The sequence below is a fragment of the Excalfactoria chinensis genome, chromosome 2 (genome assembly GCF_039878825.1).
Source record: "Excalfactoria chinensis isolate bCotChi1 chromosome 2, bCotChi1.hap2, whole genome shotgun sequence".
Taxonomy (NCBI): domain Eukaryota; kingdom Metazoa; phylum Chordata; class Aves; order Galliformes; family Phasianidae; genus Excalfactoria; species Excalfactoria chinensis.
The window spans coordinates 125,090,137-125,216,066 of NC_092826.1; the positions used below are offsets into that span (position 1 = coordinate 125,090,137).

At 41.2% G+C, this 125,930-nt stretch overlaps 1 protein-coding gene across 2 annotated transcripts; it reads right to left on the reverse strand.

The window, feature by feature from the left end:
- Nucleotides 1–2,593: 2,593 nt before the first annotated feature.
- Nucleotides 2,594–97,761, reverse strand: PIP4K2A (phosphatidylinositol-5-phosphate 4-kinase type 2 alpha). Of its 2 annotated transcripts, XM_072329629.1 has the most exons (10): nucleotides 97,473–97,761; nucleotides 49,180–49,277; nucleotides 48,053–48,149; nucleotides 32,689–32,841; nucleotides 20,990–21,136; nucleotides 18,225–18,263; nucleotides 10,057–10,170; nucleotides 7,382–7,625; nucleotides 6,591–6,694; nucleotides 2,594–4,892 (listed from the first exon to the last, which is right to left on the reverse strand). In XM_072329629.1, exons 1-10 carry the CDS (start codon nucleotides 97,611–97,613, stop codon nucleotides 4,812–4,814), a joined length of 1,218 nt encoding a protein of 405 aa, XP_072185730.1. In that variant the 5' UTR covers nucleotides 97,614–97,761; the 3' UTR covers nucleotides 2,594–4,811. The 2 variants fall into 2 exon arrangements, with proteins under 2 accessions (XP_072185730.1, XP_072185731.1); XM_072329630.1 differs by lacking the exon at nucleotides 18,225–18,263.
- Between the last annotated feature and the right edge of the window lie 28,169 nt (nucleotides 97,762–125,930).

The window sequence follows — 125,930 nt, forward strand, 5'->3', positions numbered from 1 at the left end:
GATGGGGAGCAGAGCAGATCGTGATGAACTTAAGCACACTGGGCAATAACTGAAATGCCTGAAAATCATCACGGCACCGATAGGTGTGAATTTATGCCTACTTGCAAAGAGGCACTTCTTGTATCTTAATTATTGAGGAGCAGATGATCATGTTATGTCATTTCACTGGAGGGGATGAGATTAGAAGCCCGGGGAATGGGAATATCATTAGTGAAGCAAAGATGATGATATTTGCTTTGGGAAAAAGTCCATAAGAGCTTGGCATTGTGCTGCCGTTACAGCAACAACTGCAGCCAGCAGCTGAGTGCCCGCTTCCACACCGCGCTCTGTTCAAACAACGATGGCTGTGCGTTCCCGGGATGAGCTGCAAACTGGATTACTGGGAAACTCTCAAAATAAAGCGTGTAATCCCTTTACAAGATGTAGCTGACAATCGAGAAGCACCATTTTAATAGGTGGTTTTTTATTATTATTTTTAGATTTTGGCATTAAAAATAGAGCAGGGGTCATTCCGCCTGGCTCAACTGTGTTGATTATTTTGTTAAATAGGGGGATATTCACATCATAATATGTGCCAAAGCTAATATTTACCTTGTATAGGACTTAAAGGCAGAATTGCACTGAGTGAAACTGAGAGCAGAAGAGAACAAACTCTTCTCAGAGTCCACTGCAGATAGAAATAGTGATGGATTTAAATTGTCCTAATGCAGCCAGGAAAGATACCAGGAAAAAACGTCTGTCAGATAGACAGAAGTGAGGCACAGGAGAGGTAGCAGGTCTCACTGGTAAGCATTAACCCACTGCTTGGCAGGGTTCACCTGCAGCAGAACTGCTCCGCGACAGATGTAACTCTTGAAGTCCTCTCTGCCCCCATTTTCTAATGCTTTTAATAAGGCTGTTGTTTGCCAGTTCAATGTCCCACACATTGTCTTTGCCACTTGAAGATGCTGCTCCCCAGCTCAGCCACTTGTACACATAGCCGTGCAGCACGGGAGCTGCTCAGTAGCTCAGATTGATGTGGGGTGAGGGCAGCACTGCTGGCACTGCACAGCTGCTGCTCTCTGCTCTGCATGGTGAGGGGTGGAGATCGCCAAGTTCCAGCACCAGCAGCTGCCACAGAGGAACTGAGATGGAAAGGAAGAGGTGAGGCCGAATTCTCCGCTAAGTTAACCACTTTATTTCTTTTCCCATTACATGAGAAATAGGAAAGTCTGAAAGACACCAAGAAGCAGGGATAGCAGAGACAGGACAGACACTGCACAACGCTGGGGTGAGAACATTGGAACACAATGAGCCCATGATGTGGGGACTTGCTGACTGCTACCACAACGGGAAAGGAGGGGTGAGCACAAGCAGGTAAGCTGAAAGTTTAGATCAGACATTTACAGTAGACAGTTTATGTAGAAAAATAAGGTTCTCAATGAGATTTCATTTCTTTCATTGCAGTCCCAGCATGGGTGAACCCATTGACTCGTATACCCTAATGACCATCACTGCTTTCTTCAGGTTAGAGGGGAAGAAAATGTAATCAGAAAATATATTCTTTTCCTACGCTGGAGCACATACATGCCTGCCCTAAAGCTGAGGCACTTCAACTGCCTGCAGGAGCCAGCGGTGCATCACACACTGTGTGCCAGCAGCAACTGCAGGGAAATTCGGCATCCATCACCCCCACCCTTGTGGACAGGCAGAGAGAGGCTGGGGTAGGGGCAGTGGGTGCCGGCTGGGGGCTGCTGCCACACAGGGCTGCAGAAGCAGCTCAAATGGTGACCTGGACAGGCAGCCCACTGCCCTGCAAACAGCAGTCCTGGAGCAGCGTGGCTGTGCTGCAGCATGAGCAGCTGGAGCAGCCGTGTCGTGTGCAGGCTTGGGTTAATGCTGGAGGTATCATTAAATGAGTAATTAAGAAGCGGATTCTCTCCCCGTCACTTCACCTGCTCTTAATAGAACAGCTCCTGCACAGCCTTCCCTGTGGGGACTGTCTGTGTTATCATTAAGTCTGTCGGGTGTATTCCACAGGTAACAATATTTTTGAAAACGTCTTGCTACGTCTGTGCGCTAAAACAAAAGGAAGTGAGAAGTGACAAAGGCATTAATTAAGTCGGTCAGAATAAAGAACAAAACCTCCTTTTCTGCCACCTGGGCTGTGCCGGCTGCTTCATGTGCTGGGAGAGCTGATGAGCAAAGCCTTGGAATTCCAGGGCAGAAAGCTCCCTCTCATCCCAGGAATTATCTGGGCTTGTTCCCAAGTATTTTCACATGACTCTTAGCTCAAGCCCTTACATGTGTTGGCAAATTCTGCCAGTCTTTCCATCCCTTGATAACTGTAGGACTTACTGCTTTTCTTGTAGTAAGACCAGGACTTCACCCACTGAGCCTTCACTCCCAAACCTGTTCCTGCAGCCCAAACGCAGAATGCAAATGTAAAACATTTCAATCCATTTACATGCGTGTGAAAGAAGCAAGGTAAAACTGAATGAGAAGGCTCCCAGTTTCTGACTGTGCTTCATGGTATTGGCTACGCACTCATTTTAACGTCCAAAATTCATCTGTAAACGAGCAGAAGCGGCTGAAACACGAGACCAAAGGAATTACCCAGTGAGTCATCAAAGTGCTTTATTTTATAAAGCCTTGCTCATGGTTGGAGTGTAATCTAAGCACTAACATATACAATAATGAGACTTCCTTGCCCTGTCCAAATAAACAGTTTATCAACAGTAATGAGTGACAAAACTGCTACGCAGACAGAAATTGGTACATTTCTAAACTGGTCTGAAAACATACACTGATTGGCCGCAATTGAGCGTCTACTCCGAGCACGTGTACCTCATTTTGACTTCAGGGTCTCGCTGCGGCCTCACGCGTCAGGAAGCCACAGGAAATGAAACTCAGGTGATAAATGCAGACAACGGGGGAATACGGGAAAGGACAACAAAATATCAAGCCACAGTACCAACTTATTTAAATACATACAATACAAAAGTATACACATACATTACAGTGCTGCAGACATCACTAAGTCAAACGTAACAAAAAATCCGGTAGGAAAGGCAGGGAGAGGAGAAAAGAATTAGTACGCAGCAACAGGGATAGCATTGCCTCTGGCCACCAAAGAGTGTGATGGGCTGCTATCTATAGGCTCCTCGGAAGTAAAACGTACGTTATGCACAGGTGCAGGCTGAGTAGCGCTGATGTTAGTGATGGAGAAGGCATGCTGGCACTCCTGATCTCGGTTAGAAATGACGTCGGGGAGGGCCTGACTTCCTTTAGATTGCCTACAAAATCTAACCATTTCAATAATGAAATTTTAAAGGCACGGCTTTAGCACAGTGTATAAGTAGATAAACTTTAAGCGTATGTAAATTTGTCTTTCAAGCACGGAATCTGCCAGGGAAAAAATACAAGAAGAGGAGAAATACAATGTCGTTGTTTATAAATTTTAAACAAGTTAAACATGATGAGCTCAGTTTTAGGCAACGCGCTGTACAATCAGATTCGAGTACACGGCAGGACAGGTCGTTCTGCTGATAAAAGAAAGGCGTCCTTGGGAAAAATCCCCCTGCAACATCCTGCCCCATTTCACTGTAAGAGTCTGCCGGTGACGTGAGGGAGACATTCACGGTAGTACATGGCTGCACGTTACACTTGGAGGGTGCCGAACATACTTCATCTGTACTGCAAAATAACTTTACATGTAAACTTAAAAGTCATATATTGTACACAGCTCTAAAGTTCAGAAATATCCCTGCTTTCCTAATCATGTAAACAGTAAAATCCGGGGTTAATTTTTAGGGGGATAATCCATCATAAAATACCACTGCTTAAGCAGTACATTGTAAGCATTTGAACTGCAAATTCCCATTAAATTACAAGAGAATGGAGTTTCCATCCGTGCGCACGTCTCTCGCGGGTGAGACACAGCTACTACTGCCAGAGCTGTGCGCTCCTTCAGATAAGCTTTTTTCCGCTTGTAACATTATTAGTTCCTATACTGCAAGAATATAAAACAAAGGAAAACTCCGGGTAACAAAGTGAAATAAGCGAGGTTTGCCCTTAATGTAAGTTCACGGTAGCACAGATGTACACACAGCATGAATTACACGTCAGCTCTTTGTAAGGTAGGAGACATCAGCTCCTGGTGCCTGAGAGCCCGGACTGCCCGATGTGATGTGTGGAAGAAAAGGGAAGAAATGGGAGAGAGGGGGGAAAAAAAACCCAACAAACCCCCATCCCCGGCTGCAAGAACCAGATGGGAAGAGCTGCGGCACCACGGGCTCACTGCTGCAGCGCTGTCGGTAAGGAGTGCCAGTGTGCACGGTGTAAGTGTAACATTCGCAGTAAGGTTTTTATTATTATCATCACCGTCATGAATACTGTCACGGATCTTTTAGTTCAAAAAATAAACTGGTCCACAGTTTACAATTTGCTATCAATATTGTAGGTTTAACATGCATTTACTCTCCCCGCCCCCACCCCACGCCTCTTTGCTCAGTTGCTCCGTTTCAGCTGGTAGCGTCAGAGTGGGACCGTCACAGCGCACTCTGAGTAAGCTGTTCTATTTATTTAATTTAATGTTTGTTTTGTTTGTTTGTTTTTGCACACACAAAAGAGTCAGAAATAGCTAGAACTATGCTGGGAATATCAGGCAGCTGTTAAAGCGAGTCACCCCACTTCAGTCATCTTTGCCAGCAGATGTAAACAAAGGGGTTGCTTTCTGCAAGATGAGCGCTTCTCCGAGTTCCTTTTTCCCTACCCTCGTAGTCACTGCTGCTGTCCCCAGGCCTCGTGTCTGTCCGGTGTGACATGAGGGGTTACGTCAAGATGTTGGCAATAAAGTCCAAGAAGCGCTTTGAATACTGTTCGGGATTAACGGTTGAAATTTCCGCGCCGGCCTAAATTGAGGATGGAGAGGGAAGAGGAAAGAAGGAAGAAGTGTTTAGTGGAGGCTTTGTCACCAACAGCACTGTGACGCCTTAACTTGTGCTCTAAGAACCAGATACGACACACACGTGCTGTCATCAACCCCCCAGCAAATACGAAGGGCACCTCTTTAGGCTTCACACTGCTACAGGTACTCTGGGTACCCACAGCGTCCTCCTCCTGGTTCTGAATGGCGTTCTTTGCTTTCCTTATTCCTCTTTACTTTCGTTGTGTTTCACTCTCCTATGCAATTTCCACTGCAAACACCTAAGCACACAACTCACAGCTTCCCATCTTTTAAACAGCAGCATCTTCCTGCAGGCAAGACTGAACTACTGCAGTTGGATTCGATGCACCCCAACCTGGCTGATGCACATTGCTATCCGAATGCTAACTCGGCTGGTCTGGAATACATCGGAACAACGACACACATTTCTTCCAGCATTTAAGCCTGGACTCCCCCAATTAGCTGCACTACTGCCACCTCACTGAGCTCACAGGTTCATCCAGACTTTCACTGTTTTCAGAGCCTAAACCACACTTACATTTTCCTCATTTTATGAAAGGAAAAGAATGCATGCATGCAATTACAGAACCACCTTCTGTGTCAGGTGGCTGAGGATGCACACAGTGAAAGAAAACAGAATGGTCACACAAATGTCATGTTCTGTAGTAAGCTTTAATAATCATAGTTGTCATTCACAACATATATTTGTCCATTATTTAAGCCAGAAGCATGTTTTGTTTTGAAGTTCATTAATAACTGCCAGCTAATGGCTGCATATGGTCTGCATCGACTTTCAGCTGCCTTGAGAATGGAGAGAGTAATGAGCATGTTGTACTGCAAGCCTGCCCATGGTTCACTACTTGGCGTTCTAAGTCGCCTTCTATTGGAAACTCAAAAACCCCAAACTCTTTGATTACAACCATCCACAGTGCCCTGATTCTTAGAGGAGGGATCCCAGCCTCATAAACGATTATACTCTTTTTAATGAGCTTAGGAAATTCTGACCTCAAATCACCATAGAGTAATAATAGAAAATACAACTCTTCATTTTGGAAGACTGGGCTGCTTTGCCGTAACTCTTTGGTGTCTGCTGCTCAGCAGCAGTTTCAGCCAAAGATAAAGAAATCAGTGGCAGTCAAATACAAGCCTTCACTGAATGGTACCCAAATATCTCACATGCACATTTTGTACTGAAACTTGCAAATGGAACTTCTGTTTTTTTAAAGAAATCTTTTAAAGTGAGCCACATTATATGCTGAGGAAGTAACTTGCAGCAGGTTGTACCCAACAACGGAACCATCACCAGAGCCCCGTGTCACAAAAAGATTCACAACAGCTTCCACAGAGCTGCTAATATAAGTGCCTGGTGAACAGCTTTGTCTGCAACAATAAAATACATCCCACTAATGTAGGACAAAGCCCTAAGAGGGCAGGGCAGTGCCTCACCGGTCTTCTTTACAGGTAACAAAAACGTGTGCAGCTGAAGAGGGAGCTTTAGTATGCAAGTATAGAAGTTACTCTGTACTGTTGGATCACATATGAAACTAGGAAAAAACAGTCTCTCTCCTTTGCACAGATCTCCTGAACTGTGTTCTATCAGGGCACTAAACAAGAAAAATGCAGAAGTATAAACTGTATCAGAGGGAGACAAACAGGCACTTACCCCATGCTTTACTGTTTTTGCAGCATGGGCAGCTTTCTTTTTTGCGTCATAGTGAGTAAGAATGTCAATAATGGCCATAAAATATACTTCCTTCCTAGGTGCACCTGCAAAGGACAAGTACATGACAGTGAGAACGGCATTTCAAACAAGACTTTTCCTTCCAGCAAAAGAAACTTCTTTAGGACCACTCAGCAGCTCTGGGAGGGTAATGCCAGCCAGACTTACAGTTCTAGGCTCAAGATATTCCTAAGTGAAAGTTTAAATGCATTTATACGTAATGTGAACCCCTGCATACAGAATATGTATATGTAACGTGGACCACCAGCATACAGAAATAGGAATTAATGTGGATTTCAAGTTCTTTTACAGTTATACAAACAAATAAGGAAAAACTACATTTTACGTGAGAGGCAGAGCTTCTGAGTCAGCAAGAGCACATTTTATTTATGAATGAAACTATCTATTTCTTAATGTAAATGCTGATGAAAATAAACAACATTTCTGTCTTGAACAGCCACTGAGAACTGTGATGTTTGAATAGCTCATTCGGTACCTGAGCTGACTGCATCCATCCCAACACATCACTACAGCTGAGAAATACACTCAGTAACAAAGCTGTGCATCACAGATGCCTTTTGCTTTTTGCTGCACCAAAGAACAACTGATTTCCTCTTCTATAAAGCGAATTTGTATTGCGCAATGCAACTTTCCCTCAATATTGTTGTGAAGATGTTTGGATTCCAGAGTACGAATCATAACATCTCAGCATGCAGATGTTTATTACTACTTACTTTCATGAGATTTTATTCCATAAACATCAATAGCTGGATCAAATTCCCCAGGAGCCAAAGGCAGCGAGCTGTTCAGTGTATTTCCTGGACTGTCTGGAGGAGTTCCAATGGGGTGCGTCCCGTCGCTTTCACCTTCATCTTCTCCATCATTCTCTTCACACTCTACTTCTTCCTGTTCAGCCCTTTCAACATCATGAATTCCAACTAGCAAGCTGTAGTCCATGAGTTTTAGCTGAGCAAGGAACTAGAAAGTGATAATAAGCAATTTATCAGCATAATACAGAAAAATGTAAGGTCCACTTTCAAATAAGAGAAGTTACAAAGATGTCATTGGTTGAGAAAAACGGGCACTTCTAACAAAGAGCAAAGTGGAGTGATCACTAAGTGGAGTTTATCACTAAGTGAGAAAGCTAGCAAAGAGAGACTCTGAATCATTAAGATATAGTGATAGCATACAGGTCACTTGCAGCTTATACCAAAAAGCCCTAGGATGCTGTAGCAATGTTCCAGCTAAGGTTGTTCTGATAACCAGACCAGCACATGGGATGCTATGGTCTGCAGCCACAGAGATCTGCAAGACTGGAAGAGATGATACACAATGATATACGAGAACAGATGAGATTGGCCAAAGGTAATGGAGTGGAAAGCAGAGGAATGGAAGGACTCCAGGCACATCATTGGGTATTTGATAAATATCAAAAGGGAGGAGAAAAATCTACCAATAATGATAAAAAACTGTAAGAAAGAGAAGAGTGAACTGCAGATTAGAAGAACACGGGTTTTGTGAAAGCACAGAGTACAGATCATCCGATTTAAGGTGGAAAAAAACACCCTCGTGTGATTGCTCTCAGGGCAGCTTCAGTGGAATGAGGTGATTGATAGGAAAATGAGGCAGGAATGAATTGAGAAAAGTCATGGACAAGATGCCATCAGAACAGCAGCAATAGATATTACTACAACAGCAGTAGATATTATAATAATATGCTTGTTTGAATAAAGGAAAGGGATGCAAGACAATTACAAGAGAAACAGTGCAACAAAAAACCCCACCATTTAATGATGAAAAAGAAGGGATACAAAGTCATATTCTTCAGAATTCTATTTCACAGTTTGACTATAAATACTGTTCCATGAGATAATTTTATGCAAAGTGCCGAGCATTTCTCTTCACTGTACTAAAATCTGCATCCAAGACCAGGTAAAAAATGTATATTATCAGTTAGCTGCAAGGGCAGAAGAACCAGTAAAAGCAAAACAAGGCTGAAGGACAGATTGACTTTATTAAAATCAGGTGTCAGACCACTTCACGCGAGTGGTCTTTGTATATTTAACAGTACTCTGTATAAATTTCATAATCATAAAACAGCCTCTCAAGATATTATCTAGAATCCGCCCTTGTGTTTACAATCCAGTAAATGATGTAAAAGATAGCACACGATCCACCTTCCGCAGCAATAAAGTATCTTCTACATTCATTGCACATGTTTAAGATCTTGTCTGCAACCTACTTCAAGTAAAAGCTTGAGTCAGCAACTGCACTACATTAAAGAGCACAAAAATTTAGTTCAAATAAACCTATCTCTAGAGCTGTGACATTGACAGAGCAGGTTTTTAGCACAATGTTCCACATATAAAAGAAGCATAGATTGATATTTCACAAAATACTTTTGTTTTCATAATTACCACCATCATAAATTTCTCATCACTCTGACAATGGAAATTACATTTCTTCAAAAGCAAATCATTGCAAATCCTAAGGCTCCAGTGTTCTGTACAGCTGCTGAGCTTGTGAACAACACTCAGATACAGACCTGAAAAACTAGACAAGTCAGCTTGCACAGCCATCCTGACAGAAGTAGCTGAAAGTCTCGTTAAGTCACAGGGACAATCTGCTACCAGGTCTCTTCCAACAAGCGGAAACAGATTTTAGGTTTTAAGTACAGGGACTGCAAAATATTGTGTTTGGTGGTAACGTTCTGATTACAGAAACTGAAGCCAAATTACATGAGTTTGATAGCCCGAAATTTAGTTTTCTTTATTTGTTAACTAGCTCAATCAATCATGATAAGTATGACATTAAATCTGTATATTAGCAATCTTCCAGTAGGTACGGACTACACTCAGCCAATAACAGATTTGTAGGACCTATGCTAATGAGTCCACCTGGAACATACGGATTCCTGAAGCACACCACTACTGTGATACTAAGGATGACCTAAAACTGGATTACTAAAATGAAACAGAGCGTGCACATCTGTGAGTAAGGGAAGCTACATAATCTGTTACAGACTACAGTCCACACATGGTTCCAGCTAACATCAGGCAGTCCTGGTGTACCCCCACCTGTAGAACACAACCAGCAATACTCACCTCTCTCTTGGGGGCATTTGGAAGGACTATGCTTGTAAAGTGCTTATGCACTAAGTAGTACCATCATTTTAACATCACATCATCAAGGCAGGGACAAAGCATGGCAACCAGCTATGGCATCAAGCCATTTATCACATCAGCAAAAGCAGAGATCAACTCCTGAAAGTTTAAATTACGTTTCGTTTAAAACAGTCAGTGCTTACAGACCACAAGTTCTCACTTATGAATTACAGGTATGCTTTCCTGAGCTATCTGCTATTTGCCATGCATTTTAACAACAAAGAACTGAGCAGGTGCGCTCTTACCTCAACGTCCTTTTTGAGTTTCTCAAGGAACATCTTCTTGTTGTTTTCATCAATGTGAATCTTTTGGCCATCGTTAATAAAATCGTTGTCTTTGAATGTTGGCAGCTCTTTGGCCTAAAACAAACAGAAACTTCTGTAAGAGTCAGAACGCAAACAGAAGTGCGGTGCAGTTGATGGTTCAGAATGGATCCAGACCAAAAGCTTCTCCGGCCCCACCAGGAGCTGAACCCTCAAACCTCCCAAAATGTGGAAGGCTCTCCAAGGCCCAAAAGAGGGCATTAGTGAGCTGTAATGGCTGACAGCCCCACCACTTCTGCAGTGCGAGCAACTACACTTCCACTGCATGCAGCTGCTCACAACTGCAAGCAGAAATTCTCTTCCCTTGCTTATCCACGCTGTGAGAGGCCTAGAAGGTACATGCTCTCTGGGAACTGAGACAAAATATCAAACTCAATAGTTCATTTGCACCTAACCTCCAAGTCCACACTTCTTCCAAGATGTCATTTGTCAAAATGACAGTAAGTGAAGCTGAGACGCAATCTATACCTCATAATGAAGTGCTATTGCATCAGAGCTTATAGATCAAGCCAGACTGGATTACACTTTACAGAGCTTCTGTAAATGTTTGTAAGTGCCTAATACCAAATAACTGTTTATGAAATATCGAGTGAACATGAATTATGCAGTGCTGCTTAGAAGTGGTGAATGCCAGAGAAGAATGCTGCCTTTCAAATACATAATTATTCTCGATATTGGAGCATTAGTTGATTATCTTCAACTCTCCCATGAAGTGATATGTAACAGCATTAAAGAAAGCCAAAAACTCTCACATGACCAATGCAGCAACCACTGGTTTTAGCACTAAGACCCTCAAATGGGCTGTTTTCAGAGGGCAATGACTGAAAGCTTGCTTTAAAGAAACACCCAACCAAGAAAACAGATGACAAAATAGTTCCTCCAAGGTATTTGGTCAAGTGACCCTGAAGTAATCACAGCTTCTACAACCAAAGCCTTGAAAAATTCTGCCCATTCAGCCTTTCTCCCTGCCCTCATCTCTAATAAGCGTTAGGGAAGAAAAGGCTTTGTTTACAAAGAAATGTTGCAGAACACCTGAGTGTTAATCCTCATTTGCAAGTCCTCCCACTAGGAATGAAAAGCAGCTCACATCCGCCCACTGGAATATCCTCCACCAGCATAAGCAGTAACTATAGAACTTTACCAATGATGGTACTTTTTGTAAGTTTATTTTCTTTCTACAACACAGTAAGGAGAAGATCTCAAAAGTACTTTTTTCTTCTCTGAAACACACATACTGGAAGGCACAACATGAAAATACGGGTGTCACAGCAGACCCTGCAGTGCCTTCATGCATCTTCCCAATGGGCAGAAGCTTTTCCTGCTATTGGGCTGTGCACAGAAGTGGCCGAAATGCTCAGCTCCCCAATCCTTCAAATTCATTTTCTTGGACTTGGAAATTAGGAATTGCTCCAGATCCCACAATGCTCCATTTGCTCAGAGAAGTGTCTATTATCACCCAGTTATTGCCTCAAGCATTTTGTTATGAATCCATGTTAAATTCACTGCATCCCAATACTTAAGGAACCTCGTAAAAAACTGAAGTCAAGCCTTTTTGCTCTGAACCATTACCACACTGCACCTAGAACACTATGATGTATTAAGATACCATCTAGTGTTGCTCCAGAGGCTTTCTATCTACAAGCTTCAAATGAAAGCCCCGCTTCAGGGCACTGCTTCCTTGGGTGAGCTGTTCTGAAGTGCTTCCCTCATAGGTGCCAGAGATGCTTCCTAAAGCCAGCAGTGATTTGGTTACTGCTGTATGACAGCATTGATTTTCTTTCTGACCTACTGAACAAGAGGTTTAGGACAAGGAGGAGTGGGGGGAGTTTCAGATAAGCATTCCTGGCACACACAAACAGCCCCACAGAGGAGGGCTGGTTCTGCAGGGGCGGGCTGGGGATGCGGGAATCTGATGTGTGGGAGGTTCAAGAATGGAAGGATTTGGATGAATTCAGTGAAGCTGAAACTAATGAAAAGAATGCAGAAACCACACTCCTTCACTGCTAGCACCAAAGGCACTAAAAAGTCCTCATCTTGGGTCATGTTTGCGCCCAGCTGTCCCTGTTGTAGATGACACGAAGCAGAGGTTAAAGCAAAACAAGCCCATCAACACTGGAAAAAACTCCCTATAAGTGCAGTGTGAGATTGGGGGAGGCAAGGCAGAAGGATGTGCCTGTTCTCAAACATGACATGTGGGTCCATGGGCAGGCCCTGCTGGGCCAGGCAGGGACTACTTTCAATAAAACTGAGCTAGCAATGCTGAGCACCCCCAGGCCTCAACACCCTGTAGGTTTTAACTGAGGGCATGTTTCCTCACCCAGATCCCACAGCAGTGAAGGCTTGGCAAACACAAGCATGAACTAAAAAGCCAGTGCTGATGCATGGAAACAAAAAGAGCAATAGAAGTAGCAGGTGGAAGATGAGAAACTGGAGCTAAAAAGCTACATGGTGGTGGTTGTTCTCCCCATGTTACATGAATGATGCCCCCAGCCTGCATTCTTCCTTCTACCTCCTTCCAGACAAAGCTTTCTGTGTCTTGCTTTTTCTGTTATGTGCTAGACAGCATCATACCCCATATTTACTTGAAGCTGAGCAGCCAAAGGATACTGCTGTATTCCCAAATATTATTAATGACAGCCAGCAATTCCAGCGGCACTTTTACTGCAATTAATGGCTTAGAATTTATTTGAGGACTTAGGCATTAAGACCTATGACATACACAACTAGGAGGGGCTCTAGGAGTTACTTCACATTCATAATGTATGTGTTCGTATTGAAAAATTCAAATGCGAACATTTTATACCGATGCACTGAAATAAATACAAAGCAAACCACGTTGTGGCAGTCTGAGACACTATCTGAATGAAAAAATTGAGACTCTGCTTTAATGAAATAATTGATACGATTAATTTTTAATGACGTCTCAAATATTTCCAATGAAGCAGAATCCTTGTTGGAAAAAGATTCTCCCAGAATGTAATTCATTATAATGAACATATTACTATCATTAAAGAACTAAATATTTTAAGAGCTGCACAGGAGATGAGCATCTAACTACTTCCACTAAATTAATAATAGATTTTCTTTCTGAACCACTTCCATCATTTTTAATCCCCTACTTGAAGACACAAGAAAGGTGCGGTAGTTTTACAAACACGGAGGAACTATTTAGTAGAAAAGCACTCTATTTACACACTTCAGGTTCACATTCTGAAGTCTGTTGTGGTTACACACAACTTTAATGACAGGAAGGTCTTACTGGCTTTGAGAAGGATTAAGAGCAATGAAGTGGGGATTTTTTGGACTACAGTGACGGGATACAGAAAGCCAGGTGGTTCTGAACTGAGTCAAAAGGTTGAAGTCACCAGATTCACAAGAAGAAAGAATAACTGGAATCTCCTTTGGAAGTCTGGAGATGGGAGCTGCTTCCCTCCGCTGCTTATGGAAGCCGAGTCCAAGCCTCTCCTGTACAACCTGCCTTGTCTCGGGCAGGCATTGCTGACCAAATTGCAGTGTTTGGCATGATGGGACTGTAAATAGCAATGAAAATAAAGGTGCAACCCCAAAAATAGGGTCTGAGAGAGAACGCTGAAAAAGGTTTTAGAAGGTACAAGAGGGATTTTTGTACAACAAAGGATTGTGCAAAAAATTGTAGATGGATTAAGAATGTACAAAAGTAGCTAAAATCTTGCCATTGGGAAAATGCATCCAGAATTATCCCTATAGTCAATATTCTTGAGCTGCAAAATGAACATGAAACCTAAAATCCAAGACCAAGATTCTATTTAAGAAAAAAATATAAAGTAGTTGCTTTAACACAGAGAATACAGTCTTTTAATCAAAACCAAACCAAAACTCCATCCATCAATCAACAGGAAAAGAGTGATTTGCTTGAAAAACAGTTGCGGGTTGGTGTCATATGAAGGCTAAATGTTGAAACAGGAATCTGAACTCTGAATATTTATTGTTGTCTTTGCAATGTATGGCAGTGTGATGATTTGAAAGTTACGTCAACTGGAGATTTACTTCACAGAGAAACAGAAGTCATGCTTCATACCTGCTGCGTGCGACTGGCAAACAAGCAGATTGAAATCATTAAAAGAAGTAAAAAAATGCATTTTTAAAGCAGCAGGAAAAAATTGAAAGTTTTGGGGATGATCTGCCATCACTCAAATTTTACCTACTTCAAGACTGTGTAAACTTGTTGCTAAAGTCTTGTATTTACTGTCATTTTTATGTATTTACGCTTATTATGAACAATCACATATCACAGAGGCAGTAACAGAACCCATTTGGCTTTAATTGAGATACATAATTATCAGTCTATGAAATTCTACGAGAAAGATGAAATGTGGTAGGTTTCACATCACTTGGCTTTCATTTGCATCTTGGAATTTCTCTCCGAGTTGTTCACCCACTAGCAGCATCCTAAAGTTCTTTACAACTACAAGTACTCCCAGCTGGAACTGCTAATTTGATGTCATACTGAAAGTACAGCATAATTATGAGCAGACAGACCACCAGGGGAGTTGTGCATTATCCTTGTTTCACTTAAGAGGGCAAAATTGTCCAAGGAATGAATAGGAAAATGCCCACCATTAATCTTTTTTTATTATTTTTTTTTAAAGATAGAACTAAAGACTAAAAAAAAAAATAAAGGAGCAGCTGTCAGAGCTTGACAACTGTTGAAACACACTGTTCTTTTTATATTCAAGACATCTGTAAGTGCATGTTATGATATTTGTTGCCAAGAAAGTGATGACTTTATTATTAAAAATATCACTTCTAATGCAAATGAGAAGAATTGTGTGCTAAGGTGAAATCTAAGGGCTGGAGCTTGTCTCCACACTGATTACCATAAAATACTGAAATGACAGTTTCAGAGCTTATCATCAATATGTTGGGATATGAAACAGTTGAAAACAGTCAAACGGAAGATAAACTGAGAATAAGACAGAAAGTAACATTCTGACATTCTTTAGAGTCATCCAGCCAGCTTTTCTTCCTAAAATCTTAACCCTGAATCTTCATCTCTCTTTTACACTACCAAACTAAAATAGAAAAATACTTTTTTTTCCCCCTAATTTCTTATTTTATGGTCCAATAAATCTTGTCTACACAATTGACTGGTTCTTAGTTATTAAGTAAGTAACAAAGAGTATTTTGATAGGAAAATGTGTCAAGAACATCATCATCTTATCCAAGTTTGTCATTTCAGAGTAATATATTGAAAATCTGCAACCTTCGTTAGAAAGTGACTGAAAGATCCACCTCACTGTTCTCTGGATTCCACAGCTGGAAAGGAAGCCAACATACTATGCTTGACATTCTGAAAACCATTTGATCACTTAAATACTGGTATTTGAAATTAAACATGAATTACTTAAAAGCCCATTAAAACCTACAGCACGGCCAGACGTTTGTAACTTTATATTTTAGCACCAAAAGAATATTGCCTTTTATTCCTTTCCTGTTTTCCATATGTGTTTTTCATATGGGTATCTCTAAGTAATTAATTAATGTTGCTGTTAATTGGCATTCTGTTACTCATAGTGTCACTGCAGGGTGATATTAATAGATTGATGATTTAATTTGCCCCTGGCTAAATGTTAGCTAATAAGTTACAACACCAGACAGGTATCTGAGATTGTTTTTTCTTTTGTTCAGTTATTCAGAACTATTTTTTCAAACTCATTAGATTTCAACACAGTTCTCAAGGTCCCCCCAGTCCAGTGACACACATGCAGAAATGCATCTCACGATAGCAGGTATTTAGCACTGCTTTTATTGCTTCAAAAACCAAACCCTCCTTGTCTGTTCATACACAAACACATCTAAGCTTAAAAACAGTTCTTTAAAAATACTCTGAGTAGTTTATGTAAGGAAATCAATTCCTATTGCAGGAGTTCCAAATACCTGCAATGAAGATACTTGTGTATTCTGACCCTTTCCGGACCAAAAAAACAGATTTCAAAATGCATACAGAAAGCATGTAATAAGCAAAATATTAATTTTTCCTTGCCAGATTCTTAAAGAGTTTGTACAATGTTGTCCCCTCTATGAAGCTAGCAGTCAACCCAATTCATTCTCCTGCTTAGAAATGTTTGTCCTGAGTGGTAGCTTATCACCTCTTTGCTGAATTATGAGTAGTAAGAGTCTGTTCTGACATCCAAAGACTGTCTGCATACAGCTCAATAGACTTCATGTAGTTCCGTCTCTGAGAAATCAAATGCAATTTGAAAAGTCTACGATGTGTGAAACTTAGAAGATCAGAAGGAGAATCTGGGGGAGCAATTTTTACATAGCTTTTGTATAAATATGCAAAATGAAAGGGGAGGCTCCAGACATACAGAAGTTCATAGGAATTTTATCAGTGGTCTTGCTGAAGCTAAAATTTCATGTTTCATACATGGAGAATAAGTTTTCTATATAGTTACACAGCCTTGTTGCAGATCAACTACAATCAATTTCAATAGCAGTTTTGCCATGGACTTGCCTGAGAACAGAATTTAGTGATTCTTTCAGGTTCTCGCTAATTATATAGTAATAAGATATACAGTCAATAGCTATACATAATCAGTATATCATGATTTATCTATTTATTATTTTGAGACATATTCCTAAAACTCCTCCAAAACATAAGCACCAAATATCTGCATAGTATCATCTCTTTCAGAGCCAAATGTGTAGCATTAATAAAACATATTATTATTCCCAGCATTACTATTGTAATCTGAAGCAGTCACATCCAAGTAATTTGTGATCCTCATTTCTATCAGATAATTTCAGCACTACCAGCAGAGGCTTTCAATGACACTGGGTATCACTTGCAAGAAACCTGAAGAGTTAACATCTATGTTCTAAAAGCACTAGAGCTGTGCTACTAAACAAGACCAAAATCAGACCGCAAGAAAAGAATGAAGACCATTCAAGAAATGATCTTAAGGGCCCAAAACAGAAAAAGAAAAGCTAATGCAGATTACTGCAACGGCAAGTGACATTTGTGACATCTTAGCTGCACACCACTGGAAGAATTTTAAGTGTTCAGCCATGCCTTAAGAGGAAGTGGAAAAACTCAGCACACAGAGTTTTTCTTGCAGCTAGAAATGCATCACTGACAGCTATTTTACACCCCTTACTGCGGTTGTGGGATTCACAGAAGAGTTAAAGAGGCTGGTATGGTATGATTAATGCTTAGGATAAAAACAAGTGATAGGAATGGAACTTCGGGACAAAACAAAATGAAGTCTTTTAAGCAAACTGCTGAATGATCTTATGCAACAGCATAATTCAGAAGAATTATGGGAAACTTAGAGAAACTAGTGTCACAAGTTCCTAGACCACTCAAAAATTTGGAGATCTCTGAAGTCTTACGGAATGGAGACTGTGTCCTGCTTTCAGTTATCTGCAGAATCTTCAGACAAACCTCAAGTGCCAACGAATTTCACTGGAACCTCAAAGAACATTTTGAGAATGTTCAGCTTTCCAAATGAACTCAAGTTGCAGATGGAGAAAAACAAAGTGACCAACTTGCTTTAAGAGCAAAGTTCCATCTGTAGAATTTGAAGGAGGCTACTCGCTCTCATTACATCTACGTCTGTCCATGCCTGTCAGCTGTCGTCTCGTTTGAACAACCTTTACATAACCAATGGTTATCACAATTCAAGGTTTGATTCATTTTTACATTTACAATAGGAGTAGCACCCCATCACACAGTTCCATAAATCTGTGTCCATAAATTTTTATATTAAAGAACAAGAAAAAGAAGATGAAGAAGCAGGAAGAGAATGAAGTTCCTGATGTTTTCCTACCACAGGGCAGGCCCTGAAGAAACTAAGAAGAGAAGAGAAAAAAGGAAAAGGAGGAGGCAGACGAGTGGCTCACTTACCTCTGGACTTTCAACACCATTGCAAACCAACAGTCAAAGGTCTGCGGTAAATAGAGGAAAGATAAAGGACGGAATATGGTAGAACTCAAGAGGGAGAATATGACAGAAAACAAAGAAAGGGGGCAGAACAGCACTGATTATGCTTGTCCTGACACTAGCTAGCAGTTTAGATAACTGAAAAGTAAACAGAAATGCACCATACCTTTTCTTTGTCACTGGCTTCTCGAGCCACAGTAGAGCCCTGAAACAGAAAAAATGGATCTAAAAATGTGCATATGTCAGAAACTAATTTGAAAACTTTACGATAACAGGTCAAAAAGTGGATGAACTGCATCCTTCAGAAATTAAGAAAGTGATACAGGAGGTAGAATGTCTTAAACTTCTGCCATCACTTGAAGAAGATGTATCATGTGAGAAGAAGGATGGATTAAAACCTCAAATGCTCTCTATCTATTGTCTCTATGACTGATGGGAGTTTCTTCCTCATGTCTCACTCTAATTCTGAGACAACCTTGGAAGTTCAGTTGGCTTGGCAGACTTCCGACCCGTTTGTGACCATTTAGATGTACAGCTGTGGGATAGCCTACTCTATATAACTTGGGCACATGTAATACACATTTTAAAAGGATGTCACACAACATAAGCACACACAAATATTCTTTAAAAAGATCACAAAGTACAAACAAGAACAGTGTACCTCACAGCAACATGAAGTCAAAAGAAGAGATGAGATAAACAGTGGATCCAAAAGATTTACAGCGTTTGCCAATGGCATAGTGGGTATTTTAAGATATTTCTTTTTTAAATGACTGGAACCAGTACATAATGTGGCACTTTCTGAATAAGCTGGAGGTGGCAAAAAAAATGGCTGTATAAATTTCTTTACAAATTTCTTGATGCAGGACCCCACACCTTTAAGTACCCAGAGTTTATCAGGTAACAGCACTGCAATAAATAGTACCCATAATTACGCCTTCATTACAATAACGTGGTAAGCACAGGATATTGAAAGACTGGTACATCAACTCTCTCTTGTTGGAAGGGTAAAGAAGTGCTCAAGTGGGTTTACACTAGTTTAAAGAATGTGAGGATTCACAACCACACATTTTTATATATTTTGTTATTTGCAGAGAAAACTTAGAAAGAACAGAGAGAAAAGACAAATGGACAGCAGACCCTCAGTATTATGTGTAGTCCAGCAAGAGAAATTTCATTTCATTATATCCTTAGCTGATAAAGAATTCCAACAAAAGTCTACGATATTTTAGTTTACTGATTTACTTATAGTGTATTCTGTGCTCTACCAAGGACTGTTGGGTCTGGGCAACGATCAGCAGAAAACCAAATGAGGAAAAAAAGATTTGCAATAGTAAAAAATTTGGAGGTTGAGAAATTTAACACTGAAGTAATCTTAGTTTCGGTAGACAGGAAAATACCTTTGAAATCCTACGCTGATCTGTAGTGGAGACTTTTGTCTAAGCTGGTGTCAGAAATACCTACAAAAAAGGAGTCTGAACCTGTAACTGCAGATGCTGTATCAATGAAATGAAGAAAAAAAACCCTATTTATAATCCTTGCAGTGTCATTATAAATATGCTGTGGGGAGGTAATTTTCAATAATAATATGACATTGATGCTGAATTTAAATTGCCAGGGAAGTTTATCTTTAAGGCAATTTTGGCTATCTGGACAAACTGAACAGTGTACAGAAGTATTCACAGAGATAAGCAGCAGCAAGTGCAGTGCTGCTTAGATCAATAATAAGAATGTATTATATGCTATTTGATTTTTGCTGTTGTGCTTTTGTCCCTTTTTTAAGTATGGTCATTATGATGCTCTAAGATACACATAGTTCTCTCAAATTTTTGGAAGTTACTCATTTTCAGGTATGAGATCAGTCACTCATTCTTAGTGAAACTTCTGAAGAAAATACTCTAAAAAAAGGCAGCTTATGGTTGAATAGTTGCTTTCTGCCCCTCCACTAGTCACACCATGCATCAACTGGGTTATTTCAAATGAAAAACAGCTTAAATCTGAGAGGGTAAATTGAAAGAAGAGCAAAAACAGAATTAGAAACATCTTCCTTCTGTAAGCTCTGCCAAATACTGAAAACTATTAAGTCAACAGTCAGGAAATCAGTTCTCACATCAGGTTCAGTCAACTATATAACCAGTTTCTACCTAAATAGCTAGGAATGGCTGCTGCAGTATGTAGCATTACAAACCTCTTAATAAGAGCTAAATAAATATCTTAAAATCAGCATGCAGATGCACGCAGTGATTCAACACAGAAGTTAAATGCATTAGAATGAAGTAGGTTTCTAAGGGAGACTTTATGGAGGAAATAAAAGCAATCCCTTATGTAGAAAGACTATGAATGTATTTCAAGCCTTTATTCTAAGTGCTGCATATTAAATATCAGCGAAATTACATTTTAGAACAAAACTGAAACACACCTTATGATAAAAACAAAAGAAATTCTGCATTTTAAGAGCAATTCACTTTTTCTCAGAGCTATTTTTAAAATGCTGTAGGAAATATGAAGCTTCTGTACAAGTGATGTACTTCGTAGTAGCATTTTATTGGTTTAAATAATGACATCATGAAGTCATTTTATCTAAGTCCTCTGCACAGTCAGCTGCAGCCTTCCACAATGTTGAGAAAAGCCCACAGTAAGCAGAACTCTTATTTTACTGCTGTGATGTGTTTCACCCTTAGCCATTAGTTATACATAACAAGTATCTTTGGTAAAATCACTCCATTTAAAACATGCACAATACAGATACATTTCTAGCCCAGCTTTTCCAAGCTTAGATGCAGAAGTACACCAGCTAATCATGATTATTACACAGCTCAGGTTTAAATTCATTAAAACTTTGAGCAATCTTCAATCAACAGCAGAATCTAGCATTTATATTGAAGATTTTCAGCTACTTTGTCAGTTATTTCATCTGCAGTTATTTCTCACCTTTAAATCATATTTTCTATACACAGATAAACGATGGCTGAACACATTCCTTGTAACAATCATATATATTTCAACTCCATCGACAGTGAGCCGGTACATGCCCAAGAACTGGGGGAGAAGCGTGTTCCCATGACACTCCACAATAAACTGCAGAAGCAAAAGAGAAAACAAGAATGAGGATGGATATACAGGACATAAATATGTATTTACACATTTTAAAAGACGAAACAACCAGAAACAACTGGTTTATCAATCTGTTTATCAAACATATATTTGGGTGGAGACAAACCTTTTGGAGACAAAGCCTTGCATTCAGGTCAGTGTTTAAAAAATAGAACTGTCGACTGCTTAACTTGTAACTTCTACAATGTCACTGTGAGAGCTGGCTCTGTGTGACAGACCAGCCCCCTTTTGTGGTCTAAAAGTGCACCTCATGCATATTTGGTACCGGTGTAAAAAAACAAACAGAAACAGTTTTCCAAACATCACACTATTGTATTTTACACTCTGTTATCCCTTACTTCATCTGTCCCTCCACTCTCAATGTGAGGACCGCTTATGGCGCTATCACCAGCAACAGGTATTATTTGCTGCCACCAGCTGTGTCCCAGCACTTTGCTGCTCAGAGCTGAGCAGTGACATACAAGGACCTTTCTTCAATTTCAGAATAATTTCATTTCCCTAAGGATGCACCCTAAAAACGACCCTCTGGCAAGAAACAAAGTGAACAAAGCTTGAAACTCCTGGCTGTGAATAGAATAAAGTTTAGACTAACAACTTGGACACACCAGCTCTTCAGGCTTTAAAAGTTTAGGTTATAAGAACATTTTCTGTCTGCACAACAGCTTTATTGGAGGTTACAACCCACATACAAGCCATGGATGCTGCAGTCTAGCACTGTAAGCTCACACCCCCAAATGCAAAGGAGCTTGATGGCCACAAAGGTAATTTCAGTATTAAGAGTCCATGAAGATCATCCTGCATCTGAGAACATTTCTGTTTCTAACAAATAGTGAAGTAAAGTTGTTGAATTAAAGGCTTTCTGGCCACAGGACTGTGTACCGGATACACAGCTCATTTTGCCCACCAGTAATTTTGTCTAAAGATCTGATCATAAAGAGAAATTACAACACTTAATGTGAAGGTTACAGAAAACGTATTTAAAACAGTAATCCTTGTTATTCAGGCTGCACTGCTTACAAGGTTATAAATATCAAGCATTTGGCTCGTATTCTAAAGGCTGATGTCTTTCTAATGTTTCAGAAGGTGTGAAGGGTTGTTCTCATAACAGCATTCATTGAATGATTTCTTTTATACAATGATTAGTTTCTGCAATGATGATAAAACAAATCTACGTTCCAAGAAGAGTTTAATGTCACAGAATTTCGGGCCACTCAATTCTTTAAAAAATACCATCCATCTTACAGCTCTTTCCTATGGAATTTGAATTCCCGTGCAGTACAAAGGAAACTGTTACTCAAGTGTTTCAGATAGGGAACTGAGATGCAGAAGAGCTATGGAGTGTGTGCCACATGAAGGAACAGACCTAGGCATCTCAAGGACCAGGCTAACCCCTGTCCTTCCAGTCACCTTTCCACCAGCTGCTAGGGCACAATCTTGACACATAAATGATCTCTTCAATGCTAGACATTGCTAACTCTTCTAATATTAACCTTGCTGGTGCTGAGTATCCCCACCTGTAAAACAGCAAGGATAACAAAGAATAGGGGCAACGCATCACTGTGACAGTATAAAACAAATCCTTTGGTTAGCAGCGTATGGCCACCTGCCAAACTCTTCTTTAATATGAGCCACGGGAAAAGGCAACTAATGAGAGTAGCTTAAGTCCTGTTTGTAAATGGTCATTAGCCACCCACCAACACTGTTGTTTCATTTTAATATTTTGCTAACAAGTCTTCTGAAAAGTCCCTGTGACTGGAATGGACCACAGGACATGAAAAACACTGTTACTATTTGCACCACATCTGGCAAAAAAGGACTTGGCTGTATTACTGCAGACTCTAGGAGACATTCCCAAAGAGGATGACATACTGCAGCCATTTGCTCCCACTCACTGACAACTGTGTAGACTTTGTGCCACTGCAAGTTAAAGAAAAGCCCCTAAAATGATTCTAGTGTTTTCCATGACATTGCTTGTCCTGGTGGAGGGGCAAAAGAAATAGGGAGGAATGCTGTTTGCTTTCGGAATCGACAAGGTTGATCTAGAACTTCCCACCTTTCAAACTATCAATCCCCCATATCTGCATCAGAAAAATAAGCCAGTACATGCTTAACGGGACTGCTAAACTTCAGTGGGAGAAAAGACTTCCAGTCCTTTATCTTAATTCTTTTTAAAAAGAGCATTAAAATAATTCTATCAAGCAGCCTTGCTAAGTAAATCAGTAACACTTAGCTAATACATTTACAAGTCCTTATACGAAGTAACAAAATCCATTTTAAAAGAGTGCTAAAATAAACACCCTATCATTTTTTCTTATTAATTCCGCCAATTTTCATTTTTCTGCACAGCATGAGGACAATATCACCATTAACAAAATAAAGTATCGTCAGCGTGTTGATACATTCTATCAGCCGAGCAGCAGAGTTTTCAAATATGCAATTTTCTGAGCTCTCCTGAATCCCATGCTTAAAGCTGAAAATAGGAAATTCTTTATGGCCTTATATTCTCATTATTCTTTGTATAAATATGGCCCCAAAATTCCTTAATAAGAACAAAACCTACGCTGTCTCATTTTACATGAAAAATATGACTCTTAGCTTCCTCTTCTTGGTAATGTTAGTAAGCCATCGGGGTGACTAAAAGATAACAAAGTGCACACAACTGTATTGGTAAATACTCTCTGCCATTTCTGGCTAGTTTTGAAAAAAACACAGGGTAAAATTCCCCTGTTTTTGCATTTTTCTCCTAGAAGACAATCTGTGGAATGAGTTTGACGTTAATGAAGACTAGTTCCTCCAATGCAACGTAATCTGAACATGAGCACTGGCTGTCATTATCTAGGCTGTTCATCTGCTACCAGGAACATCATTCTCGACAATGCTATGATCAGATGAGTCAGTGGGCTTCCCATGTCTTCTGGAATTGCCCTGAACATCATCAGTGGCAGAATTATAGATATACTAAACATGTAAGAAACAGTTGCTGGTGAAATCCAGGCCTCAACACTGTAGCCAAATTCATTTTGCCATTCTGTGTAGCTAAATATCTAGCTAATGAAACTTCTCATCATTCCATGAAGTTTTTCAACACATTTTCCAGTAACAATTCCAGTCCATGGTGGTCTGTCCCACTTGCACAGGTTGAATTCCATCTAATACCCATGTTAACCAATTTTTATCTTGGTTCACACAAGGAGACAGCAGAAGGGCTTTCCCCAGCTCAGCTTCCTAGCAAATCTCCCATAAATCTTCTCTCTTACCACACTGGGACACCTAGAGAGTCAGGGTTAAATGCATTGCATCCTTTCGTGAATGTTTTCATTTAAATAACAGAATATGATACTGCCTTGCTCTGCCTTTTCACCTATCCTTCCTCTTACAAGGAGTAACTCAGGAAGAAACAGGGAGGAAAATGAAAACCCTTGCCACAGATAACCCAAACAACAACATGGATGGAGAATGACATGACCTTAAAGCTCTGCTTCAGGATGGCACTGGCTTAATATTAGCTTACTTCAGTGCAAATTCCTGGACACTTAGTCCCTGCCCGCTTTTCTGGGACAGACTTCAGCCCATGTGTCTGTCATCATATTTAGGACAAAACTGCATTTAGCTTGCAGTAATGATTTTCCATCCATTTATGATTATCACATTTTTTCCTGCCTCCCATTGAATAACCTTGTGCTATTCTTCAGCTTCTGAACCATTCTCTCTTGGTACTATTCCCACTTCTTTATTGTCTGTGATATTTCCTTTCTCTTTTCTTCCTGTTTCTTTCACAGTTTTTCCTTTACAAAAGCTAAGGTCAATATTTGTGCTGCTTTTGTTTTTTCCTTTATGATTCTCTTTTTCCTTTTTAGCTTGTTTCATCCTTTCTTCTCATCCAGTTCAGATCACTCCTCTGTTTCCTGCCTGCAGAAAATGGGCATTTTCTCCCCTTTACCAGCACGCTGCATCTGCTATTCACCACTTCTGTCAGTTGCCATAGAGACAGGCAGGCAGTGCAACGGGTAGCAGTTCTGCATTTATTACCTGTGTAAGGAAGGGGATGTGCAGTTGGCAGCCCCCTACAGAAACCTGCAGTATATCTACACTTGTGATTAGATTTATACTTGGAACCTTGTACACTTACAGTTCCCTCTTGTTCACTCGCCTTGGGATGTCTTCCCAATTTCTCCTTTGGAAGTCCATTTTAATGAAGAAAGGTGTGCAAAAGGTGCTGGTTTTGTTTGTTTGATTTTGTTTTTAATGAGAAACTCAAGTTATTTTCATTTTATTTTTAAAAATATCCATCCCGCCTTTCATCTATTCTCAGAAAGCACAGGATTGCACTGTTACATCGATTTACATCCATTTCATCTCTGAAGCAAGTTTAGCTCTCTGAGAAGGGCAACAATTCTTGTTCCGTTTAGAAACTGGAACATCTCACAGAATGTTGTTCAGCTGGCACTGATTGCTGCCCTTGGCAAAATTTGTAGTTTGTAAAATATTCATGTTAGCATATCCTGTGTTTTATGTAAATTACTCCACAGAATTTTTGCATGGGGCAATATATCCAAAGGAAACATATAAACGTAGCTTGAACGTATGCTGAAATTAAAATACTTAAGGAAGATACAGGGTATAACTGCTCCTGATAGAGTGAAATCCTGGCAATGCACTTATCTCAGAAGACTTCGCTAAGCTCCCCTTGAACAGTCTCAAGGCTCTTAACTCCAGTTTTCTGATCCATGTTTTTGGGGTCTGAGTACAGATTTTAACCAAAACAGCAGCAGGTTTAAAGGCATTTCAAGTGAGTATTCCTTTTTGCTCCCAAGTACTATTTAAGTGTTTAACATTAATACGTTTTATTAACTCACACAGTTTTAAACTGTTGTACTACTTCTGAAAGTAGGTAGGGACAATAAACAATGATTTTTTCAGTATTTCATTGTCGTCCTTTTGAGCATATTACAATGCTTCCAGCATATTTGGTAAGTAAATGATGTTCAGCTGAATGGTTCCTGAAGAACAGCTACAAGAGTCCTGCCAATAACTGCTAATATATCGCTACTATGAGCAGCTCAAACTAAATGTGACTAAAAGCAGTATTTCATACTATGTACCAAAAATACCACAGTAGTAAAAACTGCCTAGCATAGAAACTTACAGCAGAACCCCATGTATCACACGTGCCTGCATTTACCACAGCACTTAGAAATGCAGGTGGTTCTTATAGAAAGCTGGACCTGGACTTTATAGTCTTTATAAATGACAGTAGGTTTTGCAACATTAAGTGTGGAAGAAGGCTTTCTCCCCCCATTTGTTTAGGCCAGGAGTGGTATGCGCAGTTGTTTACTTTTCCCCTGGATTATTTTATTTTTCTTTCAGATTTGCAAGAAAAAAAATAACAAGCTCTAGTATTCTTACTTGGTACTGCAGGCTTCAGACCTATCTGATGAGCTGACAGAAAGAGTCAGTGTTGAGACTTAAGTGTTCACCATCTGTCTGAGTCTGTAGGTCTGAATGCCACTAACAAAAAAACAAGCATCATGTTGGATGGGATAAACAGTCTAATTCACAGTTTTGGATAGTAACTACAATTTACAACTGTCAGAACTGCTACTTACAGTTCAACAGTTTGAAGCTGGAATTGCTATATATACTTGTACGCTGTTTCTATAGTAACTTCTCCTGGTATTCCTCCAAACTTGATTCAGTTTTGGTTACTTACACATCTCCAGTATGTAGCCTTAGGCTTGGAATTTGATAACTTCATTTTTACTACTGATCATTAAAAACAAATAATTAAAAAGGAGTAACAATACAGTAACCCAGGAGCCACGTAACCTGACTAATTTTGAAACATCCCAGCCAACATTACGAGAGCAGCTCTACCTGGAAAACAGAAAGCTAATAACTCAGTCAAACTGACTTGTTTTATTTTCACTCTTAAGTAACCAGCCATCTGCCTCCTGAAAATAGACCAGTTTCCCTAAGCTGTGCAGTCATGACCATTATAAGAGGGTTGCTCTGAAAATAATGCCTCCTATTTTGTGACATCACAGGCAGATGTTGGTTGTACTGTATGCAGAGGTGGAACCTTCCCAGCAATATCCTTTTACATTCTGTTGCTGGGTGACAGATGGCAGCAGAGGGGCAGTCTGACAGAACGCTGTCTGAGATGGAAGGGCATTTGAAGCAAAGGTGTGGAATTGAATTCCTCCATGTGGAAAAAATTGAACCCATTGACATTAATCAATGCCTGCTGAAAGGCTATGGAGACAATACAGTGGACGTAAGCACAGGGAGGCAATGGGTGGTGCTTTCAGCAGTGGTGACAGTGGGTCACCTCCACTGGTGCAGATTTTCATGAGCGTGGCATACAGGCTCTTGCTCACTGCTGGTGGAAATGCATAGCTAATGGTGGTGACTATGCTGAAAAATAGCATTCTGTAGTAGAGAACTTGCTTTATCAAATACTATTATTGTAGCTGCCGTAGAAATAAATAGGAGACATTTCTTTCAAAGCAACCTACGTAATTTTGGTTTAGGCATTCCACACTTGATATTTTTAGACTTAGCGTGCTGTACACAATTCCAACTCCTCTTGGAAGTACTTAAGCATATAGACTGTGTAACTATAGCCTCAGTTCCTCACATCTCTGAAGAACAGAGTATTACAATTTCAGACAGACAGAGGGAAAGGACAGAAAAAGATAGGTTTGTGCACTGTACATATCCAATTTCTGATTAAAAAAAGCCACAAACAAACCTTTATGTCTATGTTCTGGTGGCAGTCTACGTGTCTAATCTTTTGGTGACTCACAAAAAATCATTGTTACTTGGAGCTGGATTTCAGAAACGTTCATGGGAAAACTGTCCTGCTACATTTCTCGGCTGAACCCAGCAGCTCTCAGACGCCTGGGCTTCTTTGCTTAAAGATAGCTACCCCTCTGTGTGTACTGCTGAGAAACTCAGGCAGACTGGGAAAATATTTGATAAGGCTTGTTTGGTCCTAAGCAAGGAGGAGGAGAGACTTTCAAGGTCTAGAATGATTCCATCAGCTTGGAGCTGTTAGCAGGAGTAAGAACACTGGTGAGTAAATATTATGGTTTAAATAAAACTCGTTCAGAGTTTCAGCCGGTGGAATAAATGTGAGATGAGTAGAGGAAAAAAAGCCCAACAAAGTCTGAGAAAGAGAAAAGAGATGATCTGTCATAAATAGTACAAATTTTGTTCCTCATCGTGTCAGAAGTAACTGGAAAATAATTACTGCCTTCCTGGACAGATGAAAGAGGGTGCAAGACTCCAAGTGTTTAAAAGTCACTCTTCAGAATGGACAGAGGACCCAGTGTTTGTTAGGTCCTTTGGGGATACCGGATCTCTGTCAAGGGAGACATGGAAATGGGAGAAGCATTCTTTTAAAATTCACATGAATCCCCTCCCTGGTCTTCATCTGCCTGACAAAGATTATTCCTCCCAGGAGGATCCCTGCACTACATGACTGGGTCTGAACATGTCTGAATGTTCCTGTCCTTGGAAAGCTGAGCCTTCCAAACATGGGTTGCCCTAGGAGCAGTCTGACACAGGGCACTGCATAAAGGCAAGCCACTGAAGTCCCAAATTAGTCAGATTCACTCACATTTGGGCTGTGGAGCTAATTTAACTGGGTCACAAATTTCCTCATGTGAAGAATGCTGCTGGCAATCAGTGCAGTGAAACTGGGGGAAAACTAATGAACAGATCTTTCCCTAAAAATGTGTCACTTTTGTATGTGACTGCAAATAGCTTCATCAGCTGCAGCAACAACTACAATTCAGGAAGATAGTGGGCAGTAAGCTACGTATGTAAATCAGAATGTATGCATCTTTATTACTGAGAGTGAATATGCCAAAATAAAACTAAAACCAGGAGAACTTGTTTTGCCAAAGACTTCCACAAGAGTATCCAGTGCAGTATCTGAAAAGTCTTGCCATCAGATGGAACCACGGAGGTACATCCATATCCGTCTGCTGGGCTGTGTTCTGGAAGAGGTTCTAACTGGAACCGAAGAACACACATCCAAATTACTAAACCCTTCTCTAAGTCAGGAAGCCCGTGTTCCAGCTGCAAAGTAAGAATAGTAACTGACCTAAGTTAATGCCTAAGTTAATTGCCTAGAATTGTTTTGGAGGCTGCTAGTAGGCTCAAAGGAAAACCACAGTAGGGAACATTAAACTGTTAAGATCAAGTAAGTATCAGTGGATGATACCTGGCATTGAATGGTTTGCTAGTACAAGTGTAGCCTAAGGGCAACCTCTGTGCGATGACTTCGCAAAGAGAATTATTTAAAGACCTGCTCTCCAGGACAGTGGGTTCTCTAGACTTTGTCTAGCACAATAAGATATGCTTTCCTTGTCTGAAAAATAGCTAGAGAAATGAGAGGACCAGCTGCTGTACTTAACATACTAAGCATTCAATTACCAGCAGCAAAACACAGGACATGTTATCAGCTGTGTCACCACAGTTAGTAGGATTTAATTTAGATTTTCTTTAATTAATTAGAACAATTTTATTCTTTTAACAGCATGTTACTGAAGACACTGAAATTAATTTATTTCATTAAAAGTCCAATTATTAAACTGTTTCTGTACTTGAGTTCTTGGCATTTGTAAAGTGCTCTCAAGTTCAGAGACAAAGATAAACAGCAGTCTCATCTTTATGAATCTTCTGGAGGCTCTACTGAGAGGTATCTGTCTCAAATCTATTTAAGTTACTACCATAATATTGTGTAAGATGTTTCTGACACTACCTGAGTACATGCTTCCATTCTTACATAGATACCAGCACAAAGGCAAATAAGATGACTGGCACAGGTACCTAGCAAATCATTGCTACTAGTGAGCTCCCTGCTATGGGCTCTGATGTTCTGTCTTCATGGACCCGCTTGAAATGAGATGATTGTTTTGGAAAGCAGTATGACTTGTCAGCTGGATTGACAGTCTCAAAGAAATCTGGATCATTAATTTCTAATGCCAAATAAGAAACGGACCAGAGCGTTAATTTTCCTGCACTGCTTCCCAGATGAAAAATGTTTTAGATCAAAGCTAAAACTGTAACTTTGAAAATTCTAATACCACCAAATTACAGTTTGATAATAGTTTAAATTTTCTCATTAGCAAAGTTGTAATTAAAAGATGGTCTTAAGAAGGTTTCTGATAGCGGCAATACTTCGCTGTTAAAATAAGGACATGCTTATCTCACATTTTACTTAAGCAGACGTACAACTTGCAGAGAGGAAGGAGTTCACATCTACCTCACTGAAGCCTTCACAACCACTTGAGGTTTGAATGGAACACACAGATCTCAAATATACAGCAGGAGAAAGGGAGCTGGAAGAAGTGCTGTGAGGATGGCTGGCAATACGTACAGTTCGTAACACCCCCAAATCATGTCTCTGCCTCTCTTTACTTTTAAAAGTTCTAAAAGTTACAGCATAAAAAATATAATCAGGCCTGGGTACTTCATATTCATGTGGCATTGCTTTCAAAGTGTGCCAGGGCAGCTCTGAAAGTAATGCCTCCTATTTTATTATGTTGGCCCTCAATGTCAGAGGCAGACATTTGTGGTATGGCAGTAGTCCCCAGTATTCCACTACATTTTATCGCTGTGTGACAGATGGCAGCAGAGGAGCAGTCTCATAAAATAGCATCTGATGTAGAAGTGTGAAGCTTATCTGTGAGATTCAGTGGTTTATGACCTACGAACTGTGTACAGAGCCAAATATCAGCTTTAATGCATTGGAAACAATGATGGCAATGCTGGAATATCACAGAGTTTGTGTCAGGTGGGTCCACCAAATGCTAACAGAGGAACAGGAAGATCATCGTATGCTAGTTTGCCAGGACGTGCTGAACCAATAAAAGGCTGAAGGTGGCAGTTTCCTGAATCGTATCTCCAGCAGTGATGAGATGTGGCTTCAACACTATAAGGCAGAGTCAGAACAGCAGTCCCAGAAGTGGGAGCATGTGAAGAAAAAGTTCAAGACATAGCCTTCAGCAGGTAAAGTGATGTGTGCCTTCTTTTGGGATAAGAAAGGGGTGATTCTTCTGTATTGTGTAGAACTCAGACAAACCATCAACTCTGACAGGCACATCAGGCCACTGGCTAAGCTAAGGCTTGAACTTTCAGTCAGGTCAGAGAAAAAGACAACTTTTCTTTTGCAACACAATAATGCAAGGCCCCATACTAATCCAAAGACTGTGGAGCACACTGCCAATCTTGGCTGCACTGTCCTACCATACTGTACAGTCTCAATTTGGGGCGTTCTGAATTCCAACCATTTAGGGTCGATGAAAGATGAACTGTGTGGGCAACATTTTCCTAGTAACTATGCCATCATAACAACTGTGAAGCAGTGGGTCACCCCCACTGGTGAAGATTCTTATGAACACAGCATGCAGGCGCTTGTTCATCACTTGCAAAAATGCATAGCTAATGGTGGTGACTATGTTGAAAAACAGTGCTTTGTAGCTGAGAAACTGCTCTATCAAACGGTTTTATCGTGCTCTTTCTATCTGCTGTAGTTTCCATGGAAACAAGAGGCATTACTTTTGGAGCAACCTGCATAGTTTGTGATGTCTATTGAAGTGGCATATAATATCAGAACATTATGAAACATCACAAGGCAAATCAACAGAAACAAATAAACAAAAAAACCCATCTGAACATCCTGAAGTCTTTACCTGCAATTTCAACCCACAGAGGTGAGCAGGAAGGTGGAAAGAAGGAAAAAACCCACCTCCCTTTGGGCATCACCTTTTAGATCATTTTTAAAAGCTTCCCTTGTTTATGCAGCTTTAGAGTTTATTCAAACAGATCTGGAGCTAAGAAAGTTAGCACTGATTTTTATTGAGGTTCCCAAGTTCTGTTTCCCTCTGTACCATCCATACAAATCATACGCTGACACAGCATGACAACTGTTTAGGGTTGATTTCAGGGACTGCCTCTGTTCTCTTCTGACTTAAAAGCAATTTATATAAAAGCACACTGGCAAAATCTCTTTTTGAATAGCTGGAATTTTAGATCAATTATACCAAATCTTTAATTTCTCATACAATGCAATATTTATTATTTAAAGCCTGTAATTATTGAAGCACATGCCATGATTAGACCAAGAAGAAAGATGTAATCTGCAGCATTCATTCATTTGTACACAGAGATCCCCAAACTAGCCCAGAATAAAGTAGTTACAAGCCTGGAACTGAATGAATGAGCATTTTTGTAGTAAAGAATAGGAGCACATGGACTCTGAGTTAGAATCATTGCACCACATAGACATACCATTTTACTTAAAAGCTAGCTTAGATATTTAGAAGAGTGTAGCCATATGAATAAAGCATACAATAAAGAAGACATGCAAAAGGGAAAATAAACCAACAAAACATAGTTATTCTTTTCCCATAATTATTCCTTTAAAAGTTTTAACAGTTCAAAAAAGATTGGCACTGCAGTATATAAGAAGATACTCCATATTCTGGTAAGAAGCAGCATTTTACCTGATGGTATTTCTTCAGTATGTTGTGCATTTCTGCTACGTCTTCACTTGTTATCGTTTTGATGATATATCTTTTGTCGTAAGATGTATGAAACCGGGCACCACTGCGTGCTTGGGAGTCATTGGCAAGAGGTGCACTTCTTGTCAATGAGTTCTGTCGATTGATTAAAAAAGAGTTGTAAGACAAAAAGTATTTTTCTGTCATTTTTTTTTACAAAAACAAATATAAAACATTTGTATTTATCTTTAAGTATTTTTTAATATTCACTGGGTGGAACTCTGCCAAGCATGGAATCACTTTAAATATTTTGAGAACCAAAGAGTGTTTGGGTGAATGTATCAACCATCAGTGACTGAAAAGTCAGTGAGGATTTACTCTGCTTTGTTACATATGTGTTATCAACAGGGGGGAGAAAATGCACAGTCATTAGAATCCAAAAGAACCGCTGTTCTACACCATAATAACCAGAGAATTCGTCCCTAATAAAAGCATCATTTTACAGTGCAGTAGGAGTTGCTCTGAAGCCAGAGGGACTGGCTGAATTACATAACCAAAGGTTAGATTTCCAAGCTGTGGTACCAGAGCTATTCCAATGATTTCATACCTAGTGTTAAGCAAGTGACATTATTGTACAGTTCCTTCTTTGGCAAAACAGACACATCTGCCTTCCTACAAGTTAAGGAGGGGATGAACAATTAATAACTGTATAATGGTCAGAAGGAAATAAACTGCTAGAGATTAGTGACCATTTCTAGACTGGGGCTTGAGACTACTTGTGCTTCTACACTAGCAAAGGAAACCTTATCCCCACCCCAGAAAGTTAAGCAGTATTCAGATCAGAATACTGCTTAGCTTATTTTTTAGGCATGCTTCTGCTTTCACTCCAGCAATGAAGGGATGTGGAATCACAAGCTCTAGGAATTCCAGCAGGAGCTACGCACACTCGTTTGAGGCAAGTGTTCAACCCCAGTGCCAAGAAGTCAGTGCAGTTGTCAACTGTTATTAAGTAATAATTGCAACCTGGAGATGAGGGCAACTATAGCTCCTATTTAAGAAGCTCCTTGAACACATACACACACCTTTGTATTTCTAATTGCATAAAGGAATCTCATGACCTCAACAAGCGTTCTGAACGTTTAAATCCTGATCCAAATGTGGGATGCTTTCTTAAATCAATTTAGTATGAGGTAAGAATGTTCCCACACAAGCTCACTTCGTTCAACTGAAGTACTCAGGAGCAGCAGGAATAACAGCAAACTACCTAAAAGCACACAGCCCTATAAGGCCTTATTACAATGAAAAGCTTTATCGTGACATGTAGGAGAAATAAATCTTTGCAGATTTCTCCCTGTACACTTCTAGACTCACTCAATGAATTGCAGTCATTACCAATGTCTGTGACAAAATGTGATTCTATGCTACTCTCTCTATTCACTAAAGAAACAAAGGATGTGGATGCCTCCCTAATGCTTACAAATGAATAGTTTTCCTAGGCTGATCAGAACAGAGATTCTGGGACAACCACTGAAGACACAGTTTCTGATCTTGCACTGGCTTTTGTCAGTCGACATTAACAGATGCAAGGACTGCCTACCCTGAACTACTATAGGAATTTAAGTTTTCCATACCTGTTTCCAGATGTTCCCTATTCTAATTCATTCCCCACCACTCCATCACTGAAGTATTTTTTATGTACTGACAACATCTACCCAAGAGAACATGAACTATAAATGGACTGAATTTTCTTAATACTACACTTCATATCAGAACTCCATTAATTTCAAAATGGAATCATACATTGAGTTAGTCTTAGAAATCATCGTCTGCCGAAACCTTCTAGAGTCAGAACTTGACTTTATTTCCAGGGCTTATATTTAATGGTTTCAAATGACAAACTGATCACAGAACACCTTCAAATGCAATGCACTCAGTTACTATCACCACAAACTCTAGAAAATATGATGAAACATAATAATTATTCACAGTTCTGAGAAAAGCTGAAGCATGGGTAATCATCAGCGTATCCAGTGAATTGAACTCCTGCTAAATTATTAGGCTATAATTCAGTTAGCAATAATAAAGGCTACTGGGTAATTATTTGTTATTGTTCCCAGCAGAAAAAGGTGCATTATTCTGAGGTTAACTGTTCCAATAAAGCTGAACTGTTCGTCAGTAACCACACGTTTCTGAACGTATTGCTCCCAGAGATCCCTAGCCTTTAAACTGTAAGCCATGTGGTATAAATCTTGAAAGCAATTAACCTGAGGGAAACCTTAAGTTGTTGTGCTATAAAAAATTGCTCAAAAGTACACTTGTCAGTCTGCCAAGGAACCTCAGATGGAGAAGGGAAAGAGGGAAGATAATAAGGAGGACCTGGACTAGCATTATTGTCCAAAATGTCAAAGGCTGCTGAGGCACATTTTAACACTTCACCAAAAGACTTGTCAGATTTGAGTGAAATTCCTGTCTGTGAGTGCTCACTTAGAATGAAAAACCTGAGTGGTTTTGATACAAGCAGAAAAAACCGACTTCCGAAAGTGTCTCTTAATCTTGGTACTGATGGCAATGTCATGACCGAGATGCAGCACACAGGAAACGATGTTGCTCTGGACTTCCCATTTGTTGAAGCTCTGTCAACAATTCTGTGCCCAATAATGCATTTTTACTTCAGACATCATCACTGCTATTCTTACAATCCATCTCTCATGTGTCCTCTTTGGTTTTCACAAGCACTACTTGCACTCATTCAAGTGTTAGGTCTTAAAATAAAGATCTTCCTGCTTTTCAGGTACAGTGTTCCTGAAAACATAACCTCTGTTCATCCCATTCTTAACCACGAATTTCTAGAATATATTAATGAAGCAACCCCTTAAAACTGACATATTTATTTTGATTCTTCTTCTTTCTTTTTATTTTAGTATTTCCTGTTGGAATGTAGTACTTGATGCATTTAAAAACACAGACAACATAAGCAGTAAGAAATTTTTCCTTAAAAGAAATGATGGCTGAAAGAATAAGGGAATGAATTAACCAGTATTCCTTATCATGTTTCATTCATTGCAGTCCTGTTAGACAGAGAAAAACAGCTGATCCAATTCAAACAGGAATTAATAAATTTAGTCATATTTCAAACCAACTGGATGAAACCCCATTAAGTCACTTAGTTTTAACTGATCCTTGTCTTTTCCTGCAATGGTAGTTTTTTTTAATGGAAATGAATTCCGCCAGATTGCCAACTATAACAACAAGTTAATCTGCAAATACAGCTATCATATCAAATATGTTGCTAACAAAAAAATATAAAGTATCTGTAGATAATTATTTAGTACACAATCTACAGTTCAATGTCAGAAATGGTGATGTATTTATTTTTGAGTAGATGGCTATTTTCCTCCTAGTTATCTATATCAAGTTTAATTAAGAATGCATGTAACTATCATTTTACCATGTACATAATTTATTTGTTAGAACAAACCAAACAACATTGTACTAAGTAGCACCATTCTATACATGCACAGGTAACTCAGATGCCTTCCCTACAATACTCCAGCTCTATCAATGAATTAAAGATCAGATGTTTAAACATTAAACATGTTTAAGATAAGAAAACCCATTTAATTAAAATCATTGACACTTTGTTATTACTAACTCTCCATTCCTGTAGTAACTCTCAATACAATTCTCTCTTCAGATACAGACTACAGCTCATCTGAACATTGAAAGAAGGTGGAACACGAACAATGTGTAAGATAAATGATAATTGCTGTGCATTCTTTGGATACATGCATAAATTTAATTAATAGGTACATTTTAAAAAGCTGAAAAATTAAAACCAATGCCATTATATTGTGCTGAATAATAGTAATTCTATTATTACTTTCTTGTGCTGATAATATATGGCTTGGTTTTGTCTGTGAACAGCTTTATTTGTCATGTTCCACACTTACTTCTGTGAATAGAGGAAAAGTTCCTTCAAAAGCAAAGCTTCCATGTACCATGCAAAGTATCCTTCCTTTCAACTATACTAATTCCACTCCTTTATAATGAGAAATCAGTCCTCAATAAAATAAACAATACAGTTGTGTGATCATCAGAAAGATGGCTGCAACTGGTCTGCACTTGGTAAGTTATTAGTAAGTAAATTAATGAGCAAAAGATAAAACCAGAAGAGTTCATGGGATTAGAAGCGAAAGCGACATGGCTACTTAAAAATATTTCTAAAATACTATCATTCTCCCATTTTATGTAGGTGAATCTAACTTACCTGACTGAGTCAACACTGTTCTGTATATATCAAACCATTCTGAACCCTATTCAACCCTGCCAAATGCTAACAAATGAACAGCACATCTATTAGAAGCAGGAGAGACTCTGCTGTAAATTGCATCTCTTAAGTTAGCACACAAGCTGGCCAACAAGGTCCTGCATAAGCCTCTCTGATGCAGAACCACTAGTTAAGCCTATAACTGGTAAGAAATCTCAGACAGAATTATCAGTAGCACCACACGTGGCCTCTGGTATGCACTGTCTACCACAAAGAGTGGACAAATTGTGGAATTTTCTCTTTTGGAATTACATATTAGCCCTGTAAGATATACATAGATAAGGACAAGAGTTAAACTTTACTTTGGGTTTGTCTAAGCTCAGTTTTTAAGAGAATCACCTTATCTTGATGCAGACAATAACAAGAAAGTCATGTTGTAGTGGTGATTAGACTGAAAATATGCATGTAATTGAACTGTACAGCTCTGTAGTTGAGGCTATTATCAGATGCACTGCAGAGACTTCTCCTGTCAAATGTGGTACAGTCTTGGGAGGCAACATTGGTCACAACACCACCGATAAACTTCATTGATGCTGTTTGCAAAAAGTGAGCAGAACAGAATAATAAACTGCACTGCTGACATCCGTGGACAAACAGGTCAGAAGAAAAGCTGACTCAATGTGCCTAAAAAAATCAACACAGGGCACTTCTTCTGCTTTCCTCTTCATCAGTGAACTCATTAGGCTGGACCAGCCACGGTGCTCAGTTGAAAACCTCCTTCTTAGGTGACGCTTCCATATGGGATCAGGAAGGAAACAAAGAGTGAAAATCAAGTATCTCCCTTTTCCAAAAGGAAAATACAAGAAGGGCTGAGGGAGGGGGAAGGAGATGCAGGAAGAGATAGATGATGGCTAACACCTGATTGAGTTCCCTCGGGCTCTCTTTCTTAATTAGGGGAAAATCAAGTGGAATATGAGCAGATGGCAAGGAGCCACTCCTCGCTCAGAACTATGAGCCACAAAGATAGAACAGATATATGAAAATACCCTTTGAAAAACATAGGTTCACTGTCCCAACATCCTTTTTACCATCACTCACTGCTTCTCACTTGCACACTGTGTGAACAGACAGTGGGGAATTTATCTGGCCATAGTCAGAGCACTATCTTCAGCAAGTGCAAAACTCTAAGAGAACAGGGTCACAGCACCCTGCTCACATTTTCTCAGCTGTTCCAACCTCTCCTCGGTCTTCACCCTCACAACTAACAAACACATCTGCCAGCCACATGCACTCTGTTCCACTTAACAGCTTCACTTAGCAGCTCTCCTGAAGCCTCCTGCTCTCAGCGTCTGTGTTCTGCCAATTCCCTGTTCACCTCTAATTTGCGAAGTTTTAATCTTGTGCCTGCTGGTTTTGGTCTCAGGAGAACGAAGGTTTTGTACTTTTGAAATGTGAATACTTTTATGAGGTCATTTAAAGACTATGCTAAATTACTTGTGTAATTACTTATACAACATGAAGACACGCTTAGCGTGCCAAGTTCAGAGATACCACTAATAGATAAATTTCCCTTTTGCGCACCTCCCTCTCTCTCCCAAATGGTTTCCTGACGAGAAATCACCGGCTGAAAGTCTCACAGCCCTAACATAAATCAATATTAAAAGTATCACCTACGTTGCACTGTAGGCAAATCTGCAGACAACCAGAAATACTCATCTGGTGTCCTGTACAAATCACAAAGAACTTGTCCCACATCAAAGAATTAATTTCTGATGAAATAAACTACATACTGCTTTACATAAAAATGGGTAAAAGCTACATTGCTTACTAGAACTTCATTTCCCGGGGAATTCTTGATACAAAATGTTAATCAGCCCACCTAAATTAGATCACATTTTCACCTAAGAACATCATATTCTTTAGCAAGTTAGTTAAAAGCTCATTTAGTTTCACTGTAGAGCATGTTCTTCTGTGCAGTTTTATTTTACTTCCTACAGTAAAAATATAGTAGGTAGGGAAAATCTTTCCATGGGTCCTGATCCAGAATTCTGTGAAAATCCTAGAAACAAAACAAAACCTCCACCAGATCACATGAGCTTTTCTGGAGCCTTCACGAGAACTTCATAAACGAGAAGCCAACACAACTGCCACACATCGCACATTCCATTTCACTCAGCTTCTCCAAAACTCAATTCCAGTCTTTGCTTTTGGTCTAGGAACAACTTCCAGTAAGACAGTCTGGATCTTCCACCTTCAAAAGCCAAAGACTCATCACTACAGTTATTCTGGCCGTTAATCACTTGTACTGCTGAAAGTCCCATCACAAGGCATTCTCTATGTTCCTAAACTGCCTCGATGCCAGTTTCCCATCTCTCTTCTGTATCCAAATTGCCATCCATTTTTTTTTTTTTTAAGATGACCAGCAGCAACACTGAATATAATATTAGCTTTAAGTATAAAATAAACAGACGTTCAAAAAAGTTACAGTTCTTCCTGGCATTATTTCACACCGTCCAATTTATCCACCCCAAAGAGCAGTTATTCCGCATCAAAAGCTCACATTAGCGCTACATTCTTGTCCTCTTTGCTCCTTTTCAGAGCTGTCAACTCCTCAAGGGCAGACTTTTGCTCCCTAAGTATGTGCTGCCTTTTTTCTGTGTAATTATTTATCTGACCACATCACAAGGCATCCTGTTTGGATAGGCTCAGAATGCCAGGTGGTGGTCCAAGTGGTACTGCATGAAATTCTCATCTTTATCACGCCTCGCTATTTGGACAGATTTTGCCTCTTCTGCAGGTTTCAACTACATTAAGTGCTCACTGACAATTAGATTTTGATTCTTGTCATTTAATACTCTCTTATTCATGTGGTTTTAATTTTTTATTATAAAGCCCCCTAAAACTTTTAGTGTTTTAGAAAATGACCAAGTCACAAAATATCAAGTCAAACACTGTCAGAGGACTTGCCAAGTACCAGCTATAGCATCACGTGGCACATTATCTTCTACCTTGTGCATTGCTCAATAAAAATTGCAGCCTACTGTAATGAAGAAATTATTGTATAATTGATAACTTTGGTTCTACCAACACAAGACAGCAAAAATAGGGAGACAAATTTTGAGATCAATATCCAAAGAGATGCTGGCTGTTTCTAAGAGCAACAAGTTAAGCTATTTGGAGCTACATCTTCTGAATGAAGCACATTTTTTTGTCAGAAGACACATGGAGCAAAACCTTCGGCCCTGCTTGAAGTATAGGAAAGGCTTGCCCCCCTTCCTCAATCGCAAGCTGCATTTATAACTGGCAAAGTAGCGCCCTCATCTTCAAAGACAAACTGCTGGCAAGGCTCTTCTTCCTCTGCCCACTTTGCTTGAAATGCTCGCAGCAAGGATATTTATCTCCACAGTGGGAGGCCAAGGATTAGCCACAGCCTCCGAGAGGGTGGAGAGATTTAAAGGTCAATTTAATTAGCTCATTCTAATCTTCTACACAACTAATGTAAATGTCATTGTTTTCTAACTGCTGCTTTAACAGATGAGATTATATTTTAGAAACCTTGAATGTGCGAACTATGTTGGATGTAATACAAATTCTTCATGTAACTAATCTTAAAAGGGAGCCCAACAAAAATCATCATTGAGACAGAGCGCTTATTAAGAAAAAAAGGGCAGCAGGAAAATTCTGGTGATAAAGCACAGAGAGATGTAGAAGAACAGTAATCTTTCAAATTGACTGGCTTAACAGCTTCTCATTGATTTAAATCTTTTCCATTCTGCGACGCCTGGACAAAAAGAAAACAACAGTTTCTGGTACTGTGATCTCATTCAAAAGTCGTGGGATGCTAAAATGAGTGTCACAAGACATTCCCCTACTGTTTGAACCACATACCCCAAAGACTAATCAGATCAAATCCCAAGCTATTTATGAGTGCCTCTGGGCAAGCTTTGCATGAAGGAATAGCCAAAAACAAGTGCACAGATGATGCTCTGTGATGGCTGAAATTGTAGGTCAGAGGGAGAGCCTGGCAGTAGTTCATTGCTGTTAGGGGAATTACGTACACAGGATCTGGCTATTTTTCCCTGGTACTGCCTGCCCCATGCACAGGTTCTTATGAAGATGAGCTGGCAGCTTTCCCAATTTTAATTTTATTTTTTTAAGATCTTGTCTTAAAAAACGTGTCAATGAATTGATTACTGATAAAGAAACATATCAGATAGAAATGGTGTCATACTACTGGACATGGAGCCTCCAAGGCTTTCTGCTGCTTTTGAAACAAGCAGCCCACTTCTTGGAATGTGTTCAGGATGGTGCTTTACTCACTGCTCTACAGAAGAAAGGCCAAGCACCTGTGTTGTAACAGCAGAAGCATCAAATCCAGAAGTATCTGGTTATGTCATACAACAATGGGTAAGGAAAGCTTCAGGGTTTGATTTGAACACTGGCTATGTGCATTCCACCACTGTCGCTGAGCTGGATGGCACAATGGAAAATGCTTCATTTTAAGTAAGTCCTAAGATTTTTCTTTAGAAGAACAGACTTACAGGAAGACATTTCTCCCATAACATACAGGTTGTCATGTTAAGAGGTGGGAAACTTCAGTGGGAAAACTGCTTTTGCTAAAGCTTGCACTGAAAAATTTTCTGGAAAGCACGCTCTGTTACATCTGCAGGCAGTGTAAGTCATTCTATCAAGAAACACTGACTGAAACACCAACTTATATTTAAGAAATCTAGCATGTAGGAATGTATAAGTGACCACCAATACATCCTACAAACACACTCAGTGGCATGACCTCTCCTAGCCTTTGGCAGCTGTATGGACAACACTGTGCTCTGTTTTCATTCAGCTCAAAAGCAGGTCTCAAAAGAGCCATGTTGAATGTCACAGGGGTTCCAGGAAAGAAAAACAAACCACCCAAGTTCTATGGTACTACGATATGATGTCAGATGTCAGAAATATCAGCTGCTTTCTATGGTCTCATTCAGATGTAGATATACACATTCTAAACATTCATGAGCTTTGCTTTTGTGATCAAAACTATGAGTTCCTTGACTTGGTCTAATGAGAGTACAGTCAATAAAATACAAGATTCTTTCCTAAGTCAAGTCACCCTATTCAGATAGTCTGGATTTGGAGTTGCCAGTTTAAGGCATGCACTTGCTTTGGCAAATACTAGGGATCTTTACGTGGGAGCCTTTCCCCTTCAGCCCTGCAAAGCTTGGCTTGCTGCCTCATTTTCAAGGGTTGCCTCCATAGTAGCTCAGGGAATTCCTATCAGCTTGTTTTTTGATGTTGCCAACACATGCTAAATTACTCTTTTCTACTCTTTTGAATACCCAGCTGTGGATAATATTTAGTTTAGACAAGATGCTGCTGAAAGCAAGGTAAAATATTTGTTTTCTCTAGTGAAGACTAGGTGAAACCAGAGTTAAAATTGCTGTAGTGTTGCCATACCTACTAAGGTTCAGTCCCACTAAGTTCCTATTTCAGCTCACACTTATGGCATCAAATTCTAGAACACAGTATTCAGACTGTGTACTTGTTTTTAATGTACTGGAAAGAGCACAGACACCACAGTTGTTAGTATAGCTGGTTCCACACCTTACTATCACAACTACACATGCCCATGTCAAATGAGATGTCAGCAGTTCTGAGGGTCCTGTTGCCAACATTCATTTGAGATCCAGAGACTATACAGTCTACTACAGGTCTCTCACTTGACATTCTGTGCCAGAATGACCAGCACAGGATTTTTCTTTCAGGTAGTTCTTGCTTCTGGGAGTATTTATGCATTATATTAAATGGAATGGAATATCCCTTTAGCCAGGTAAGGTTAGCTGTCTCAGCTGGGTTCCCTCCCAGCCTCCTGCCCACTTCCAGCTTACTCACAGAGTGGCAAAAACAGAAGGTCCTGAGACTCTGTGAATACTGCTCAGTGCTAGTTGAAGTATTAGTTTGTTATCAACACTGTTCCAAACAAATCCAAACCACAGCACCATACAAGCTGCTATGAAACAAATTAACTTCATCCCTGCCAGTCCCAGTACAAGAAGCCACAAGCCTGTTCCAAAAAGATGCATCACTACCAATTGATATTTTTTGTTTAAACAAGCATCTTAGGTTGTAAAATTGTTTGCAAATTCCAAATTTGATTTCTTGGAATTGTAGAAATCACACAAAAAGAGTAAAAATATTCATTACAAGAAAGCTGGTGGTAGGAAATTCAGATACTTAGGGAGAGAATTATACTAAAGGCTAATTTCTGATGAATTAATCCAAACTTTGCAGTATTTATCTGTAGGTACACTACAGTCTGGGCTACAAACTACGTTTAAGAAATTCTTCTACACAGAAGGCTGCAAGAGATATTGAAACTTAAGGAGAGACACATCAGGAGAAGTGAAAGATACTGAGTTTGTATGGTTTGCTACACAGGAAATTGATTAAAAACAGAAAATATCAATTTTCGTTTCAAGGCATCAAACTTTTACATGGAAAAAAATGCACACAGGGAAATAACGGGGAGCTCTAAATAAAAACGAACTTGCAGACTACCTGCCACAAGCACTTCAAGAACTGTTCATCTTGCACAGACAACTGCTACAAACTGCTCCTACAGATAGGCAAAGTCAGAAGCGAGCATGTCCCCTATTACACTAAGTACTAAGACTTAAAGGAAAATCCATTGCTCTCTCCCTAGTTTCCTGCAGAAGGATCATTAAGTACAGTGGGACATCGGTGCCCTCTGGAATGAGCAATTCTATTCATACAGTAAAAACCTTGTCTCCCTCTTTTGCCTAGTAGAATCCAGATGAAGGATTCAGCAAGAACTTTAAGCAAGAACAGATGTGCGGGATGACAGTAAATTAAGTTTATTTTCCAGAGCAACAGGAGCAGAAACATTTGTAACAACAGTAGATCCTATTTGTCTGGAGTTGGCTGTGGGTATCAGTTAGCTGCTATCTTGCTAACCTCTCCTAATTTTGCATTTGCCAGAAGCCAGTCCTATAGTTCTGCCAAAATTATACTCACATTTTGGATTGTAGGGAGGGATTTCCTTTACTGCATCCATTTTCTATTTTTTTTTTTAATTTATTTTTCTTTTTCCTGCTAGGAAGAGATAATGCTCTCAAGTATTTTCCTGTCAATGTTAAGGCAATCTTTAGAGCTACAAACTGTTTTTCAATGAAAGAGAAGACAAAGACACCAGTACAAGACAATGTAACCTATCAAGGCAAAATTTGGCACAAAATGCTTTGAGCTGTAGAATTTCTTTGACACTTCCAGAAATTACCTTCCATATGAGTTCCATACGTACCAACCTGTAACACGACAGCACAGAATAAAACAGAATCTCCTTCATTCTGATAATTCACAGTCTGTGCAAGAGGTTAAAATGGTTTTAAAGGTTTTACAGAATTCAAATGCAATTTTGATTCACACTAACTGGTCATCACCCGAGTTTCCCTTTGCAAGAAAAGCACACTATTTTTATCCATGGCCATAAATACCTTAGTAATAGGTGATCAAGAAGAAGGAAGCTCAGGGTCTAATAAAGGAATTTTTGACACAGAAAAACAGTCTCTTAACATAGGTTGAAGACGTACTTTATCATGAGAAGTTTATATAGGCAGACTTCAGATAAAACTCAGGGTTTAACTAAATCCATACTATATTCACCACACTGCCATCCATAGTAAAGGGTGAATCACCAAAAAAAGCCAATCAGTCCTAGCAATACAAGTACCTCCAGGAAGCTAATCTTAGCTCAGTACTAATCCAGACATCTTTCAGAGATGCCCAACTAGCTATGAAAGGCAGACAGATGCATGGTAGGTTAACAAAGACATTTCTGTTTTCATCATGTGAAAGGTGGGAGCCCATTACAGGAACTGTAGCAGCCATTGCTAGAAATAGCTTCTTGCAGGGAAGCAGTGACATATTTCGAGTCCTCCTGGTTCTGAAGCAGCATTGAACGTAGGGGGAAAAATATTTTTAAGACTGAATCTTTCTTCATAGTTAAGATCTTTGTGAGGAGGTCTCTATGTTAATAATTCTGAAGACGAATGGAAGATTTTTGTTTTAGAAGCCCACAAAACTTTAAGGCCTCAGGCTGCATCAGGGATGGTTTAGGCTGAATATAGGAAAAACTTCTTTACAGAAAGGGTTGTTAAGCATTGCAATGGGCTCCCCGGGAGGTGCTTGAGTCACCATCCCTGGATGATTTAGCGGAGGGTTGTCAGAGTTAGGGTAGTATGGTTAGGTTGAGGTTGGACTTGATGATCTTGAAGATCTTTTCCAACCTGAGCAATTCTGTGATTCTGTGACTGTACAAAGTAATTAACATAACGTCAAGAATTAAAAATAATATAGCTCAGAAACTAGAGCATACACTAACAAACTATTTTCACAATGCAGTTTTTTTGTTCGTTTCTTCATCTTTCCACATGAGTAAGCACTAACTGCCTTCTGGAAAAACCCATCAAGAATATCTGCTGAACACTCTGAAAACAATAACATTTAAAAAGAGTGTTCGGCCCAATGTATACTGATGGATCCGACTGATGAAGAGGGTAACTTGGTTTATTTATCTACATCAGTCCTGTCTTGCTCACTAATGGGAATGACATTGCTCACAATTGACTGGGACTCCTTTCCTGAAAATCATTTTGTAAGAACCACTGCTGTCTGTTCCATAAGCTTCCCCTCAGTTTAATATTGTACGTCTTTTTTCCAAATCATGGTTAGTTCTGAGTATAAGATAACCATTTTAATCGGCGTTCACTGAAATAACTCCTTGAATACAAAGATTATCTGAAATCTTTATTATTATTATTATTATTATTATTATTATTATTATTATTATTATTATTATTATTGAGTTCATTCCCTCTGTCAAATTCCATTTAAATCAAGGGGAATACTGAATCAAAATGAAAGCAACATCTACTTTTAAAGGGGGTAGTCCCTATTTTACATACAGGACCGGAACAACTTGTGGTGATGTGGCTGGGGACATCCATTGAGACTTTCTGTGATTCTATGACTTAAATTTTCATTTATGTATATCTCTGTAAAAATAATTTAAGTTTGAAAAGGTGAGCAAATATATCACTGCTCAGAGTAGTTTTGGTTTTTTTTTTTATTAGAACAGCCCTGTAGAATAAGAATTCAGGGTGATAAACTGCTTGGGAAAAAAATAAATAGAAAATGAAGATACTGCTTTCCCTTGGTCAGAATTATATTAGTCTTCTTTTTATGCTTGATATGCTTGAAATACTACATGGCACCGAAGATTTTTTTTGTAAGTAATATGTAAATGTTGAAGCAAAAACAAGGATGCGTTTGCATTTTTCTCTGTTGAACTGTTTGGTTACACTATCAAAAGCTGTTAAAACAGATAGCTACAAGAAAGTATTTATTTTCTTTATAATCTGAAATTCAGAAATCTGGGAACTTTATTTAGTGATGCTCAATAAATCCAACAAGTATTCATTACAACAAAGGGATTCCTGATGTGGTTTGAACAGTACTGGAGATGAAAACAGCCCATGATGCTGTGGAATGTGGCATTTTAGATTATGCCAATTTTCCCAGCTTTAACTGTATCTCAAGTCTTCTGAAATATAATTACCAAAAAGTAACTTTGTCATCGCCCTGTCTTCCTAAAGAGGCCAAGCATGAGCTGAAACCACCATTTTAAATTTAAGACCAATCAAATCTTCCTCCCTTACACACAGATCCTTTTCCTTTACCAAGAAAAAGGAAACCTTCATATAAAGGGATGAAGTATGTTAGCGATTATTCATCTTTCTTAACATTTTTTATTGGTCTACCAAGAAAACTGAACCAGGAATGTAATTTGATATTTTATCCCCAATTGTTGTAACTGTGGAGAGGAGAAGGGAAGGGAGGGGAAGGAAAGGGATGGGAGAAAACCACCTTCTCCATTAACTAGCAAAATATCTTCCCAAAGTTACAGTGGCCATCACTTAATCTCTACCTACAGTCATGCAAACACATTTTAACCAATGTATGCATTTTTAACATGCTGCTTTAAATTGAGAAGGGGGAAAATTAGTAAAGAGGACTGCTGAAAGAATAAGATTTGGGTTACAGCATCCAGGTTATTCTGCATTGCATCACAGATGCATTCTGTATAGTTTTTTTAGCTACTTGAACTCTTTTATTAAAAATTATTATTATTTATTAAATATATTCTGATATATCTCAGTGACAGGCTACAACAAAAACTGCAGCCTGTACTGAAGCAGCTTAAAAAAGTAAAAGAACGTGCCCAGAAGCAGACACTCATTACAGAGCAAGAGCTATGTAGGACAGGCTGTTTACCAGAGTGACTGCAGAAGGAATTATCCCTGTGGTGGAGATGATGTGCATTAGGAACAGTTAATGGAAAAGGGAATGTCAGTAAGTACTGGCAAATCAGACTGAAGCAGAGTTCAAGAACTTTCTTTTGCAAAGACTGAAAGAGGCTTTGACTACAAGAAACATTACTGCCAAATGTGGAGCAATTTCTTGTTTTGCTGTATCTGCTCTCTGCAAGCTATTTCTTTCCAGATCTTTTATAAAAAGGGAAAAGAAAGGGTAACAATGGAGCACGATATTGGCTGCCACAGACTACCCTTTTCTAAACAAAAAAATACATGAGGGAAACATCCAGCTGTGGTGGTTTCAGAAACCACATCTAACACGGACACATCCCTGAAGCAACCTTCATCAGAGTGACTCAGCTGAATACAGCATCTCTTGTCAGCAGTGCACAGAGATGGCTCTTCCCTCCTTCTGCAAGTTTTAATATAACTTCTCAGCTTTAATATCTCAGCTTATGACTCGGAGGTACTGTGGTGGGAAACAAGGAGGGTTGAGTATCAGGGAAAGCCACCATAAGACAGGTAAGACAGCCAAACCAAGTGGGGGAAAGAGTAGGAAGAATGGCTGCTTTTTCCTCTTAGGTTTTTTCCAACTAATACCCAAATAAAGAAATAATGTTTTAACAGGTTGGCCTGTTCACAACTGCAGCATTACCAACCTTTAAAGCTTGTATGTATACCAGTCTAGATGTTTTGAAAGTGAACTTACCTGGAAGTCCTGATCATCAATTCCAAACCTCTCTCTTAGATTACGGAAAACCATTGGACAATATTCCTTAAATTTGAAATGACTTGGCATGTTTTCTCTGAAAGAATATAAAACCAAATCAACTTATTTACCTGCATATGCAATTAATAACTCTAGGGTATTGCTTCAGTTCTGTTCATACAAAGCAGAGAATAAGGAGATTTACAGTCTCTCCTCTAAAGCGCTACTTTCGTGAAAGAGATTTGGGCTCATGGTGTTCTACCCTTTACTATGTTCAATAAGTTTACACATGTTTGTTTCTAACAAGCTGAACCTGCACTAAAAAGCAGGAAAGAGCGTTTTGCCATTGCCCTTATATTATTTCCAAGGTGGAATCTCAGACTGCATTATACAAGAATTACCATACCATCTGTGACACCAGAAAGCACGGGCAGTGCCAAAGCTTCACAAAAACTGGCCTTATTGAGCACAGGGCGAGTTTTAATATCCCACTGTTAATTTCAGATTTCAGAAAGTAACTTTGAACTTTTTCATAGAGTAGAAGGATCAAAGTAACAGAATTCTGCATTTTCTTAATGTGTTATTAAACAGGTTATGCACTAACAGCTTTATATGTCTGCACATACAGTTCATGGGGAGACGATTTCAAGAGACGTGGTATTATATTTAACTATCTTAATACTTTTGGAACCCTTATATGATTGCTATAATTTCATATTATGGATTAGTAAAAATTGCACATCGTTCAGTATTGATATGCACCTTAAATTTTCATTCTTGTCCAAGTATTTCATTTAAAATATTAACGAGTACATGCACCTGAATTTATGTTTTAAAAAATACCCAAATAAGTGTCAGGAACAGCCACAAATAAACACACCAAGAGAGGATCACCTTCAATATATAAGATATTCACAAGGCAATAATAAACCATATGGAAGAAGAATACTGCCCAGCAGCCCCTGCTGTTGCTTTTCAGAACAGCACAGATGGTTATGTTTATCACAGGATTAACTTAATCATCAAAACTTCAGTCCCATCAGCTGAAAAATAACAGAGTTCACAGTACTTCATAAAAATATCACTGCCACTATCCCCGTCTACAAAGAATTGTTACTTGTACTTACTTGTTGAAAAGGTGATTGTCCACCTTTATCTTTGAGTATGCTTTGAAATCATCTGGCATCAACATAACAGGGATTTGAACATGGCTCAGTTCATTGATCTAGAGAAGAAAGAATAGATTTAGTTGATAATAATTTTGCAAAGATGCTGCATGTATTTTTAATTAAAAAAGAAAAAAAAAGTTATTTGGCCTGCAGTTTGCTTGTGTATGCGCCCTGGGAGTGAATGTGATTGTAAGAAAAATGCAAAAACTGATTTATTCTTTCCAGATTAAAGGTACTAACAAGGTAGACTCTTTGGAAAGAAGAAAGAGCACTTTATACTTATACTAGTTTCTGAAAAAAAGTGCTTCAGAGCACACCTGGAGCTTGTGCTTTAAGGAAAGCCTGGGAGGTCATCAGCAAATATATTCTTAAATCCTAACACACTGTTCTTGTTTAGCCAACTGAGCTACGTTTTCCAAAGACAATTCTAATCCTATATTTAAAATGACTATTTACCTCTGCAGCTTACAAACTACTCTTACCTGTTTGCGTCCTAAACTACTTACAGGAAATCAAATGTTGCTTCCATATGAAGGCACAAACTTTGGACTCAGGTAGAAGAGCCTTGTTTTGTACAAGAGCACAGACCTCAGCTAAGCTTTTGCAAGTAACAGCATTCAGGCATTGTTTTGATTAGTCAGGCTTAACAAACTACTTAAGTATCCAAATTTGTGCTTAAGAATAAATGCAGAAGTGTGAAGGTTTTCCTTACTTCGTTATATTTATGGGTACTACTTGCTCTTTCTAGTTTTGAAATAAATATTGTCTTCATCCTCAGTATTAAAGTTTTCATACATACTTGGAATTTAAGAACTATCCACTTCAGCCACATCTTTATGACAGAATGTAAACAACTTCAGTTACTTAGTTTGTATGCATGTTTTTCTAATTGGGTGCATTAACCAACTCTTATTTTAGTAAATTTTGAGTAAAGCAGGAAAAACCAAGCACAATATTGCTAGCTTGTAGCAGTTCTTTCAAATCATTAAGGAGGTACACACTAAAGCACAGTCATCAAAGACCCCTCACATACATTCTGCCTATGTTCTAGTGGTGATGCAGACCCCCACAGCACACAGTTTCAGCAGCTTTCTGCGGGGTGCAGGGGGAGAACTCTACATGAGACTACCAGCAAACAACAGAAGTGGATGTAACAAAATAAGTGTGACCTGCACTCTTAGCGTTGGTTGTTCTTATCCAAAAGTGTCTCCCAATTGGGAATCTGTTCCTGCCCTTAGACGCTATCCTGCTTTAGACAGGCTCTCTGAGACACCTTCACTGAAGCCGTTGTAGGTTATAAATATTAGAGGAAAAAATGCGTGACCTTCTGCAGAACTGAAGTTAAACAAAACCTGAAAGCAGTGAGGAACCTTTTTCCTCTTAAAAAGAGAGAAGAAACCGATGCAAGCAGGCAGGTCAGAAAGCCTCATCACTCTTCGGTCTTTTTAAGTCTCAGTAATGCATCTTGCCATCTCTCATTTTTATTATTCAGACCCCTGCGGCCCACATGAAAACTGATAAATATCAGTTGAATTTCCTTTACAGAGTGCTTCTTTGGAAAGCCCTGAGAAGTTACAGATTGAGGCATCACAGCTGTACAGCAGAGCAACAAACTAAGAGAGATGCCAGGATGGGCTGAACGTGTGCTGCTCCTTGGAGTGCCAGGGAGAACGCTCCTTCCTCCTTCCAAGGCAGGACAAAGAAGGAACTCTAGTAAATTTTTGAAAACACAGCTGTACAAACCTAATAAATCATGCTGACACCTCATTAACTATGACATGAAATAACAGCACATATATCGAACATCACAACATCTAACATACATGCTCTTTACTGCATTTGATATCGCTGCACATCAATCTCACCCTGGAACCGCAGAGCAATTTCATGAGCATGCAGAACTAGCCTAGCTCTTGTACAAATAAAACTAAGGAGAAGCAGATAGATTATACAGAGATATGGAACTTTGTTTGCTTATAAAGAATTAGCTACTCTCCTAGATTGCCAGATTGTGCAACAAATTCCATGCTTGAAAAAGGGATAACGGAGGCCCAGACCTTTCCATCCCAGTCAAAAGTGATACCAAGACCATTTTCAGTCAAATACAATTAATTACGCTGAATTCACACATCTCCAAATGAACTATTGATAACAAAAGCAACTTCACTGCCAAATTAGGGGGTTCAGATTATCAAAATTGCATCTATCAAACTTTTGCATGCTTTCAATTTCTTAATTTACTAATGTAAAATGTCTCCGAGTACATCTGTAGATTTGCTTTTACACTGCAAAGATTTAACTCTGTGCTATAGCGGCACAGTTTTAATAGTATCTGTAGGCCATACAGGCACATAGCAGAGTAACAGACCCACATGTACTCCTATTTGAATACTTCAGAGCTTGTTATATTGTAAATAGAAATTGCAAAACACCTATCCCAGGAGGCTCAAGATGTGAATGCACATACAGACCTACCTTCAAAAACAACTAAGAAAGCACTCTAACAGAGTTCTTTTTTGTGGAATATTTTTCTTCTTTTAATGGAGATCCACTAACTCTCAGGTCTGAAAATATAATTTCTCTAATATTTTAAGGAATTCCCCTCCAGCAGGAGAGAAAAGAAACCAGGTGATGAACATATAGTAGAAGTGACCTTTGGTATAGCACACCAGCTGAGTAATGGCATGTCCCAGCGGCACAGGCCATTAATTAATTTAAACCCTTCAAGTATAATAAGGTCTGTTTCTTTGTGCAGTAATGCATTTTTAGGATGGATTTGACGAGGCTGAATTTGAAAGTGCACACAACACAGAAGGGAATAGTTGTGACACAGCACTGTGGTGCAAACTGGAACCATATTGGGAAAAGAAACAATATCCTGAACTCCCCCACAAACGGGCACTGATAAGCTGAAAGGGGAAGGTCACTGGGATCAATTCTCCACTTTGCTATCGCTGTGTGAAGGAACAGCCATTCTTGAAATCGACCAAATATGAAACACTCAGAGAGTATTTTCAGCCTTCCAAATTGTCTCAGGCAAGATTTAGAAAACCAGTTCCAGTTCTGCCCCCGACAACCTTTAATTGCTCCGTGATTCATTTATTCTTTGCCAATACAAAATTTTGCTGCTGTTTTTCATGTTTTCTTTTGTTGTTTTTTTTTCAGCAGACAATGCTTACCACATCTTTGAAGAATTTACGTCCACACAATAGCCCTGGGGAATGGATTACTTTAAAAGACGACTGATTGGCATTTTAGTTGCACAGTATCCATGCACATTATGTGGAAATATCTCATGTCTTTTAATAGTATTTTCTAATTCATATGCAATAGTAAAAAGTCACCTGCAAACCTCTCCTTATGTAATTTATTCAAATATCTTCGTGATATTGGCACAAAACCAACTGCTTATGTGAGACAGAGACATCCTCCGTGAATTAAAAGCTTTAAAGATGATGCTTTGAAAGCCTTAGATGGCATCGCTCCTTTAAATATATGGGACAAAAAAATCTGTCTGTAGGGATCTGCTCAGACCTACGGTTCAGGGATGGTGGGAGTGAAGGGGAGAAGGGAAAGGAGGCTTTCAGGGAAAAACCTACTGATTGCAACTCATTTTGCTCCTGCAGGTTCAGGATTGAATTCACACTGTCAGGAAAACAGAGGCTGTAATTAAACTGCAAATAAGGGAATAATAAAAGCCTACTGGACATTGAATGAATAGTAAGACTCAGCTGGTAATGATTCTGAAATTAGCACACAGAGAGGTGTTCCCACAAAGCCATCTTATACTGGTGACATTTCAAATAAGCTTCTCTAATTTATATGATTTGAAATCAAGCAATGAATATATCATAAATTGTTAGGCGTTATTAATGGCCTTTATTTAATTCAGATACGTTCACCCTAAACACCACATTACTAGGGCAATGCATAATTAAACATTAGTTTTCATTCTGTCAGAACATAAGCAGCAATAAATTGCTTGTATGCAAAGCAGACAATGAGATATTTAAGCAGCATATAATAAAGGCAATTTACAGCATATATTGCATGTTTAGCTGGAAGAGCCAGAACAATGATCCCATTCTCCAACAGATACAATCTCATGCCTATCAGTTTGATGCTGCAGTGAGAAACATGCAGAATGCACTACAGATGGTATAATTGTTGAAAAGAATATATAATGGAAGAAGCCAGGTAGCCCAATGACCAAAATTTCAATCCAAACATACCATGAATCTCAAGCAGACCACTTAGCACTATTTACTGGACGCTTTTGAAACTCTCTTCCTACGTAAAGTCTTTATTCCATATGTAGTTTCTTGTATTTAATAACTTAGCTTTAATATGAAGCACAAATATTGCTTTCTTTTAATTCAATTTATCAGCCAACCAGACTCCAGCTGAATCTATGAAGGGATTAGGTATTTTTCCCAACCAACAGCTTGACAGAAGACCTTAGTCGTGGTTCTGGCCCTTGGCAGTTGAGCATACAGGAAAACCTCTGCTCATTCAGTTGATGCGTGTGGATGAAGTTGGGGAAGTGCTCTTTCCTTTTCAGCTCTGTTCATCCCCCAACACCCTGTCTGAACCGAAGGCCAATAACTGCAGTCAGATCTGCTGACACAAACAAGCTACACTGGTTTCTAAGTCTGGGAGAAAGTCAAGAGCAATTTTCACTAATTTATTTATTTTTAAACACAGACTTTGGAAGAAGTAGGAGTGGAAGAGTTCGGAAGAAAGAAATTACTGAGGTCTAAAAATACAACTGAACTTTTAACACCAGCAACAGTTCTGGTATTTTTATGTTCATCGTTTGTTTTCTGCGTCTCAGTTTCTTCCTTGGCAAGGAAATGCACAAAGAGCTCCGAAGTAAAAAAACATTAGGCAGTGCTTTTTGTTAAGCTACAGAGCCGCCATTTTGGTGCATCAATCCAGGCACAGTGCCCGAGTCAGTTCACCTACTTCTAAGTCAAAGCCTACACGAGCAAGCCTGCTGGACTGTAGCAAAGCTACAGAGCTGATGAGTAAGAATGCATTGGAGGAATCTGAGGGCCTAAAATGTCATATTTAGGAGATGAATCCTTCTTTCTTCTGACACCTCCCTGATAACTGAACAACCCACAGGCCTTAGGAAATGGTACTTTCTTGCTTACTGGAGCGCATTCATCCGGAAGATAAAAGTTTTGTACCGTAACTTGTTCCAGTTTCCAGCAAAAAGCCATTCCTGACAGTGCTCCTGGGCTGCAGGGAGCTCAGCGTGAGGCCCTGTGGATGTGTGGTAGGGCAGGGCCTGGCTGGCTCCCAGCACCCTGCTGCCATATGGGAGCACGCTGCGGCACCGCTACCGGGGCACTAACCGCCTCCTGCTGAAGTATAAACTGAAAATGAAGTGATTATTTTACAGCACTTTGAAATCTACCTTGCAGGGTCTGGAAAGGGTGGAGGAGGTCAGCAGCTAATCAATTTTGTGGAAGACATTTGCCTGTTACGGGGCAAAACCATCATTTGATAAATGTCATTTGACAGTTTAAATTACACTCAAAGCCATTCTTGCAAGAGAAATAAAAGGTTAAGCTAAGTTCTGCTGTAGAGAAATAAATCAGTTCAGCAAAATACTCCTTAATTTGTTTTAAACAAGGTTTTCATCATTTCAATCACACAAATTCATCACTCTCTCTTTTTTTTTCCTAAAAGTACAAGGTAAAAAAATACCAACTCAGACATTTTTTATTAACTATACAATATGCAAGGAGTTTAAATGCCATAAGAAACTCCTCCAGTATAAGTAATTTCTAGTTCCTGATTCAGAAACAACTCCTGAAATTAAACCAATTATGTGACTGAGAGAAAAACACAGGGTAAAGTATTTCACTTTTTTTCTGAATCTTTATGATCATTTTTATTATTTATATTATATATATTATATATTATATTTAACATATGTGAAAGGGAAAAAAAAACAAATCAATATAAAAGCCCACCCAGCTGCCAGAGGAATATGTGTTGAAGTTCTACACATCTCAAAACATCTATCAGTACCTACCAGAGAGCAGCTTCATGTTTTTACAGTTGAGGTGATACTTGTCATTAGATTTTTGGCTTTTAATGAACCTGAATAATATAGTGCTGGAAAAGCAGCCTTAGTTGAGCCAAACGTTTTTATATTGCCTTACTGCATACTTTTTGCTAAGCACTAAAACACAGAATATTTGAATTTCTTGGCAAAAATATTTAATACATTTTATGGACTTAGAAATTCTGAAAAATGGATGCATCAATTAAAGATTATTTCTTTTTTATATATTAAAAAGAAAGACTTTTCTGAAGTCTTATGGTCTGTCTTTGAATTAAAATGAACAAAAAACAAAGTTTCACAGTAAAAGAACAGATGTTTTATTGGGACTTTTTATTCACAGTTCTCAATGGTATGATGCTCTTTCTGAGGAGGGATGTACGTAGTTCATGTATTCCCTGGAAAGCAGAATATTGTGACATACCTGAGGAAGACCCAAGGAGGTATTGTGACATACCAAAGAAAAGTCCCAAAGCAGAGGAAAAAAAAAAAATCATTTTGAAAAGCAATGATTTCTTGGCATTTTACCTTAAATTTGGAATACCAAGGCCAAAAATTCAAACAGACAACTAGAGAGTTTGATTATCACTCATGTCAGAGTGTGTTTAAAGAACATACAACAAAAGCACACAAATCACACTCCTTTTACAAATGCCTGATGCAAGATTTTAAGTCTTTCAAGTCTCTTGGACATCTCCACAGCATATAGAATCCACAACATCTGCTGTACGCTGTTGGACTACCACAAAGACATGTTTCTACAGATCTCGTTAAACTTCCTGTGCATCTGCTTACACCTTTCAGTGGGTGTAAAAATTAACACCTTATAATGTGCCAAATAATCAAAGAACTAAAATGAATTAAGCAGCTCAGATATAATGCCATGATAATTCCCCATTAAAAATCTGGGCTAAATGCAACTGTGTGCAGATACTAGTGTGCCTTGATGAAAATGAAGGTAGAGTAATGGGAATGTCAATGAGAGTGAATATTTTTGTAAAGAAGGATGGTTTTGAGTAACAAATGGCACACAGAAACAAAATGTAGTCTTGGAAATCATAATGCAATGAAAGTCCTCCAGATCTGGATGAGTTGTGATGCACAAAGAACAGATGAGTTCATGGTTAGAAAGAAAATAAGACACACAGCTCAGACAACCATTTGCATGCTACCAGCCAGTGGGCTTGCAACAAAACCCCCCAGAACATACATACTTACATATATATATATATAGCCAGAAACATCTCAAGTGATCTTTTTCAAACCTCAACTTGTGTACTGTGAAGTTGATGTACTTTAGTAAGATTTCTGATTGCAGGTTGTATCTTCAGATATTGCTTGAAATCCTCATTTAAAATAGAACTACTTGTCAGAAGGACTGATAGCAATCTGGTTTCTATTCTTCTAATTAAAGAACAAAACTCCATTGGCAAGGGATAAAATTTAGTTCACTTGGCTGTGCTCTCAAAGCTTCACAAGAGACTATCTAAAAATAGGAGAATGCTAGGAGACAGTAAGCATTTATTTACGACACAGGAAAAGGTTTAATAAAAACACACTGAATGCTCTAAATGAAGTAATACAAAAGTCAGATAAATGTTCTGCTGATTTCCTGAACGACCTATTCTGGTTTTTAGTAGAAGAGTTCAACAAAAAGGAAGAAAATGAAATAAAATTGCATTTATAATCTATGAATTACGTTTCTCACTTGGAAAACAAACAATCAGGCTTAAAGAAGTCTATGAAATAATGATCACTTTTTACGGCAGCCTTTAAGATTGTATTTGCCAAGGATAACTTTTCTGAACAGGAAAAATGAGTTCATGCAATTAAACACAATAACACTCTACTGAACAGTTGAACGAATACGTAGATGCAGTATTCTTACCTAAGTGCTACAACAGTAAATGAAATTCAATAGAAAAGAATCTTTTCAACAAAGAAAAGGCTAAGTATAAAACCAAAGGGACAATTTTACATATAACACCTGCAACTCAGCTGTTTACTCAAGAGGAAGGCTTCAAGAGCATCCTCCTTCGGAATGACAGAGTGGGCTGGCTGGACCATAAAGCAAGAATCTGACGCAGTAGATGGGCACTGCTATTGTCCAGAAGCAATAACAAACAGAAAAGCCAAGCATTTTAGTTATTTTTACAGTGGCATAATACAGCATTATTATTTTTTTCTTTATTTAGGGAGAAGGATGACTGGTTTCTGATTAGGCTTTTTGGTTACACATTCCAATCTCACAAATATGCTGCTGCTAAGGAAAAGATGACATTAAAATATAATTCTTTTTGTACATTTCGGACTATTTATCAGGAGAATGCAAAAGCAAATTTACAGAAAACCAGAAGCAATAAACCATTTGCATTACAGAAATGTAACTTATGACATGAAAGGAGTTACACCAGAGGTGACTAAGGCAAATAAGGGCTGCTCTTCAGGTATTTAAATGTTCTGCAAGGCTTTACCAGAGCTGTAAGTTGTAACACAGGCCTTGCAGAGCCACCAGGCTCCATGTCATACAGAACACATCAACCTTCAGCTATAACTTTTCCTTACTTCTGACCTATATCCTCCAGCTGAAGCAAGAATTTTCTGTGCAGCACTAGACAGAATACCACACTAGAAATCCAAATGGATGAGAAGACCTGCAATCCGCCTGCTAAGAGAAATGCCTTAGTTTATCTCCCTGAGGCATCCTGGTTGCATTGTATTCTTCTTGCATTTACACCACTCTTACTTGCAAATACTGTAACACCTTACCAGCAGCTGAGGTCAGGCTAGCAGGGACATAAAGATGCACAGGCACTCACACACACTGCAGCTTCTTGCTACTGAAACCATGATTTTATCTTCCAGTTGTTAAGGATTTGGGAAAGAGCAGACTCCTGCTGGGCTTACTTGAACACAATGACCTGGGTTTTGCTTCTGCTCTGGATATAGTTTTTCCATGCTGAATTCCAGTTTAATTTGGCAGTAATGCTATATACAAAATTTCAAGGAATGATTACCATTGCTTACTGGAAACGAACTGCCCAGACATAACTGCTGCAGTGTTCATTTGCAGCAGGCCAAATACGTAGATCGTGGTACAGTGCTTGATAACCTGAGAGCCTGCCCAGCCTCACAGAAAAGGACCTTCAGGGCAGTCTGAAGGGGCCACTGGGAGGGCAGTGAGGCGCAGTGTGGGATGTACCAGTCACAAGTCCCATCACGTTCCAGTTCTGAGTAAGTTGGAAGTTGAAATGCTTAAACAATTCAAGACCAATATCTTTCTACCCCGTGATATGAAACAAGGCATAATTTGTTAAAAGTAAGTAATATAAGTGTATGACCTTCTTCCCCAGTTTACAGGTCAGACTTTTGTTATCAAAGGATTTCATAAGCTTATGGGGACAACAGGACACATTCAATAGGCAAGTAGACACAAATCCTCTTTCTATTTATATTTGTCATAGTCCATAAATAAAAAGCAGCTCTAGTTGTTTTAGTGTTGTTAATCTGAACACACATTGGTGTTGTGGTACTTCTCTGAAGGGAGATCAGACAGAAATAACCAAATTTTGCCACTCAGCAAGAACGGCAACCACAAAACATTAGCCATAATGATCAAGACAAAAATACACTCTAAGGTAAGACATTTTATGCATAGCACTGCATATACAAAAGCCTCAGACATATCCTTGTTCTGCCAGAGGCTGTGGCAGGACATACGCTGCTGCTGGGGCAGGCTGGGGCTGTGGTTGAACCCCACGGCACACTCAGGGCCCAGCTCGGTCCCACAGCTCTAGTGACAACAACAACAGCAGTACAATGTTTTCTACTATACTATCTGTGATGGATGTGCCAGTTAAAAGCACCTTTCCCTGAGCACGTGGTCAATGTTGCACTTTGATCAACCTCCATTTGTTTTCTCTTCTGAACTTTAGGATCATGTTTCCAAGACCTGGATGGCTGGGCAGGCCTAGTCTACAAAACCGCTCTCTTATCACTGATGTTCATCTCAGGCTATGTACTGCTGAAGAACCTCTTGAGGAAGGACATACGGCTTTTTGATCATTTCCATACTTGAAAATCCAACACTGCACAAAAAAGTGAGCACTGCTCTTCTGAAGGTTCAAAGCCAGGCAGCACCAACATGATCTGTGTTCAGGCACGGAGGCCCCAGTGCAGCCAGAGGACCCTGGCGGGGAGCACAGCTCCCAGCTGCTCTGCATCCCTGTGCCAGCAGCAGCACTCTGGAATGTGCACTCCTGTGCCCTCCGCATTCCTTGCTGCACACATACACATTTTTCCATTTTTAGTCTTAGATTAAAAAGTATTTGTTTAAAACCTGTTAAAAAGGAAGCAATAGTCTTAGATTTAATTTGAACATAAACCAAAAGAAATGATTTTTTCTTTCATACATTTCATCATACATTTTATTTCTGGGAGCCTAAGACCAAAAGATGCCCGTGTTTAAGATAAACATTAATCTCTGCCATTTCCAGTGTGAGGAAAGTGGCTGAAGGGTAAGTAATGGCCCCCCATGCCACAGGAACCCGATGGACGTATGCACACAGCAAGAGAAGGTGCGTGTTTGTTGTTCCACCATCAGGAAGGTTTTGAAAATTAGGACAGACTGAGCATATTTGCTTCAAGCTTGTAAGCTCAGGTCTTTTCTCTTGTAAATACATCTTCCCAAACACTTAGGTAAGCATCAGTAGTCCGTAAGATTAAGCATAGGGAGGTCCATGCTTCAACCAGCAGCACCTGACACAGAACTTCTAACCTTCCCCAGTTTCTCCTGCTTTTCCACCACCGCTTTTCCTCTTCTGACAGATGTGGGTGTGTGGTTCTCATATACCAAGCCAAAGTCAAAAAGCCAACATAGCTATAAATGATCCTGCTAGCAAGAATTTTTGTTCATTTGGGTCAGTTTGTCAGTTTCACCCACTCTCAGCTCACACGAGGGTAAAGACAGGAAAAAAAAATGCTCCTTTCTGCAATTTGTTGGCTTAAAATGTTCAGATGCAAGCTCAAAAACCTCAAGTTGGAAGCGCTGTGCACGGTCTTAAGTTTAATTATTACAAGGTGAATAAAGATTAATCAGGAAAGGTGCTTTTGAATTTTAATTTAAGTTTTAACTTTAGTATCTTGTGAACGTATCATAAAATCAGAAATAACATGAACCTGCTCTAATTACTGGGCTTACTGCTCACAAAACACCTTTGACATTTGCTTTTTCTGCCAGCAAAAGGCACTTAAATCAGAGTTTGCTGAACTGTAAAATCAACTTTGGATTACAAACTTCTTTTTCAGGTGCAGGCTGAATATTTTCTTCATTTCTACTCATTCAACTACAAGAGATGAATGGAAGGTCATTTGGAGTTAAGGAATCAACTGGGAGCCAAAAAGACAAGACAACTTTCTTTCATTTTCTGGTTCACTAACAAAAAAATGATTTGGAAGGGGTGATCTAATTTTGGCTTTGTTTATCCATGATATTTAAGAATGTTGTATTTAACCTCGGGAAAAGAAAGCTTGTTTAGCGCACTCCTTCTCAATTTATTGGACACAACTTCGAGGGAGTGATTTAAAAGAGGATTCTTCTGTTAAAAAAACAACTGTTGCCTGCTAAACTCTGTCAAGACTCTTCAGAGGCGATGGGAATACACTGTCATTTCTACAGTCAGTAATCACTACATTAATTACAAATGCAGAACAGAAGTTCTGTCTACGCAAACCAGCACCTTGACTGCCCATTTAAATAATATTTTTATTTAAATCATAACATCCAAAATTATACGTTTGAATTGCAGAAGTAGAATTAGGAAGAGGACATGAGTAGATTCATCTTCTGCTTTTGGAGATTACCAAAAATTGAGATTCGAGTTCATTCAACTAGTAGAAAACAAAATAAATCAGACAACCAACAAACCATCAAGAAGAAAAAACTCAGTGTTCATGAAACACATCATGCATTTAAGTACTTCAGGTTAGGAATGCTAACAACAGCAAAAAAGCTTCTAGCCCAAAGGTTGCCTTAAAATTTATTAGAGACTTTGACCTTATCTTAGAAGGTTCAACTAAAGAGAGCTTTATTTGACACATTTTTGTCTTAAAATATCTTATGGGTGTCTTAAAGGATGAGATTTCTTTAATTCTGAAGTGGACAGAATTTTATCCATTCATATCAAGAATAAATACAAGCCGCTAAGAGGTACCAAAAAATCCCCTATAATCCTGAATACTTTTCTACAGACTGCTTTGACTAAGCCTCAGAGAGACTGAATATGTCTTTAGAATACTGTCATTCCAACATAGAAGGGTCTGCTTTGGAAGGGACCTTAAAGATCATCTAGGTCCAATCCCATTGCCACAGGCAGGGACACCATCCAGGTCAGGCAGGTCAGACTGCACAGGGCCACATCCAACCTGGCCTCGAATGCCTCCAGGGATGGGATATCCACAGTTTCTCTGGGTAATTTATTATATCAAATACAATGTAACTGTCCTGTCTTAGACATACAGATATGAGAAAAAACAAAATTACTAATTTCCCAAATCTCCAAATATTTAAAGGACCAAACCACTTAATACTAAGTTTGTAGAATTTCAAAGCTTCAAGCAATTGAGAAATTTTCAAGTGTTCTCTGCCTCTGCTTGTGCTTACATTTTCAAGCCTGACCTTCAGATCACCAGTAAGCTCCTTATCGGCCAGCCCCTCATACTGCAAACTCCTGAAATTGAACTCAAGTAGCAGTGAAACTAAAAACTGCTACAGTTTTGGTTAGGAGGATTATCTTTCCAGTGCTCATCTCTGTCTTTTTTCCTTCAACTGAAGACTTCCTTGAAGGTTTCAAACACAGGAAGCCTGCCAGTAATGCAATAACTTTTTCTTGTCTCCAGGCCTTCTGTATTGTCTTTCTCCTGCTAGGACTGCATAACAGTAGATAACCCTGGAAGGCAAGGCAGGCCAGCTAAAGCCAATTTGCAGGAGATTTGGCACAAAACAAGGAATATGTTGTTTTTCTAGAGTTGTATTCCAGAAAAAAAAGAAAAAGAAAAAGAAAAAAAAGTAAAAATAAATGCTCTAGACCACACTGTGTAAACTCAATGGGATAAAGATGACTCATACGGCCCTGTCTGGTTCAAGTGACCTTAAATACTCACACTAATACTAAACTAAATAAATACACATTCCAGAATCACATACCATCTATCCGCCAGTTCTAAAAATGGCTCCGTATTAATCTCTGATAAAGTACTGAATGATGGATAAACAGATGCTGTTGTACTCTGATCACTGTAACGTCAGCAGTGAATGTGCCTACCCACACCCAGTACACAAAGACCTGGAAGCAAGAACCAGTATTTTGTTCTATGTTTGTACACTAACAAGGAAAGGAAAGGTCCTCCTCTGCTTCCAAGACAAGGACCCCTGAGCACCACCTGCCATGCAAACAGGCAGTCAAGACATAAGCTAAAGATATACCATTTTGCAGGTACACAAAGAACTGAGAGAATTAATCCCTCTCTGCAGAAGCAGAAGGTTTTGTTTCTCAGTTGCTCATTAAGGAAGCAAAATATGTTCAAGAGAACTAAATATGAATAGCTCACATGAATCCCACATGGAAAACAGACAAGGATCCCTGTCTCTGTGGTGAAAATAAGACGAGTATCACCCAAGAAAGACATCTGAGAGATTTCTTTTAAGATTTTAGCCTACATGAACATTCTATACACAGAACTCTGTATTTCTCAATTTCATTTTGCCTCTCTATCTGGAAATTATTAGTTTCATCTAGGTCATAAAGAAGTTAGAGCTAGCTTTCCATTTTAAAATAGCACCACTAAACCACAATGTAGGACTACTATATGCCAGCAAAAACGTGCACTTTTGCTTTTGTAGCTTAGTTTGTCTCTCACAAACCAGAGACACTGGCACAAACCATTCTGGGAGGAGTGTGATTTTGCAGGCAAACAGACAACACACAGAAGCGCCTATCAAATCCGCTGGTCAGGAATCTGTTACCTTTAGAAGCACAGCTTCACATCTGCGACTTCAGTGCTCAGCCTTCCACCAGTCTTGGGGTGCTCACTTCAGAGTATCTCTGGCCTGGTTTTTGCAAATGCCCAACAGAAACAGCTCCCATTTACTTTTACTCAGTTTGGGAAAGTCCACATACCAAGGACCTGACAGATGTTTCTGACTGGGGCTTGAATGTGAAGATAAACCTCACTAGGCCCAAGCACTGAAGATCTACTTAGGTCAAAGTCTTAAAACCAAAGTGGCATTAATTGCTGTTGAGATGTTTCCTACAAAAACTCTGCCAGTTACAGTATAAATAAAAGCCCACATATTAGCCAAATATTTATGGAAATAAGTTAGCATTAAGTGATTAATTGTTGACTATTCATACCCTGTAATAAATAAGGCAGTGACAGATAACTGGAAGGGCTTCAACTTTAGAAAGCATGAATGTTGACACTCAAGGAAACTTCTGTTTGAAAAAATGCTGATGACAGCACAATAATTACATTAAAGAAAAAACAAAACACCATCACTAAAACATCACATCACTGCAGTAATGTTGCTTTCAGTTCAAGAGACCATCTCAACACACCAGGCATTTGAACTCCGGCTTAATGGGTACTCTGAAGGGAAAGTCCAGACCATGAAAAGGTTTCACTCAGAGAAAGAGCAGAAATGTATTTTCAGCACAATTACTGAAATACTTATCTGGCTTTTTCACAACATCCATGCCGCCTTTATATAAAACGGTCATTAACTTTTATTTTTAATACGCTCTTTGAAAGGAAAGTACTTAAAGAAAAGAATGCCTCAGAGTTCATCAATTACAGCATTGATTGTTTTATAAAAGATAAGGACAATTGTAAGATAATTTATTCTTAAAACATCCACTTCATTGTTAAAACCTTAAAAAGGTATTAGGTACAATGATGAAAAATACCTGAATTGTTAAGTAAACTCATCAAATAAATGGATGTAACTTGCAATATTTTTACCTTACTACTAATTACTGCTTGCCTTCTTTCCTTGTTCTCATTTAGCGGTCTGAATTTGGCAACAAAGTGAATAAGCACCCAACTTACATGATTATCTACTGGCAAGTGCAGAACCCAAAGCAAACAAGACATTCATTAGCTGTGATGGGGTGGAGAATGAGGGACTTCTGAACAGTTTACCTGAGTGTGTTTCTACTAATAAACAAACTCCGCACCCCCAAATACCCAGGAGACACGTAGCTGACACCTACCTACCTTTCAACTTAGCTGATAGCAAATATGGTCTCTTGCTAGTGAACAGAAATTAAATGGATAAAATAATTCAGCTTTAGGCTGCCCTAGGATTTAACACAATTGAAGTTGTAAACAGTTTTTGCAACTACTGGTAAAGCATCAGAGCAGCAAAACACAGAGCAGGATTCAACTGACTATGGAAATGCTGAAGCATAAGGCTCATCTTCATGGAGGAGTCCATATCAATCCTGTCACAGCTTAAAACAGGCCATAAGATAATGCACCTTTTTAAGTGATGGAACAAAGGGCAATGGGCACAAACAGGAACTTCCATATGAACGTGAGAAAGAATTTCCTTAACTTGGAGGTGACAGAGCACTGGAACAGGCTGCCCACAGAAGCTGTGAGTCTCTCCTTCTTTGGAGATATTCAAAACCCACCTGGACACTGACCTGAGTGACCTTGCTGTAGGGAACCTACTTTAGTAGGAGTTGGTATGGTTGGCCTCCAGGGGTCCTCCAACCCCTGTGGTTCTGCGATTCCTCATAAACGCTTTCTGGCACTAAAAAGTGGGGACCAATGCTGACAGTGTCTTTTTCAAATGTGTATCAGTGCCTCTTCTGAAAACCTCCCAGTTTTCTGCTGAGCTACCTACAGTCAAGAAAAGCTGCAAGATTAAAAAGGTGTCACAACAGGTGCTTCTTTTTTGTGGGCAGCCTTCCCCTTGCTCTTAAGTGTCACATTAGAACTTCAGATAAAAAAGAAGCCAAATGCTCTAAAACGGAAAGAATAACGTAATTTATCCATCAGAAAACATCTGCTTTTTTGCACTATAGAATTGATGCTGACTTCAACATCCAGTTTCAAGACAAACTAGTACCACACAAGGTGTATGTGTTATAATGACAGGACTTTCCGAGTGAAGGTGCCTTTGGATGGAATCTGACTTGCAGTACTGCGGCATAAAACTGTGATGAAGACACCTGTGGTGTTTCTGAATGTGAAGTAACTACACCCAGAGAGTTTCAATCAAAACGTAGCAGGCTGTTGCGTCCTTTGAACATAACAGGAAGTATTTGAAACATCAGCTATGCTACCATAATAATACACCTTTGTAAACAAATCTCAAAGTTGAGCCTCCAGTGATCAGCAAAGCCTTTACCCTGTTTTAACTAATGTTTGTCGTGGAAATGTGAAAAACAAAACATACTCAGAAAATGACTTCGAATTCTTTTAAACGACAAGCTCTTGTAACAAAAGGGAATATGATATGAACGGTTTTGGAGCAGGCAGAAACACAGCAGTTGTCTGATCTACTTGGTATGCAGCCAACATCCTATATCCAAAGAGAAAAAGGCTACATGAGATAAGGAGGTGGACTACAAGAAGTGAAGGACATGGGAAGGTTTCCTGCATCTCCTGATAGTATGCACGACGTGCAGTCGCTGTGCTATAAGCAGAACCTGACTGTCCTCTCATTTGAAAGGCTGCGAATCAAAAATATACGCACTGATATCTGTGGAGCTCCTTCATAAAGCTACTGAAATAAAAAAGGTGAGTCAGACTGGCTATGTTTATCTTCCCTGTGCCCAACAGAAGTAGGGCTGGGGCTGCAGCATTCAAACGACTGTAACTTAATGGAAATTCCCACTGACTTTGACAAGATAAATGGAAGAAAAGCCAAGAACTTCAGAAAGAGGCTAAAAGAACAGGAGAGGAGCTTGGGAAGGAAGCTAGCCAAAACACAATCCAGGCAAAAAAAAACCAACACCAAGGTATCAGCATGACACTCGGTCTGAAACATCTATTTCTGGAGTTACAAGCTGTTCTGGGCACAACATCTGCCCAACTATCTTTGCAGTTGTGCATGTTCCTAAATAAATCAATAGAAAACGCTTACCTGGCCTTTCACACACAGCGTTTGGAAAGGAAACAAGAGGAGACTGACCAACAATACGGGCAAAATGACAATTCTGGATTGTAAATAAAGCAGTGCAAATTCGACAGAAAAGAGCGTTATTTTTGTTCCAATCTCTTCTGACCGAAATCTTGTTATTGCAAGGAACAGCTAAGTAAGCTGCTTTCTGAATTAAATTTAACCGCTTTTCTATAAAGCTGAACAACAAAAATCCCACAGCCTGAGCACGAAGAAATGGCAAAGGGCCCTTAGCAGCGGCCTTTCCTGTTTTCCTGAAAACCACTCTGTGCCTAAGTGATTTTTTATACTCGGCCCCAGACAGCCTGAGCAGACCCTGCATCCCCACCCTGGCCTTTCTCCTCGACCTGCCTTTACCCCCAATCAGTGCCCAGCACACACTTGCTCTTGTTGAGCCAAAGGGAACACCACCATGGTCTGCAGCTCTCCTTGCAGTGAGGTAGCACGGAAACAGCTCAGCTCCGGGCCAGCACGATGCCAAAGCTGGTGGGAGGCAGCAGGACAGAGATGTAGGGCAGGACAGTGAGCAGTGACTCAGGGAGAATAGTGCACAGTATTCATCCTGAGCAGCCCGTGCCATAGCTGTGAGGTAATCCCTCTTCCCACATCAAGAATTTTCATTTATTTATTTCTGATGTCATCAGTTGATGGCACAAAGCCATCGACTGCATCTAAACAAGCAGCGTCTTGCCTCAAATTTAGGACTTTCTCAGGAGAACAATGGGACAGGACTGGAATTTGGAGGACCACAGTCAGAAACAAAGAAGTGACAGAGCATACTCCACATCAGTTTTGGAAACTCCAGAAGCTTGCTCTGATCTGCTGCTAGGTTTCCATACAGAATTCATAAGGCTAATTCTTCTCATACAACTCTGGCAATCTCAGCTGGAAAAGAACACTAGCAATAGGCTCTAGGGTATGATTTATTCTGGGAATCTTTGCTTAACCACTAAACAAGCGGATGCTTTCCCTCTAAACTAATACGTAAATTAAAAACCAAAAGAAGGTATGTGTTAGCACCAAATCATTCTAAAACTTGCCTAAAGAGGGGTTATTTTTGGAAAAGCAAGCCCGAACTCAAGAGCAACACTTTTGCAGCCTTGTATGGGAAGATACAATCTCCTTTGCTGCTGGGCAAGACTATGGAGCACTGTGCCACATCCCGACACCAGCATCCCTGCCGTGGGCTTACAGAACCACAGGTGCTGCAGCAAAACATTTGCAAGCACCAAACCGAAGGCTTCAAGAATTTTTCTTTAAAAAGAACCAATGCTGAGCTTCAATTATTATTCTAAAGGTTTCAGAGTAACTAAGATAAATCTAAAAATATGAACTGTAAAATCTCACCAGAAAATACTCTTCTTGTGTCCCTGCCCACAGAGGGGGACAAGAGGAAGATGGGGATGCTGACTGCATATCACTCACTATACTCCTTCCAATCAGTGCCTAAGAAATAGGAAACAGACAATCTAGAAAACCTGCATCTTACAGATTTTAATACGTTCACAGTCATAGAATCATAGAATTACCCAGGTTGGAAAAGACCTTGAAGATCATCAAGTCCAACCGCAGCCTAACCAATACCCCATCTCTAGTGAAGTGCAGTTTATGGAACTCAGAAAAAGCAAAACTACAAACTATCACCGACCGGTTCTGTCCTGTCAGACCAAGTATCCATGAAATAAATTAACGTTGTTTATAAACTCCGCCATACCATCTCTGTCTGATACAGAAAACTGGGCACATCAAAAGCTAAAGGATTGTGCTCAGAAAATGAAAGGGACACTGAGATCACAGAAGTACATCAGCAATGCAGGGAAGGAGGAAAAAAGGGGAAGCCTGGTCAGCAAAATTCTCTCCGACTCACTGCATCCCATGTTTTGCTGCCTAGCAGGTAAGAAATGGTAAGTAAGGAGGAAATGAAGAAAGGAAAATATTTACAGAAGGAACAAGACCCATCAGTTACGCTTCTTCTGGTACAAGCTATTATGTGAGCATAGCAGCCAAGCTGAGTCAAACTGCTTAATGGACTGAACGTTTTTTTCTGACACCACTCAAAAAGGAACTTTCAAACTCCTCATTGATAACGCTTAAGAAGGGAAAAAGCAGCACCAGTAGCACTGTTATTGTTACATACTGTTTGGTTCATTAGCACATTTAACCCCTAAGGAAACAGTAAACGTGAACATGTGAATGATGGTTGTTTCAAGCACAGAGATTTTGCAGTATGCTTGTCTTAGGTGTTTCCTGCTAAGTGATCTCCATCTCCAAGGCAGAGTGATGTGAAAACACTCCCCATGCAGGTAATCAGAAGTTAAAAGAGAGCCACAACCAGGTACTGCATCTCTTTTCTTATTAGAATAGACATCTAGCAGAGTGCATAAATTCAGTTTGTTACTAACATGAAAATGCAGGCTCTAACCAGGCAGTGACCAGCGCTCTGCTCCATTTCCACTAGGTTCCACGTTTCTGCCAGCTATTTAACTTTAAAGTTGATTATCCCCTCTGTCTTTGGGTTTAAGATTTCAGAGAAACTCGTGAACAAATCACTATATGTGAGCAAACAATTAACTCATTGAGTCAAGATCACTCTACAGCTGGCCTCCTATTGTTCCCTCTGTGGCTTCAATATTTAGGGTTTAAAACGAGATTTCAAAGGAAATGATTGTCGGTTTGAGTTCTTTCATGAAAAGCTCCTATTGCCTCCTTACACAGGGATGTTTTCTCATTGTAACTGGATCAGTACTAGCCATTGCTGTCTCGGGAGGAACGCGGTGTCATCATCTGACACATGCAGCCCTCCACGGCTTCAGAAACACAGCCAGGCTTGTCCAGCGCCTATTCTTTTTCCATTATTACAGAAGCAAAGCTGGGATCTGGGCAAATTTACACGTTAAAATATTTAAGCGCTGCTCTGTAAACCACATTCTCCTATTACAAAAGGGTATCTTTCAAAATCTTCATCATTTGCAAAAAGCAATTAAAAAATGAGATGCAATTAATCTGACACAGCTGTTATTCATGCTCTGCTTAAAAACTCTTGCAATGTTATTTTCATCCAAACTGTCCACTGTAAGCTCAAAAATTTGCGCTATAAGGAATCGGTAACAAAATTAGACCACTTTAAGGGCACACACAGAGAACTGCAATTCTCCAATGGCAAATTCCAATGCAAAGTGATGATAATTGTAAGCAGAGCCATGGTACAGCCTGACCCCTTTCTACCTGCAAGAAAAAAAGCCAACTCAAACTTAAGAGTCAGATGCTGTCATAGGAACTGTCCTGCCTGGACAGTAATTCTGCAGTAGGACTCAGAAAATAGAACAAAACATGATGATGGTGTTACAGGATACAGTTTCTATTCAGATATGTCTGCCAACGAGCACTACCAAAACAACTTAGACTTTTTCAGGTCCTAACATGGATGTACTAAAATGTACAGCTTAGGGGAAGTTACGATCCCAAATTCCATCCCCAATACATGTTCTGCACCAAAGCAGAGGTTCTTCGCCCAGTACAAGGGGCAGAGCCCAGCTGCACCTTCAGACTGCACACTGGCACTGGAGAAATGCAAGTTCTCCTCCAGTGCAGGCAGCAAGTCTTAAGTCTGTTGCAGGCAGTTTGATAAACCTGCTCTCCGATCTCTCAGATTTGTTATAATGATGCTCTATTAATATGAAGAAATGGAAGGTAAAACTCTTTTAATCTACCACCCCAGGGTTTTACAGAACAAAGCTCGACTGTTTGTTAAAAAATTCAGTATCTTTCCCATTCTTTCTCAGTAATAGAGACGATGAACAGATAAAGAATTAGATACGTCCATCAATATTTCTTAGTTACCGCAAAAACTAACACGAGAAGATGAAAACGTATACAAACACTTGGCTGCAAATTGATCCTTAGAGCTCAGAAACCAGCTTAAAATGCCTCCTATACTGCTCCAGTAAAATGAGTATTTTTGGTTCCACCTGAGTATTTCTATAGATTTGACTTCACGTCAGTTTCTTTAGCAAGGAGAGAAGGTTATTCCCCAGGTAGAAACACACCTTTCCTTTCTGCCGGCCTTTGGGTATATTCCAATGTCCTTACAGTGGAAAAGCTGGCCCACAGCTAGTGCTGGTTTGCTGGCCCATCAAAACCTCCATTCCTCCCACAAGCCTCTTTATCTTTCTTTGGAGGCTGAAGGTTTTAAAAGTTCTGTGTTGGCTTTAACTACCTGACATGCTTAATGTGTCAGTGTCACACCCCAATACACACAGCACGTATGCTGGTCACACCACCTGGTGCTGCCCGTTGCTTTTAGTGGGCTCCTGTGTCGCTGCTGCTACAAGGGACAAAGTCCCACTTGGAGAAGATGTAATAGCCCCGAAGTACTTTACTGCAAACCAGAGGTGTTTCAGAACTGAAGATTAAGGCAACAACCTACGTGCTCTTAGCTTCAGCTCATCATCACGAGTGTGGTTAGGATAAATCTGGAATGCTCAGCAATATTCTTTCTCCAGGAGCACCAGAGTGGCCTATCCCTGGATGAGGAAGGCAGAGATGTGACATGAAGGATGAGGGTCATGAATGACTGCAGCCTGTTATCAGTAGGAACATCCTTACAAGTCCCAGAGGAAATGCCAGTCTCTCCTACAGGACACATACTTCCCTGCACTAAGTACCACCAGCATGACAGAGAACTCAAAAACGTAAGGTAATTTCCTTCTCTGTGTAATAAAACTCACACTTCTTACAAACCCTGCAGTAAACCCACCTTGCTGCTGGCACAAAGTAGGTTTCATGAGTAAAGACACCCAATACTGTTTTTCTCTTCATAAAGGTGGGAGCTTCAACCTATTTTTAACAAACCAATTTCACGACATCAGCTGTAAACAATAATAAAATGGAAACAAGTTACATGTTCACCATCTTTAAGAAAGCTTCTGTAGGAAAATTAGTGTCATACTAAATGTATACACATAAAAGCAAATTGACTTTATGCCTTCCCACTCTGATTTCACTCTCTCCCTCCCCCACACTCCTTAGCACCCAGATGCTGTGAACACCATACAGTTTTGCCACAGGGAAAAATGTGCTTGTCTTGGCCTCCTGAAATTTCTGAGTTATTTTGATTGGTGGTAAAGACTTTATTTTTGACAGACCCTGTATATCCTTCAGGAGTCACTAATTGATTCTGGGTAGTCTTTTGTCTCAAAAAATCCCTTTGATTTCAGTTTCTGTAGCTGCTAGGTCAGGCTGTGTGCCCATCATCCTCTTCCCCATTTGCAATATACATTTGTTTTCCTCCACAGTCAACAGGAAATGGAACAGCATAGGGGATATGCAGTAACTTCATTGCAATTCCTGGGGATGCAGTCTGGCAACTACCCACCAGAGCCTTCCTTTTGGCCTTTTGGTCCTGACATAAACAACACATTCCTCAGCTTTTACAGCTAGGAACCGTGCCCCTGGTTAACAACACAGCCCAGCTTTTAACCCTTTATTCTGCTGTCTTCTATGGATGGTCCTTACTATCTACATTTCTATTCAGACTAAATGTATATCAATCACAGCACCTCTGTTACAAATCTCCACAACTCCACAGCTTTTTCAAGTGATTACAGAGGTCACACCTAGATGAGCTTAAAGGCTTAAGGCTCTAAGATATTTTCAAGCTTTTCTCTAGCCTTGTTTTGCTACAGAAAGGAGATACAAAGCATAGAACACCTTGGGTTTTATCCTCTCGCCTCTGCCTCTAAATCCCCCGTAGAACACATACACTACTTCAAAATGAAAAACTCAACGGGGATGTCCCAATGAGCAAACTGAAGTCTTGAAGCTCAATACTGATAAAAGATCAACACATCAGTAAAGAGCCTCTTTCAGAACAGAGACTTTTGTTGGGCAAAACAAAAAGGCCAGGGGTGTAACATGAAGGGATGCATCAGTGAAAAATCCTGATTTACGCTGTACACGTTCATCTTTGTTGATATTTGAGCGTGAGCTACCATTTTCATTTGCCAGCAGCTAAAGATACTCTCCACAATGCTATTTTCTTCTGTATATCAGAGTGCACGCAGGCATATGCACAAGTTCGTAAAACACTGGGAATTTAAAGACTTTCCTTGCTTTTTGGAATATTAAAGAACAGATGATGATTGCTCGCAAAGAAGCAGGGTGTATTGTATTGTTTTAAATGTTTTTTAACCATGTAGTGCAGGATATGATAGCTTGCTTGAGTGACCAGCAGGGCTGCAGGCATTTAGTGATGCAGGGGCTGGGGGGTAGTACAGGTGCAGGTCATGCCACAGGAGATGCGCATCAGGAATATGCCTTCACACCTCCGCAATGAACACAGCAGCTGTGCATCCAAGCCATGCTTTGCCCTAAGCATCTTGTCCAGCCTTCCTCCTTGGACATCTTCTGAAGCCGCCTGGGCACCCTGCTCTGGGTAGCCCTGCTTCAGCACACACTGGGCCAGGTGGATCCAGAGGACCCTGCCACCTCAGCTGATCTGTGACTGTACAATTCAAAGCATGGGTCCCATCAAGGCTTCTAACTGCGTTTTTGGTAGTGTAGTCATATCTGGGACAAGAAGACAGATGTGCATTGTGATGGGAGGAAACCAAGGCCTTTCTGTCTCCATACCCACCAGCAAATAGGCAGTGAGGAACAAAGTTCCATTAGAACATCAGCCCCATTGATTGAACGGGACGTTGGATCAAGCCTTCAGCATCCATTTCTACAACAATGCTTCCTACAACTTGAACTAAAACGAATTTACATGACCATTTACAGAGTCAAAAACATTTTAGCTGTGCTGTCACACCTTTATTGCTACAGGCTTAGATTCTTGGGCTTGCTAGAAAAACAGCACCAGCAGCTGGGTTAATGAACACATGCTTCTAGCCAGCTCTAGCATGTACTGAAGGCAGACAGCCACAGCTTGTTGCGTTTCATTTCTGCACTGTTTTACAGCAAGCACTTCCCCCACCTTCTGCTTTGTCTAACTCTCTCTCGATACACGGGTCTCTAAGATGCTATAGTTGCAAGAGTTTAAAAGATTTCCATCTTCTAAAGTAAGATTGCCACACCAAGACAAGATAAACTGTTTCTACTGTTGAGAAATCTAAAGAAAGAACTGACAATTGGAACACACAGTACACAAAGCCCTGTTATTACTGAAATTTAAAGCAACAGCACCAGTTGAAAGTTACCAACCCTTATCTAACCCTTGCCTGTGTCCTAAAGCTTTAGGCCACATTTGCCTTGTGCATTCAGTAATTTTCTGGATATAACAGGATTAATTTGGAGCCTTTAAAAAAAAAAACAAACAAACACAAAACCACAAGTAGGTATGACTAGATTTCCTATTTTGTTCTTGTTTGCTTCAGGGAAATAGATGCCCGCAAAAGGAACCCTATCCCCATGAAGCTCCATGTGAAATCATCCAGCTTTCTTCAAATCAACACTCAGATATACAGACTTGGGGGAGGTGGAAGCAAAAGGCAAGAGGAAAGGAAGGCAGCTGGTTTGCTGTGTGCTTGCTTTTATACCAGCAGGTTTAAACCAGCAGCTCTGCTGGGCAGCTACTAGTAGGGTCATAAGCAGTACAGAGCAGATAAGACCTTTAATGTATTTTCTCATTCCATGTACTTAAAAAGCTCTATGCTATGGACAATATGACTACAGAAGCGTTTCCTAAATGTAATGCATACAACCCTCAAGGTCATACGACCTCCAGAACTGAAACAAATCCTTGGAATGCCCAATCCAACCAGAAAACTGCATTGCCCCACTCTGCTCAGTGTGCACAAAACCACTGGAGGTTGCCCTGGAACAACCTCCTCAGCTTCCTTCAGACGTGTAGCAGCAGCCACCTGGTTCTTACATCTGCCTCTCAGATGCAGGAATAGCATCAGCCAGCTTTGCATGGCAGAAATTAAACAGCTTCACAGTACACACAAAGCAGACAACAACAAAAGGGGCAAAAGAGAAGGCAAAGGGAGCTGAACTACAGCTTTATTGTGAAAGCACTGCACATTCTAAATCTGTAAATATAAACTAAACTGCTCAACTTAATCCAGTTACCCATGTACCTATCAACCAACCAAATGCAATTGATGAACCTAATTAAAGAATAAAATCTCCATTCTTTCTTCTGGCAGTGCAATTTTTCATTTAAACTGTGCTAAACAATCTGTTTCAGACAGGTAGGCTGTTCTGCAAGTAACAAATTACAGGCATTTCACGTTGCTGACATTCTCTTCACACTTCAGTTTGCTAGCTGCACTGGAATTTGTAAGATACAAATACTGCAATAAAGAATGGAAAAGCATTTTACTGACATATTTAGTAACTGCCATTTGTTACAGGTATTTCAGTGAATAATTACAACTTGCAGACAACCACGGTGACAGAGTTTTGTCTGTCAGACACAAACTGAAACCTGTGCTTCCTGCAGCACCAAGAGAAGGGGACATGGCAGCCATCCCCTGCCGCACCTCCCAATAGCCTGCTTGCACTAGCTTATGGGTCTGTGCTGAAATTAGACAGCGTTTGCCATTTATTTGGATGAGCACAGTGCTCTTGCAGCCTTGTGGTAGCTTGCATTTGAGCACATGGGCTGTGGAAGGACCCACTGCTGCCATTTCATCACTCCATCACTCAACTCAAAACACTGCCCAGTGCACTGCTTTGATACCTAAGCTCCCCACGTCAGTAATTCCCCATCTCTGGCACAACACTTAAGAGTTCTAGCAGGCTGAAGGCAAAAGCAAGTTTTAAATAGATAATTTATCAAATATTTAATTATAAAAGTTAATTTAATTTCCAAAGCACTACCACACTTCATTATTTTCTCTCCCTGCAAAGCACAAGTATTTTTCATTCTGGGAGGCACTTACAGCTATTCCTGCTGTTTTTGGGCTATATAACATGTTTGGTTTTGACTTTTAGCAGCAGTTTGACTCCAGACTTCAGAAGGTCCTAAATTTCTTACAATCCAGCTGGATTTGCAGAGCATGGCTCAGGGCACTTTATGGGGTCAATATAACAGCTCAGAGCACCCCGAGGGGCCAATGCTGCTCCCTCCCGCCTGCTTCCAGCCACAGGCCTCATTCTCCTCCCTGTGAGTTGCTTCAGTTCACAAAAGGGGAGGAAAAGCATGAAGGCTGCTTCTATCCTAATGAGTTAAATGAGTTCTCAGGTCTGTTCTCCAGCACAATCCAGACTGAAGTCAATAGTGCATTCCCATGCAGCACACGATGCAGCACTGAGGAATTCATCCCAACAGCTGGCAGAATACTTGTATCACACATTGCATCTCAAGTCAGAATATACTTCTGAACATGGGCAGTTCCATCAGACTCATGCTGGTTCTTATTAAGAGAAAACTAAGAAAAGCTTTAAGACATTTTACTACAGTTCCATTCTAAAATTTGTTAGAATTTGGAATGGGCACATGGACAAGGAACAGACAAGCTCACTGCTAGGGAGAGATAATGGACACAAAGACTTACAAGTACAGGTGGGAAGAAGGCTGTGGTTCCAGTACACATTGGTTTCAGCAGAAGTTGACTTAGGAAGAAAAAGAAACATATTTTCATCTTCTCCCAACATAGCTATAGACAGGCATGAGAGAATACATGGAAGGGTATTTGTGACTGATAGCACATACAGAAATACTAGGGAGAACTAAGAGGTTTTATGTTGAGTACATCATTAACATCTTTCAAGCTGTCTTTTCCCATAAGTTCGATTTAATTGAGCGCCTTTATCGATAAGGCACAATTTAGGTGCTCCAGGAGACTTTGTAAGGGTTTACATTGTCAAATTATATTCTGTGATTGAAATAAAGTATTTCTGTCAACAATAAAAAGCTTCCATCTAAATGACAAGAGCACGCTAACCAGGAAGCCTTTGGCTGAACACACCACACATTATACAGAAGTAACCACTTTCCTGTAATGCACTGATATTTAATGCCGCCCACATCAGATTAGTAACTCCACTCAGATCTATTAAAGCCCATACAAGCTTCAAAGCAGTTTTACTGTCTGTTAAGATACTGTGAAAAGATTACACTGTCCATCTCAAGCACTTGTAATTTTTATTTTACTTTGGCCTTTTTTCCCCATTAAGTCTCAAATGGAACAAGTGGCAGCTTTAGTCTTCTCATAACTTGCTACTTTATTCATCTCCTCGGCTAAAAGCTTTAGGGAAAGAAAACAAAACTGCAGCTCATTCTTAGCCACCTCTTAAGACAAAGCAAATCACAGCGATATTCCATGCAAGATCAGGTTTTAGTTACTATTTCAGAAAGAAAAAGAGAATGGCGCTAATGTAGCAAGAGAAATACCAATACACCGAAGGAAGGCAGCAGTCTATAAAAGCAAGCAGCCGGTCACTGCTGGGTGACACCACGATCATGCTTCACACGAAGGTCTGAAGCTTGACTGTAAAAATCCCATGTATGAAAAAGCTATTAACCGAGCTGCTGCTCGTATTACTCCAATCAAGGAAGCAATCTTTAATTTCAGCTGAGGTGGCGTGCCAAGGACAAAAGCAAGATTTACTTCTTACAATAAACTCTTCAGCAAAGCTTTCCCTCCGCCCACCCTATTACAAGGAAAAGCAAGGTTCAGCATTTCGATTATCTGCGTGAACAACTGAAAGCACGAAGATTAGATGGTAAAGCAAGAACTCAACACAGACCTTGATTATCAGTTGCCTCCCTTGCCCAGTTACGAACCCTTTGTACAGTATCTAACAAAACTGATTGAAGTCTCACAGGTTAAACTGAGGAAGGGAACATTAAGTTACATCAGAACAGCATCCTCTGTGTGAGCTCATACAAGTAACTACACACTGCACTGTGTGTTGGTCAGAGGTGTTTGTATTCAGACTATTTTAGAAACAAATATGAAATACATAACAAACTGCAAAGAACTAGCCAGAAAAGCCCTTACAGCAAGTAAAAACAGAGCTAGCACTACATGCAGACTGTTTTCAAATTCAGCAAGATCATTAGAATTCAATCAGGTTTCTACTGTAATCATACTGCAGTAAATTGAAGAAATAGAGAAAATACACATTATGAACTGATACAGCAATAACTAATCATCAGTAAAGCAGATGTTCGTCACCTTGACAACTTAAAAACCAGTGCTCTTCTTACATCATAGGCAAAGTCCAGCATATCAACAATTTGTGATCAAATATTAAAACACTTCTATTATCTAAGAACTGAAAATTGAGACTCCAAGATCACAGTAATTGTGTCATATCCGATACATTTTAGACAAACTTGAATGATATAGTGCAAAGGTACAGAATCCCACCATTCTGCACTCACCTTCTAAAATGAAGCAGAAACATCAAAGTAATCTTAAGCTACTGCAAAGATGTGCCCCCAGGCCTCCTCAGCGGTCCTGGATGTGATACTGTCACATACCAACCAGAGCACAACATAAAAGCACGTGCTGTGGCTCAGCTGAAAGCCCCCCAGCCCAGCTCTCTGTATAGCAGTGACTCCCCACTCTCCAATGCAGCACAGAACATAGTTGCTATGCATTTACTAACACTCAGTGGGGCGGGCTTATCAGCACTCAGCCACTGTAAGTAACCTTGAATTTATGTAAATTCGTAGCATCCACAAAACCCTTCAGCAATGAGCTTGATTCCTCCCTGCAAGAACCGCTGCCTGTTCAGTTTGAACCCAACTCCCACATCTTGCATGGAAAAAGGTAGAAGTTGCATATCCAATCCTCACTTTTGCTATTGACTTACAACATTTCTTTCAGTCATCTTTTTCTAGCACAAAGGGTCTCAACTTATTAGACAACTCTTTGCATCAAAGCTGTTCCATGTTTCTGATCACCCCCATTGCCCTCATCTCAAAGCAGAGTGAGCTTTACTACAGTTCTTGACAGAGATAAGGACTGTAGCCTGCAAGATGCAGATGCAGGCTGGACTTACACAGTGCTGCAGCAACCTTGTTTGGTTTGCCCTTTATTCCTCTCCTAGTACTTCACAACAACGGCTTGTAAGACTCCGCTGCATGTTGGCATACCTCTAATATCTCAGTCTTGAACAGTTACGGTCAGCCTCAATACATCTCTGTGTCATATACATCCATCTCCATGTCATCTCGAGAGTTGCAAGCCTTAGAGAGCTGTCTGGTTATTTTCTTCATTAGGTTTTTGGTGTGTTTAGTTGCTTTTTTTTTTTTTTTCCCCCACATCCACTTTTAATACCATCTTTTAGAATGAGAGACCTTGACACAGTGTGTGATGATGTACACATCAGAGACACTCAAACCTTTCTTAGAAGAAATACAAACTAGTCTGCTCTCATCATTTGAGTCATTCCATGTGATGACAACGGCGTAGTAAGTGCAGCTGGCACACAGTACTGGTGTTACACAGACACTTCTACTTATTCTTCAATTCTGAGACTCGGTCTCTTAATAAAACAGGGCTGAAAACCGAAAGACAAACATGGATTTGATAAAGTCAGTTTTACAGCTCTCAAACAAAAAAAAGTGGACAGTAATTTATGTGATAGCTGAGCTTTATTTGTTAACCAACTCCCTACAATACATCTAGTTTTCACATCAGTCATTTGTACCTGAATTAGTACAGAACACCAACCCCAAAGTTCACAGTCTGAGTCCCAGACTAGAGTACTTCACTGAAAGTAAACATGTTCACACAGATTGACATGTAGACAGGGCCCATGTGAATTTTCTTGACCAACTGCACAAACTTAACTTTGTTTACAAACCCAACCTGCTACCGGGAAACAACTGCAAGGCAGCGTTCTGCAGCAGAGAAATGAGTGAAAAGCAAACAGAGCCCTTCTCCTTATCCTTCTGAAATGGAGACATGGAAAGTGTCGCGGTAACTGCTACATCTGAGCACTAGTTTAAAAAACAACACCACCATCTCCACCACAGGAAACAGAAAGCAGTCCCACAGACAGCAATCCAGCACACAGACATCAGAGCTAGTGCTCAGCCAACAGCTTGCACCAGGAGCCGGCAGCGCACAGCAGCTCAAGCTCAGGTGAACAGCTCACATTAATTGCAGGCTGAGAATCAAGTGCAGCTGCGAAACCATTTGTGTCCAATATACTGCCATTCCTGAGAGCAGACCATCTCCCTGCCAGCGCAAGAAACCCATTTTTCTTCCATGATAAGTCCATCTTTTCACGGCATTCCTGTCACTGATCAGCACCATGCATCCAAAAAGGGCGGGATCGTCCTTCATCTTGCAGCCATACATCCCTTAGCCAAGCCTCAAGCAGAGAGGAGTCAGCATTGTACAACAGCAGGCAACTGGCCTTTAAAAAATAAACAAGTGAGTCAAGATCCTGGCTTAAACATACAAGAAGTCTAAGAGCGAGCAGACTATTAACATTTTCAGCAGACATTTGCTGTATTTAATTCTGAAGATTAGATTTATACAGATTTTGAACTGAAGCATTTCCTAAAAGAATTAGTAGCTGCTTATCTTTAACCTGATCCTTTAATACGTACTGTTCCATATGCACAATTCTGCAGTTGAGGCTCTCCTGCACCTGAGGAGTTTTTGCTTAGAACACTTAAAATGGATTACTTGACAGATTTGAAAGTTACATAAATCAGTAATTTAAGTAAACAAGATGAACCTGTTTGTACAACTAAAGCTGATGAGATGCAAGTTACTCAACATTTTTATTTTGGTCAGATACCCTGAATAACTGGATGTGAGCAGCAGAAATTAGAAGTAAGGGACATACGTCACAGCAATGCACAACATCTGGGACAATTCACGTATGGCTTTACGGCTATATGGGACAGAAAAGCACAGCTCAATATTTTCCAATATAATTACTGTAGAAAAAAAAACTTATAAAAGTCTCACTGAAGATGCCTTAAAAAGCAAATATTTTTAATGATATGTTCTGTACATACTGCAAGAAAAAGCTCCTTTTTTGATAAGTCTTTTGGGGACACAACTACCTCAACCCAAAAACCAGCACTGAACAAACAGTAGGCAAGAGCTAAACAGACCTGAACAGTGCCATGCCTCCATTGTGCACCGCTTCTTACACAGAAGAGAGGTTCTAACATGTATAACTTATTCCATAACGTTATCTTTGCAATAGCTATAGAACTAGTTCCGTCAGTGTCTGGAATAGAGGTGCTCACAAGAAGGTTCGTCTATTTCAGAACAGTTTCTTAGATATCCAGAGTTAGATGGGCACTGCTTCACCCACTAGGCACAGAGGAGACTCACAAACACTAAAACCAAACACAGTTATTATTAAAATCACCCCCCCCAAAACAAACAAATAACAACTCCAAAAGCAACCCAGTGTTTGAAATAAGATTAACAACACTTGGCACTTTTAGCATACAAGTAAAATTCATGCTTGGCTTCCAAGTGTTAAGTATTTCTTCAGACAAGCAGTAGGACATTGATTTTAAGCCACACTGAAATAAACGTCTACACGGTGTTCACATCACAGCAGCAAAGTCACTCAGCTGCAAGTTTTTTTCCGTGACTGACAAAATGAAGCTCCCTTGTTTTCACCTCCCTTAGCCTCAGTTTTAATTGCCTTAGTCTCAACAGAATGTAATTTTTCTAACCCCATGCATGCACAGCATGTATTCCCAGCTACCTATTCCCCTACCAGCCAGGCTACTGCTTTGCACACCATCAGCTCCCTTCACTGTACAGCCTCGACTCACCTTGTCAAAATAAAAAATGCTGAGCAAAGAGTCTTGCTCAAGGATGTGCTCCATACTGCTGTAGTCTCATCAGAGGTGCAATGGAGTTGAGTAGAGCTGAGCAGCCTGATCACACAAATAAAAGCCTATCTGCTCACCTCCAACACTAATTTGCAAGGCAACTCGGAAATTAATTTTAATAATCAGCACAAGGATCAGAAGTAAGACCAGAAAAATGCAGTAATGAACCAGACAGATCCTTTTCATGAATAAAAAGCAGTAACTTAAAAGATCAGATCGCCACACTAAGAAATGCAGCCTATGTAACCGTGCACTAAAACACGGCAATTTTAATGCAGATTTTAACAAGGCTGGGGGAATTATAAGGGCAGTTTGATGATGTTGGGAGACTTCTTCATACAGTACAGTGACAGAACTGAGGTGATGATGCAATTACATACAAGTAATCAGAAACAAAAGCTGAGCAAGTGCTATAAACCTAATTAAGTTTTCGTATCATTCAGACACACAACTTTTATTTCCTTTAAAGAGAGCTTCATCTGAAGGCTCCTCAGACACCTGCCTTTACACAAACGTGGCTGATGCATGCCAACTCACTTCATAGACACCTACAACATTCCTGCATCAGCTGTCTGAAATGTCTTCCAGAGACAGCATTACCTCACCTTTCATCACTCCTGCATTCAATTAGATTGACTCCTTGACCCCTTCATGCAAGGAACTCCTAATACACTTCTACACAGAGAGCTGGACTAATCCCACATCCATTCAGCAATCATGGGAGCACTCCTGCAGATTACTACAGTAATCTACTTCCCCCCTCTCCCAAACTAGTTATGGTATCAGAATAAGAACCATTTGCAAGTATTTTAACAGGAAGGCACTTGTACATAACCACCTACATCTCTGACAGCAGCCTCACAGATCTTATGCATTTACTCTTTGGAGTCCAAACATTTCAGTTTTGTGTCTGAAGTTCTCCATTTCTTGTTTCATTAAACAAAGAATAACATCATTCTGCTGCCTCGCTTTAATACGTTCTTCCATTTATGTACACATTCCGAACCATGAGGGCTGACCCCACCATTCCACTTTGTCGCTGCCACTGCATCAGCAGTAGAACAGCTGGGACAATAAGAGATCCAGCAGGCTCACAGCCAACCTGCACCACCAACGTCCTGCCAAAGGCCAAGGATATCACACCACAAACCTGCAACACTGGAATTTTTGTTTGGTTAAACAGTTCATCACACCAGCAATAAAACAGACTTCATAACGAATGCAGCAGTGCTTGCTGGGAGGATGAGGCCGTTGACAAATATTTTATAGCTTCTGAAATATCCAGGTTGTTTTGACTGCGCGTGGTACCCAAGGAAACATAATGCAATGGGCTACATCCTCTCACTCGCACATTTTAACACACAGAAACACACCGACTCAGAGTCAGTGGCCACGGTTAAATTTAATCAAAATGCACTCTATTAGCACCTGGAAGCTTTCCAGGAGCCTCCTGCGTCCCTGGCCATCTGCCAAGACAGCTGACAGCGTTTCATGCCTGCTGAAATTACCAGGCTGCATGTGAATATGGCACTCTCCCGTTTCAGTAGGGTATTTACAGTTCTGTTAGGCATACAAGGAGTGGCTACCTCAGCACTGCTATTCTATTTGCACTTCACAGACACAGCCAGACGTACTTTGTGTCACCAAGAGAACATTTTGCAAAGCAGCAGCTATCCGTCGTACTTCCAAGTTTCTTCGGCCATAGGAAAGCGAGGCACTGGTGATGCCTAACACGAACAAACCATAGCTAGAACCAAGATCTGAATTCATGTATTCTGTACAGCCTAAGAAGATAAAACTCAAGTCCTTTCTACAGGTATAGCCAAGCATCAGAATTCTTGTTTAACAGCTTCATTGAAGTTCACTGCTTTGCAGAGCCGTAAGATGCAACAAGGGACAGCTCTCAGGGTAGCACTGCATGGGAAATGCTGAGAGGCGGAGGAAGCCTGAAAAGCAATTACAGTAACAGTTTTATGATGCATCAATATGAGATGATGTATCTTGTCTGCATTCTGAGAACACCAGGAGTGTTACACCTCCCAAGAACACCTATATATGCCTCCAGTTCCAGTTGTCTCTAGAGACTTTCAGAAACATATATTACTGATTTAAGATATCAGAGAATACCCAGGATACAAAAAAAAAGCCTACAGGGTAGGCCCAAACAACTCTTGCAAAGAGCTGTGGTAGAAAGGTTAGCAATGAAACAAGCTAAAAAACCACAAACAAAACACAGAACTGAAAAACTAGCACTCTGGTTCTGAATACTCTGTATTATACTCTGTATACTCTGAGTATTCGATGCACAAGTTCCATGCAGAGCCCTTTCAGCTCTGAAGATGCCTCGGGCCCAAACTAGGGTTTGCTGTCACTAAAACAGGAAGAGCTAGAACAGTGCACAGAGCAGATGCACCACAACTCATGCACAGCCTGAAATCTGGTGGTGAAAGCACACTAGCACCCAAGTACTGTCAAGTATCGGGCTTGATGTATTGAAGCCTAACAGAGTGAGAAGTGAAAATGCTCACTGTCAGACCAATTCTCTCTCAGAAGAATTCTAAATTCAGACTTTGCCATACAACACAGGACTACAGCATTCACTCTGCTCATGCTCCACTGGCTGCAGCTCCGGGGCTGCCCATGTCTGCACAAGCACCAGCTCCTGCACTCCTACCCCAGCATTTGTAGGCTCTTTTGGAGCCCACTTGGCGGAACCAACCCAAGCAGCAGCCCACAGCCCAGGCTTGGGTTTTACAGCCTTTTGCTTTGTGGCTGAGATGAACTACACAGCTTATCACTTAGCAAGTACAGCAGCCTCCATCCCCTGCCTTTCTCCACCACCTCTGCTTTATCAGAAAACAAACTGGTCCCATCTATGATCCCAGGAAAAGCAAGAACAAAAAAGCCTAAAGCTCAAACTAGCCTTTTTACCAGATTACTTTCTGGTCTTTTGGCAAGCAGAATTGATTTACTGGATGATCAGGCAAACACTAGAGCCAGCATGAACTAAGCAGGAGGCACCGGGCCTCCTGTTATTAGAAACAGATGCAGCTGGGAAAGGCTCAACTACGGGCATTCATCCTTTTACCTTCCATCACAGGTAGTGCTGGGATCAACTGCGACTCATACTGACTAGACACAGCTTGGTGGAAAGCCCACCTAAGAAAAGACCAGCTGCAAAAGCAGCTTGCTAGCAGAACAGTCACTTGAATTCAAAGTACATCTTCTGCTGGAGTGACAGAGATAAGAGTCTTATGCCAGTCTCAACAAACACCACTTAAATCAGTGCACTGGATAGCAATAGATGCAGTAGTGAAGTTTTCAGTAAGCTGATATTAGATGTACCACAAAGCACATAGCAACGTGTGGTCACTGTACAGAAAAATGTATGTCACTTCAAGAAGAGATTTTTACTCATGTAAATATTACACCTGCTTGCTTGAGACAACTACAGAATAATACTGCTGTGAGAGTTTGGAAGCATACCCAGCTGGAGTGAGGTTAAAACTGGAAAGAATGAGATTGAAGGGAAACCATCCAAATCAAGCACCTGCTCACCTGGGGAGGGGACCAGACCCACTTCCAGCTGCTCATCTCGCCCTGCAGGCCTGCTCTGCTATACCTTCTGCACCACCAGATTCCTCCAGAAAACAACTACTTGCTTTCCTAGAAGTATCTTCTCCTCCCCAACCAGCTTTCCCTGCTGAACCGATAAGTTAAACGGCTCAGCCAGGGGTACGATATTGAGGACAACGAAAAAACTGAAAGGAAAAAACCTGAGCTACTGCTGCTAGAAGGGGACAGAAGTGAAGCAACACATCACAGCCGTATTAAAGTTATCCTCTCCAGGACTCCTATACACACTCAGATTCCCACAGCACATGGAAATGCAAGCAAGCTACCAGTGTGTCCGGCAAATCAGTACTTGTATAATAAGCATCACTCGTCACTCACAGGAAGGATTTCCTCCAGCAGTCACAGACCTGACAGGGCCACAGACACAGAATTGGAAGGCAATGCACATTCAAAACTAGAGGGCAAGAGCTGCTACATTCATGCTAAGATTCAGGAAAGCAGACTGAGGTTTCTGTACGACTGCTGCAAAAGCCAGAGCAGTGAATGCTGCATTCTGAGATGGATTAAGTTTAACACATTGATTGTTTGGTTCAGCAAGAGCCCTGGTGTCAGTCTCTGCCACTGGTACAAACAGAAGCGTTTCCAAGATCCAGAAAAGTTACTATGGATTTGGTCCATCTGCATTCCAGTTTAAAAATAACACAGATTGCACACCTCCACTTCCTCTCCATTTCTGTTTGGTTAACATTTGCAGCAAGGAAAAAACCCTTAGCAGTAAAGAGTAACACAGCTCGACTCACAGCATGTTCTCCTGCCCACTAATTGCTACCACCAGTGCTTAAAAAGGCCACGAGGAGAATTAAGTCATTTTGGAAGTTATTTTAAACTAAACCAACTTGCATCACGTCTCACATCTCTGCTCCTTCCCTGCTTCACACAATGCTAATTTCCAGGGACTGGAGCCATGCCTCAGTCCCCATCTCAAGCAGACATCACAAAGCACAGCTGCTCCCCAAAGCACACAGCACTGCAGCTTTGCTGGCTTCACATTCACTACTGTGCTTCCCCAACTTAAGCACTCTTTGGAGGTAGAAAAAAAAACACAATAATAAACAATTGAAATAGTTCATTATTAAATGATTTTATGCTACGATTCTAAATCACCATGCAAAGTTATCAACATTAATTAAATACCTTCTGTTTAACAGCACAGGATCTAAAAGACAAGGACAATGCCACTTGTTTATATTAACACAAAATATTTTATATTTCCAATAAAGCAATGCTACTTCTCCCTGGAGGCATTCGAGGCCAGGCTGGATGTGGCTCTGGGCAGTCTGGTCTAGTGGTTGGTGACCCTGCCATGAGTTGGATCTTTGAGGTTCTTTTCAACCCAGGCCATTCTATGATTCTACGTTATTCTGCAGCCATTGTCTGGATAGTTAATTGCAATTAAAGAGAATCATCCTTAGTTGTTAGCTTAGCTCAGAATTGAAGCAAGTCTTGCACCATTTTTTTTTGCTGCTCTCAAACTTCTGGTGGGAATTACCGAACAACTCCAAAATTTGAGATACCCACATGATAAGCATCACTATCTGATTAGTCACCTTGTAAACATTTAAGAGTGAATTTCACTACCCATTCCTTGAGCCAGTGTGAGCAGCCCAGGCACAGACACCTACCCTGCACTGTGTGACCATGTACCAACTGCTGGCCATGCAGTGTGCCCAGAGGCAGCAGGTTACATGGCAGATCTCACTTTCCCACTAGCATTACTCCAGCAAATATATGCAAATGCGCAGGATCAAGGCTTCAGGAAACACTCAACAAAGCAGTTGGTTAATCAGGCAGAAAACGATCTCCTCTGTCCTGGAGGGGTACAGTAAGATTCAACAATGCCCATTTTTTGACTAGTCTGTTCCTAAAAAAGAAACATTAAATTGCAAGCTGCCCTCAGTTCTGCAGCGGCACTGCTGTGACTCACAGCACACTGTGTATTTTATGGTCACAGAGTCAAACAGCTGAGCATTTTTATTCCTGGTTTGTCAGACTTGTTGGAAAAAAAAATAATAATCTCCAAAGCCTCAGTGGAAAAGCCACTGCAATGGCAAAACCCTCCAAGCCACAGCTAATGTGGCTGCACGCTCCTGTCTGCCCCACCTCCAGCTCCAGGCTGTTAGATCTGAAAGCTTGGCCAATACTGACAGATCACTAAGAGACACGCGTGCTTTTAAAGGATGAAGGAGGTTGGCACAAGTTGTAGCTATAGACTGCATGACCACTGCATCAACAGCAGCACTACAGCGGGTTTCGACTTCCTGAACTGAACACATTTCAGTAACTAAGAGATCATTTTCACCAATTAAGTATTTGCAGGCTACAATCCACAAAATTTTGTTTCAAATGTTCAATGCATCAATGGCACAAGGGCAAAATGCAACCAATTGAATAAGTGCTATCAGCACATACTACAGCCCAGTAAGGAAAAACTGGGTGCAAGAGAATCACAGCACAAGGCTCTGGATACCTGCTGTGGTGTCTAGGAAGCGCGATGCGGTAACAAACTTCATTTTGAGGCAGGCTTCAATTTGCTGTTCAGTGAAACAGGATTAGGAAAAAAAATGGAAGGCTCTCATCAGCATTTTGTAAGTACACGAATTAGGAAAACAGAAGTTTGTGTCGTAAGACTTGCACGCTCAGAGTGACTCCAGTGAGCTTGCCAACAGCAACACAAAACAGAATAGAGAGGGAGGTGGGAGAAGATAGCTTTAATACAGGATCTTGATCATCAAATCCATCTTCTGTAAAATCTGACCACCTTTCAGAAGCTTCCATGGTAATTAACAGGATGTCTGAACAGATCTTCAGAAGTCCAAAAGCATGGTTAGAACGACACGAGTAAACAGCAATATTACAAGGTTTCCCCCCCCTTACCCCCCCCAAACTCCTAATTTCTGCTTATAACCAACTCACTTCAACAGTCAATCACATTTTTCACAAGAGCCAAACAAGGACTTCCACTTCTAACATTTACCCTCTCATCGCTGTGCAAGGTGAGAGTCTCAGTATTATTTCTTCTTACACAATTTGCCATGTTAACAGTGCAATTCTCAGGATGGTAAAGCTCTTGAAGACTCTTTTCAACAGCAGATGCAAAGCGTTTATTTGAACAGCAGAGTTCTTGAGCTGCCAAGACTAGAACATACCTCCAGAGAAATGGAAGTGAAAATGGAAGGTAAAATGCAACACAGATGAAAAGCTTACTTCAGGGTTCACTTTCTTAGTCTATCAAATGGGGAGGGAAGATGCAAAACGTAACTGGTAGGAACAGAACAAACCAATTCTCAGACAAATTTGTCAGCTAGGAAGGTAATGGTAAATACTGTAAAGCAGGAAGCTACATGCTCTTCTATCTCACTTCTCTTATTTCTTCCACCTACCCAAAGATGTAAGTATTAAACCTCTTCCAAGTGACACACGCCAGCTAGCATCAGTAGTTCAATCAGTTTGCAGCAACAAGTTACAGAAAAGCAGGGAGATCTTTGCACTTCAAAATCCTGTACAGACACGTGGCAACACAATTTCCATCTTGAGAACTACACAATCAGACCTATGTCCTTTTTTCAAAGAGCCTGGGCTTTTTCTTTTTATTAGTATTATTTAGACAGTGCTTGCCATGTTAACATTAATTAGAAATGAATTAGCTTAGTCTCCCAAGTTAACTCTTCCCAAAGACCATGACTTGCAAGTTCAACACATAACAAGTAAACACAGAAGATTCATGCTCCTTTTTATATTAAAAACATCCCAACAGCTTCCAAGGAGAAATTTGCAATATACCTTCTCAGAAAGAATCAGCAAGCACAAAGAAGATTCTGAGAAGTAACTGGTTTGCTTTTCAAGAGAAGACGAGCACTGCTAGCCACAGCTAACACTGTACTTGGGGGAAAATCCCTGACCAGTGGTACTGGGAGATGTAGAAAAGGAAATCCTGCCCCTTCCACCACAAAGATGATGCAGAACACGGGCACAATTCAAGATGCTCCAGATTTGAATGCTGTTTTGCATTGCCATAGGCAGGGATGCTAGCTTCAGTGGGAAGAGGGCGGGAGTGTGAGCCAAGAGACATCTGAACCTTATTACATCCCTGCACCAGCACAGCCCTGGGGCACAGCTTGCCCTAGTGAAAGAATCTGCTCTAACTATCGGCAGCCATAGGTAGGAAGGAGAAAGCAGCATTGTTGAATCAGCTGAAGACCAAAATAACAGCTGGGGAAACTGTTGCATCAGAAGCATGCAGCATCTACAGAACGGGCAAAGGCTGCAGAGAACAGAGGTTGCAAGACTTTGTCTGTAAGCTGCTAGGTGTTAACAAGCACCAAGACTCCATTTCTGGAAATTATTTTTCCTCCAGCCTATAAAAGACAAGCGGTAAACTCCAGAAAGAGCTGTGTGTGTTTGGTTGTGCTCGCTGTGCACAAGCAGAAGGCTGCCTGGCTCACTGCAGGCCGCAAGTGCAGCATGAGTCAGACTGAAATCCCACTGCACTGATGATTCTGCTCAGGCCCAGGAAGAACAACTGCGCCAGAAAATCTCATCCCCCCTCCTCCACCAGCCTGAACTTTGCAACAGGGGAAAAAGCACTGGGTGTGGGAAGCAGCCAGCCCCCAACCCACCATGAGGCACCAGCTGGGTCTGGCAGGGCTCGGCTGCAGCTCAGCCCTGAGTCACCCCCCTGGGCTTCCATCGCTGGGCTGTGGGGCTGGGCATGGGTTTTCCCAGTGAAGTCAGTGTGTTTTAGGCTGTTATCTTTCCCAGAAGCACGACCACACATTCCGAGTAGCCCACAGAGAATATGTTTAGTAAGTACTTCCCTCTCAGAGGCCTGACAGTAAAAACCTTTATATTTCAAGCGTGAGCTTTTAAGTGCTACCACTGCTTCTACCAGGCAGCCTCTAATACGTATCTTACAAATCGAGAGCTGATTTGCATGCCATCTCAAAAAGTGCAGTTGTGTATCTGTAGGCTTTATAAGCAAAGTCTGGAACAGACCACGTGATTTTTGTTCACAACTGGAAAAGGCACGGGAAACCCCTGGAAACAGAACAGCACGTGACAAGTACAAACAACAGAGAAGAAATTATGAAGAGGATCTGAGTGATGGCTTTTATCACCTGCTAAACAAAATCATGCTTTGTAAAATAGGGAAGGTCTATTAAAGAGATGTAAGTTTTCAGACCGATCATCTGAATCCAAGTGTTCTTTCTGCTCCTCTCAAAATTACACAGAAGCAGAAAAGTAACCTCATCCACCAGCAGCTGTTTACAATAAAGAATTCTTAGGATTGCAACATCAAAGTCTTTAAAAAATCCCACTCTTCATTCAAACACCCTCCCAATTTTTGGTCATTTGCAATTGGATCACCCAGATCTGGCTCTAGATTTAAATCAAAACACAGAAATTCAGAAAGACTTGACTAGCAACCTTGCTTTTGTTACACAGATCTAGTGGTTTTTCAGACACAGCCTACCATAACGTCTGATTCACACACCATGGCAATTGCATTCTTAATATACACATCCATGAGCTCCTTTAGGAAGATTTCATCCAGAACCCAGCCCATGCTTAGGGCCACACTACAGCAGAATACCATAAAATCCTCTCTAACAGCAGTTTACAGCACCGAGAAAGAAAATCAGTACACGCAACAAACAGAAACCCAGCCTGTAACTACAGCAACATTTTTGGTTACCCAAATGATCTTGCAATTGGTCTACAATAGACTGTGCAGTACGATCAAAGCAGAACAAACCACTGCAAAGCAGCTGTAAGCCTACCTTGCACCATGATGCGCCTCCCCTAGATAAAGGGTACTGTAGAAGTGCTATTAGTTTTGGTAACAGAGTTATGGAGGCTTGGCACCAAGCTAATCAGATATTGCTCGGTTTCAGCTCAGTATAATAAGACTCTTATTAAGCTGCCTTCTTCAGGCTAGTCTCAGGCCAACCAAGATAGTTCTCCCTCCAAAAAGGGGGACTGCTATAACCACAGGCTTAATAATACTCAAGAGAATCTTTAAGATAGGATTCTCATGAATTATTGCTGAGAAAGTCTTCTGGCCATTGTCATTTACATCTAAGAGCAGCTTCAAAAACTGCAGCCACTAGGAAGCCACTGCAGCTTTTCTGTCATCTACCCAGATCGAAATTGAAAGCTTAGATGCCTCGGTGTCTTCCATAAGACCAAGGAAACTGACAGGTATAACGAATTGCTGTGTCCCTTACAAAATACATGCCCAAACGCACGCTTAAGAAGGTTAAAGTAATTGGAAAGGCTTCCACAGTGAGGGCTCTCAAGTATTTTGACTAGGTGCAACGGTTTGCCTCCAAATGTGAAAGTGAACTGCTGATAGGGAAACTGAAGAGCACAAACCAGAGCAAAGAGTCCCACCAATTGTCCTAAGCAACAAACCCAGCCTTCACACTCCACTATTACAAAGCATTTGCAGCTCCTCTTTCAAGCTGGGACTGACACTCAGGGATATGGCTTATTCAGCTAAAAAAAACCAACCACCCTAATACGGGAGAGTGAATAATGTAGTTTCCCCTCTAGTGCATTGCCCGAAATGAACTCCATGATCAGCTCAGTGCCAAAGAGCAGAAACAAGTCCAGCAGCAATTTCAGAGGTTGTGGTTTGACTAACCTTATTCTAGTGTAAATTGGCACTTCCTTACAAAGCAACAGCTTTGCTCCACCTATTCTGCTTCACCACATTCCGTGCTGGCACCGCTGTTTGAATGGCTACATGATGAATTCTGAGCATGACGGTACATCTCAGAATTGAACGTATATTTTTGCTGGGCTGTTAGTTTGTAGCTGAATAATTACTGATCAGGAAAAGCAGATATGGCTGAGCCTGTCAACCAGGAAGGCTGGAATGGCAAAGACACGATTGATAAGATGCACAAACAGGAACAGCAGGATTGTGAGAGGCGAGCTAGCACATAGCAGGGACACCAAGGGGGGAGCCTGGGAAAAATGGGATTCAGTGTCTTTGTTCAGATGGTAACAGGGTGGTTCTGCAAATCCCAGCCCCACTGCAGAGCTCCACAGGGTTTCCAATAAGCAAAACTTCCATTTGTTGCTTTCAATTTTCTCTTAGAATCTAAAGGGATCATGTATATGCTCACAGCCATCTTAAGATTGTTAAGGTTGCCTTGGGAACTTAAAACGTTATCCCAAGAGCTGGATTAGACTAATTACCTTGTCTCAGTACACAAGGTGGTAGTTCACCAAGCGTGATGAAAACTAAGCATTCCAAAAGGTGCATAGCCAGAAGTATTTCTACTGCAAACGATTCAACTCCGCTCTTTGATGATAGATCCAATGTTTCCTTTTCAGTTTGTGACACCCATCGCTACAGCATTCAGCCGCTTCCAACAATTTTCACAACACCATTATTAAGCACTCTCTCTCTCAGCACAAAACTAATTAACTTATGATCTTCCTATAGAGCCCGGATTCTACAATCAGACAGACGTTCACATAGCAAACCGCGTTCAAGGAGTTACCATCCCAACAATTCAAAGCTAGTCCATTGCACCATGGTTCCAGGACGCAAACCTTGAAAGCTAACAAGATTTCTCATTACCATCCAGTAGCAGCAACATTTTTAAAAACACTGTTGCAGTTCTTTTGCAAAAGAAGATGCACCTCACCAACAGTGAAAAGGAAGGAAGACAAAGCAGGGCTTTTGTTAGGCACCTAAATAGCAAGCATCAAGGCTAGAAAACAGAGCAACATGGAAATGAGACGTAGCAGTAAGTATAAATCAATGAACTCTTACTGGAATTCAGTTACCCACAAAAGAACTCGATCACTTAAAAAACAGGAGAAAGCAAAGACAAATGCATACTTCTCTCAAGTCTTTAAAATGCCACTGCTCAACAACACTGACCTTTCAACAAATCAAGACATCTTCGAGCCAACATGACTACAGGTCTGAGAGGCTGGGCAAGATTAAACTCAAGATCAGTAAATAGCAGTTAGTTCCATCTTATTCCTGAGGTCTGGGGTAGCTCCATACTGCACAGATAGCCTATGGAGCTCTGCATCACAAAAAGCACGGAATGAGCGTGTGCAGCAGGTACTGCAAAACAGGTGGGAGTTAGAGTAAACAGAGCTCATCACCCTGAAGTATAGAGGTGAATAACTATCTATTAGCCTGTAGCCAGCAGGCATAACACACTGCTTTAATGAACAAGAAGTTCTGATACAATCCACCACAGAATTTCTTTCAAGCCATCACGATACTCAAATAAGATGACTCAGCTGAGTCAGCAAAACCAATCTGCGTTGCCCGTTTACTTTGCTGAACATTGCCCATCCCTCCTTGTTGCGGTTAATGAAACTCCGTTTCAAAACCTCGTAGGCAGAAGAACCTCCTCATTTCTGCAGCACCTTACGCTGCAGAGAGGAAGAAACTACACAGCACAGTTTAGAAACTGCTGCGAGATCTCCTTCCATCTCCCTTCCTGTCTCACCCCAGCAGCAGCTATTGCACGTTTCCCTTTCAGTAGTTCAGAGGACACACACACCAAGTATCACTCCCGCCTTTATTTCACATCAGACCGTTCGCTACCTTTAATCCAATCACAATAAATATCTGCAATTTGTATTTTTAGCAGAGCCTGTCCACGCAGATGCCAAAAACAATATTAAGTGGACTTGAGCAGCAACACACAGCTTAACACCCAGAAAAGAACGGAGCTCTCAGTAAATAGCTCTTCCTGTTCTACTTCCTTCTATATACAAACATCTGGGCTGAGCGCCCAGATGACTTTTCAAAAATAGTTTTAATTGCTTTATTATCTGCTCTGCTGTAATCAATGCTTTTTAAGACGTCGGTTCTCACTGCTTCTTAGAAAGTGCCTTCTCCCACATAATCTACCACCGCCTCTATTAAACAATTCATAAGGAGGGTTGTTTTTTTCCAGCTCGCTGTTAAAAAACCTGGAGTTGACTCTGAGATCAATAACTCAAGTTTCATTACTCTGCCTCACTCACTTTGAAAAACCGCCATCGGAGCACATTTGCAGCAGTGATGCCCTGCGTTAATGTAAACACCAGCCACAGAGCTGACAACATCACCCACGGGCAGCCCTGCCCTTCTGCAGCTCCCAGCCAGTCTGCTGCGCTCGCAGCCGATGCCATGAATCAGCCCCACAATTCCACATCCTCGGGGTTCAACTCCTCCATCATTTCAAAGCATACAAAAAAAATCCGGAGCCAGAAGTTCCCCAAGTGCAGTAAGTTCCACGGATGTATAACCAGTAGCAAACGCCACGCGGTTTTCTTAGCTATGATAAACATAAGCCAGTGGTTCTTATTGCAGAGGGCATAACCTATCCTGTATTTATTTTGTATCTCTGCACAACTACAGGTGTGATGTGATGGCACAGATACTGGGACACAGGAGGGGGAAAGCCACACTTCCTTGTCCCGCTGGTTTTATCCTCCCCGTGTCCAGCTCTAGCAGTAAAGATGTCACGCTGGCAGACAGCAGAGCTCCACAGCTTTCACTCCTTTTATGATGCTGTCCTCGTGTTGTTCCACTTTTCTTAAAAAGATCAAGCCAGATTAGAGCTGAGAGTGCAACAGTAGCATCAGGGCGCCTCATGTGAGCAGTTGAAGGCAATTTTGGAGTTGATTATCTGTTGAATTCTTCGCCCACAGAAAATATACGCTTTCTGATGTAGCCTTCAAATATGCTGGGGGAGAAGAAAGGCATTTGATCCACGCAGTCTTATTGTTTCACTCGCTCATTAGGCAGCAAGTGCCACTGCAAAGTCAAGCGCTGGTAAATGTTTAGATCAGCTTGTAATCATCCTGAAACAGATGGCCATCACAGATTCCAGGGGCTGAGTTTTAGTGCCTCTTTTTATTATACTGGCACATTCATTATTCTCATTCTCTTCTGTGTTAACCACTACATACAGTCAGAAGGTGAGGCCTCCAGCGTCTCCTTCTTTACCTCAAAGCTAGCCAGCTAAAATCCATTCCTACTGCTGTATTTTCCCCATATTTGTGGGTGGTGTGTTTTGAAGGAGCTACACCCAGCTTCCTACAGATTCCCAGCCTTCCTAACCAGCTCCTAACAGAAGCAGCCAGCCAACATGAGAGAGCAGACCCACCAACAGTGGGAACAGGACAACCACAACGGGCTGCAGAAAGCAGAGCCTGCCTTTCATTTCTGGCATCTCACTTTGTGAAAGTTTCCTAACAGCATCTTTCAGCATACCAAAAAAGCGAATGCCTTGCTCTCCATGCGAGCACACTTGCACGCCCCTGAAGATCTGAGTAACGTTTACACATTGCTTTCCTTCAGGTGCCCTCTGAAGTTATTCCTGAACCTGACTGCAGTCCCAAGAAGGATTTTGCCATCTCTGTCCTACTCAAAGGCCATCAAACCATTTCCTTGCAGCCTGCTGGGGAGGAGGTGCTGCTGAGGAGCCCTGGGTAGCACACCTCCCTGCAGACCTTCTCATTAGGAATTCACACGCTTGCTGTAAGCCTTATCGCTGTGATGCTGATACACAACACTTCCCTTCTAAGGTCCTATTTCCTTCTACGAGGGATAGGTTAACAGTTCTTGTCACAGTTTCTTTATACGGCTCTTCTTCACACTTAGATGATCTTTGGATTTTCAATTGAAAACCTGGCCATCAAGTGTGTCGGCACTGCAGCCCTATGCTCAAAAAGCCTACAGAAAAAAACAAAACAAAACTGCTTTTCCCATTTTATCCTCACCAAGTGCTTTATTCCAGTGTGTGCCACATTCTGCTGAGACACAGGAGCCACATTTCAGACCCACCCTTTCTGCACATCCTTATTCCCAAGCCTTTAAGGCTCAGAGACCGTCTCATTAGTCGCTGCACGTAGCTCTGGAAGCAGCCTTAAATGAGGTTTTTCAGATGAATACTACGTCCTAAGTTTATTTAATTACTATCATCATTAACTATAATTCATGTTCATTTCCTAGTCTAACTTTTTCTTCTGGGTTTCTGTTTATTTTGCTAAGAAACATCAGCGTGCCTAATTCCTGACCTCAATGAATGCACACAGGTGCTCTGTGCTTTTCCTGCACAAAGTTCAGACTGAAGCTGCTTCCATCACACCAAGCATTCATTTCCATCTGTCAGCCATTGCTGTATCCAGTGTTACACTAAGCACCTAACCTGGGATCCAACAGCACTTCAATGCAGCGTTCGTAACCAAAGAGATACCTAGATTTGGACACATCAAGTTATTTTTGCACGCTCCCTGACTTGGTGGGGGACAGTTTCCAAAGGGCCCAAAGCATTACTACTCATGGTTACACCTTGCTGCAAGGTGAGGACATCACAGAGCATCCATAGCACATGCTCAACTCTACCAGCTTCCTTCATACAAAGGTAAACCTGCATCTCTCCAAGCTTGCCATACTCCCCAGCTTGCCCTGCCCTTCCAACCCCCCTCACCAACTCCAGGCCTTCTATTTGCCACTTTTAGCTTTACACATACAAAGCAGCATGCCTTTATGACAACTAACTGGACCAGCCGTGCACTTCATAGCGGCACAGGACAGCAGGAACCACACACAGCACTGCGCTGGTCCCTATTTGCTTTGTTATTAGGCACAATCCTGGAGAGGGCAGAGGATTTCCCTCGGTGAGCACTGCTGCGCCCAGAGCAGACACACAGCAACAGCTGGGGCTGCCGCACACAGCACTGTGGGCTCTGCTCCAAGAGCAGCTCTGCTCCATCCAGCAGCATCTCAGCCCGGTGCCACCAGCCTGCTGCCCTGCAGGAGGATGTCCCTATAAAATAACCACGCGCCTTCGGAAGGGACAAGAGGATCCCGTGGGCCGAATTCCGGCAGCAGCACCCCGTGCGTTTCTACGACGAGCGGCTCGAAGCAGCTCGGCTCCTTCCCGGCCCGTGCCGCAGGATGCCGCCGCTCACACCGACCCGCCGGCAGCGCTGCGCCACCGCCTCCGTGGGGTCACCCCACCGCAGCGACACCGCACCGCCGAACCTCGCACAAAGACAGGCGGCGGGTTTGGATGGGTAGGAAACAAAGGCAACGCCGAGACGACGCATCGCCTCCACAAAACCGGCCTCACGTAAATCGCACGCTGACAACCACCCGGAGAGCTCCGGCACGGAGCGACGCGGGGACGCATCTGAAGACGGCGGCTCCGCAGCGGGGCGGGCGCAGCGCGCGAGTCGGGCTCGGCGGCTGCCGGCGGCGGGAGGGAGGGCTGCGGGAACCGCCGGACCCCGCCGCTCCGATCCGCACCGCCGCAGAGCCGCGCGCCCGGACCGCCGCCCGCGGCCATGTGACGCTCCGCCGGGCGCGGGCGGACAGGGAGCGGGGAGCGGAGCCACGCAGCGCCCCGCCGGAGCCCGCCGCGGGAGGACGAGGAACTTCGCCGCGCTGCGAATCTCCTCCATCATCATCGCTTTAGTTTTTGGTGGGGGGGAGGAAGGAGGGAAGGAACCGCAGCGCATTTCCGCACCGCCGCCCGGGAGGGGCCGGGGCAGCTCCCGCCGCCCGCGGGCACCGCCGCCGCCCCGGTCCCGCCACTTACCGAGTGGTTCACCCCCCACATGAGGACGCTGAGCAGCGGGTCGCTGGCCCGGAACAACTTCACTTTTTGCGCCACGAAGTGCTTCTTCTTGGTCTTGGTTTTACTCGCCATGACGGAGGCGACGGTGCCGGGGGCCGCCATGGCGCGGGAGGCGGGGCGGGAGGCGCGGCGGGAGCGGGCTCAGCACGGCAGCCCCGCGGGCGGCTCGGCGCGGCGGCGGGCGGACTGAGTGCCGCGGGGAGCCGCGCGCATCCCGGCCTCTGCCGCGCCGAAATGGCCCCGCTCTCGCTCCGCGGCCCCGCCCGCCGACGGGGAGCCGCCCCCGCCACGCACGGCGCCGCTCCGCCCCTCCAGGACGGCGCGGGAACGGCCGCCGAGTTTCGGTTCTCCGCGCCCCGTTGCGCACGCGCCGCGGGATCGCGCCTGCGCGCTGCCTTCAGCGCTGCCAGGGGAGCGTCGACGAGCCGCCTGTGTGCGCGCTTACTGCCGTGCCATGGTTGGAGATGGATCCCAAAGCGTCCCAGCCATCGCTCTGTGGCAGACTCTGCAGCAGTTTAACCGCGGAGTGAAGGCCGCGATGCGTTTGCCCAGCTGGAGCCAAAGCAAAAACGTTGAAGTGTTTCTGAGTGTTCCAGTGGTGGCACAGGGCACCCTGCTGAGCCCAGCTCAGGAACATCGCGCACAAAGCACACTCCTCCTGGCACACAGGGGGCTCTATGGGCAGCCCCGGCTGCACTGCAGCCAACACAGACAGCAGGGAATCACAGGATGGTTGGAAAAGACCTCTGAGATCATCCAGCACAACCCCTGCCCGTCCCCACCACGCCTCCTAACCACGTCCCTCAGTGCCACGTCTGCACTGTTCAACGCCTCCAGGGACAGAGACTCTACCACCTCCTTGGGCAGCCTGTCCCAAAGCACCACCACTCCTTCTGAGAATCAGTTCTTCCTACCATCCAACGTGAACCTCCCCTGGCACAGCTCAAAGCCATTCCATTTCATCCCATCACTGTTACCTGGTAGAAGAGGCCAACACCCACCTCACCACAGCCTCCTTTCAGGCAGCTATGGACAGCTATAAGGTCTTCCCAGGCCTCCTCCAGTCTAAACAATCCTAGTTCCCTCAGCCACTCACCATTAAACTTGTGTTCCAGATCCTTCACCTTGGGCACACACAGCACTTGCAGCAGGCTCCCCACTGACTTCTTAACTACCCAGGTGTACCTGCCTGCTGTAAGCCCTGGCTTTGTACACAGACTGATCCTGAAGCAAGTTGACCTTCGGGGATCAGCAGCAGAGATGTTCTATGAGGACAGACAAATGTGAGCTCATGGCTGCCCCAGTCTAGGCAGGGCCCTCACCAGTAGGACCAGATGCCGTAAAGGTTGGGTGCAGGAGCCAGCACACATCAGCAGTCCTGCAGAGGCATTGAACCAGATCCATCCAGAAAGGCACAGCGTAAGCACAAGGTCCATCTGGGAATCAAACTACCTTTGGAGAAGGGCCAAGGTGACCTAAAAGACAAGCTTACAAATACACCTACAGCACAGCTCAGGCAAAGAACGTGCATAGCTCCACCTCTGAGCTTAAATAGAAGTCCTGGGCAGAGGCTGGGGCTGGTCCTACCAGGTGAGGCTGCTCATTAGGGTCTGCAGGTGCACTCTGCCCCCCAGCACAGACCTACACAGGTGCTCATGGATTGAGAACCTTGTTGCACCAAGCTCAGTGGTCATCTCATCTCCTCTGTTCTTCTTTGGCTGCTGTGATTGCAGTAGCAAAGTCATCTAAACCGGTGGTGCTTTGTTTCTCTCCTGCACAGAAGCAATTAATATATTATGCATTTGTTATATCGTCTTTTTCTCTTCAGCTGACTGAGAACAGGAGAGTACAGAGCTGCTACGTATCAATTCTGGTTACTCTTATTTTCTGTGTATAAATTTATTTGGGAGTTACAGAAGGGTTCTAAATGATGGCTTTTGTTCTTGAAAAATAACAGCCTTACAACAAAACTTCCTGGCGGTTCCTGCAGTCAATGGAAGCGGCTGAATAGTCAGCACCTCTGACTAAAAGCAGGTCACTTAGATGCCTAAATATAGATTTGAAGTCAGATTTTTAGAAGAGATCAGTACCCATTTATTCCTTACGTTATGCTTAGAACACGACATCTGATCACTGTGCAACGCGGCGCACATCAATGTGACATCTGTCACATATTTGCCTTTCATCTTCTTTCCAGAGTAAATCCATATAGCCAAGTATTTTGCTTTTTAAGTGTGTAACTTGCAACAAATATTTTGGCAGGTTTATTGTAGGGAAGGAGAGTCCTGGGCAAGAAGTTGTGCTTTTCTTTCTTCCTGGTGACTTTGCTGTCTTAGCCTAGATTCTGAAGAGCTCCTTCCTGCAAGCGTGAAACCCTTCCAAGGAAGATTGTGTTTTATCAGAGGAGAAAAGTGGTAAAAGTTTCCCCTTAAAAGCTCTTACATCCTGGACTTCCCTTTTAACACTGGGACTCTGGGCTCTCCCTTTCCTCCAGCCCTAACAGTAATCCTGAGAATAATCCTGGTTTATGCTAAACCTCCACCCAGGCTCCCCAACCAGTGCCTGCATCAAAACCCTCTCAAAGCCACATTCTTTTCAAAGTCCACCTTTTCCTTTGGCACGCTCCCTGTGCCCAGCTGCAGCTCCAGGCTGTCCCTGCCTGAATGCTGGGCTTAACACAGACCTAAGGACCAGGACTCTCAGCCAGAGCTCATGGGAAGATGTTCCTTTAGCCCTGTTCTCTCTACACTGTGCCCCTTCTCTTCAAGTTTCCTTTTTAGCTCCAGCCCAGCTGCAACTCCAGGCTCCCTCTTTCAGCCTTAACCTTAACCCTCACACAAATCCTCCCACAGCTCTGGTCATGCCCCCCTGCAAAGTGCCTGCACCAGGAAGTTCTTGTGGCCAAGTTCTCCTTGCTGCCTATACTTCCCTAAGACGGCCACTTTCTAGCCCCATGCCAGCTGCAGCTCTTGGTTTTCTCCTCTTAACCACAACCTCAGAACTCACCCTACTCCTGACAGTATGCCGAGCCTTAGACTAAGCCCCTCAGCCTGTGCAAACACCCACACGTTCCTGCAGCCCATTTATCCTAGTGGCTCAGCCTTTCCTCCAGCGAAAGCTTTCAAGCTCCCTTCCAGCTGGAGCTCTGGGTTCCCTCTTTTTCCCCAGCACTGACCCTAACACTCACATCAGCTCCATGCCAAGACCAGGAGCTCTAAGCTGAATAGTTTATTTCAGTCCATTGACAATGTTGGAGTATTTTGTTATAATATGATGCTGTCGGCATATGTTGCTGATCAGAGTGTGTGATGCGTATACAGTAGTGGAAGACGAAAGATATTCTGGGATGGCACTGAAAAGCTTCAGAGCTAAAACCAAACCTAGCGTGTGCTGCCTCTAATGCCTCTGGAGAGCTCTCTTGGTCAGTGCAGTTCCACAACGTCCACGACTGCATTCACGCTCTATTGTAAGTCAGGATCTGTAGGTTCCAATCTGGTAAGAAGAGTTTCTGAAAGCAGGAGGTTCATTCTCTGTGTTACTGCACATGTCAAGTCCTGAGCAGCGCTTCCCACTTGACTTTGAAGAAATCCACCCCCCACAGATTTACAGCGTTTGAGACTCCTTCAGTGTGTCCAGAACCGTTTGATGGCTGAATATAAAGCTTTTGAACTGCATAAGGGCTGAACAGGAGGGCACAGTCAGGGTCAGTTCACAGTGTTTGGGAACTTTGTTAAATGTATGCCGTCACCAGTGGACTTAGCTGAATATACTCAGCTTCTGGTGAAGCAGTTACTATCGCCAGCAGCACTGAACAGTTTTTAGAAGCTCCAGTGGAGATGAAACTGTTTTGTTTTGTCATGTCTGTATAAGTTGTTTTCTGCCACTGGTAAAATTCCTTCTTCCTACATCTGCTACACGATGCTCAGCTGGAGCTGGTGGACAAGGGAAAGCAAAGGAGAAAATGAGCTAGCAGGCCCATGCTAATGAAGGCTTGTCTTTAACTGCCTTCATCAACAGAATATATTGAAACATGGGTGCTAGCCCTCACTTAGCATTTAAAAAAAGCCTGGGATGAGCAAACTCACTGTTAAAGACTATTAACTCTTACTGGTACCTCCAGCAAAGCTTTGTTTAGCCTTATTGTCTAAAAATAACGCTTTCTGATTTGAGACTTTGTTCCAGCATGTATAGGAATGACATGGTTTTAGTTTCACTGGTCATTAAGGGCAATTTGAGTGGTGAGTTCGGGTCTCTGCTTTTAAGGGAAGGGATATCACAGTTTGTAATTGAGGCTTTGCCCAGCTACTGGAAGGTAATATTCCCCTTTACAATTATTCTCTGCAGCTGCAAAGAACAGAAGGCTCACAGAGTTTCCCTGGGCCAACTGCCACAGAAACTAATTTCAGCTAAGGCAGACTCATAAATTGTTCCATTACTCCATAAATTGTTCTGAGCACATGTCACTTCAAGCCGAGCTGGGCTACTTTAAATCTAGCCCCTAGTTCTGAAATACTGCAGCTTTTTTAAAGAGCACATCTTAAAGACATGAATAAGAGCAGTCCACATATTTTTGAAGACAAAACATTTAGTTTCTTTTAAAAACAGAAAAGGGGAAATAGAAAAGCTGTAACTATCAACTGCTTCGCATGCAGGCTCCTTAATTGCTGTGATTTTGGAAGAAGGCATACAATCGATGTGTGGAAATGATTACTGGCTCTATGTGCTGACAGGCAGAAAGCGATGCCTGCCAGCCTTTAGACGTGCCACCAAGTGTTAGAGGGTTCACAGCATTTCACATCATTGCAGAGGATCGCAAACAATCTCTGGAACAGAGCTTAAAATGCAAAACTAAAATGAATCTACACAGATCGCTGCAGTAATTCCTCAAGCAAAAATAAAAACGGAAGATTCTGACATTTCCTTTTAAGCATCACCAGTTTTCTTTTGTTTGTCAACAGGAAGCATAACACATAACCAGAGGCCTACAAATGGGCCATCAGCTCCAATTAGAGATCAGGCATCTCAGGCATCTGTCCTAAGTGATGCTTTGGGGCTTTCCTTTTGGAATGGAAGATGGGCTGAAAAAAATTAGAGAGCTCACTCCAGTGCAGGCTTAGGGAATTATTACAGCCAGAGGTAGCTTCTTTAGTCACCGCCCTAACTGCGATGGAGGCCAGGACAGCTTCTTCTCACCTTGTTTGACTCTCCATAAACAAGCCAACTAAAAGCCTTACTGTGATCAGCATCTAGCAGTAGCTGTGCCCATTTTAGTTCAAACAAAGTAAATTCCCCCTAGTGAGGGAAACACTAAAACTCAGCTATCCCGCTCCCTCTGGGGCCCTCTGCTTCCCTTTTATGACTTCCCCACTTAGGCAGCACAGCCGTCAGTTCCACCTCCCAGCAGTTTAACAAGCCACAACTGCCAGGTTTTGCAGCTTATATAGTCTTTAAGAGCTAACCTCTTCCTTCTTATTTAGCAAAAGCTTTTAACCCTTTCTAGGTTCGTAGTGACTACTTGAGTTGTTTATTTGCAGCTTACTGAAGAACTTGGGATTTTCTGAAGTCTCTCAGTTGATCCAAGCTTCTGTCTTATCAGGTGTAGTCAGCTGTGGAGTTTCAGAACTGCTCCTGGGTGCTGTTGGTCCAGCTTAGGGGCTGAGAATCTGGACCAGCAAAAAGATAAAGACTGCCAGATTCCATAACCAAAACTGTGGTATCTTATGAACAAGATTGAAAATGTATTTGAAGGACAGTCTGTATGTATGTCTTGTTCATTCTGCAGCCTGAACTGCATCTTGATCAACATGAAGTATAATGTTCTGATAAATCCATTGATCATATTTGTGTCTGTCTAAAAGCTGATGTTTTTCAAAATACTTTTTTTCCTTATTGAAAAGATTTTGTGCTTCCTGTACCTAGTTTTAATAACCTTTAAACACAAAGACACATTTCAAACATATTTCAGAAACCTTCTTTAACTGCACATCTTTTAATAGATCCTGCTTGGAGCAGAGCTCGTCTTATTTGGTAACATGATTAAGCTCCATTTTCCAACAGCTGTATTTTTAATATTTGTAAAATTTCAGGGACATTCTCCTTCCTGCTGCAGCACTCCAGCAGCATTATCAATTTCTAGCTGAGAAACACAGCTTCCTTAGTATGTGCCATTTTAGAGTTTCTTGCTTGCTGCGGTTACTCACAGGAACTACCATAGGTGATGAACTGTTAAAGAACTGCAGCGTTTCCCACATGTTCTAATTTAGACAGCTGCCACTATTACTAAGGGTTTTGTTTTAAAAGAAGGGTATCTTTATGCTGTTTCAGTGTTGCTAAACAGCTTTCTGCTGTTTTTCTTCTGAAGACACTGAAAAGCACCACTAACACCAATAGTGAGACGTAGTCCTAGAGAAGTACTGTGAAAGTGTGGAACATAAGACACTGTTTTCAAAGCCTGAGTTACAAGAACATCTTTCAATATTGGATGCTTCTGTTTTGGATGGGAAGCACCAGGTGTGATGACCCTGATCGATGACAAACCTGAGTGAATCCTGAACCTGCAGAGGCACAGTGTTTGTGAAAACCGGGTCTCCCGTGTATGGCATCTCAGTAAAGCCATCACCGCACATCAACTTCCTCCATAACTTGTCAGTTCCTGTTCTGAAATCTCCAAGGAAGGAAATCTTGCAACTTTACCAGTATTTGGCCACCCCTGTGTTTTTTCTATACCTCTGATAGGAATTCCCCGTGCTTCATGTTTGTGGCTGCTTGTCCCATCCCTGGAACAAATCCCTGTGAACGGCAGCCCTATCCTCCTAGCATAGCAGCTGCTCCCTCCAATGGCATCTACAAACTTGCTGAGAGCGCACTCCATCCCATCATTCAGGTCACGAATAAAGATATTACACAGTTTTATCTTCACTATGAATCCTTGAGGGACGCCACTTGTACAACCAGTCACCAGTTCTGCTTCACATTGTTGATTACCACCCTTTGAGCTCAGTTGCTCAGCTGATTTTCGACCCATGTTATCATCCACTTACACAATCCATATCTCACTAATTTGGCTTTAAGGAGATAATGGGAGACTGTATCAAAGAATATAGTCCTACTAGAATCAAAGCATACAGTGCTCCTCCCTCCACCACTGAACAAGTCATCTCATCACAGAAGGCAATCAAGTTGCTCAGGCATAATTTGCCCCTCATCATTCTGTGCTGGCTGTTCCCAATCACCTTCTTATTTCTCCCATGCTTAGAAATGGCTTGTAGGAGAATTCTGCCCATAACTCTTGCAGAAAGTGCAGTTGAGCTCCTTGACCTTATTTCTCCAGATTCTTCTTCTTACCTTCTTCAGGATGGATGTGAATTTGCATTCTTTCTTCCCTATGGCTCAGTCGTAATATGCTTTTATTATGATCAATATGAAATTGGCAATGGAACCTCATCAGAGTCTATCACATTCCTCCTTTTAAGGATATTTTATATCTACAGCATAAAAAAAAAAAAAGCAATATTTAGGGTTCAGTAAAATACGATATTCTTCTGCTACATAAAATTTTGCCATATGTAAAACCAATCTTGCCTCAAGGTCTTCCAATATCCATATCAAATACACATGTTGTAAGAAATATTCTGTAAGAAAATGGAAATTAGAAAAGTCACTTTCTTCAAGCTGTTTTTTTTTCACTACATCTCCTCCCTGCTGCTCACAAGAGCAGAAGTGAGAATGCTTTAGGAGTTGGTTAGACACGAGATTGCAACAAATCTCCAAGAAACTGCATAAAACACAGTGGATGAGAATAAAGAGAAAGGTTTCTCAGTGTGTGGCACTGTGCTGCATGCCCTTGACCGTACCACCGCCGTGGGTTCAGCTGCAGGCCGCAGCAGCGCCGCCATTTGGTGCGAGGTGGGGGCTGGGTTCCGCTTAAAAAGGCTCTTCCCTCTTGTATGGGTTTGTTTGAAAAACGCATGTGTACGAGGCCTGATCTACACAGGTCTTTACTGTAAGTACAAGAGCAGTACCATTTTAATGTGAACAGCTACACAAGTGCAGGTGTGACTGCAGTTGTCTACGTTCAACAACTGTACTAGTGGGGGTAGCCTGTTTCCTGCTTTTAGCAGAAACTCTGCCATGAGAGCACCTTTGCACACATACGACATCCTCCAGCTGTAAGAGATTGTTGCCTGTTCTGGTGTTAAAAAGTAGGTTAAAAGAAGCAGCCCTATCAATTCCAGGTCTGAAGAGGAGCCTCTGCCCCAGCCTCTCTCTGATGCGTGTAGCAGTGGGGGTGGCATTTCCTGATGATCTGGAGGTGATAAGGCACTGTTACTTCTGCATGTGTGGTTTGATGTTGTAACCACAGTCCTGGCATGAGGGGAGCTACTGAGGATTATCAGAGCTGTTAAGAGCTCTGCAACCTTAGTGCAGACAGGGCTTAGGTTGTCACATGCTGTCACTGAAAACTTTTTAGCAGTGTTCATCAACACATCTCCCAGGTCTGTTGCATACGAAGTAGGTTTGGAGATTAATTAACTCATGCGAAGGAAAAGAAGATGGAAATGACAGTCAAGACTCTTTCTAAAGTATACAGTTATGTATGTGTGAGCTGTGCAGGATAAGAGTGGCAGAAAGCTGAAGCAGAAGACATAGTACAAACCCGCAGCTTTCTTCTGCTGCCACTGTTTCTGCATTTGCAAATGAGGTCGCTACCACATTTCCTCCCAAGGTAGGCAGAAAGGGCAGCTTTGAAGCTTGTAAGCTGCAGAGTAAGTGCAGCACAGCAGAGTTTGCCTACTTAGATAAAGACAAGTTCTGTGATGTTAGGTACTGTACAGTCCTTGCAGAAATGCAGTTTCCATCCTACATGGAAGAGTACAATGAGGAAGCCTAGAGGTTTTGCTTAGCTTTGAGGCAAAGATGTATAGGGAGTGCTTACGAATGAAATTTTAATGTGTTCCAGTGTGCTTTTCAGTTTCTTGAACATCTGGGTTGAGCTTGATCTTCAGAAATGTCTTCAACTACTACTGCACAGCAAGCCAGGCATTTAAGACCTTGATGCTATGTTGAATATAAAGTCAAAGTATTGGTGACACGGAACCAATGCCAAAGTGATTACATACCCCTCTTTTCTGTTTAGAATCGGTATTTACTCACAGGAAAGTGTCAACAAAAAAAGGTAAAACCCAGAAATGCTTATAGGTCTGCTGTGGGGAAGGAGGCCATCTCCATGCTGCTCCCGGTGTGCTCACCACACGGTTTCAGTTCGGGTTCCTGTGGGAAGCAGAGAGGAGAAAAGAGAAACAGTGGCTCTCCTGTTTCCAAAGCTGAGGAAGCTCAGTAGATGTAACCAAGAAACCTGGTATTTGTGTGTTTGCTTCCCATTATTTTGGCTGCTGAATATTGCAAAGGAGGGGTTTTAGCTCTCCTCATATATGGCAAAGAGGTGAGTTCTTCCCACTAACTGCCAGGCAGAACCTATTTTTTCAGGGTTGCTCTCTGACTACCTAGCAATAGCATGAAGACACCATTTAAAGATATATATACTAAAGAATTATTCTGTGTCATTTCTTGATTGTGACAATGTGCAGACACGCACACGCACACACGCACCAGCCAGAAAGAAGGAAGACTGGCACAGAAAAGAGCTGACAAAAAGGGAAATGGAGGAGAGTGTAAGAAACAAGGAAATAATAGAATGAAAGGGGAGGGAGGAAGCAGTGGGGGTTTGCTTTCGTCTTCTGCACGCTCTTTGTGACAAGAAAATTACTCAGAGGTGCAGGCATTAGATAGATGTTTAAAAAGGAATAGCAGAGAAAGCCTGAATGAGACTGATCTTTTGAAACAAACAGTGCCTTATAAATGAAATCAAATAGCTTTTACTGGGACAGTAGGTCTCAGGAAGACTGCCATCAAAGTGACCCGCTCTGTCAGATACTGTCATGTTTCTCCTTTCACTCAGAGCAAAGAAACAATTTGTATGACTTATCACTTCATTATTTTATTCATTTGCTGCTTCATCCATTGCTGGGATATTTTCTGTCAGTTACCAGGTTTCTCTTGGCTCTGTCTTCAGTCATGTTCACTGGCAGAAAGTGCTATTAGCCTGGAACAAACCTCTCAAGGAGAAAGATGTATTTCTCTAGGCATCCCGGTAAGTCTGAAATATTGTTGCTCCTAACAATCCCTAGGGAAAAGGAGGAAAAAAGCCAACTCTAAGCAACTTTCGCATGAGGAACTATGTAAAAATGCATGTAATCTTCCATGTATTACTCTCTCTTTAACAATGAAAATAATATTTGAATGTCAGCATAGAAAATAGTAAAGTCCATGCTGTGATCAGCAATAACAGACTGGGCAGGGAAATGCAATCCTCCCTCTTCCGTTCACGGAAAACTACACTGATCATTTCTTCACTGCACTTTAAAGTACTGCAGGCATTGTCCCCAGGGCACCATTCCCTGGCAGTACCTGCTGCCTATAGACTACCCCAGCTGGTACACAAGGAAATGACCTTCCCTTAAATTCTTAGTGTTTTTCCAACCAGTACATCACTTGTCAATTGATAATAGTAGTAAGACTTCAATAATAACTACTAATATAGTAAGATAAAAATTCAAAAGAATTACTAAAGCAGATAGCAATTTATGGGAGAAAGTACTTTTTCTGTGCTGCAACTCAAGTTATTCTTACATGCACTTGTTTGAAGAGCTATGCCTTAACAATTTAGGCAACACGGCGACAAAGTGGATAGATAAATTAAGTGTAAGATGAATATAGGATGTAAGTGACAATTTTCAACCATGTAAGATGCCCAAACACATGAAGATAAGTGGATTAGGATTGATGGCTGAACCAATTAAAAGCTCAATTTTCTAAAGCTTCCTCCACTGACCCAGAGTGTTTCAGAACTGATTTTTACAGATGCACAGTGACTACATCTGGGTTTTAAAATCCCACTCTGAAAACTGTCCATACATTTCTTGTCATGTTTTTCCATGCTTTCCAGATGAGATTTGTCATGTTTGCATGATCTAAAAGTCGGTCTTGAAGTTGAAAGTTTTTCATAGAATCATAGCAACCCTTAGATTAAGAACGGGACCTCTGAGGGCCATCTAGTCCAACTCCCCTGCAATGAACAAGGACGCCACAGCTACATCAGATTGCCCAGGACTTTATTCAGCAGAGGCAGAGCTAGGGGCACAACAGAGGGTCGCACTGTAGGAAACCACTGGAAGGGGAAGAGAAGAAGGGAACAAAGCCCAGGCAGCCTTCATGTCTGAAATGAAGCAAATGCACACATTTCCACTGCTACGCCTAGAAACTACTATTTTGGATATTAGCTCTCTTGGTAGGAAGAAACTTCCAACAGCTTGGCCTTTTCCAAAGCCTCCGTGGTCCAGACTTCCATTTTGCCTCCGTGGCCATGTTATACTAAGAGAAATCTGAAGTTTTAGCTAAGAGGACACATACTTCCTTCCCTGGGCAGGACATGCTATTCTGGGAGAAGTTTTATGGGGTACCTGAAAGGAAGTTCCCAGTATTATTCAACATTTATACATCAGACCAGGTTTTAAAAGTACAGAACAAATCACAGTTCACTTGTTAATTAACTGACTTTCAGCAGATGGGAAAAACAGACATCAAGAGGTTAGAATAAATTGGCCGTGCAAGTTAATGGCAGTCGGGAACATGAATCAGTATCTCCTGGCAAACAGGGCACAAATCTTTGCCAACTGTGCCACTGTGACAATATGGGTTTATCTGCTATCATGTGCTTTCTCTCCCCATGTGTGTCCCCTGCCAGAGGCACTGTGTAAGGCCACACGCCAGGACATCCCTCAGCCTGGCACGTGTCACGGCCCAGCCATAGCCAGTGTCCTGCCCCAGCCCTCTTTGCTCGGCAAAGAACTCCAGTTTTCATGTACAGAAAATTCTTACCAGTCGACTTTTCACAGCTTACATTCAAGCATCTTTCTTCACATCACTGTCAAAAGCCTTGAGACATGATCCACGGCAATTACGTTTACTAATGCACTTTAATCCTCAATGAATTTAGACGCTTTCTAAAAAGTCATCCAATTTATGAGATTATGCATGATTCAAATTATTTACTTTTTTGCGGTCTTTGAATTTCAACAGAGACATTTCAGGTCTGATGGACAATTGTTCAACACAAACTTCTTAATTATTTTATGATCTATGACTTGGTCTGCCATCCATTTGTTAAACAGTGTCAAATCTTCCTCTTTCAGCCCAGAATGAGACAGTTTATTTTGCACGTTTCTGTGAATGATGCACAATCTCTAAAAAAGGTTTAAAACCCCCTGTTTGATACACTCCCCTACTCTGTAGAAGAGGCTCTCTTCATCCATGCCTGGGATGCCAACAAAGAGCCATTCTATCTGCCAGGAGAGGGCTGTTGTTTTGCCAGGTCAGCCCCCTTGGGCTCAGCCAGCATCTGGGCATAAACGCACCTACAGGGACAACTGCTGGTGGTAGAGGACTTCATTTAAGATTCCTGAGCATTCCATGTCTGGATTATAATCTAGGTCCTTGGAAACATTTATCAGTGTTCCAAGTGTCTTTTCCATCTCCTACCTTCTGCAAGTCCCAGATCTTTACTTTCTGCAGCTATTCAAAGTATTTCTCTTAAAACCATTTGGCCTGTCCTCATTCTTGTCAGGGTAGCAACTTGTCATGTATCTGTTGCTTCACATGAGTTTACCACTAGGAAGCTTAAAATGAAAATAACTATTGTTTGTTTATAATTACAAAAGAAGGGCAATTGCAAACATAAAATATACCATGACCAATCCTTTGCTTTAACTTCACCTTAAAACTGCTGCTGCAGTTCCATCACATTACTGACTCTTCACCCTTCAGCCTTGCCTGTTTCCTGTTCCCTCCCGTGTGCTGTTACTGGTTTGTGTCTCAACCCAGAGGGATCCAATTGAGAAATACAGCAATACGCTGTGCTCAGATGAGTAGCAGCAGCAGCATAAGAGAGGTAGGCCTGACTCAGAACAGGATTAGTTTTAACCTATCTGGGAATCACGTCCTTAGGGATGTCCTGAAGTACCTTTCAGCTGCAGTAGTGAAATAACTCAGCAGCATTTGCCTCTTAGTTACTGCCCTTAGTTGTGGGTTCCCTTGCAGGATACCTGTATCTCACTTAGAGGGTTTTTTTATGCCCTGAACATACAGAGCGGGCCAAGCTGTGAAACTTCGCTCTCCAAATATTGCTATTAAATTCAAAACACCTAAGTAAGATACTACTCAATATTGATAAATGTGTGAGAAGCTTGTCCCTGGCTCTTTGAACTCAGAAATTTGATATGGTGCTGGCTACAAAGATGTCAAAAGGTACTGAGAAAACTTGAGAACTATGCTGAGGCAGACCTAGAATCCCTTTAACCACGTCAAAACAAAGTAGCTTTTCCATGTGTTTTGTCAAATGGTACAGAGAAGGACAAATATTCCTTTCTCCACTCCACCTAATTATATTGATATTAAATGTTTTATCTCTTCAGAAGGTTTTGAAAAGAAAAAACAAACCAACAGCAGTGAATGATTGGCTATTAACTGCCATGCTGCAGTGTGTGTACTGCTACTGACCTGGCAGCTTATGGAGTAGATACTCAGACAAGCAGTGGCACTGAGGAGATACTCATAGGCCAACTGTGTTTTTTTCTTTGTTTTATCCTGTGCACCAGTCTGAAGCACTTAAGTCAGGCTTCATCCTTTCGCTCTGTTCAAGGCTGACCCTGCTTTTTAAATGGAAAAATATATTAAGAGAGTCATAATCAGAATGCTCCCTCTGGCTCCATTAGCTTCAGAAGAACTGCATTTTATACTTTATACGTGACCAAATTAAAAGGCTCAAGTTTTTTGTGTGCAGTTCCTGACTTATAGAGGCCGGGTATAATTACTTCATCTAGAGTATTGCTATTATACTGTAATTTGCACAAGGGTCCAAAAGCCTTTCTATGTGCCAGCAGAGTCGAAAAAACTCCACCACTTTACAGTCAAGAGCAGCGCTGCTGCTTTGCTCTCTTCAGCACAGGTGGACAATTAGGTAATTAGGGCAGAATTAACCCCCATGCCCCCAAATTGGGAATTGTACTGAAGTATAAAAAGAAACGCTGAGTTTGAACTGTATGTATCGATCCCGTTTCATCAAAAGTGAGGAACATATATTAAACTACATATGCAGTAAGTATTTTTAAATGTGCAGCTTGAAATGCTGAAGAGGTTCTACATAAGATCCTCATACTGAGATTCATAAAACCATTTCCTCTGCAACCTCAAAGAAAAAGCCATTCTTCCTGTTCTGTACTAAAACGGTGCACCACTGAGAAGCAGCCATCTCAGTGATCAGAAACAATTATTACAACCAAAACACTCTCATATAAAGCATTTTAGTAATGTCATGATTTCAGATATCAGCTTGACCTTCAGCTTGACAGAACAGAGACAATTACAAGGTGCTTTTAGTCACGTTTCTGCAATTCGACCAACTAATGAATGACCAAATGATAATAGCTGAGATCAAACCCGAACATTTGCAGGACATCTCCAACTTACATTTGCGTTAAGGATTGCTATGAAAGTTTGAAGACTGAGTAATTGTTTTGGCCTGTCTGAATCTTGAATGAAAACTGAATGTCACAAAAGCAAAAATTACCAAAGGAAACTCACATCAGATCGCTGCAGAATTGGTACACAGGGGTTCACCATTCGCTTCATACAATATGGAGATACCTTGTTCTTCACCCCACCAGCATGTCTGAATAGTTTGTTATGAAGGTCTCTCGTTCCACTGCTCCTGCAGCACTTTCCTAAGACAGGATGAATTCAATGAATTGCCATTTTCAAGACATTGGTTGAAATGGAAAAGGTTTTGACAGACACACATTATGAAATATTAACAAGGAAAAATAATAAAGAAAATGAAACTTTTTCACTTTGAATTCTCAAACCAATTACTTAGTCTCTCATTTCAGCATTTTTTAGTGCACTTTCCCAAGATACTTAGAAATTGATGCCAATTATTCTGCATTTGCACCTTTTGTCACATATGGAAAGTAAATGCTCTGAGAAGTGTATCTTACTTTGTATGCCATATCTTTAAATACATTATTTCACTGGTATTTCCTATTAATGTAATGATTTCAAATAGAATTTACTCTGCTAGTATCACTTTCAGGCTGTCCCGACACGCCAAATTAAAACACGTCACTGCAAGGAGTTGCTGTCACTCATTCTTCCTCTTGTTAAGGCGCTGCTAACACTGGTATTACAAGTTGTTACATCTGTACTCTTACGTACGTTATTTCAGATAATACCTGTTTTTTTCCCTTAGCAGTGTTGAAAGCTACACATATCGCTTACTCTTCTCATCTTTTAAAGAAGCGCAATCACTTTTGACAATTCAAAGAAACCTGATACCTCTTTAGTACCCGCCTCTGGCTCTTTTTCCTTCTTTTTTTTTGGATTTAATTTGTAAGTTTGTAACTCACTAAAAATGTCCCTTTGGCGCTTAGAAGAAAATTATTTCTAAAATCCGTACAATAGTGAGGAATGGGGAAGTTTTCATCTCAGAAAAGGTGGTTTTGGGTTTTGCTTTTTTTTTTTCAACTCTAAGTGTTTGCCTTTTTTATCTAAACTATTCATCTGGAGTCCCTTCTAAGCACGGAAGATCCAGTCATCACATCCTGTGTCAGGAGAGGTGAATCATCACCTGAAAGTGTCCGCTCCCTCCCAGCTGAAAATAGGAGCAGCTCAGGATGACTCGGTCTGACAGTGAGCCAGCCCATGCTGCGGCCATTCAGTGCTGGGGGAGATGAATCCCACCCAAAGTCCCTATCTGTATATAAGCCACAGTAAAGCCACTGAAAACAGTCAGCTAGAGATGTGAGGAAAGATTGGTCTGCTTAAAAAATACATAGGAAAATTTGTTTCTGATAAGAAGACCCAGAAACAGCAATGCTATCAGACATCTGGTGTTTGGTACGGGCGTCACAAATTCTCCTAGTTTCATGGAGTTATTTTCTAACTCGTTTTTGTCTCTCACATCCCTGCATTAGCTCGGTTAGTCTTTTTGTAAAGCTTTGTATTTTCAAGTCTGTTTCCAAGAACATGCTAAGTATTACTGTGTTTATTGCAACCTGCATATCAGAACCGTAGAGCTAATAGAACGCTGTATTTGATTTTAGCCCTCCTCCCATACACAAAATTGCATGTGGAGAAGCGGTAATCTAAAGACACAATGAATTTTCATCTACTGGTACAGAAGCCTGCACAGCTAGCTAGTGAATGGAAAGCTTTAATCTACACATGATTTGTTTAAATGCATCATTCTTGCAGTCTTTAGAATGTATGTTTATCATAATAGAAAATCACGAGAAATTAAATTACTGACAACATGATGCCTTGTTTGCAGTCCATACTCTGATAGTATTTTATTTGGCTTAAATCATAAATAAAAGAGCTCTAAAGGCTTAGCCAGATTCACCCAATATCTCAGTGGGTCTCAACTTCAGACTTACAATCAATGGCATTCTACCCAGGGAGAATATTATCCACTCCTTTAATTTTATTTTATATTAGTACTTAGCTAATAATAATATAATATGAAAGGATATAATTTACTTTAATACAAATATGCTGGGTAAAAAGAAAGAAATGGTGATGCAAGTTGGTTAAGCTCTATCTTTCATAGATGAACAACCTTCTTGGGTAGCAGAAGTCAGGAAAAATGTGAAGCAGAACGTTTGTTCTTCGGCTTTGGACAGTGATAGCTTACCACATTTATGAATAATTCCTTACAGTTTTTTATCACTTTCCACCCCGGAAGCCAAATTAGTTTTGCAACTATTAATTGAATTGTCTAACTTCACTACACTCTGTGAGATAGAAAGGATTATTAACTCCACTTTACAGATAAGGAAACTGAGACGGGGAGAGGAAATGATTAGCTGGAGGTCACACTGGGAATCAGAGACAGATAAATCCCAAATCTCTCAATCCAGTGCATTAAGTGTCGAACATCATTCCTTCTCCACACAAACAGACATTAGAAACGAGACACAATTCAAACAGAAGCAATTAAAACAAAATTTCATTAAAGATAAAAGCTTCAGAAATTCATCCCATGCTGGTGATCCCAAACATTATTCTCTTCTGTTTCTGTCACATAGTTTTAAGTGCAGATTATCCCTGCTTCCTTCCTCCCTACACCACCAGTATGTGCAGCACGTCAGATCACTGGATACAGTCATGTAGCCCTCCTGCAAATATCTGCCCTGCCCACATGCTACACAGTTTTGTGTGCATGTAATCACCATTTCCATTGGAATACACACAAAAACTGATGCTGTGAATCACAGAATCACTCAGGTTGGAAAAGACCTTTAAGTCATCGAGTCCAACCACAACCCAACCATACTACCCGAACTAACAACCCTCTGCTAAATCATGTCCCTGAGCACCACATCCAAATGGTTTTGAAACACATTCAGGGATAGTGACTCAGCCACCTCCCTGGGGATCCTATTCCAGTGCTTCACAGCCCTTTCTGTAAAAAGTTTCTCCCGATATCCAACCTAAACTTACCTTGGCACAACTTGAGGCCATTTCCCCTCGTCCTGTTCCCTGTCACCAGTGAGAAGACACAAACCCAGCTCTCACTGTAAGCACCTTTCAGGTACTGGAAGAGAGCAATAAGGTCTCCCCTCAGTCTTCTTTTCCCCGGACTAAGTAGCCCCAGTTCCATCTCTGCTAAGAGACCTGTCTCTATACTGTAGAGACACAACATGTTTTTTCTTTTAAGAAATTGCTGGGCAAGTTCATGAATACTCTGTGTGTGATTTAACTCTCTGAATGCATGAGGGGATTAACAATAAAGCAAATACCTTTTACTGTTGAGATTTGTTTGACTTTACCACACTCACTGTCCAGTTGTCTAGGAAAGCTCCAGCACACTTATCTTGTACAGAACATTAACAACTTCATCTACCACCACTCTTAATAAAGTATTTGATTAAACCACCTGAAGTGGTATTTATTAGCTGACAGTCATCAATACGCGAGCTAATTAAACACTTGCCACAGTGCATTAGTCAACAGAAAAGAATTTTGGCTGTTTTGATTTACACTTATGTGTCTTTGTTGTAACTACCTTAGTAATGGCATCTAACCCCAGATTTCTTTAATTCAACAGATATTTTTCCATTAATTTCTACAGGACAAACATCAGGATCTCTACAAAAACCATTTTACATGATATTATATGGGAGAAAATCAGATCTCTGTAAGATTCCAGTTTTGAAGCAACTTTAGTTTCTGGCTTTAGCACTGCTCTCCATTCTCCCTTCTCCACTGAATACCTGTGCATGAGTTATTTGGTGCATTTCAAACAGAAAATGTGGTCTCATGTTAGTTTGATGGGCAGAAATATATCTATAGAAGAAAATGGAGTTGTTACAGAGCAAACAGTAGGGCAGAAATGCAGATTAGTACAAAACAAAATGCTTCACATGTTGCCATTAATTGTTCCAAAAATCTTGTTTTAGCTATGTCATTTACACTGATAAAAGCCTTTCTTAAGTTCACTTCACAGAATCACGGAATCACCAAGGTTGGAAAAGACCTAAAAGATCATCCAGTCCAACCATTCACATACTACCAATAGCTCCCACTAAACCACGTCCCTCAACACAACATACAAACATTCCTTGAAGCAAGTTTGTAAAATAAAGAGATTCTAAATAGTAATCATGGGTCAAAATCAATTTATTTTTGAACAAGTCTTAATTCAGACCTCTGCAAATTCAGAATAGAATTAGCCCTTAGATTTTTTTTTATAGTAAATTAAACAAGATATTTGCCTGGGCTGATTTCAGCAGAACCCCTGGGAATAGGATCTGAAGGATTTTATTAGAGGTACATGACGTCTAGAGCTTCAACAAACAGCCTGGAATTCAAGAAAATGCAATTAAATACAATTTAAAAGACCTACTAACCATTATTGACACTATTACTGCTGCCCATTACTTTCTATAATTGCACATGATCTTCTGATAGTCCTGATCACTCTTACCAAGCCTAGAATGTGAATGCATTGTACTGCACCTCTGACTCTCCTCAGCTAAGTGTTATGATGAGTTAAATACCAAGAGTTGGTCTAGTTGTAGACAGAATATTTATTTGGCTTGTTGGTGGAACACTCCTTTCATTTACTTGTGATTGTTCTTACATTTGACAAACAAAATGATCGTGTAAAGAGTGATAGGTGAATATCTGAAAACCTTGCAGAGGTCCTTCCCAATATTCCTTCCACGTAGCAACAAAATAAGTTCAGTTTATGACTTTTATTTAAGAGTATCAAAGAAACAGATTTTACAATAAAAGTCTTCTGTCTTGTTGATGACAAGTAGAATAGCCTTTTTGAAACCTTGAATCAGATATTTAAACTGCAGCTACAGGGCATTAAATGTCTGCGACCTAAGGCAGCTGCACATTAAAAATAAACATTAAAAAATTAGGAAAGAAGGAAAAGGAAGAAAGAGCCCTAAAAAAACTCTGGAATGAAGCACTGCCCCCATGTTTGACCAGAGGCACTCCACAGAGGCAAATGTGCTTGGTTCATGATGCTTCCAAATGCCTGGGGCTGCGTCAGGGATTGTCAGCGGCTCATGGACTGTCATGTCTGCACTCGGATTAATTTTCAAACCTGTCCCCAGCAATTCCTCTAATACTCATCGTTGCCTCCTGAAATGCTGTGCAGAGCCTTGATCTGCCTCAGCTCCATTTTGGGTGCCAAGAGGAACGGAATGTTCTGCCACAAAATCCAGACTACAGCTGTGTCTCTTTAGCATTCTGTTTTGAGGTAATACAAATCCTGAGAGCTCCCATTTACTGCAGGTTGGTGCAGCCTGCAGAACAGTGTTTGCAGGCACTAGGTTTCCTTTCAGAAGAGCCCAACCTGATGTCTGTGCTCCATATAGCCACCAAATACATTTCAGTCCCTTATGGGAACACATGAGCCTGTGACAGTGCTTACCACTTCAGGGTGTGTTTGTGTTGCCGCTGTTCAGTCCAGATCAGAGGTGTGCACAGGAGGCAGATCTTGGGGCTACTTGACCTGCTCCTCTGTTCACAGTGCAGAGAAGTCTCAGAAAACCTAAACTGTATTCTCTGAAGGCAGAACTAACCTGGAAGTTGTATTCCACGATTTTCTCCTAACGTGCTGCATTTACTAATGAGCATTCAGTGCATGGGCCAAGATCTAACGTGCAGTAAACCCTCCAAAGTACATATTCTGGACATCAGGTTCTCAGCAGCAGCTGCTTCACTCTGCAGATCTGTTTTTCTCACAGCATGATGCTTACTAACTTAAACAAAGCCTCAGATAGCTCCTAACCACATGTGATGATAGTGGTGATGGTCAGGGGGGCCAAACTGAAACTAGTCTGAAGTAAAGCCCCTGAACTTGGCATAATGTAGATAGATGTACAGTCCTCAGTACTGATTGATTAATTCATTGACTGTTACTTTTTTGCACCAGATCACTTGCCAGTGTGGATGTAGAGCTCTTTGCTGTTAGACAGTGGCTTCTGATGCTTCGCCATGCCAACCAGAAAACAGATATCATAGCCCCTTCAAAAATATACCGCTTCTGACAACTGAACATTTATGCTCACCCCTCCGATGCTGTAACTCCATTGCATTCCTGAAGCTGAAACTTCAAGCAGGCAGAGGTGGGATATGTGCTACCACAAGGACACTGCGTTGGGCTGAAAGGGAATGCTGGTTTTCATAGCTCTGTTGAGATTTAAATTCCATCATACAGCTTTTTCCGATGGTTTATTTAAATCCTGCAAATGCAGTTTTATTTTATTAATGTGCTCTACATCCGATTACGTTTTGTGGTTGGTGTTTTTTTTTTATCTCTCTATATCACCTAGCATTAAAAGTAGACTCACTGGAATATAAATAAATACGTAAGTGAACTCAAATCCACCATAATTCTGCTGGGTCTGATTTCATGGTAGCATTAATCAGAACTGAAATCACTGAAAATTAATGAGTGCTCTTGATAGGTAGTATCAAAGGGAAGTCTTCCAACTGCATTGCAGCTTCTGTTCTTGGAGACTGAAGACACTAAGGAGGATATCATGAGAGAGCCTAAAATTAATCCGATGCAAAGCCCCAGACATGTCCTTCATGGTCCTTATGAAAAGGGAACACGCAAGATTTGACCAAATGTCAGAACTCAAACCATGTAAATGAAGGTTTCAACACACCTCTACCTTCTGCCTTGTGGTTTCAGTCTGCTATAAAATTAACCCACAAAATAATATCAATCACGGCAGGACTGCAGACACAGATCAAGGCTGCTTCAGATTAAGTTCTAGGTATATATCATGGTTCAGCACCACCTGTTTTGCATTGGAAAAGAATAATACTTAAGGGATATTTATTACAGTATAGTAGGAATCTTAAGAGCTTACATACTCCTTTAAAGGATATATTGAAATTAAAGACAAAGCCCTACATGGGGAACTGACATTCCTTAGCATCTTTCAACAGACAGTCAATAGTTTTACGATAGTATTGTAAATAAAAACCATCCGTAATATACATTATTTTTGCCAGCATCCTGTAAAAATCATCACCATTACTTACATTGTGCTACTCACATATTTTACAGGCATATCCTGTAGGTTACAAAGAATAAACTTAAATCATGATACTCTCTGACAAATTTCTGTTATGCACCTATATTTATGGAGAATTTTATGTAAAGAATGCATTTGCTTCTTTCTAGCCATGCTTGGATCTACTTAATTTTCCTATACTCGACTTCAGATGAATGGGATTTAAAATACACACAACTTTTTATTTATGCACTGCATGTGAAATTCTTGCTCGGTGTTTTAGCTGTTGTTTTATAACTCTCTTCTTATTGTTTTGATTTTTTAGCCTCCTCGGCAGACAAAGCACTTGATGAATAACGACATACTATCTTTGAGCCCCGCAGTTACCCATTCCTCTATGCAGTTTCAGCCACTTACCCATGCCAGGAGAACTCTCAGAACTGTTATGAATCCAACTACACAGTAGGTACACAAGGGCTCCGGAAGGATCTGGGATTCCTTAGTGATTTTTAGAATCCAGAGTTACACAGAGCACATTGCACAGACTCCCGTTCCGTGGCTCTGAACACAGCAGCAGCAGTGCTAATAGCGTGCCAGGTGCGCTGGCAGCCATGTAGGCAGCTGTCTGACAAAAGTGATTTCTCCCTTCTGTTCATTTCTCATGTCCCGTTTTAGCAGTCCCAGCACAAGAAAGACTGTCCACCCTGGTGAAGAAATTGCTGAGTGGAATCCAGCTGCTGCTTGAACTGCCCAACTGGCACCTATGGAATGGATGATGCTGGACTCTTCTCTGAACTGCACAGAGAAAGGACAAGAGACAAGAGTCAGGTTGCAACAAAGGACATCTGGAGTGGACAGAGAAAAAAGGTCATTTATGGGAGCACATAAGCACAGAAACAGCTTGTCTTGAGGCTGTAAGAATCTGTCCATTTGATCAGGCACCAGAACGGGCTGCCCAGGGAGGCTGAGTCACCATCCCTGGAGGTGTTCAGGAAATGCTTAGATGTTGTACTGAGGGACATGGTTTAGTGGGGAGCTGTTGGTGGCAGGTGGACAGTTGGACTTGATGATCTTGGAAGCCTTTTCCAACCTTGATGATTCTGTAATTCTATGATTCATCCTTTAAAACAGAATTTATCTGGAGAAGGCCTACTGTGACTTGAACACTGGCCATGCTCTGAGCAAGGGGCTGGATTTGATGACCTCCAGAAGTCCTTTCCAACTCAATTCTAAGCCTACAAGGAAAGCTTGCTATTCCTTTCCTTGTAATGCTTCTCATATCTAGTTTTTCACCATCTATACACTAAATCTGTCATCTACATCCTCATAATCTTGCATTCTGATTAATTCAAAACTGCTGTTTTCAGGCCATCTGTTATGCATATCCTCCCCTCAATCATGTATATATGAAATACAGTGGCCATGTTTATTCCCTGACCACAATTTTGACATTACTGACTCCTTATGTCTCATCACACTGCTGCTTATTTCCCCCCACAGCTCAGAGGTTTTGTTTGCCAATTTGTCAGATTCTGCCACTGGGATGTGGCTGTGCTGGCATACCCACGCAGCAAACCATGCACTGTGACCTGCCCTCTCAAACTGGTGCTTGAGCACCTTCCAGCCCTCCACCTCTCTCACACAGTTCATTTACTGTGATGTTTTTCCAAGAAGCTGTCAGACGATGTTGACCAAGAAAGGTCACAGTGCCTGTCAATCTTTTATTTAAAAGATTACATACCCTGCATGTTCCCCAATACTTCTACTGTGGAACATCTTCAGTTTCTAAGCAAACACTGGAAATTATTCACCTTCAGTGAAATGATTAGAGCAGTTTTTTCGAAGTGCACAGATTCCCAAACGCACAAAAGCTTCTTCCTAAATGCACATTCAGGGTAAATGCCTCTTATCCAGAAATACCAGTGAGAGGCAGGTGTGCCCTCTTTCAGCACAATTACTTGCCATATTTACTTGCTAAGGTATTTTTCCAAGTCACCAGAAATCTTCACATTTCTCTAGGCAAGTCTGGAAAATGCGGTTCTTAACATGACACAAAAACAATAGCAAAGATAAATATACCACGAGTGATCATGATAGATCCTCAAGCTGTTTTACAGTCCAGTATTCCTTACGAGTTTTTGCTGGATATGAAACTTAAATTGAGAATGGGAATTTCTGAAATGCGTATAGTCTTTCTTATAATGCTTCTGACTCTTGCTTTCATGTGTGTTCAATGGAGTGGAAATCTGTAGCTGAAGTGGAGAAGAACAGCGATAACCTGGGAAGTAACCAGGAGCAGTTGTGAGTCACGAGGATGAATTAATTCCTAACAAAGCTAGCCTTGAAAAAAAACCCAACAAAGTATGCCTTGAAAATACAAGTCAATTGCACATATAAAACACGTGCAGACATAGCCAAGCAGCTGCACTCATCACAGGACTGTATGCTTCTTTTCACCAGACTGCCCTGCCATGGCTTTATATGAGAAATGGAGCCATTTCATAGCTCTATGTCCTGAGTGGAATGGAGGTTAAATCCATCAGGCCTGCTAAGGTTTAATAAATATGGGGATTCTGTATCACTGCATTACAGAGAGAGTTTTTAATCAAAGTTAAAAAAATACGTCACTCATCTTCCAAAGCTCCAGATAAAGATGCTGGAAATGGGTTCTTCCACCAAGCAGTTCAGAGCAGGACCCCCAGGAGTCATAGAGGTTAGGGTTGGAAGGAACCTTAAATATAACCCAGCTCCAACCTTGCCCTATCCCTATAGGACCTGGTAAAAAGTCACACTGTCTTATAAAACCCCTTTAGGTACTGAAATGCCTAAAACCAGGCTGTGAACAAAAGGGTGCAATTCAACCCTGCATATTAGTAAGCATAAATTTAGGTATATGCTTATAAACGTAACATGTCAGTTAGGTGCCTAAGTTCCCATTCTGTATTGGTGATAAATTCACTGCAGTGGAGTCTCTAAAACTACACGGCTGAGTGAATGGACTCGTGCCACCATTTATACCTACGTTGTGCTTCTGCAGATTCTCCTGGCAGTGTGAAGGGGGGCACAGGGTGTTGTCCTGGCCTCTGGCTGCTGTTCCAGATAAACACTGTTCTCCCATATCTTCCTCCAGACCTGCCAGCTAAGCCTGAATACCTGGTGCTGGGTGCCTGTGCTAAATGAATTGGCTTGTGCTGGTGGTGATGTTAGGATGAGCTGAATTTTGTTCCAGCCTCCACTGAATGTACTAACTAGATTTGCCCCTAAGAATAGCAACTCCTTTGAGTGCAGTAATACATGCAGAATGCTCTTTGTAGATACATGAGTCTGCAAACCAACCCCCTCCCAAAGGTCTGATTCAGATGCTCTCACAGTCAGCTGGTGATGTCCCATGGTCATTTGAGATGTCCCATGGTCTCTAGCAGGTCACTGCAAAAAGAACCAGCCCTAGGCCACGTTTGGCTGCTACCTGAGGATATCTGAAATGTCATGTGGTACCTCCACATGCAGGCAACCAAGTTACAATGAAAAATGAACTAATCCTATAAAATACTCGGAAATGATTAAAAGAAAATGATAAGAAATCCAGAGGAACAATAAAATTAATCATTTATGTGAATCAGTTCTTGGCACACTAGAGTAGAAAGGGCTGCCAGTACTGGTGAGTCCAGTCCATGCCACCCTTGGCATGACATCCTAAAATCCTCTGCAAAAACACAACTCCAGTCCTTGAGCAGATATATCTCCTACCACTCTAACAGCCAAGTGTGTTAGTCAGGTATAGCTCAGAGGCATATGTAATAGTTAGACATGTTCAGTACTTTTCACTGGAAAGAGCTATATCTTGGTCATTTCTTATGCTCTTTTCTTTCCCCTGTAAGGGTTCAGACCGTGATATGAGACAAGCTGGATATCAAGCTGCGAGTTATGGGATATCCGCCCTCAACTCTGTGCCTACAACTTCACTAGAGAAAGTGGAAGCACTTACTGGATAACAACTCTGCATTTTTCATGTCTTCAGAAAAAAACTGCAAACAATGGCATCATCTTTGGCACTGTCCCAGTCCACTTTGGACTAAGAATCAGCTGTCTAGATCATGATAATTCGGTCCATCTTATGCCAAATGAAAAGAGAAGAAATTCCAGACAAAATCCTCTTTTTCAAAGTGCTCTGACAAATTAAACTACATTAGGGAAGGATTACTAATATAAATAATGAGTTCATTTTGTACTGGATTGTCCGTGTAATGGGATGTCAGAAATGTTTGTGGCTGGACCCCAAACTGCGCAGTCGACAGAACTTAGCCTCGCTAACTGGAACTGAGATACAGATTTGGTTCGAAGATAAAGGAAGTAAGCATTGGTCACTTCCTATATCTTTGTTCATTTTTTATTTGGAAACCTTTAAGAGAAAATTCAATGTAAGGTAGAGGAAGAATAATATGAATACCAACTCGGTGTTAAAATTTCAGTGAGATGCCTTTGAAAAGAATCAGTGCAGTCTACATCCAAATTATAGAAAACTTTGCCTGCCAGAAGACTAAGAAGTGCTAGATTATGAATGCATAACTCCTTGAATCAAATGCAAACACTGGCAAAATCTTAAGCAGTACTATTTCTGTCAGTCAAAACATTTGCATGCCCAGTGTGCCAGAACACCCCTCAACGCATCCACATCATCTTTATTTAGCGCAATATATTACTTGCAGATTGAACTTGACGGCTATGACCAGCTTATAAAAGCAGTCCAACACAAAGTACAACCCCAATCATAGACATAATAGGGGATTATTTTCAGGTTCTTGATCACTTGTTGTAACAGTCTCTTTTTTTTTTTCTTCTCTTTTTTGGGGGGAGAAGATGATTACAATATTCTGTCCTCCTTCAGGAGAGACTTTTTGCAAATATGTGACTTGTTGTCTTGCTGTTTGTTGCACGGTGTGAGTAAAGCCACCGATCTTTTTCATGTGAAAGATGAGAGGGATCGTGCCACAGATGTGAATCTGTGGCAATCAGGTCCACCGCTGAGCTCAGCCTTCAGACCTGCCAAACATTTCACCCTGCTTGCAGGGCTCAGGCAGCTAGCTCCCGCCTGGCATTTTCTTGCAGCTGGGGCTCCAACACACACATTTATTCAGCATTGACACAGCTCCTTTGATTTGATGCATGAGATCATGGAGCAGGAATGAAGCTGTTGCACGGCCGTGCTGCCGTAGCGGAGCCTGCTGCTCGCAGGGGTCCTGCTGAGGGATGCGTGCTCTCTGGCTGCAGCCCAATTCCCCAGCTCCGTGCCAGCCCACCACGCAGTGCTGCCTGTCCCCCGACCTAGGGCAGCATTCTTACAGGCACTGAAATAAACTGGACCCGAGAGCACTGCTACCTGAGATCGTGAGATGCGCAGAACTTGGAGTTTAGAATAAAGCAGACAGTGCAATAAATCCCCCAGTATTATACTTAGTAATGGTGTCGTTTGTGTCATTCGGGAAAGCGCTCTTGATTCCTAAAGCCCCACAGCTCTGAATAAATCACTTCCACAGTGGAGTGTTTGACTGATGAGACACTAACTGTCCTATAGCGAGAAAATTATTCAGACTGGGAAGATGACAGGTTCTGAGCATGAAAAACAATAAGCCACAGAGAAGCTGGAAAGAACAGCGTGTACAAAAGACCAAAGGGCAATTGTCACTATCCCTGAGTAATGACCATAACAACAGGTGCTAAAACATACAATACAACTATATAGTGCTAGCCAATTTCTGGAGTGGCAGAAAGTTCAATAGCCAAGTGAAACCCTTTATAAGCGAGGGCGCCTCATTAGCACAATGAAAGGGACCAATAAAAATCGGTAGAGATCTTGTTTGCAATGCCCAGAGGCCTGCAGTGTGAAAAAGCTTACTGTTTTCCCATCTCTCTATGCTATAGCTAATGCAGTAGCTGCCAAGTAGGAGAATAAGCTAAAATTCTCTACAGCCTTGAAATTGTTACATTTTTTTGCCTTGTCTTCTTTGCCAACAAGATTCCTGCCTTACCAAGCACAGCATATCATTATTGCAATTTTCACTCGTGAAGATGCGCACCTTTTCTTATCTAGCCTGCCTGTCATATCTTGCTATAGCTTACAGAAATCTGAAATACGTTCTTCTGATAAACGGACAGAATAATAACAGAAATATGTACAGTTAATAGTTATGATAGGGTTTCCACATTATTCTGAGAAAGACCAAAATGAATATCATGAATAGCGCTCTAAGTGTAGTTTATACCAAAAGTACAAATCCCTGCCAGCTGTTTCAGTTTACTAACAATCCTGAAATATTATCAGGTATTAATTGCTAATAAGCGTGATTCATTATGACTTACTGTGTGCTGATTTACTGCTCTCAGTAGTGAAGCAAGCAAACAGAAATTGGCAAGGAGCAGTTGTGAAAATTAAAAATATTTTTAGTTATCTATAGGCCTGCCAAATACGAATTAAGGCTTGTTGTAGAGCATGTCGGTACTTGTGCTGATACTCAGCACTATGTCATGTGGAGCCTTTCTTTTTTTCCCCTCTAAATTTACAAACACTTCACACAGGAGAATAAAGGAGCTCTATTGTAACGTTGTGCCGCAGAACTCAGCCAGCTGGAGATATGAAGTGGAATCAAGCTGTCATTTGGGGAAATGCTGCATCCAGATTTGTTAGGTCCAGTCAGAGAGACCTGAAGGGATATTTAGTGGAATATTCCCCTGTATAATTGCTAATGACTTCAATGGTAAATTC

What these genes read in the sequence shown, in the direction of transcription:
- PIP4K2A (XM_072329629.1), bottom strand. Translation starts at nt 97,613, where the DNA reads ATGGCGGCCCCCGGCACCGTCGCCTCCGTCATGGCGAGTAAAACCAAG. An exon ending in GACAATCACCTTTTCAACAA is followed by an intron (nt 48,150 to 49,179) that starts GTAAGTACAAGT and finishes ATATTCTTTCAG; the next exon opens with AGAAAACATGCCAAGTCATT. An exon ending in ATAGAAAATATGATTTAAAG is followed by an intron (nt 18,264 to 20,989) that starts GTGAGAAATAAC and finishes TTTCTGTTTCAG; the next exon opens with GGCTCTACTGTGGCTCGAGA.